Genomic DNA, 132,939 nt, shown 5'->3' on the forward strand with positions numbered 1-132,939 from the left:
GCAGGCGAGGCCGGACCACGTGTGCGCGGCGTGGGGTCCGCGCGCCGGGGCTGCGGGGAGCCTGACACTGGAGCGCTGGCGGGGCGGCGGGCACGGTGACACCCCCGCACCCTTCGGCGCCCTCGGCCTTGGCGTCCAGCCTGGCTGGATCCCGCCATCCTGAGTCCGGGCCCCGGGCTTCCCCGGTCCGCGTCGGGTGGAGAAGAATCAGCGCGCCCGACACCCCCGCCCCTCCTCCCTGCGACAGCGGCGGCGGCGAAGGTTTATTGATCTGCAGCGGCGGAGAAGAGCGAGAGGACTGCCGAAAGCGAGACACACAGAGACCGAGAGAGAGGGAGACACACACCCAGAAGGCAGATTCACAGGGGCCAGAATCACCGAGAAGGGAAACGGAATGAGACACGCAGAGAGGGCTAAGGAACCAGGAACTCAGAGAGGGAAGCAAGAGAATGAGAACGGAAAGACTTGGAGAAAGGGAGAGACGTAGAGGCAGATCCAGGGAGGCCCAGAAACAGTGGAGCATGAGACAGGGAGACGCGAAAGGAGAGAGTCGGGGACAGAGAAGGGAGTGAGGGGCAGAGACTCCGTGACGGGGGGAAATAAAGGGAAAGACTAACGGGGACGTAGTAGAACCTCAGTAAATATTTGTTGAATGAATGTATGAATGAAAGAGATCAGAAACATTTTAGAGATAAGGAGACAGGTAGGGAGAGACAGCACGAGAGAGATATGCTTGAGGTTTCTTGAGACAGGAGCGAATACCAACACCCTCACTCAGTTTTGCAAAGAAATGAAGCACAAGCGAGGGAGCATATATTTGGCCGTCGGCCAGTGCCCCCCAACTTGAATCCTCGACCTCACATTTTCATGTGTCCCCTAGCAAACTCCCCCATCTTTAGCTCTTGGGCCAAGCTGGGAGCCGGTCTCTTCTATTCCAGGGGACCAAACCGAGGGGCCGAGTGGGAGGCAGGGGGCGAGGTCAAGGCCGCTCTGCAGGGCACTGCCCGCAGATCTGTCAAAGGAGACCGCCGCACGTGTCCCACCAGCACCCTCCCATGTGACCCCTAGGAGGCGGGGTCGCGAGACCCTCCCCACGTGACCCCCAAGGGGTAGAGACCTTCTGCACGTGACGGTGGAGTGGGAGACAGGAGCCCTGCTCACGTGATCGGGGGGAGGGGGCGCGGGAGCCTGTGGCTTGGCCCGGCCCCGCCCCCAGCTCCCCGGCCCTCTCCACTCCCGGCTCCGGAGCACGTCGCTCTCACGATTTATGGGGCCGCGGCTGCCGCAGTAAGGGAGCCGGGGAGCCCGGGCGCAGCGGCAACAAAGGCCCGGGAAGCGAGGCGGGGGCGGCGGCGGCCTCCGGGCCGGGTGCGCGCCCCCTCCTACCTCCGTGGGTCCAGGCCAACGGAGGAGTGGGTAGGGCAGAAAGGAGGCTCCCGGCACCCGAGTTCTCCCACCCCCTTCCGGAGCTTTCACCTGCGCCCAGGTGAATGCGGGGGAGGGGAACCTGATCAACCTACCCCCAAGGCCATTCCCGCATCCTCCTTCCTCCGGCTTCCCCTAAGAACCTGGGGGTGCCCCGAGGGTGGCGGGGAACCTCACTTGCGCGCTCCCGACTCCGCGCCAGACTCTAGCGGGGCGGGGGATGGACGTGTGAATCTGGGGGAGGGGGACGAGCCAAAAAGAGCAGGGGAGGCAGTCCCCAGAGCCCCCCGGAGTGCTCCAAGTCCCGCTCCGGGGAGGAGGGGCAGCATGCCCACCCCCGAGGTTTCCATGAGAAGCGAGAGGGGGGCGTCGTTGGCTTATCCCCACCCCCAGTCTGACACTCTGAGAGCTAGGAGGGAGGGGGGGAGGCGCGGAGCCCTAAACAACAAAGAGCGGAGCGGCAAGCGGCAGCGCCCCCCCGGGAGGTTGGGGGTCGAGGCCGCCCGGCCCTCCCCGCCTTCTCCCCGGGGGGCCTCGCCATTTGCTCCCGAATCGCCCCCAGGGTGGGGAGCCAGAGGCAGTGCTGCTGCCGCCGCCCGGGTAGGTGTGACAGTGAACCCCCACGTCCCTAGGGATCCCCCCACCAACACAGACACACACGGAGGCGCCCAGGGTGATACACACAGCAGCTCGGCAGGGAGGAGAAGACAAGGGCAGCGAGGATTGAACAGAATGAGGACCTGGTCCCGCAGCCGGCACCCAGCCGCCGCGCCACACACCCGGGGAAACCACAAGGCAGCCCTGACACCCGCCTAGACCGCGGCGGCGCCGACAACCACCTCAGCCCAGACGCGGCCGGCCACGCGGACACCGACCGCAGCCCCCTCCCCGACCCGCCGCCCGCTCCCACCCCTAGACGATCGCCGACGCAGACACACAAATCACACACTCAGACACACACGCACACTGACAGCCGCGCCCGCCCGCTCACACTTGGAGCTACACGCCGTCTCCAGCCCGTGCGTGTGTGTGCGTGTGTGACACGCCGACAGCTCTCTTCCCCCTTTCCTCTAGCTGGTACCCCACGTTCTCATCCTAGCCAAGCAGCACTTCCAGAGCCCCTCAACTCGACGACCCAGCCCTGGCCCACCCTAGCAGGGGGCATCCGTTCAACCAGGGCAACCCATTCGTCTTGGTTCTGAGAAGGTGCTCGGTTGAACTCCTTGCCTCAGCTCCAAGACCCCACTTTTATGATCAGGGGCCCTAGACAGAACCCCTTGACACTCTCCCCGCTGAAAACAGGTCGCCCCTGGGCCCTCAACTACTGCGGCCTATCCCCAGCTTAGCGGTACCCCCATAGCCCAGGGGTGAAGATGTGGGAGGGCTATGGGATGGGAGTATGCGATTCTAGTGGCGGGGTGGGGAGAAACCTTAGTGGGGTGGGGTGGGGGTGGGGTCCCTCAGCAGCCTCCTCCTCACGGCCCAAGCCCTCCTTACTATACCCCAACAGGCTCTTTCTGACACCCCCCGAGTTTCATAGACGCCCACAGAGTGCATCTACCTCTCCCTCGTCTCCCAGCCCCCAGCTGTGGTCTCCCAGGACTCCCACCTCGGGTTCCCCCAGGACTTCCCAGGGCCACCAGCTCCCCCTCTCACTGACACGGGACTCGCGGGTTCCCTCGGCCCCCGACTCACTGCTGGTTGGAGCTGTTCCAGTACACCGCATGCCGGTTTCCCAGCGCCCCCCCGGGCCCTTGGGCCAGCAGCGGCAGCAGCGGCACGGGCACGAGCAGCAGCAGCAGCAGCAGCGGAGCCGCCGCCATCCCCGGAGCCGCGGCCGCCGCCGCCCCCCGACTGAGCCTCGCGCTCCCGGCTTCTCCGCTTCCCAGCTCCCTGCTGCCACCACCACCGCCGCCGGCCCCTAGCTCTAGGCCACGCCCCCAGCCCTCCCCTCCGCCCTCTCCAGCGCGCCCTCGAAGCCCCGCCCCTGGCGCGCGCGCGGCAGGCCCCGCCCCTCTAGGGCACGGAGCGCGCAGCGCGTGGGAGGTGGGACTGGGGCTGCCCCCTCGGGAACGAGCCCGCGCGCTCCTGGCGTCTCCCTCTTGGGTTCAATTTGCTACCGGCCCTCCTGGGCCTTCTCCTCCCCAGTCTGGAGTCCCCAGAAGGATTAGGTTGCCCAAGACAAAGGTTTCGTGTGAGCACTTTCATCCCTGGGACGGGGTGAAGGAGGAGGTTTGAGAAGAAGCTGGAGTGGAGGATTTCTTAATAAGTACGACTACATCCGCCCCCCCTCCTTTCTGAACAGTCTGACCCTCTGCTTGCCCCATGCCCCCTCTTCCCGTATGCAAGAGTAGGTGGGCCAGGAGAGTTGTGGAGAAGCCTTCAGCTGGCACCGAGGACCTGACTGCTGGTGACCTGAAGCCCCCCGCTGGACATGAGGCTTGTTTTTCTTAGAAGGGGGGTGGAGGAGCTCAGCCCCCAATGTCAATACTGGGGGCTGGAAGGGCCTTTGGCAGTCTGGGGCCCAAGGCGGAGGAGAGGGCCAAGGAGAGTCACTAGAGCAAACCAGGCTTTCCTGGGACATCTACAAAGGCTTCTTCACTCACACTCAAGCAGGGGCCCCTCCCAGTCCAGCCCAGAGTGTCTCCCGGCATTCTCACTCCCACTCTCACAGACGCTGACCCTGAGGGCAGAGGCCAGGGCACCCTGTGTTTCAGCTCTCACCACAGTCTTTGTCCACACAGTGACACCCAAGCACAGACATTACACACACACACATTTGGGAACAAGACCCAGACACCTCAAGGTAGAAAACAGAGAAACAAGGTACTTGACATGCAGATACACAGATACTCCTCACAGACAGATGGATAAAGGTACAGTCAGAAAGCTGTAGAAACATAGGCACTTAGATACCCAGAGACATAGGCGCTCACATGCAGATACACAGTCAGACTCTGTCTCACAAACCCACAGGTACCCACTGACACACACATGGCTCCATCAGAACCTTCTTCCCCTCTTCTCTCTTTTTCTAGGAAGTAGAAGTTGAGGGAAAGGGCCCAGAACCCAGACCTAGGGGGTGTCCACCCCTATCTCTTCTCTTTTGAAGCAGCCCAGTCTGAGATTGACCAGGCAGAACAAGGCCTCAGACTGGATTCTCAGAATTTAAGCTAACCACCTGTACCCAGGAGACAGGCATGATGCTATTTTGCTTTGTTACTTCAGGAGAGGACTCTCAGGCACCCTGCATCTGCTTATCCCTGGCAGGATAGGGATCCTGGCCACAAGTCTGCTGTAGGTGTTGGTTTTGGGGGAGGGGCAGTGCCATCCAGAACAGACCCTGTGCCTAGCTGCTGCCAAGCAAGAGCTGGTTCTGTCCTCTCTGGGCTCCCCTCTGTCCCAGGGGATGTTCTCTCCCTTCTCAGGAGCCAGAAAATAAATTAGGCCCCTTGGGGTAGAAGTGGGGGACTTTGCAAACAGTCATACCCAAGGGAGATTTGTTTCACCCAAATGAAGCTAACCTGCCTTCTGCAGGTACTACAAATCCCAGGCCCCTCCCCTTCTGCCCACACTTCCTACTTGGCAGGGGTATGCTCCCCTTCTATAGGGCCCACAGTTGACAGAGAGGCTGCCCATGATCATAGTGGGTGGGAACCTCTGTGTTTGGTCTAGGATGTTCCATTCCATTTTAGAAGGCTTAAATCCCTATTTATAGACTCTGGGTCCTATTTAAGTATTTGGGCCAGATACTTCTCTTCAAGATCTAGAACCCTATCCCTACCTTCTAGTAATAAAAGAGCCCTTCTCTCTAGAATCTGGAGTCTTGTATACAGAGTTTAAGCAGCTCTCTCTCTATTGGTTTCCAAGTTCTGAGGCACTCTCTACAGGGCCTAGGCCTCCTCCAGGAGATCTGGTGCTCTGTCTACTTGGGCTTTGTCCACAGGGCTGCTGGCTGATTTGGGCCTTTGTGTGAATGAGAAAAAGCACCTCTCTGTGCAGACCCAGCTCCTAGGGTGCCTCTCTTGGAGACTGGTGCCTTTGTGCAAAAACAAAGCTGCTGCTTCCTTCAGTGGGAGGTGGCCCTAAGTGTCTCCCCTTCTTGGTGAGGGAGCTTGGGTTGATGTCACCTTCTACTTGCCCCTTGGGTGGCTCCTTTGTGCCGTGCACAAACTGTACAACTGTATGTGGCAATTCTGCCTATCTGTAGGAGATGTTCCTCCAGCTATAATGCCTACACCTGTCTATAGGCCTCTATTCATGGGCTCTGGGTCTCTCGAGAGACTCTGTGTATAAGATCTGGGCCACTGTCCACATGCCTGGGACCTGATTTGAAGGCCTAGTCCTTGTTCTGTGGCACTTGGGCCATGAAAGGACTTAGGTTTCCATTGATGGGGTCTAAGCCCCTGTCTATACCTGTGACTCAAACTGTCTCCTGACCAGACTCACAGTAAGATGTATATTTTGCATGGAATACACACACATACATTCACACATATAACCGAGACAAAAGCTTCATGAAACAATATTTACCTTTACTATAGCGGATGCACTGAGATATTTTTCTTTTGTTCTATTCTTAAAACTAAAATAATAATAAAAATAATAATGATAATAATAATAATAAAGCTGGTCAAGACCCCCAAAATTGATTTCTTGATTTCATCACCGCTAATGAATCTCAACCTATAGTTTGAAACACAGGTGTCTAGGTCCTGGGCCCTGATGTATACCTCTCTGTAGGTTGCAGGCCCCTGTCAGAGCTGGAGATCCCCACCCCACCCCATGGGGCTAGTCCTCTCTCTAGGGCTTTAGGTCTGTCTTCCTCACCTGCAGGCTCTGCCTTCGTTTCCCTCTGATCCTCAGGCTTGCCAATATGCTGCTGGCTGCCATGTTCACTCCAGGGGTTCTGAGCTAAGGCCCCTGAGAGCTCTCTGGCATGGTGCCTCAGCTTTTCCCCCTCCCCACTCTGCCTCCCTGGGCCAAGAAAACAGTGAGCTGAGCAGGTTTGGGGCAGAGGGAGCAGTTAGGCTGTGTGGCCGAAGGTGGCTCCTGGGACAGCGGGTGGCAACCACAGAACTGAGCTGTGTTCAATAAATCATGGAGGCTACAGCCTGGGGGAGGGGAGGCCGGCAGGGAAGGGGGACCACGGATAAATAATTCATTAAACAAATAAACAAGGAGCTTGTGAGATGGAGGATCAGGCACGCGTGTGAGTGGGAGAGGCAGCCTCCAGCTCCAGACATGATATATTCACGGATTCTGCACCTTGCACAGGGCTCATGTATGTGCCCCAGCAGGGGTGGGCTGGTGGTGTGGCCCTCACATGGAAAGCTGGTGCCAACAAGGAGGGTAATGCACATGGTTTCTGACTTCACACAGCCATGTGGTGCTCTAATGTCCATGAATTGACATGGAACCACATATATGACTGACAGCAGAGAACACGGTACACTGATGTGTGGTCAGGACATAGGGAATTAGGATGTGGGGTTTGGTGGGTGAGGTCCGGGTACAACAACCTCTGATTCTAGTCATGCCCTGACCCCTCTAATGATCCAGCAAGCTAAGAAGCCTGGAGTGCGGAGGCATCTCTGGAGTGTATGAATCCCTTGCATGTAATTTTTGAGAAAAGCTGAGAGGGAGGCAGTGTGGCTTAGCAGTTAACAGCATGGGCTTGGATTTGAATTCTGGTTCAACCATTCACTGACTGTGCTAGAACTTACCTTCTCTGAGACTGCTTCCTATCTATAAAATGGGGATAATAATAGTTTGCCTCAAGGAGTTGGTCATTAGGAGAATTAAGATCCATAATGTCTGGGAAGCACTTAGCATAGTGTTTGAGACTTGAGAGGTACTTGAATAATGGAAACTTCATCATCATTATTATAAAGAGGTAATCTACAGAGGTCTGCCCACCTAGACCAGCTCCAGACTCTCTTTTCCATTTGTTCTCTCCCATTTCCAAACTTCCCTAATAGCTATCATAGTGGAAGAGGTGACAGAGAGCTTTTGCAAGCAGGGATGGGGAAGGAAAATATTAGTTGGAATGAGGGGAAGCAGAAGGTACAGCAAAAAAAAAGGTCCCTGTTCTTGACAATATGGAAGGAGGGGCTCCTGACCTCCTCCTCAGACCCGAGAATCTCTTTTTAACCCCTAAAACTCTCCCTGCACCCAGGCTTTCTTCTTTTTCTTTCCACCAAAATTTAGCTTTCTAACAAGTCGCTACAAGGAGACAGGGGGAATTGGGGTAGGGGTCTCTGAGTAACACAACCACCCTAACTTCCTAAATCCTCACTGCCAGAGCTTGGGCACCTACCCTCTGCCTAGCAGTCCAGGGCTTCCCTGGCAAAGATGACTTTGGGCAAAACAACAACAACAACAAAAAAACACACACAGAAAAGTGGCACCCCAGAGTGGGTGGGGAGAATCCAGACCGGAAAGAGCGGCAGAGGGCCAGGGTGGAGAATCTGGCGGCCTCCCAGTAGGCCCCAGCATTCCCCAGCCCTCTCATGTCCCCTGGAAAGGATCTGCTCCCTAGGGGAGAGAGCCAGCAGACAGGTCTGAGCCGGCCTGCTCCTCCTCAGACAGAAGAGGAACAGGCTGGGGGAGGGGGCCTGAGATCTCGGTGGGGAGCCGTGGCTGGAGTCCCCAGATCCCCCCCGGGGAGCCAGGGAAGAAGGGGCTATAGGCTGGGTACACCTTACTACAGCCCAGGGCCCAGCTCTTTGCCTCCCATGGCCAGCCTGCTGCCACTCGAGGAGCCAGGGGTCTGGGTGCCCAGGTGTGAAGATGGTGCCTGCCCACCTCTTCCTAAGAAGCAGACATCAGTTCTCTACTTTCCCTCCCCTGGGCTGGGCAGGTCCAGGCCAATCTGCTCAAGAGCCTCACAGTAAACATTGATCTGTAATAAAACCACAGTATGTGTTCAGGATTTCAGAAACAGAGAGATCCAGACAATACACACACACACACACACTCACATATATACAACTTACCCATAGATACATGTGTATCTATGAGTTGCATGGTGCTCTGGGAAGGCAGGCACCAATAGTCCTGAAAACACAGCTAAACATGGACCCACACTGTGTCACATGCACGCACAACATTATTAGTTCTATACATGCCCTCCCTGGCATAAACTTTGTCCTTCAAAACCCAAGCCTTCTCTGACAGCCCATTTTCCTTTTGTTCCCAAAGCAATTTGTATATTACATTATAATAGCATTTGCACTTGGCATTAAAATTATTTGTTGACCAGTCTGTCTCCTCGGGTAATCTGAAGATTTCTTGAGGGAAGGAATCTTGTCTTATGCAAGGTGTTTATCTCCAGCATTCAGCATACAGCCCGGTATTTAGTTAGTAGGTAAGGTGCTTAATAAATGATTGTTGAATCAATGAACAAAAGAATAAATGAATTCTGGCAGCGGGACACTCATCCCCAGAATCAGAAGCACGCAGAGGATAGCCTGGGTATGGCCCTGTCTGCTTGTCTCCTAGTTCCCTAACCTCATTGCCTCTCAGCTTCCTCAAAGGTGCTCTTTGCTTCTTCTTTCCTCAGTCGGAGACCATGAGTTTGAGTTCCATCTGAGAGCTGGCAGGCGAGGTAAGGGTTAATGACACCTCATTAGTGTTTAATTGGAGGAAGGAAGCTATCCTGGCACCAGACAGGTGGGCAGGCCTGTCCCTTGCTGGAACCAGGCATCCCTAGTGCCAGCACCCTGCCAGGCATGTAGGTGATTTGGCCCTGGAGACCCTCAGTCCAGCCACACACCTCCCCCAACCATTTGCTTTGCCAACTTACTCTCCAAGTGGAACATACCAGCCCTCCCCATCTGTCACCAAACATCCAGAGGGAGAGGCAGACTCCTTATCCTTTCTCCTTTAGCCTGTCTTTGCCCCCACTTCCACCCCCAGGACACACTGGAGGCTGTGGAGACGGGTGGGATATGGAGCAGGGCAACTGTGGGATAGATTAGATTAAGGGATGGATTAGGGATACAGACAGTGACAGGGCTGGGGAGGTGGAGACGTCTGCCCAATTTGACCTTAAATGAAGAGAACGCAAATGAGATGCAGGCGATATGCAGATCTCTGAATTCACATTCCCGGTGGTGGCAGCTCCACACACTCAGGACCCTAATGCTGTCCCCACCCCAATTCCTGGTTTAAGTGGCATTGACCATTACTGTGAGTAAGAACAAGAACCTCAAGAAACATGAGCTGGATTGGGCTAGGGCTGCAGGCCCTGGGAAGGTAAGCTCTACCCTAGCCTCTCTGCTCTCTTCCCAAGCACATATCCAAGCTTCCACAGCAGCTCTTGCCACTACTACTTTCCAGGTTGCGCTGGGTCCCACCGTCGGTTGCTATGGGGACCACCTCTGTCCCGGCTTGAACCAATGGGCATCACCGCTGATGACCTCATGCCTCAGGCCCCGGGATTCAATAGGCTCTTTGGGAACCAGGGTGCACCCTCTCTAACTACGTCACCGTTGGGGATCCCCCGACGACCCCAGCCTGTGTGGCCCACTGAAAGAACGATGCGCTGGGAGCTGATAACTTGCTGAATAAATGAATAAGGGAAGGAAGGAAAGAGGGAATTAATGAAAAGAAAGAAGAAAGAAAGGAGGGGTCACAGAAAAAGATCAAAACTTGAGGGTTTAGCTTCGAACGAAAGGGGGCGATTTGCAACCCCAGAAAATGTGGAGCAGGAAAGGGATCGCAGAGACTCGGGCTCTTAGGCTCTAAGGGCAAAAAGATGGGGTGAGGCAAAGAGGAGGGGAGTTTTCGCATCTGTTCGGGAGAGACTAGGGCAGGCCCAACAAATTGAGGGCCCCACCCTCGGCCATCTAGCGCCTCTGAGTTTAGGGGAGATCGGTGACGCCCCAAAACTTGCAAGCCTGCCCAGACTCCTTGAACCGCGCCCCGGAACACGCCTCGAGGACTTCTCGTGGGCAGGGCCCCGTGCCCGGGAGACCGCCCAGCGCCTTCACCCTGTTTCGGTCCCATGAGCCGACTCGACCCTAACCCTCCATGGGGACGCGCCCCGGGACTGAATCAGCCGCCCGCGCAGGGCCCAGACTGTGAGGAAAATGAGCGTAGGGAAGGCAGGCTTGGCCTGAGCGCCTGCGGCCGGGCGAGCCTGAATTTGCGAAACCCCCACTCCAACCCGGCCCCGCTCCTCGTGTAAATGCGCGGCCGCCAAGGCGTCCGCCCTCGCACCCTCGGGGAGCTGGGCGGCCGGCGAGGGCGTGTGTCCGTGTCCAGTGTGCGCGTCTGACTGAAAGTGAGGTGGAGCCTGAGTGCGGGGAAAGCCGACTGGGCCCCGCGCCTGTTCCGCACATGCGTCCTTATCAGCAGCGGATCCGCGCGCCGGCTCGATTTCCCAGCGAGCGCGCCCGGCTTGATCCGCGGAAAAGGGGTGTCTGCGGCCGCTGAGAGCAGGGTAGACACTCCCACAGTCCCTAATCCAGGGTAGGGGCAGCTCGCCATTCGCTCCCTTTAGTTTCACTCGGGAGGGGCGAAGGTAGTTGTACAGCTGGTTTCCATGGTGACAAACCAGATACCCTCGCGGAGTATGGTAGAGACGGAATTCGAACCCAAGACGGGAAGACTGAGCCCGGGGCTCCTCCTTCAGCTGAGACTCCACCCTCTCCTCGCGCCCCAGCCCCTCACTCCAGCTAAAGATCGCGGTTTGTGGGTGAGGGCCCTGACATAACGAATAACGCAGACACACGCACCTACAGACAGGGCATTTTCCGAAAGTGGTTTCGAGTTGGGGGAGGGGTCGACTCGAGTCTGCCGGGCTCGCGGAGCCGTCCCCTTACCCCAGGACTCGGCCAGAGAAATAGAATTAACATGAGCGGTGATGCCCAAGCGCGGGGCTTGGTGGTGATGAAGGGAAGAGGACCGCCGCCCCCTCCGAGGGTTCTGGGTCTGACTTAGGTGTGCAAGGGAGTGGGGGGAGGGGTTGGAAATCTCCAGCAACTCGGTGTCCCTCATCTCCGGACCCCCAGCGTTCTCGCCCCACCCCTCCACCCCCATGTTCACACGCCGCCTCTCGCTGCCGCAGCCGGGCCGAGCTAATCAGCACAACATCCACCTATCGATCGCTGGCTCAGTGCCAGGCGGGCGGGCACCGTGCCAGGGGAGGCTGTGGAGCACCGGGGCGGGTACAGCACAGCTGCGGGGGAAGGGGCGCCCCTTCCCCTGACTCCACCCAGGACACCGTTCAGAAGGAGGAACCCGTTGAGCGTGGAGTGGGGGTGGGGATGGGGGTATCGTAGCCTGGACAGAGGAAGGGGAGACATCGTCGAGCTGAGAGCAAAGGGGGCCCTCCCTCCTCAGCCCCACCCCTCCTCCTTACAAAAGCGAAGAACAAAGAGGCTGCTGGGGAAGGAGGCTTTGATCTGACCCCACCTTCCCAGTTCTAGGCCAGGCACCGCCCAGAGTGCCCTTGGGGAGGGGGAGGGATGTCCAGCTCACAGGGACTCAGGCATTCCGAAACCCAGGTGTCTTGCTACTACCCCTTGCCTCTGCCCCAAAGCCCTGCTCCATGCTGCCAGGGCTTGCTTGGGCAGTGCCCCAAGCAGGTGGGCTGCCAAGATCATCTGCCCCCTCCTCAGCACAGGAAGCCGGCTGGGGAGGTGGGCGAGGGTGCCAAACTCCACAGCTGCTGCTGGCACCACCCCACACTGCCCACAGGGATGCCCACTGAGGCCTGGCATGGATGCCCCAGGCACAGCTGGCATGGAGGTCAGGCCAAGCCAAGTCGAAAGCACAGGCTGCTGGGAGTCCTGGTGTCAGGGGGAAGGAGCCAAAGGGCAGTAGGCTGGGGAGGGCAACAAAAAAGAGGGGAGGTTTATTGAGGTCCAGACACATAAAAAAATACAAATTGACTTGAAATTCAACCTCATGGCAAGTCCATCTTCACAGAAGACAAGTGAGTAACCCCCTGGGGAAGGCAAGATGCTGCCCCAGGGAAGAGGCCCAGTGGGCACTGGGCACAGACACCAAGCCTGGGCTTTTTCCTCGCCCTGGTCCTGCAATCCACCTGTCCCCAGGTTTTTGGTCTTGGCCCCCAGCCAGGTCAAGGACTCAATCCCGCCAAGTCCCAGTATTCCTGGGGGATGGGATGACACCAATGAAGCAGCTGACAGGTACCCTATATTTGTCTTGACTCTGCTCCAGGGTCCCCAGGCTGTCTGCAGCTCTCCTGACTGTTAGCCTGTGATGAAGGGTGGGCACCTGCAAGGGTCACCTCAGACCCTCAGACTTCCCCCATCATTGCTCCATCTTGTCTTTCTGGCTTGACAGCCCCAGCTCAGGTGGCAGGGACTGTTCCCTTTAGGGGGTCTTGGGAAGGCTCTGGCTCCTGAGGTCTTGGGAGGGTCCACTTGACTCAGAGAACTCGCAGGAGGCGCAGAATTGGGAGCAGCAATAGTAGCAAGAAGCAGAGGGGGCTGGGAGTACCCCCTCCTCGCCAACCTGATGTGCCACTCTCTCCAGGGCTCCCAACAGGATGGGCTGACTCAGACTCTGTGAGGAGGAGGGGGTGGCACTGATGGGTCCTCCCACTTCTGCAGCAGCCTCCTTCTTGCCCTCCCCATTAGCTTTACACTCCCATCCCATTCTCCGGGGTCTCCCAAATCAGCCACTTCCTTCCTATAATCTACCGCCTCATCTTTTCTAAGTCCCAACTTCCAAGTCCCCCCTAAATTGCCACTAGAAACAACCAGCCCAGCTAACCCTGGAAGGGGGTTGTCCCTAAAGACCCTGTTCCCTCAGCCCAGCATAAAAGAGGGGTGAAGCAGAAGCTCCCATAGGGGAGAAGTGGGGGAGAAGAGGCCACAGCTTGAAGTCCCACCTGACCTCTTAGAGTCTGATGCTCTGAGATTCTCCTCACTCCTTCCCTCCTTCCCAAGGGCCCCATATGAGCCAGAGAGGTTGTTCCCCATGTCCCCACCCGACTTACTGCTTTCTTTGCAGCAGACAGACACCTGGAGCCTCAAGCACTGGCCAGAACTCTCCGGAGTTGGCACCGCTGGGTGGTAGGAAATTGGGAGGAAGAGGTTAGCACAGGAAGTCACCCCCTTGCATGCCTTCGACTCTATGATGTACCTTCCAAGCTTCTCTTCTCTCCGGTTCCCTGGGAAGCTTTTCCTTACTTTCGGACCATGCTCAGGTGCCAGGACCCATTCATGCCCCTCCTCACTCCCCTGGCCCCCCTTCCTGGCTCCTCTCTACAGACTCACTCTAGATGTCCCCCTATTCAGTCCTGGGCTCAGATGCCCTCCTGCCCCCCTCTCTGAGCTTTAGAGGCTACACAGCCCATCCCTCCTCCCAGGTCTCTGCCTTCATTCTCAGTTCCCTCCTTTCTCATCATCTCACATTCTCTGCCAGAAATGGGGCAGGGAGCCCCATTCCTCCCCCAATCCCCTCCAAGAGGTGCCCAGCATGCCTTTCCTCACTCACAGATGTAGTAGTAAGTCTCTCCAGGCAGGAACTCCAAGCCAAGGGAGAAGGGTGTGAAGCGCTGAATCTTCTCTGAGAATCGAAAGGGACCAAAGGGAGCAAAGGGGCGGGAGCACTCCCAGCGCTTGAAGGCACCTGCCCCCTCCGCCTGGCAGGCCTCATAGCCCGGCCTGTCCACGATGTATAGGGCAAATGTCTCAGGGCCGTCAGGGGGTCCTGGACCTTCGTAGTGTGGGCAGAATATGTCCAGATAGTCATTGAGGCCCAGCTCCACCACGGTGTCTCCACGAAGCAGCCTGCAGGCATAAGGGAGATATGGGATGAAGAGGGTGGTGACACAACACACCTGAGAATGGTCATAAATAGCCATTCTCAGAGGTCTCCACCAGTCTCTTCCCCACCCACTGGGGATGGAGCAGCTCAGAAGGTCTGAGTTCCCCAGGCTGGCAACTCAAGAGACAAGGGAGCAAGAAATGGATGAGGGGACCAATTCACAGAGGAGCAAACTGAGGTTCAAAGAAGTTAAGGGATGCGGTGCCCATAACCACAATGGCTTAAATGTGGGAAGGCCACTTGCCATATCCCACGTTTCAGGCTGGAGCTGCCACCTATCTCTTGAGCTCCAGAGCCTGACACAGTGCCTGTGCTGCATAAATATTAGGTGTATGGGTGCTGTGGCTGAGGGGCAGGGGGGTCCAGATATGGAGCCACGGGACAGTTACAGACACAGAAATGGGAGATGGCAACAGTATCCTCAATACAGACACGGAGAAAGGAAGACTGCCATTTAGATCTCGATCCAACAGTAAAAAGAATACCATGGTAAAAATGAATGAGGGAGTGGGTGCTGGGTGCCTCCCCCTTTTTTTGCCAGGACAAGGAAGCATCAGACCTGGAGGGGAGCCATCCCCCCACCCCCTGCCACCCAATAATCGGTCCAGTCTACTTGTGCCTCCCCTCCCACCTCCTGGAAGCTGCCTGGGGAGCCAGTGCACACAGGAGGGGTTGGGGCAGGCTGCCCTCCACACACCAAATACTGCATTAACTGTTCCTCCCCACCACCATCATACACCACAGCAAAGCTTGACTAAAAGAGGTCCCCAAATGTCCCTCGAGGGACACCTGCATCAAATGGATCAGGGTCCCGATTAGAAATGCAGACTTCCGAACCCAGCCCAGACCTACTAGAACACAAGCTGGGCCAGGACAGTTTTATTCCAAGGCATCCCCAGTGCCTGGAATAATGCCCTGCACAAAGATAAGACTCAATAAATATTTGTGGACTGAATGAATGAACCAGAAACGTCAGGGTTGGGGGCTAGAAACCTGAATATTTAAGAAGTCTTCCAAATGATTCACAGGCACTGGACTGGAACAGAGAAGGAGGAATTGAGAGGTGGAGGACAAGAACTTTTATCACATGCATTGGTATTGTAATGACATGTATTTATACCTGCCCCTTCCCAGGGTCTGTGGGCAGGGTCATATCCCCAGAACCCTAGCACAGGTTGGGGCACACAGTATGTGCTTAAACGTTGTTGAGTGAACAAATGAACAGACTCACAGATTGTCTAGAGAAGAAAATCAGAGAGGAAAACAGATGGAGAAAGCAGAGAGGCAGGAAGAATTAGGGAGGGGATGTAAACAGTAAAGAATACCGAGGTTCAAAGGCAGGCAGCTTAAGAGAGAGAAACAAATAATAGGTGACATCTGTACAGCCCTGAACCTCTTTCACACACATGACCTCAGTTAGCCCGCCGACTTCCCAGGGTACTAGGCATTAATAGCCCATTTCCCAGATGAGACAATTGAGGTTAGGAGGTCAAACGACTTGCCCAAAGGTGATTCATCTAGAAGGGGCAGGACATAGATTGGACAGAAATAGAAGGACCGATAAAGGTTAGAGATGAAAGCAGAGATACCGAAAACACCAAGCAGAGCGAGCGCCAGAGAGGTGGCACAGAAAACAGGCAAGAAACCCAGGCTCCTTCACCAGAGAGAAGCCCCCTCCCTCACTCTCAAGTCTGCCTACCCCACCTCCCTCCCGCCCGCCGTAGGGAAGTGAGGGGGGCGGGGCCCGGAGCGCTGGCCGAGGCCCCCCAGCTCCCAGAACCCACCGCTCGCCCACTGGGCTGGGGTCCTTCGCCCGCCCCCCCAATACGTGCGAGAGTGGGGAGCCCCGGGGCGCGCCTCGCCCCTCCCCCTCCCCCCGCCGGCTCAAACAAAGGAGCCCCGGCGCGCGGCCGGGCCCAGGCGGCACCGCGCACGGCGCGGGTGGCGGGCGCGCGGCCGGCCCGGGAGCGCGCAGGCCCGGCTCGGCTTTTGCCAGGTTCGGCCCGGCCACCTGGGGTTACTGGAGTTCCAGTAGACGGCGTGGCGGAGGCCAGAACCTCCCCGCAGCGGGGAGCCGAGGAGCGCGGCCCAGAGGACAGTCCGCAGCAGGGGCAGCAGCCGCATCGCCCCCGGGGTCTGGTCTGGTCTGGCCGGGCCCGTCCCGGTCCGCTGGGTAGTCGGAGCACGAAAGGTACCAAGTGGAGGTGGTGGGGGGAGAGATGTTGAGAGGGGGGTGGGTTGTGGAGACTCTCCGGCCACGCCCCCGGGCAACTTTTCACCAATGGGAGCGCGTCTCCGCCCCTCCACTCAGAGCCAACTTCAGGTTAACCCTTTGTGCGCCGCAGCGCGCGTCAGTTTAGCCACGCGCCTACTTAGGCTGGACCTCACTCGAGGGGGCGGGGAAGAGGAACATATTCCACTATCTATACGTTTATTATTTTTTTTATTTTAAAGGAAGGTCGTTCTTTTGTGTCTGAACTAGTACAGGGTGGAATGCATTAGACGTTTGGAAGATTTTAAATAGAGGTGCCCTCCCTTTGCCCACACAGGGGAAAGTGAGGCACGGGCGAGGATTCATGAAGCCTGTCCAGCTACCTTGGCAGATTGCCCCTTTGCACAACTGCCAGCCTGGGGATAGCGCGACAGGAAGAGACAGAGCGCCTCTCGGGACACTCCCCTTCCCTGTAAAGCCTTAGGTGGCGCGCCCGATGACCACCTTGGGGTTAGCTCCTGGCCCGCTCCTCTCCACACTTTCATTCTGGGTAGCTCTGAAGGCAAGGTAATGAGGCAATTGCGGCCTGTACAAAGCACCTTTGTTCCCGAGCCCTCGGGTGGGGGAGGGGGAGGAGGCAGGTGTGCGGTCTGGGGACCGTGGGAGCCGCCGCCCCGCTCCGCCCCGGCTTCGGGCTCTGCGAATGCCAGCCAGATCTTCCTGTCCCAGTCAGTGGTTAGAGTGGGGACCGCGGCTCCGACGGCTTGGCAGGTTTGTCGGTAGCCGCTCCCGGGGGCCGCACAGCGTTGGGGGCGAGGAAGGGTACGGCGAGGGGCGTACAACTGCCTGTGGCATAAGGATGGCGCCGCGAGCCATCCCAGACTGGGCAGAAACAAGCCGCGAGCATTCCCGGGACACACGCTGACCCAGCCTGGGACTCCCGGTCTTCCCCGCCCGCCCTCGTCTGAGGCGGCAGCGTCTCCTGGCGGCCAGACCTGGAATCGCAGCAGGGACGACCCAGCTTTCTCTGAGCAGCCAGTCTCCGAGACGTGCTTCCAAGGATCTCACGTTTATTGCTGCCGAGCCGAGACAGACTGCTTAACTCCCTCAGTCCCGTCCAGCCCTCCGTCTCTCCCCGAGTCCCGGCTGCGACTGCGTGGGCGGGTCCCCAGGGTGCCGCTCGACGGCACGGTAGCGGTGCCTGGTGTCTTAATCCGACTGCTCCACCGCGTCCGGGCTCCGACTCCTTCAATCATTGCAGGATACTCCAGGGAGCGGAGTAAGTCGTCCTAAATCCGGATTGGAGACGGCGGACCCTCAGGAGAGGTCAGAGGTAGAGCGAGGACACTTCTGGGGGCGGCGGTGCAGGCCTGGAGTCGGGGGAGCCATGAAAAAAAAGGAGGAGGTCAGAAGCCCCCTTTCCACAGACCAGTGGCTCGGCCCACCCATTTTCAGCGCCCCTCCTCGCCTACCTGGAGGGGACTACCAGGGGCCGCATTCCAGCTGCTGAGTCAGTCGGGTCACCTGATGGACGTCTGTTCTGGGGGTGGGAAGGCAATGGCTTCCTTGGGGGTGGGGGCTTGACAGGCCCCTAGGACAGAGAGAAGGCAGGAGAAGGATGACTTGGGAGGGGGTATCATGTTGCCCACCCCCAATGCACTGGTGCTAGGGAACACCAATTTGGGGGCAGCACCAGAGGTCACCCTTGTCTCCAAACAAACCTGTCACCGTTAAAGGCACCACCAGGGTATGTGCCCGCGGGCACGGAGGGGGCATCTTGCTACGGCCACCACCGCCACAGCTACCAGCACCACAGCCCTGTGTGGTGGGTGGAGGGAGGGACAATGCCCTTCTCTCCCCCCACTGTTACCTTCGGGCGCCTCACCACTGGGTCAGCGGGCAGAGGGCGGGTGGGGGGGCTGGGTCGGTCAGCCAGCACAGCCTGAACAGAGAGAGGAGCAGTGGCCGTGAGAGTGCAGCCAGGAGCTGTGGGCATGCAGAAGTCCCCCCACCCCCTGAAGTTCAGGTCAACATGCCAAGTCAGCCAGGGGCCAGAAGAGAATGGGGACATGCGCAGAGGGCTTGGGTGCATGCCAGCAGCTGCCTCAGGGGTGGAAGGGGTGGGTCACCCTGGAGTCCCTGACCAAGTGCAGTCCTGCCACTGACCACCAGATGGTGATAGAAACCAAGGCAGGAGGCTCACCCTTTGCTGCTTCTGGGGCTCAGAGTGTCTGAAGGCTGAGGGGCACCCTGGTCACCTAATGAAGAACATCACTGGCAGGGAGCAGGGGTGAGAACTGCCATTGGGCATCAAGCCTCCCACCTGCCCTGGGCCAACATGGGGACTTGCCCAGATTTACCTGGAGTCTCTTGGGCACAGGGTCAGGTGGCAGCGGCCTGGAGGGGGGGGCCGGGAAGCCCAGAGCACTAGTCTGCTGAGAAAGTGGGAAAAGCAGACAGAGTAGAGGGGAGGAGGGAGGGAGCAGAGAGACAGATGTGGGCAGAGAGGAGTTAGTGCCCAGGGAGGGGCAGCTAGAACCCCAGGGGCAGCAGGGGCTGTGCATGCAGTTATTTAGTTGCATGCAGCGGGAGGGGGTGACAAGTGCTGGAGTGGGCATGCAGACCACATCCATACATGCTCATCATTAGGTCCAGAGGGCTCAGGGCAGGGACACTCACCAGCCCTTCTACACATAGCGACCTGGGCCTCATGAGGTCCTGGCACACTGAAGGCCATTTGGAGCACCCCCCCCCCGGCACCCTCCAGGGACCACTGCTGGGAGCACGCACAGACCCACCTCTCAAAAGCCACCAGCTTGGCCAGCTCAAAGAGCTCAGCAGACCCTCCTCTAGGTGACTGACCCTCCCCCAGTCCAGGCCGGACTCAGCTCCTCTGCCTGCAGCCAGGGGAGGGGTGGGGAGAGCTGGGGACTGGCCCTGACTCCTTTGACTGATTCTTGGGGAGAGCTAGCCTTTCTCTGAGTCTAGAGCCTTCAATGCCCACCCCCCCACCCCCCACCAAGAGCCCAAGCTGGGTATCAGGCCAAGCTGGAGCCCCTGCTCCTCTGGCATCCAGGACTCACCTTGGTGCCTGGCCTCAGCAGGGCCCTCTGCGGGGGTCCTGGGCGTTCAGGGGGACCAGACTGAGCTGCCCTGAGCATGGAGAAAGGCAAGGAGAAAGAGGGCCCAGCATAAGACTCTGTTCTCCACACATCTGCCACCCTTGAGTGGGGGTAACCCTTTGTAGCCCCTTGGAGAGGAGCTTGTATGAGGGTTAGGCCAAGCCAGGGGTGGGGAGGGGAAGCTCATCAGCTTGAGGGAGGGCCCCACTTACTCAGCACCACTGGCATAGGGTCTCCTGGGGAGAGATAGCCCCAGCAGCCCAGCTGCCCTAAGGGGTGTACATGTGAGGTGAAGACTTAGGGGACACATGTGGGAAGGGGAGGTGTGTGGGGTGTGGCCAGCAGCAAGTTCAGGGTCTAAGGGGCTTGGAACTCAGAACCAGGTAGTGGGGGGGCAGAGCTGGTGTCCCCATGGAGGAAATTGGTGGTGGGGAGGCAATGCTGGTACCTGTATTGGCAGCTGGGCCCCTTGAGCTGGCAGAGTCGCTGGCGCAGGTGGGCACGGTGCCAATAGCTGACACCAAGCAGCACCAGGACCAGCAACAACAGGAGGCTGAGAAGCAGCCCAGTGTTCAGGGAGCTGGTTACTGCAGGGGTAAAGTCAGAGTTGAAGGTGGGCAGAGTTAAGAGGTTAAGAACTGCACCCAGGAAGGAGCAGGGGGCAAGGAGTGAGGCCAAGTGATCAGAGAGTTAAGGGGTCAGGGATCACATAGAGGTGAATGGGTCAGAAGAAGAGGATCAAGGGGGAAAGGTAAAGGATGAGCTACTTTGCCTTCCCAGCAGTCTCTGCCCTCTCCTCTTCCCCCCAGATTACCTCTGATCTGGGTGGTACAGTCAGGGGGTGCCCAGCCCTCCTCACAGTGGCAGTGCCTATTGCTGTTGCAGGCCTAGGAGGTACAGGGTGAGCAGTGAGGTGCTTTGCACCCTGGGCCACAGTTCTCTGTCCTCAGCTTTTTCAAAATATCAGATTTCCACACATGGAAGGTGTGCAGGGATGGTGGGACAGACAGAGCTAAGGCCCTGGAGAGAGGGAGCCCTTGGCTACACTGCAGGAAGTTAGATCAAATTAATATATGATCGTCTATTGGGGCACTGTGTTAGATACTTGCACACTCATTTCCTGTACACCCATGAAGGGGATATCATTACTGGGTCCATTTGACAGAGGAGGAAACTGAGCTCAGAGAGATTAATAACTTGGTCCAAGTCACACAGCTAGGAAGTAGTAGAGCAGGGATTAGAACCCATGTCTGTCTGTTTCCAAAGCCCAGTATTCTCCTTCCTGGAGGATCCCTGTCCCCTTTCCACCTCTTCCCCCTATGCCAGCTTACCCCATGCCCATGGCATTTGCTTCGACACTCTTGTGCCCCCAGGAGATCCACAGGCTGGCATTGATGGTCAATGCACACCTGTTCAATGGGGAGCGAAGAGCAAAGATCACATTTTCAGAAAGCTGTACTGGGACTGGGGGACCAACAAGGCTGAGGCCACACCCCCACTTTTATAGATGGGGAAACCGAGGCTCAGTGGGCAGACAAGATTTTGCTCAATCTGAAGTAAGAATCTCAGATTCTGTGCCCTTGACACTAGTGGCTAGTGAAGACTGGACACTGCTTGCCTTGGTCCAGATGTCTCTCCCCACTGGGTCTTGTCCACCCAAGCTACTCACCAGGCCAGGGCCACAGGCTGTGCCAGGCAGAGTTAGGAGGGGCTGGGCCACATCGTTGCCCAGGTCCAGGTGCACCCAGCTGCAATTCAGCTGGGTCCCATTGGCTTCCACCATCTCCCAGAGCAGATCCTGGACCGAGCCCAACAGAGGCTGGACCCTACCGCCCTGACACTGGAGCTGTCCACAAATGGTGTCTCTGGGAGAGGGGCACAGAGTCAGCAACAGCAGGGCCAAGGCTCCCACAAACCCAGAGGAGGAGCCATGTTTCCTCACTCACCTAGGGCTGCAGGGCATGTAGCTTCCATTGGGGCTGCGCCCACAGCTCCCAAAAGCATTCCCTCGAGTGTTGGCAGTATGAAGGCAAAGGGATGCAGCGGGCTGGGCCCCGGGTCCCCAGAGTGCCTGGCACTGCTGGGTATAGGAGGCACAACGGCCCTGCATGCACACAGCCTGTCCGCCAGCGCAGGGCTCACCATCCCCCAGGCTGATGTCAGGGGGGCACTGGGAGCTGTCTCCCAGGCAGAACTCGGGCAAGTCACAGTCACCTCTTTTAGGGCGGCACTGCCAGCCAGCTGGGCGCAGCTGTGGACGGTGGGTGAGCATGAGTATGGGTGCTGGGCAAATCCAGCCAGGCTCTGAGAGCCTGAATGACCCTTTCCCACCCTGGCCTCTGGCAGGCGAGCTCTGGGTGGCCAGTCTAGTCTGTGCCTACCTGGCAATTTTGACAGCAGGGTCCGTCAGATGCACACTGTGCCCCTGGCCTCAGCTGGCAAGTGAAATAGTCACAACAGGGATCGTTGCAGTCCTGTGGCACAAGGACACAGAAAGAGCAGAGCCTTACTGCTGGCTGGACCTGAGAGCCTACTTCCTGACTCTCCTCCTAGAGACAAATCCAGAAAGGGTACCCAAAACCACACAGCAAGGGAGAGCTAGAACTCAACAATCCATGTGCTGTCCCTGCAGACAGGGAGGTCAGGAGAGAGGTGGGAGTTTCCTTCAGGAACCAGAGAGGGGATCAGGAAGCTTGCAAAAGGGCTGATGAGCCATGGTGAGGACACAGAAGTGAGTGGGGTAAGGCTTTGGGGGGCAAGGGGCTCACATCTGGGAAGCCACAGTCACACTGCTCGCCCGGCTCCACAAACATATTTCCGCAGAAATTGGCCATAGTTGGCAGGCTGGGCAGCCGTTCAAAGAGGCAGCTGCCCATCCCATCGAGGAGGGCTTTCTCCAGGGCCTGTCGGCTACAGTTGCTGAAGTTCAGGCCCGGCAGGAGGCTGGGGAGGGTGGCAAGGAAGGTTGGCGCTGTGGTGTTCTCCCTGCCCCGTCCTCCCTTCCCTTCCTCCATCCTGGGGTTACTCACTCTGTGGAGGCCTCCATGATGCAGCTCTTGGCTGGGGCTGGACCTGGACAAGGACAACTGCTCCCAGGTGGGTCATGGGCCAGGCCCAGGCTGTGGCCCAACTCATGGGCTATTGAGGAGGCAACTCCCAGAATGCTCGTGGAGTGGTCCTGTCATTGGGGAGGGGATACCCCAGTCCAGCCCCAGACTGCCTCCCCTATATGTCCATCCCATTTTGACTGTCCCTGTTCTCTCCTCCTCTGATGTCTTAAGCACTCAGTGGGCACTGCCTTCCATGTTAATTGCTCCTAAAGGAGGAGGAGAGCCCAGGCCTGAGTGGCAGGAAATCTGAGTTCTAGCCCAGCTCTGCTTCCCTGGGTGGCCCTGGAAGATCACCTCTGTTCTGTGGGCCTCAGCTCCTCCCCCTTCCCTTCCCTAAGACACAGGAAGTCTGCGTAGGAGACAGCTGTGCATATTGTGATGAGCTGACCACAAGTGAGGTGGTTCCCTGACAGTAGAGGCCTCGTCATGTACCCCCCCTACACACACACACACTATCCCCACGGCTTTGGGGCAGGGTAACTTTGTAGCAGGGTTTCAGTGAATGAATGGCACCAAAGTTGGGATGAACTCAGTGAGGAATGGGGAGGAGACCCGGAAATAACTCACCATGTTCACCCCTCCCGAGAAGTCAGGAGAGCAGATGGAGTTCTGAATGGCCATCCCCACCATTGGCCCAGAGAATGAAGTAGCACTGTGGGAGCAAGGTGTCAGAAGTCAGGGCCAAACCAAGGTGGCCAGAGCTTTAGGTCCTCAGGTAGGAGAAGTGTGCAACTGGCCAGGGCAGGGAGAGACGGTTCCCACTGGCTGAACCTGGGGGACTTACGTCACCAGCTGGGCACTGTCGTGGGGTAATCGAGGCAGAAGCTCTGCTCGGCGCCAGCGGAGGAAGTTGTCTAGCGTGATGCCTGCGTCTGAGCTTATCTCCACCTGGTTGTGCTGGGTCCAGGCCTCCAGGCCCACTAGTGCCACCCGCACATTCAGGGGCCGGAAGAACTGAAAAAAGAGCTGGGGCTCAGTAGAGGGGTTTCCATGGTCAGGGGGGCCACGGGGATGCTGCCCAGTCCGACACTCACCATGTCCAGGAGGAGGGCCACTTCCAGCGTGCGGTTCAGTAGGCGCTGGAAGTCCGGGTACCTCTGGACCTGTGGGCCAAGAGAGGTCACCACGAAAGGCAGTAGGTGGCAGGGGAGAATATGCAGGCGCCAGGAGGCTCACCTCTGAATGATCAGCCACGATCACCAGCTCAACGGTCTTCGTCTCAGTCACCACGTCCCGCCTCTGCTGTGGACAAGGAGAAGATGGGGAGCATCAGGCCCACCCTGCTGCACACTGCCAGCGGCCGCACAGGGCCAACTGAGTGGGCTCCACTCCCACCCTATGTGGCCAAACAGAGGAGGAGGAGGAACCCATTTTACATATGAACCACTGCGAGTCAGAGAGGCCAGGGGCTTGCTCAAGGTGGAGCAACAAGTAGATTAAGAAACAGGGAGTAGAGCCCTGCTTTTTGGGCTCCACACTCAATGCTTTTTCCAAATTAAAGAAGAAAGAAAGAAAGAAATAGCCAACACCACTGAGTATTTATTATATGCCAGACACATTTCTAAGCACTTTACGTATGTATTGATTCATTTAATCTTCACAGCAACTTTACAAGGTAAGTAGTTGTACTATCCCCATTTTACAAATCAGAAAATTGAGATTTTATTGCTTTGTGATTTGTAACTACATATTTTCTATACCCAAGTGAGAGCTCTCTGCAAATGGCATCATAATACAGCTCAGGAGTTTAAGTCAAATACCTCTGTCTGAATCCTAGATAGAATTAGTACAGGATTAGCTGTGTGGCTTTGGGCAAGTCACTTAACCTCTCTGAGATGGTTTCCTCATTTAAAAATAGAGCTATTGATAGTACCTACCGTCTAGGATTGCTGGGAAGAGTAAATGAGACAATGTTTACAAAGTGCCTGGCACATGGAAATTGCTCCATTAGGGGGATCTCTTGTTACTGTTAACAAATAGCTCGGGGGGTCTGGGGTCAGCCCTCCACCCAAAGCCCAGCTCTCCTGGCATCCATCCTCACTCGGCGAATGTGGCGCCATCCCAAGGGGACCTCTGGTGGAGCCTGAGTGGGCACAGATGCACCCCACCTCGGGGTACAGGTGTAGCTTGGCAGGAGGTCTTGGATCCGGGAGATAATGGGCGGGCCCTGAAGGTCCCCAGGCTCCAGCTCCAAGTAATAGCTTCTCTCCGGGGACAGGACCACCAAGCCCCTAGGGAAAGATGCAGGAAGTCAGAGGGCATTTCACCTCCCTGCGTGGTGCCCCCTCACTCTCTCCACTTTCCTTGAGTCCACCCACTCATGCTACCTGAGCCCAGAGCAGGTACAGACAGAGACCCAGGAGTCAGCATGGCCCTGCACTCCTCCCTGGTAGCAGCAGTTTTCCTATAGTAGAGAAAACATTAGTGCCAACTCTCGAAAAATAGAATTTGAACCCAGGAGTCTAGCCTGTTGGTGAAGATATGCAGTGTGCTTCTATAGCCTCCAGGGACAGCACCCTCTAGTTGCCCCCTTCCTCCTTCCCCCAGGTGAGGAACAGGGCACCAGGGGGCCTGACTCACCAGAGTGTGCCCCTCACTGACCACCTGAGTACCATCGGGCTGGTACCACACCAGAGTTGGGTGGCTTGCGACCACCTCCCTGAAGAATGAATAAAAAGGAAGACAATATCAGCATCACCTCCCAGGGCAGTACAAAGGCCTGGAGATGGTAGAGGAGTAGCTAGACACCAGGCAACCCCCCAACCTTCCTGCTTCCCCCAGAAGCAGCAGAGTATAGTGGTTGAGCCGCAGACTCCACTAGGCTCCAATCTGGTTTTCACCACACTAACTGTGTGATCTTGGGCAAGTTACTTAACCTCTCTGTGCTTTGGCTTCTTCATCTATTAACCAAGGACAATAAAAGTACATAATAGCAGTATAAATCTAATGGAATTGTTGTGAGGATTAAAAGAGTTAAAGCATTTAGTGTGTGCACATTGTAAATAAAATGTAAGTTGTCAGCCATATGATTATTATTACTACCATCGTTATTACCTTTTCTGCAGCAGCTCCAGTATATGACTCTCACCGTCCAGCTCCAGTTTGATCCGCAGGGCCTCAGGCAGACTGGTCTGTGGGCACCAGAGGGCACGTCATCTCCCTGGATCTCCCCATAACACCTTCTCTAACCAAGAAACCTCAGGGCTCTCAGGAGAGCACCAACAATTAGATCACTGGTGGGGGGATCCTGAGGGAGGGGCCAGGAAGCCCTGCCTGGTCTGGGGCATTGTTCTGGGGGCTTGTGTGGGGAGGTCAAGGAAGGTATCTGAACCACCCCTTCTCGGCTTCCTGCCCAGAGAGGAAGCATCATGGAGGACCCAATGCAGGCCCCAGCCCTTCCTCTGACTCAGCTTTAGAATGGGGGGGGGGGGTGAGCCCCCCCCACTGAGAGAACCAACAACATGAGAGGAAGAAAGCAAGTTTGGCCTCAGAATTTCCCCAGTGGAGAAGGATGGGATGGATGAGGCTGAGGCAGACAGATGTATCTCCAGAAGGGTGGGGGAGATGAGTGAAGCCAGGTGCTGGGTGTGGTGGGAAAGGGAACCAGACCTGGGATGGACCTGCTGCAGTGGGGTCCACTCACCTGGCTCCTCAGCCAAGCTTTAGCTTTGAGACAACTGATTATGACTGGGGGTAGGATGGGGAGGGTGTATTTATTTAACAGAAGGAAGAGGAAGGAGACTCACCTGAAGCACCTCTGCTAGGCTGAGTGTGAGGTTGTCGGGAAGGACCTGGAGCTCCCAGGGTCTACCCAGGGCCCTCACTGGCCTTGCCTGCTGCTCCTCAGTGCCACCTGCAGGATCCCCAGGACACCCCCAAGAGAGTATGGAGAGAATCAGCACCAAGGCTGGGGGTGTCTGGTGTTCTCCCACCAACTCAGCTCCCAGCACATCTTATTTCAAGGCCCTTCTCTGTCTGAAGGGCTCCTACAATGCATGCTGGGGCTTACAGAAGAATACTGTGGGTAGGGGGTTGCTCTTCAATTTATCCCCTTTCAACCCACCAACCCATCCACACAGTCCCCAGAGAAACAATCTGTTTGCCCAGTCTGTTGCCCCTCCCTGTCCCCCTCAGGCCACTCCCAGGTTCTCTCAGGACCCTCCTCCTGTTCCCCCACTAGGAACGCCCCTTCTCAGGACTGGGCGAAGTCTGTGGCCTGGTGCCCACTTACCCTCCCCTTCCCTCACATAGGAGATGCAGGGAACGCCCATCTCTGGGTGAGCAGTGCGAACACCCCCACCTCCTTAAACACCCCTCATGCCCAGTCAGGCACACCCGCTCCCCACAGCCTCCGCTTCCTCCCCGACCCCCCCCCCCCCACTGGCCCTCTCTTCTCCGGACACTCCACCCCCGCCTGCCCTCTCGGCCCCTAGCCCAAGACAGCAGCGGGAAGTGAAAGTTCCAAGGAGGAGCTGGTGTCCTGGACTCTTTCCTGGCCAATTCTCCTCTCTCCTGGCCCCTCCCGGGTCCCGTCCCTCTCGCCCAGGCTTCCGGTGGCATCAGCACCAAGGCGAGGGTGCCTGGCCGCCCAGGCTGGGATGAGAGGCCGCGAAAACCCTCTTCGTCAAACCCTATGAGCCGTGTTCCCTCGGCGCCCTGGCACCGGGTGGAACGGTCAGCTAGGCCCGGAGCATTGAAGACGTCAGTCTTGGGGAGCAGCGACCCTCTCCCACGATCCTGAGGGGGCGCTGGCCAGGCCCTTCAGTGCCTGGTCCTGGAGCCTCAAAGGGTCCACGGGACCGCGTAGATGACCGACCCAGCGGGGAGCGTCGGCATCCTCCCTCCTTCCCTCTCCACCCCATCGCCAAGTCGCTGCACCGTCGGCCCAGGACAGCGGACCAGGGCGGACCGCGCTGGTCGGGCTCTCGGGAGCTCTCGGGGAGACCCCAGTCCAGTTTTCCAATGCCTCCCGACTTCCCCGCGCCTTTCCCCCCGCCCACCCCCGTCCAGGACTCACCTATATTTGGGAGCGGCCGGGAGGGCAGAGGGCTGCCGGCGCCCAGGAGTCCCAGGGCCCAGAGCAACGCCAGCCGCATAGCAGCGGTGCCCCAGGCAGGGGGAGAGCAGCAGGTGCGGGGCCGCGCGCCGAGGTGCTGCGGCGGTCGGGTGTGCTCGGCGCACCCAGCTGCGCCGCCACCAAGCCCCGCCCCTGCCCCTGCCCCTCCCACCAGGCCGGGTGTCAGGCTCCGCCCCCGCCGCGCGCCGGGTCTTAGAGGCCGGGCTCCGCCCCCCGCGGCAGCTCCGCCCCCCGCTGCTCGGCACCGCCTCTTTCCGGCAGCTTTGCTGGGCGGTAGCCACGCCTCCCAGCCGATGTCGGGTGCGACCGGCTTGGGCGTTGGGCCTTTACCTGGCAGCGTCGCTAGGGCGGGTCGTCCCGGCTACCGGCTAGGCAACGCCGGGCTGTCCCCCCAGCGCCGATCCCCGCGAAGCGCCAGCGCCAGGAATATTCTAGGCATTTTATTAAATAAGAAGGAGCAGGGCGGGAGAGCGGATCGGACGCCCCTTCACTCCCCATAGGTAGCGTCGTCGTTGCTGTCGCTGAAGTCGGAGGAGGAAAGCTCCTCGCGGGGTGTGCAGGCCGGGCACCGCTGCCGCATGTCGTCCCAGCACGACCGGCAGTACACGGCCTCGCAGCCCGGCGTCGGGCACACGTAGGACTCGGGCGTTTCGGGTGCCCGGCACACCACGCAGCGTCGGCGCAGCCAGCGGCGCAGGAGGGGGCAGCGGCGGTGCAGGAAGTCCTCCAGGTGGTGGCGCTGTAGGGAGGAGGGATAAGAGCCAGGTAGGGGGTGAGGGGGTCTGAACAGCTCTCCTTATCTGAAGTCTCAAGGCCTGATAGTGCCCACGTATTGGAGGAGGCTGGGTTGGCGAAGATCCTTGGAGACCGGGGGTGCTATGGAAGTGAGTTCTGGAAAGTCTCCCTCCCGTACTGCATTCAGAGAGTGGAGAGTGGGAGGATACAGCCTCCCAGGCAACAACTGCAACTATCATTTGCACTTTCCTATAAATAATCTTATTTGGTTCTCACAGAGACCTAGAAGTGAATAGGACAAATAAAACTATCATTATTGTTATCCCCACTTTACAGGTGAGAAAAGTGAACTTCAGAAAGGTTAAGTGACTTTCCCAAAGGCACACAGCTAATAAAGAGTCAAACCTGGGCTGGACCCAGGTGCCCTGATTCCAAGTAACAAGCTCCAGATCATGATGTTCCCCCACCCACCCTCTCTCATGTGACTGCCAGGTGGTCTCCTCAGGCCTCCTTATCAAGTCACTCTCTTGCTCAAGAAACTCCAGGGATCCCATGGCCTGCCAGACAAAGGCAGAACTTCTGGGCTTGGCCTTCAGAACCTTTTGTAATCTGGTACTTTTCTAGCCTCTGTTCCACCTTACCCCTTCCCAAATACTGCCTCTTCTGTGCCAGTTTCTTCCTAGACTAACTCAGGCACTTGGCATTTCCTTTGGACACTGAGTCTTTGCACATTCTGTTCCCTCAGCCTGGAATGGGTGTTGCTTACATTTCCATCAAAATCCAGTTTACCTCAGGCCCTGTTGTGGAATCACAGCATGTTTATTTTCTCATCATTCATTCATTCAGCCCCTACTGTGTGCTATGGATGGTCTGGGGGATTTAGGCACTGGAGCAAAGAGGTGAGCAAACCACAGTCTCTCACTTAGGAGCTTTGTTAGGGCTGAATTAAATAAGAATGGCTGCCTCAATGTTGGGCCCTTTAGTAAGAAAATTAACTCAATTCAAACAATAACCATTTAAGATAGATGTTATTATCTCTTTTTCAGCTGAGAACACTGATGCTTGGAGAGGTGGTCATTCGCATGGGGTCATAACAGTAACACTCATAACAGTATCACTTACATAGCCCTAGCTGTGTGCCAGCACCATAAGAGTGTTTTATGTACATGAACTCATTTAATCTTCACAACAACAAGTAGAATAGGTAACCCCATTTTACAGAAAGGAAAAACCAAGGCACAGAGGTTAAGTAATGTGCTCGAGGCCGCACAGCTAATGTGGTTGTGAGGGGAGGAGCCAGAACTCAAACCCATGCTCTCTGGCACCAGAGCCCCATACATGACCACCACTCCACACTGATCTCCAGTGAGTAGGCCTTACAGATGGGCCCATTCTGAAGAAGGGAAAACTGAGGCCCAATGAGGTCACAGAGCCTAATGTCAGAGTGTGTCCTAGAACTCAGATCTTTTGACTCTATCCTCTTTGTGTATACCATGTACCCCCTTCATGAGGCCTTCCTGACCCCCAGCCTGCCTGCTGCCTCCTCCTCCTCTGAACTGCACTGAGCCTCGGGTCTGCAGGCCTCTCAGTAGCACCTGTGGCTTTGCCTTGGGTCTTCTGTTTCTGATGAACACTTCTGGCTTTCCTCTGACTGGATTGAATAAAGTCAGACTTCCCTTTTCTGCCTGCTTCCTGATGGTCCTCTGAGTACGGCAAGCTGGGCTGGCCTCGGGTACAGAGATGGCCATGGCCCTGCTGTCCAGTCCCTTAGTATGCATTGTGTCAGAACTCATTGAGCTCAAGTAGGCCTGGGACCCTTGGTGGGTGCTGGGTGGACTGAAGGGAGATGCCCCCTCGCCCACAGTTCTCAGACCCAGCCAGGAGCCGGCAGGGGCCTGGACTTACTGGAGCTCTCTGCTCCCGTGCCCGCCTGATGATGGCCGCCCTCCTCAGTTTGGTGAAGGCAGCTCTTTTCCTCAGTAGCTCATTGTAGAGGAACAGAATCCGCTTCTTCTCTCGCTGAGGGCAGGGAGAGGGGGGACAATGATGGTGACCGTGCTGAGGGAAAGGCACCCCGCTTCACCCCCAAAGGCTGGGGTTGCTAGGGAGCTGGGTGTGGGCTGGTGTGCATGTATGTCAGAGGTGGGGCGGTCTAGGGAGGGGCACACCTTGGGGAAGTAGAAGGCTGCGATGACCCTCCGGAGCCGGTAGCCAAAAGCCTGGAACAGGCAGAAGCACCCCAGCAGGCCAGTCGGTAGGGCAGCCTTCAAATAGGCCCCGGCATCCAGGCACATGGGCTGGGGCAGGCAGGCTGGAGCAGGGGGCAGGCCTGTCAGGGGTCTGGTCGGGGCCAGTAAAGGGACAAGGCAGCCCTGAATTGGGCTCCTCGTCCCAGTGGGATGGGCAGTTTAGGCCCCTAATTCCCCTGTTCTCTTCCTGCCTGCCTCTCACCATCCAGAGCTTTGCTCTCAGTAAAGTAGCCACTAGGCTGATGGCTCCATGTGGTGCAGATCTAGAAGTTTCTATCGTGGCAGAAAGCGCATTGGATAGCGCTACTCCAGAAGGCTGGGACCTCTACCCTCAGGCCCTAAGGCCCTAGCCCCCAGTCTACTCTGCCCCTAGCTTGTCATCCTCCAGCTCTTCAAGCCTACCAGCCCTCCAAGTTCCCCAACTGAAGCATGCTGACCCCCGTCTTTCCACACCCAAGGCCCAGTCCCCCACCTTTTCCCTTTGGAATCTTTTGACCTCTCCTCCTCAGCCCTCTTTATCTGATCCAAATTTTGTGCATCACTCACGCATATTGTTTGTTTCCACCATGGTCTCCGAGGAAGTATTAAGGGCCCCAATGGTTTTCCGAAGAAGCCGGGCTAGCATGGAGTCTCCCTCCACCTTCACCTCTAGTTTATGACTGCCTGAGGCCAGGATAGAGGTCAGAACAGGGAGTATGGGGACAGTGGGGGGGGGGGGTGTCAGGAAAGGGTTGGAGTCAAGTGGGTGGAGCAGGATGGGGGCTGGATGTGGGGGAGGGTTCAAGGCATAGAAATACTTCCCTGCTGCCCAGGACTTTCCATCACTTCACTGAATCCTAACCACTCCCTGTTACAGATGTAAAGGGGGAGGGGAACTGAGACCTTACCCCGCCCCCCTGCAATGACAGCTGTCAGGCTTCAGGGCTGAGATTTGACCCTGAGGACATCAGGGAGGGGCTGACCCAGAGAAGAGGAGTGGAAGCAGTAGAAGGAAGAGACAAATTTGGAAGAGTTAGGGTCGGGTGGCTGCACAGGAGTTGGAGTTCTCCAGGCTGGGTCTCTTGGGGGCTGAGCCGGGCAAGAAAGAGGGCCTGGAGCCAGGGTGGGGGGCAGGCTCACTGCGGAAGGAATACTGCAGGAAGGAGTGGTGGCGGATGGTGTCAAAGATGGAGTAGAGGGCCCAGTCCAGTCCACACAGCACCAGCAGCAGCAGCAGAACAGGCAGCAAATCCAGGAGCTCCCCTCCCTGCCCAAGGAGCAGGAGGGGTGGTGGTGGGTGGCACTGCCTGCCTTGGCATGGAGCACACTCCAATGCCTTTTGCCCTCCACCCCTCAGACTCATGCCTCTTATTGGATAAGGCAGCCTGCCCCCCACGCCATCCTTACCAAGTTTTTCATTTCTGAGGCCTGGATAGTAGGCTTCCAGGGGAAGATGATGGTTTTCTCTTCAGCTTTGCGGAGTGGCAGCAGGGTCCGTTTGCCCTGGAAGAAAAAGAATGTCCACATGGTGAGGAACCCCAATGGCCCCCTCCCCTTTCCCCTCTGCCCTCCTGGAGCCTGCAGCCTGCACAGGGCACGCAGATGGGCACTCTTGGGCAGGGCTGTGCCCACTCACCAGCTTCTTCCTGCGTTCATCAATCTGAGAGAAGTAGGTGCTGATGTAGATGTTGTCAAAGCGAATGTCCTTGTTATAGCTGTCCATGTAGGAGAAGGCCCTGTGGACAGATGTATGGGAATCTCCAGCTCCTCCACCAGGTTCTCTTCTACCCACTGCAACCAAGGGCTTCCTTGAAGCACAGTCAATCATTGATTCAACTGACCAACCAGCATTTATTGAGCACTATCTATGCCCAAGGCACTGTGCTAGACCCCCCAGCAGCTCACTGTCCAGTGGAAGACATAGACCTGCCCAGCTGATGAGATAGAACAGAGGTGGGTGGGATATTTTGTGGGAGGAGGGTATACCACCTATCTGGAAGGGGTGGGTCATGTAGTGCACGTCTGTGCATGTGAGGTCGGGGAAGGCATGGACCTTGCAGGATGAATAGCAAGCAGAGGAAACAGCAGGAGCAAAGGCACAAAGATGGGAAACCTCTCTGGGTGGCAGGGACACCTAATCCACAATAGTTTCCCCAGTTACTTCTCAAGTCCCTGCTCTCAGCTGAGCCTGTAGAACATCTGGAGGTCACCTCAAGCAAATCTCATCCCAAACCACCATCTCCCTTTCCCCTGACACACCCCCGCCTCTCTCTGACTACATCTGAGCACAGCAGTGTTTGTGTGTGTGTGTGTGTGTGTGTGTAGCTATCTTCCATATATCTCCCAAAGTCCCAACATAATGCTTCAGTCTCCTAAAGGGAAAATGTTAATTGCTGGAAATGTGTTTAGAACTGTAAAACTACATGAGATAGCTATGTAAACTGTGAAACATAAGTTCCAGAGCTATCCATTCTGGGACCCTGTAAAAATCCACATCTTTGTCTTTAAGATAGAAATAACTGTAAATGCAAAGAAAGACTGTGAGTGCCCCCTTGTGGAGACACCTACTGCTGCTGTGCCCTGGCCCCACCCACTGGCCAGCTCTCTGTCCCTTCTATGAGTGACCTCACCTAGGTTGAAAACCTGGAAGTGGCTTTTGACTCTATGCATCCTTCCTTCCGTCTCCAAGCTGGCTCTGGGTCCTGCCACACCTTTCCCCTTGCTCCCTCCATTTCAGGCCAACCTCCCCTGCCCGGCCCCACCTCAGCCTGGCTCCCTAACCTTTGACCCATCCTGGCCTCCCTGCCTCCAGCCTGCTCCAGTCATCCTGCAGCCCTCCCCAGTCCAGGGCCCTTTTGCAGGGCTTTCCAGACTGTTCTGGCCATATCCACCTTTAGCCCAGTCCTCCATGCAAGCCTCTGCCCTCTAAGCCCAGTAAATGCCAGGATTCCTTTCCAAGAAAACACCCTTCCTTTTCTTGATCACAGCTCTCCACATACAGCCCTTTGGAGCCCAGTTATGACCCTTCCGGGAGCGCTGACCTGGGAACTCCAGTTTAGCTCCCCTATCTGTCCTGATAGCTAGTCCATAAAATGCCCCTTCAACCATTCTCTGTTCATGTGGGTGCGTCTCTTGCCCCTCAACTAGACTATGGGCTTCTGGAAGGCAGAACTATGGCTCATCCATCTTTGTCCCCCCACGGTGCCCTAGGTACACAGGTAACTACTCACTTGCAGTCGCTCTAGGTCAAACAAAGTGGGCCAGCCAGGGAAAGAGCCCCTGTGGCTGCCCTTACCCATCCTCTGCCCATCTCAGGTTCTTGGGGGTGAAGACGGAAGTGGAGGGTCCAGAGGTCAGCAGGGGAGCGAGAGGGAGGCCCAGGGCAGCCCCGCTGGATGCCAGGCTGGGTGGGGTTGAGGACTTTGGTCCAAATGGAGGGAAAGTCACTGCCAACGCAGCAGGCAGGAGAAAATGAAAGCAAAATTGGATGATAAAAATGGCACAAAGTCAGAGCCAAGGGGAATATGAAGGGCAAGAAAAAAAAAAATCAAAAGTCAAAGCTAAATGTTAAAAAAAAAAAAAAAAGCCAGCATTGGGATAAAGGCTAGAAGGAGGTAGATAAATGAAGACGGTTGCTCTTTCAAGGTGGCAGGGACATGGGTAGCGTTTCTTCTTACAAAATGTCCACGTTTCCTTTAATTTTGTGTAAATGCCAAACCCAACTTGATGAAAAGAAAAGGCAAAATTAATGGCAGATAACATTTGGATTCAGACTGGAGGTGGGGGGTGGGCTTGGTAGTTCATTCTTGTAGCTGCCCTCAGAGCAGTGTTGGGGGGGGGCTCAGAGCAGAAGAAGGAAGGGGCCGCTGGGGTGTGGGGGGGGAGGGGGCTGCTGGGGTGGGGGGTTCATGGCTCACCCCTTTAAGATCAGCAGGAAGGTGCAGGAGAGCAGCGTCCGCAGCAGCTCCAGGCCCCACTCCAGCCGGGCCTCCTGGTAGATCACATAGTCCTGCACCTCGGCGCTCACGTTCTCCCAGCTCGTGTTGAGGCCCAGCACCCCAGCCTGCCTCTCTTCCTGGTGGAGTGCACAGGCCCAGTCTCAGCCTCCCCAGCCTCGCAGGGCCCTAACCCAGCCTCTTCATGGCATCTCTCCCCTGGCGCCCCACTCATGTCCCCTGGATCCTCCCAGGACCTTCAGTGATTGTCACTTCCTTCTGCCTGCCACCCTCCTCAACACAGTCTTGCTCCCCTGCTCCTGTGTCAGCTGATACCTTCTCTCTACCTGGATGACCATTCGGAGCCAAAGCCAGGTCTGCGCACACTACAGGCTGGGCACTGCCGCCCTCCCTGTCACCCAGCGCCAACACCTGGCTCAGCACCACTCCTCTCGTTGTCCCCCCTCCCTCAAACCCCATCAACTCTCTCCCAGGCCTTGTCACTTACCCTTCCTCATGCCCTGCTCCCTATCCAACCCCCCCCCACCCCCTTACCTTTAGTTCAATGTTGGCTGAAAAGTCACTATTCAGGTTATGAATAGACTGGTTGACGGAGTCGTAGGTCTGCCCAAAGTTGCCTTCCACCGGGATGCGATTGCGGCACCAGACGTCCATCACTGGTGGGCAGTGGGGCCAGGTCAGGGGCCTCCCCGTGCTCAACCACCAGGCCTGGCCCAGCTGGTCTGCCTCCCCACCACAATCTCTTCATCCTGCTTTTCTGTCTTTCTGTCCATGACTTTTTATTGCACTGAGTCTCCCCTTTCCAATCTCCTTATTCTTCCTCCCAGGAACAAGGCCTGGTGTTTTCCTCATTTTAATTTTTGTATGTCCATAACCATAACGAATGCTAATAATGATAGCCAACATTTATAGAGCAATTCTCTTTGTGCCAGCTCTGTTACCTGCTTTATATGCTCATCCCCTTAAATCCTCAAAAACCCCTAATGGGATAAATACTGTTATTATGCTCATCTTTCAGATGAAGAGTTGAAGCTCAGAGCTTTGCTATAACTTACCCTGGATTACAAAGTCAATCAGTGGAGGAGCTGGGTACCAAGGGTGCCAGTGTCCTCAGGGCTCAAGCCCTCCACCTGATTGCTTTTCTGCCCCACACCGACCCAATGGTCCCCAAGAACTCAACTCCCCCAGCCCTGGAGCTCCCCATCCTCCTGCTGCTTCACTGACACTTGGTGATGTGACAGAGGAACTTGAACTTCATGGGCAGGCAGAGCAGGTGGTTGAGCAGCGGGACCCAGATGTGTTGCATGCACTGTGCATGCTTTCGGTCAAACCAGCGGTAGCAGCTGAGCTTGGCCTTGTTTGCCACATCTGCAGGAAGCGGCAAGGGGTAGCTGAAGTCCCAACACCCTGGCCCTGCGGCCCACCCACCTTTGCCCGCCCCACCCAGGGACACCCCCTCACAGGAGCAACGCAGCTTGGTCCTACGCTCAAACATCTTCTGTGTGGAGAGATGACGTCTGAAGGCTGGGGCCTGGCGAGTCTCTATGCCTCGGGCAGTCTCATCTATGTCCATGGCGTCTTCAGGCTTGTAGCCAGTCTCACTCTTCACCTGGGCATCCAGGTCCTCAAAGGAGTTGGAGACATTTTGAGTCTCAGCCTTCAGTGAATCTCTGCTGCTCTGGGGTTGTTGGGGGAGGGAGGAAAGGGGCCAGATGGGGGATCAGTTTCCGCTGCCTGACAGCCTGTCTTCCCCCCATCAGCCAAGCTCCGGGATCCCACCCCAGGCCTCCACGGAGCCTCAGCCCTGAGGAACAGCCTCTCATCTCAGAGTTCCCAGAGTTCATAGTCCTTGGGAATCCTCTCCTTTCCCCGGCTGCCTCATCTAATGCTGTGTGTTTCTCTTCTGCTCACCTCACAGGCTCCCAGCTCCAGCTTACGCCTCCCATCCCAGACCCTTGTTCAACATCTGTTCCTCAATTCCTTAGATTTCACCTCTCATCCCTAATCTCTCAGCCCACTGTCCAGCTCCATACTCAAGCCCCTCAGCCCCTACCTCCTGGATTCTCCAAAACCCCAAATCTCCAGTCTGCTAATACTCAACTCTCGAATTCCCTGGTCTCCAAAGCCTCTGAACTCCTCAAGGTCAAAGCCCCCAATTTCCTGACAACCAACTGCCAGAGTACTGCCCACCCAGAGGCACATTATGCAATGTTTGGGGGCAGTTTTGCAAAAAAAAAAAAATGCCTGAAATGTCCCCCATTGGGAAACTGAAAATCCAGAGTAACCGCTCCCCAGTTCAAACCATCTTGCTCCCCAGGGAGAGGGACGCCCAGGCCCTGGCCATGTGGGGTCCTGACCACCAGGTCCTTGAACACTGCCCGCAGGGGGGCTGTGGAGACACGCCAGGCCGAGCGGGTGTTGTTGATTTGTAGCTCCACGGTGCAGCCCAGCGACGCTATCACCTCATTGAGGTTGTACCGCAGGTTGGCTATTGGCCCTGGGGGAAGAGGCTCCAGTAGGTCACCTTTATCAAGCCTGTTCCTAACTCCTGCTCTCCATGGAGTGACCACCTTCTAGAAGTCTATGAGATGTCATTTCATTCAACCCTGATATTTTCACCTGTATAAACAAAGGAGTCCCAGGGATGACTCTCAGGGCATGGGGGCACACGGCGAGTTGGAGTAGCTGGGATTAGAAGGTGGACTCCTGACTCCCCACCCTTTTTACTTCGCCAGGCCTGGCTCCCAGTCGATGGCCCACCCAGGGTCACTGCTTCAGTGCCACTAACTGGCACCCAGGGGCACACACTCACCTGCATAGATGGCGGCAAAGGCATATCCCAGCACAAAGAGCCTGCCCTCTCTGCCCAGCATCTTGGGTATTAGCAGGAGGCTGGCACAGCGGATATGAGGGGACGTCCCCCAGCCCATGGCCCCCAAGCCTGTCAGGAGAGCCCAGGAGATGGTGGGGCAGGGTGAGGACGCTGCTTTGCCTTCCATGTCTACCAGTGCCCCCGCCTGCCACAATTCCCTTCTGGAATCACCACCTTCCTGCCCTTATCCCATTTACACTGACTCTGATAGAACCTCCACGTCACCAGGTTACTCAATTATTCATTCATTCATTCATTCATTCATTCAACAGCCATTGACAGAGTTCAATTGTGTACCACCCTCTAGAAGGGGAGAGACGGCTAGATACTGAAAAGTCAATTGACATTGTGAGTATATATGAGTATATTTGTGTTAGGGAAGGGGGTCAATACTTTGTGATCCATCCTGGGCTCAGACTTACCCTAAGTGCTAAGGGAGCAGAGAGAGCAAGAGAAAAATTCTGGAAATGGGTCTGGGTGCTCAGAGCAGTCAGAAGAGAGGTCTGAGCCCACCTGGATACCCCCCATGCTCTGACACCTTCAGCACTGGTGATCTCAGCCCCTAATTTTAGCCCTTAATCATGTACCACCCGGTGTGTTTTAGCAGTTTCACATATGTCTCCCTGTGGTCTCTGCAAGGAGACCTGAACTCCTGGAAGCTCATAATCCAGGGAGAGAGACAGACATGTAAACAAATGACTACAACACGATGTGTTAAGTGCATAAGGGAGGTGCTTCTAAAGGGCTGTGGGAGCCGAAGAGGGAGTGGGTATTTCTGCAGGCAGGGGTGGGGCTGGGAAGGCTGGACAAAGGAGATGATGTGTCAGCTGGGCCTGGAAGATGAGTAAGTGTTGTTAGGAGGAGCAGACGACATTCCAGGCCCAAGCAACAGCATAAGCTGGTCAGAGAACCTAGAAGATTCCTGTGTTGATGGAGTGTTCGCTCAGCCATCGCCAAAGCAAACCCCAAATATTTACATTTCCCTCCATTGCCACTGCCCATCATCTCTCACTTGGGCTATAGCCTCCTAACTAGTCCCCCCACTTCCTCTCTTACCACTTTATATTTAAAAATTTCACACAGCAGCCAGAGTGATCTTGTAAAAACCTTAATCAGATCATGTTCCTTCCCCACTTAAAACCATCCAGTGACTTCCTTACCACACTTGGGAAAAATCCAAACTCCCTTGTCATGGTCTACAGACCCTCATGATCTGGCCCCTGCCTGCCTTCTGAAGTGCTCTGCGGCTGCTCGGCCCTCCACCCACCAGGTCCACCCACCCAGGCCTTGCTGTTCTTTGCACATGCCAAGTTCATTCATCCTCTCAGGTCTTTGCCCCCTGCCAGGGGCACTCCTCCCCAGATTCTTCATGTGGCTGGCTCCACCCAGTCATACAAGTTTGTTGCAAGCCCTGTCAGGTGCCACCCAACAATTTTTTTTCCTGCTTGCTTCCTTGCTAACACAACTTGGGGTTTGTTCAAGGGCAATGGTCTGGCCCTGCCCTGGCCCCAGGGGGTAAATCTGGGTCTGTCTAACCCAATCAAGTTGAAAGGGACTTGTTCTGTGGTCTTGGCCTCTTGACCAAAGCCTCAAGCTGAGGATGATCGTTGTCAAGTAGATGTTCTCCATTCAAAAGAGAACCTCACGTTGCTTCAGATATCCTCTCCGGGCTTACGGTAGAACCAAACTAATCCCTCACCCCTCTATCCCAACCAGTGTATATGAAGATAAGGCCAGAAATCTGAGATTTTTGGAAGCCGAGACAAGCTGCTGGAGTAGGCAGTCTTAGGAGGAGAGGATGGGTGTTCCCTTCTTCATGTCAAGGGAGGAGGTCCCAGAGACTGTTGAGCTGCAGGACCGACTCATAGGGCCACTTCAAGGCTGCCACCAGTGCAGAGAGCTCCAGAAAGTGCATGGGAGAACTCAGTAGAGGCTCTCCCAGAATGTGGGGGGAAGGGGGACATGGAGACCGGTACATGCTTCTCATCATGGCAAAAGAGAAGGCAGGCAACAGGTGCCCTGCCTCCCCAGTTTGGCTGGGGAAGGATGTCTGCCTTTCCTCTGGGGCAAGTGAACACTGCAGACAGCAACAGGCCCTGAACAAGAGGGCAGCCTGCTTGGGGAAGGGTCCAAAAGTAAGAAGCTGTGGGTGGCCTGCAGGAACTGGGGGGAAGGGGCTTCATGCGAGGTCACCTGAAGAGAGCATTGCCCTCAGCAGGAAACTGGGCACTGCCGCAGTCTATACAGAGCCACCCAGGACCCCCAAGGTGGCCAGTGGGTCAAATGCCGGCCACACAGAGGGTACCGGCAGTGGAATTATAGCAGCGTCGGTGGCTTAAGACTTTTGTCCCTTTTCCTCTAATTCTTCTAATTCCCCTTCTGACATCAAAAGAGCCAGAAGGGAAGGAAATGGAGAAAAATGTGAAAGAGCAGGCCAAGCTCCCTTTTCTACTGCAGGACCCTGCTCCAGGGATCAGGCCTGAATTGCTGGTGGGAGGAGGAAGATGCTTGGGAATGGATGTAAGACTGAAATTTTGATACAGACTGCCCTAAAAATAAGGCATGGTTACTGAAGCGGGTCTAAGTCTTCTAATTGAAAAATAACCAGAAAGCTAAGGGTCTGCTTCATTGGTCATCAATAGGCAAAGCATGTTTGAACACAGTGGGTAGGGAAAATTAGTTTCCTGTTGGTATCCCATGGAGGTTAGTCCATTCAATAAACTGGTGAAGTTGCTGATTCTATTCCCCTTGCCTGGAATGGATTTGGGAAAGGGCATGTGCTGCAGTTCTGACCAATGAGAAGTGGAGGGCAGTCTTCTGGGGGATTCTGGGAAAGTTTTCTTTGACCCTAAAAAAGAGACACGAGGAAGGGATGTAACTGCCTCTGTTTTCTGGTCTTACGACTTGTTGTGTGAAGATGTGATGCTGGAGTAGCTCTTATTTTGTGACCTGAAGAGGAGTGGCTGACAGGCCAAAGACGGCAGAGAGGGAAGACAAAGGAACCGGGGTCCTTGGTGGGACTGCTGAGCTGCTGGATTGTCCAAACCCTGTAAATCCCCCACCTTGAGACTTTCTGTTATGTGAGATAATAAACTTTGTCTACTACTTGGCCACTTCTAGGTGGATTTTCTATTCTTGTAGCCCAACACTTCCTGATTCAAGGTTTCCTTTCAAATGTCACCTTCTCCAAGAAGCCTTCCCTGACTACTCAAGCTACACTAGCTCCCCAGTTGTTTTCAATTACATCCCCCTGTTTTACATTTTTCATAGCCTTTGTCGCCATCAGAAATGCCCTTCTTTATTTATTTGTCCATTTATTGTCTAACTCGCTCCACTAGACTGTAAACTCCAAAAGAGCTGGTACTTCTCAATCTTGTTCACTGATGAATCCTCAGCAGGTGCGTAATAAATGTTAAATGAATGAATGAATTTAATTTCTCAGAAAGAGCAGGAAATGAGTCCAGGAAGGTCAGGAGAGATGGGGATTATGAGGGGTCCCGGGGTTTGGCCTATATCATGCGGGCAATGGGGAGTCCCTCATACTGGGGAGTCTCCTTGAGGGCAAGGACAGTGTCTCCTCCTCAGACTGGGGCCCTCCCCCAAAGTCTAGGAAAAAGCTGAAGCCACAAGGGATGCTTGGGCACAGAAGAAACAATCTCTGAGTCCTCTCTGGGCATCCAGGACTGGGCCGCCCTCCACAAGCCTCTTGAGTGTCCCTGGCGTTTGCCCAGCACTAACCTGCCAGACTGTACATCATCACCATCTTCTGATCTTCATAGATGTTCATTGGGTTCACCAGGAGCTGAAAGAGACCTAGGGGCACAGAATCAAGCTAAAGGTCAAAATACAGATCCCGCGCTGCCTCCCCCCACCCCGACCCCTGATCTTCTGCTTCCACACTCACCTATGGCCAGGATCCCCCCGGTACCTGCCCCCAGCAGGAAAGCAGTGATGGGAAACTCCCCCGGCTGACGCCACAAGAACTGTTTACACGACACGGGCAGCCCCCAGCTCAGGAACCTCTGCACCGCTGAAGAGTCAAACGGATTAGTTCAGCAGGGCCAACAACCCTCTCTTCTGGCTGGGATGTGGCTCGTTAGGATTAGGGGCTTGTGGGGGGAGAAGGGGTAGGGAATTGCGGGGAAGTAGATGAGGGTGGCAGGAACTTGAGGCATTCTGGAGGAGGATGAGGGACCCTGAAGAAGTGAGGCAGGTATGAGGCAGAAAAAAGGAAAGTGGGGGGAGGGCACTAGAAGAGAGGGGCAGGGGCTGGGGGACTCCAAGAGGGGGAAAAGGGTGGGGGATCTCTGCAGGAGAGACTGGATGAGAGGAGTAGGGACCGGGGGCTTCTGGGAAGAGGCCAGGGTCTCTGATGGCTGACTCACTGGTGTGGGGTGGTTTCCTTCCTTGTCTGTTCGCTCCATCCTGATCAGGTTTGACATCCATAAGTCTGCCCTAGGGCACCCCGTCTCACCCCAGCAGTCTCAGGGATCTCCTTGGACATGAGATTCTGGCAAGAGAAGGAGCTTGCAGAGCCAAGGCAGCCACTAACAGCAGTGTCCGACCCTGCTCTGGGGCAGACATCTCCATCAGAACCAGAACCTGTGTCCTCTGCCTTCCCCACAGCGTTTGTCCAAGATCTGTGTCTTTTGATCCCTCTGCTCTGAGATATGGGGAAGAAGATTAGAGACCTACCTGTCCCCAACCTTATCCTTGGAACTGGATAAGGGGATTCTAAGAAGCACACAGTAAGAGCCCTCCGGAACCTTAGAATATGGTGAGAAATTCCACGACCCTTTAAGAGCCACAGAACCTGGTGGGCATCTCCTGGAGACATTTGGTCTCAGCAGCCATGCCCAACGTCCTGAAGAATGTCTTGCCAACCTTGGGGGTTGAGGAGCCCAGCATGGTGCAGTCCGTGGTCCGCAGCCTGGGAGGCTTTGCCCTGGGCTTGTCCTTGGCCACGGCCTATGGGCTCCTGGAGCTGCTGGCGATGGGGCACAGCCCCTGGAGCTGCCTGGTGGGCACCCTCACTTTGGCCGCCTTCCTCAGCCTGGGCCTGGGCTTCTCTCGCCAAGTGCGAGTCACTGTCTTCCTGCTGCTGCCCCAGGCCTTCTCCAGTGAGCCTGGCATCCGGTTGGGGGTGAGGGTGGGGCTGGAGGGACGACGGGTCCTGAGGCAGGGGCTGCGGCACGAGGGAGCCTGGGGGAGAGGGCTGGCTGAGGGAAATATTCTGAAGGCTTGGGTGAGGGACTTGTCTGTTCAGCTGTGTGCGGGGCTGGGATCCTGGTTCTGATGGGGACCTCTCTCCAGGGCAGGGCCGGACCCTCCTGTTGGTGGCTGCCTTTGGGTTAGTGCTGCTAGGGCCTTGTGCCAACACCCTTCGCAACTTCACCCGGGCCAGCGAGGCCGTGGCCTGTGGGGCGGAGCTGGCCCTGAACCAGACCACTGAAGTGCTGCAGCGGGTCAAGCAGCCCTTAGTCAGTAAGGCCCCCCGGTCCCGCACTGGCCCCCAAGTCCCCTTTGTCCTGCGTGTTCCGTAGGCCTCTGGCTCCCTCCTTCTCTGCTGTTATTGGGTCCTGGAAAGGACCCTCTGGGCCCAGTTAGACTCCTTCATCCTTGCTCTCTGCCAGATTAACACTCTCCCAGACCTGAGTGTCCAGGCTCCCCACCTCTGGGGTAGCAGCCCCCTTTCCTATCCCTACCCCAGGGTCAGTGGATGAGGCCCCACAGTGCCCCCCTGACCCACAGGTGCCCTGAATAAGATTAAAGCTATTGCCCAGAAGGCTAAAATGGTGGCCGACCGGATCCGCAAGTTTTTTCGGTCCATCATTGATGGTGTGAAGCATATAGGTCAGCATATTAGCATGTCTGGGTCTTTTGGGGGGTGGGGAGTGGGATGGGAGGCCTCTTCCTGCCCCTCCTGGGGGCTGACTGGTACCCCCCAGATACAGCAAAGCTGGGCCCCTGGCTACCGGCCTCTCCAGCTCTGGGTACAACCCTGGTGTTCCTCAGTCCTCTGAGAAGACGCTGCAGGACTCCGGTCCCTGGTGCCAATCCCACACTCCTCCCCAGCCAGGGCCCTGCGGAATGTGTGGTATTGGCTGGTGCACATTGGGGAAGTGTGCAACGCGGAGCTGGGCAGCCCGTACTCCAAGTGCGCTCGGATCTTCGATGATGCCAAGGACAACTGCATGAAAGTCATACCACAAGCCTACCACCTGTGCTACGTGCTCATGCCCTTCAAGCTGGCGCTCTGTGGACTTGCCAGCGGTGAGGCCAGGGGGCTACCTGGAGGGAGGAGCTAACAGGGGGCGGGACCAGTGTAGGCATCAATCGGAAGGGCAGGCTCAGGGCGACCAACAGGGGATGAGCAATATGGGGCCACATGGTTGGCAAGCCCAGTAGGGGGAGGGGGCAAAAGGGAAGGACCAATGGACGTTGGGCAAGAGGGAGAGGCCAAAAGGTTTCAAGTCAGTATGGAGGCCAAGAAGGAGAAGCAAAAAGCGAAGAAGGAGGGGCGGTTAGAAGAGGGTCCCTGGAGGTGGAGGTGGCTGCTTGCATGCCTCCGCCCCAAATCTTGACACAGTGTCCGGCTCTCAGTGGCCCAGGTGTTCTGCATCATCCCACGGTACATCCAGCCCTTCCTGCGCAAGACAATCGGCACCCGTGAGTGAGCCCCCTCCTGGCTCCTGCAGTCTCTGGTGCTGCTGGGGGTCTCCCCTCTTCACCCTGCCATGGGCAGCCCGGGAGAGTCCCGAGTCCACGGATGGGAATGCATGAACGTGGAAGGACTGCAAGGGGTTCCCCAGGTCAACACCAGTGCTGTAGAGATGAGGCCCAGCAAACGAAGGGGACCTCACCAAAGCTTGACTTTAGGGCAGAAGCTGGGACTAGAACCAGAGCCTCCTGCACCCCAGAGCTGGTCACTGAAATCATTCATTGATTGGCTTAACATACCTTTATGGAGTCTACTGTGTGCCAGGCGTGGAGCCGGGCGCTGGGGATGCTGTCGATGGCACAGACACATGGAGCCTTTGAGCTCCTCCTCAATCCACCACAGGTCCAGATGCTGAGGGTGCCTGGCTGGTGTGTGAGCCATGGGGTACCCGGGCTCCCCTGGGCCCCTCCTAACTGTCCCCGTTCATATCTCTCCCTGAACCTGCTGGCTCCAGCGGTGAAGAAGTTGATTAACCGGGTGCGTCGGGAGTTTGAGTTCAACATGACAGCCACCCACCGCTTCTCTGTGAATCTCAATGCCTCTCGGAGCCTGTCCCAGGTCGCTGTGGACCTCCACGAGGCTGTCAGCATGAAGCTGTACCACATCCGGGAGGCCCTGGCTGTGATGGGCTACACCACGCCACTGCTGATCACGTTTCTCTACCTCGAGTGAGGGGCTGTGGGGCGGGTCTGGGGCTGTGGAGTTCCCCGGCAGCTCCCCCCCCCCCCACCATGGCATGCTTAGAGCTAAGGTTGTGGGGTGGGGGTGGGGGAGTGTCCTGTGGGGTCTGGTCAGGGGTGTGAGGGGCCTCGTGTATACTCCCCCCACCCCAGAGCCCTGTTTTATCGGTACTGTTACCTGAAACATGATGGTTTCGACAACATCTACATCACCGGCCGGTTCCTACGCATGGAGGATGTCCGCTCCGAGGCGGGGTTGCCCACAGTGCTGCCCCTCAGTGGCCACGAGACTAGCAACTACATCCAACCAAGTGAGGGTCCTGAGGGCAGGAGGAGTAGGGGCTCCGAGGGAGGCCAGGGCTTTCCCAGCCCCACTGCCCCCACCCTAAACCCTGTGCTCCAGCTGAGGAGGAGACAGAGCCCAGTCCTTGGGGAGCCCTAAGTCTGAAAAGGGACAGAGCAGAGAACCAAGACAGAGATAGAAGGGGCAGATGCTGTCAGGAAAGAGGGAAGGATAGGTGGGGAGTGGATACAGAGCAAGGGAGGTCAAGTGAGGAAGTCTTCCGGGGCAAGGAGGACAGAAGTGAGGATGTGCTGACGTGGGGGAGATGCAGCCTAGGTGGGAGGACCGTCTGTGCCAGGTGGGTGGCTGGGTAAGGGGATCAGGGATGCCCCGGAAGGGTTCCTGGAGCCTGGGGGTGGGGGTGGGTCTCTGGGGCCAGGCAGAGATGCTAGATCAGCACCTCTAGCCACAGGGCCCACCTGCCCTGAAAGAGTCCTTTCTACCCTTGCCCATGGGTCCCTTCAGTTTTTCAGGTGAGCAGAGACCTAGGCTCGGTCAGGGTCAGGAGCCCTCTCCGGGAGCTGTGGTCTGGCGTGGGGGAGAATTGAGGAGCATCTCCCTGACTTTCCCACTCCCACGCAGGCTCCATCTTCTTGTCTCGATGGGAGCGTATTTTTTACGTCCTGGGGATCTTCAGCCTTATCCAGCACCTCCTCCTTGCTCTGCTCCTGGTCTTCCTGGACTATGCTGTTTTCTGGGTGCTCGATCTGGCCCGGCACCATTTGCAGGGGGAGATTGTTGCCCGCAGTAAGCACCGACCCCCACCCCTGCCCCGCTGCAGTCCCTTGCCCTGCTCCTGCATCCTGCCCGTCCTCTCCTGAGCTTCATCTCCCACCCTCATTCCTGGGGACTGCCCAAATATCCCCATGTCACTGTCACTCATCAGCCCCTGACTTTGCCCCTCTTCCAACCCGGTCTTCTGCCTAATACCACCTGTTTCCAGTTCAAGGTTATCACCTAGCAAAGTAGTTAAAAACACAAGCTCTAGAGTCAGACTGACCTGGGTTCAAACCCCAGCTCTCCCAGCTCTGCCCATTACCAGGTGGTGATCTTAAGTAAGTTGCTTAACCTCTCAGAGCTTCAGTTTCCTCACTTGAACAGTGGGGTAATGATGGTAGCAACCCCTCTGGGCCTCTGCAAGGAGGAAATGAGCTCATGTGTGTAAGTAAGTAAATGAGAACCTGGTAGACCATTGATTGGGAATGTGCCATGAACCAAGGGATATAATTAATTCTGTGTACCAGCGGTCCCATGAAAAAGTAAAACAAACAGAAGCAACCAAGCACCTCCTCTAGTGCCCCGTTACTCAGTTAGTGCTCTGCAAATGCTTTAAAATAAGTGCTTCTGGGTGGTCATGGAGGCGGGGGATGGATTCACAGACCATTAAGCTCACCTCAGGTGTTGTGGCCTGCACAGGCAGACCAAGCACCCATACCACCCAGCTGGACCACGGGGCCAGGACAGGTGCCACAGCACCATGTGGGTGCCTTGAGCATCAAAGGCCCTGGCTGGGGACATCCCTAGGGCCTGCACTGCCCTACTTTCCAGGAAGCTGTGGCCTTTCCTGCTTGCTGGAGTGGGCAACTGCCATGGCATCTCTCACTCAGTATCTTTGCACCAGGCCCCGTGATAATGTCCATATCCGTGGAAGGGACGGGCTTTACTGGGAATATTTACCGTGACTTGGTATCGGCATTTGATGTCCTGCAACAAGGCAACATCAGCATCTTGTCCCGGCGCTGCCTCTTGCATCCCTCGGAGCCTGACTCCAGCAGTTACATAGCCATTGGTATCGACTGCACCCCTGAGGGCACGGGGGGGAAGGGCACTGTTCAGGGCACAAGGGCACAGGCTGCTGGGGGTGGGGGCGGACCTGGGGCGCAGCTGCTGCCTGGTGCTCGCCCCCCCAGCAATGTTTGCTGTGCCTGCTGTGCTCCCAGGCATCATGTATGGCCTGTGCTTCTTCATCACTCTGCTCGGCAACTACGTCAGTCGGCTGCGGCGGGTCATCTGTGCCTCCTACTACCCATCCCGGGAGCAGGTGAGGGGTCTGTGATGGGCAGCCCGTCCCTGTCCCCTCCCCAGGATGCCAAGCGAGTGGCCTTCTATCTTGGCTTTGGGGAACTGGGAGTCCTCCAGCAGGCCCAGCCCTCTCGTCTCTGGTTGGACCCCAGATGGGGCAGGAAGAAATAGCGCCCCTTGGGGCAGGGCTTCCTGAGACAGAGTTTGCTTCCTGAGTGCTGTTAAAATCATCTGGGAGGGAGGGCATGGTGTTGGCATGGCAGGGTGTGAATGGGAACTTGCCCTCTGTTAACGTTTTTACTAACCATTTCCTGAGCATCTACTGTATGCCAGTCACCATGCTGGGCTCCAAGGACACGAGGACGAACCAGACACAGTCTGGAGCTCACAGGCTCAGGGCAGGTCAGACAGGCTTTTTTTTTAAAAAAAAAAATCAAGGTGAAATTCATAGAACATAAAAGTAACCATTTAAAAGTGAACAATTCAGTGGCATGCCAGACAGGCTTTTAACAAGAGGTTACCATTTTTAAAGTGGTTTTATTAAGGAATGGATAAAGTGCTATGGAAACCCAGAGGAGGAGTGGGGATGGGTGCAGAGGGCATTCCAGGCAGATGGAACAGTGTGAGCTGAGGGAAGGAGGAGAAACTCAAACCTTGCTGACGATAACGACTTGCCTTCAAGATCACCCTTTGCCTGAATACCACCCAAAAGCCAATAAATTTCCTTGTTAAAATAATTATAATAAAATAAAGAAGGATCCCATTCTTGATCTCCCATCGACCAGGAGAGGATCGCCTACCTGTACAACCTACTTCTGAGTCGCAGAACAAACCTGCCAGCTGCCCTGCACCGAGCAGCAAGGCGGCGGGCAGCTGACCAGGGCCAGATGAATGTCCTCCGTATGCTGGCCAAGTGGTGAGCCCACCATCCTTCCCGCACATTCCTTCTGGGGGTGAGGTGAGAAGGGACAGAAAAAGAGCCAGAGGTCAGAATGGATCACAGTCTTCCCAAAGTGTTAAGAGATGTGGTTGAAAAGGGTACCCAGTCCATGCCATTCATGCCTTGAAAGAATTAGAGATGAGAATTCTTAGAGCTGGGAGTGAAGGGAGGAGGACAGGGCAACAGAGAGGCAATAATCCGAGGGGTGGAGGTTAGAGACTGCAGGAAGGTCTACCTGTTATTTGGAGGTTGATGCTGGAGAGTGGGGTGGTGGTGGTGGTGGTGGCTGGCTGTATTGGTCTGCTCAGGGTCTGGGGACCCTCTCTGCAGGTGCCCCTTCCTGGCTCCGCTCCTCAGCTACTTTCAGCTGCGCCAGGCCTACTGCCTGGGCTGTGGGCAACCCCAGGATGAAGGAGACACAGAGAGTTTTGTGTCCTGCAGTACCCCGGGCTGCCGAGGTTAGACCCCTGGGGAGTGCGCCTCTCCCTGCATATGACAATCAACTGTAGTGCTGCCCTTATGGACTCCTATACTTCACCTTTAGCACCCCACCCTTCATTACTATGCATGTTTTCATTTACATACCCCTCCCCCAAACTAATTTTCTCCGTGCTTGCCTTAATTCTCCTGTGTGCTGACAGGATTCATACACAAGTGGCATTGCAGCCCTTCCCAGTGGGCACCGCTTGACAGGGTGGGGGAGAATAGCAGAGGCAGAGGAAGCCTGAGGGCACAGTAGGTGGTGGGGGGTGATGGGGGTGGCAAGACGGGTAAGCTCACATTCACCTCCTTCCCTCCTGGCCTCTCCAGGTCTCTTTTGCCCCACCTGCTTCTCCCTCCTGGACAACACCTGCTCTGTGTGTGCATCTTCCCTTTCCTACCAGGGGGACCTGGAGCTGGAGCAGTGAGTCTTCCAGAGACATGGAGTGGCTGGAGTCTGTGGGGCTGTGGGGGTGGCCACCCCTTCCCCAGGACCTCTCTGGGCCACTGAGATGGGAGGCTTCTACAGGGACTCCAGTGACGAGGAGGGCCCCCAGCTGCAGCTGGCTGCAGCTCAATGGCAGGACCCTGAGAAAGAGTGGTTACTGCAGCAACAGGTCCAAGAAGTGCTGGACAGGATCCCCCCATTGGATTCCAGCTCTGAGTCCAGGTGAGCAGGGAGTAAGAACTCGGGTCTGGGAGTTGGGAGGCCTAAGCCTGTTGTGTCACATTTGTGAAGGGCTTCTAGTGCCTGGTCCTCTGTCAAAGCTGGAGACAGAGATGAGGGGAGGGGAGGGAATTCCTCCCTGTCCTGGAGGAGCTCACAGTGCAGTAGGGACCAACAGCAAACAGATGACTGACAGCAGTGTTGAGAATGCTCCAATAAAAGAATGAAACATGCTTTGGGCAGCACAGAAGGCAGAACAACCAAGTTGGGATAGGAGGTATATTAAAGAAGGCTTCATAGAAGAGTTAACAAATGAGCCGGGTCTTGGAGCAATCTGGTGGTTTGTTAGGCTGAGGAGTCCAGGAAGGTATTCCAGGGAAGAAAGTGAGACATTTAGAAGGGTAGAGCCTAAGGTGAGTGAGTGAGTGTGTGTGTGTGTGTGTGTGTGTGTATCTGTCTGTCTGTCAGTCTGGGTGGAGATTTCAGAGAATGTTTGGTGATGAGGTTGGAAGTCAGGGTGGGGACTGATGGGGAAGGGCCTTGCTTGCCACCTGAAGATGTGTTTTAGGTGATAAGCTAAGAAGGCAGAGTTGAGGCTGGTCAGGAGGCAGGGGAACCAGGAGAAGGCTTTTCTAGTCCTGGAGAAGCTAGTAATGACCTCACGAGTAGAGGGGCTTAGGGCTGGGCAGGAGGAGGAACAGGTTCTGGGGAAAGAGAACTGACCCAGTATGAGACCTTTGAGATATCTATAGAGCATCCAGCTGGAGATGCCCAGGGGCAGTTTGAAAAGGACAGGGCTCTGGGCTGGAGATGTGCTTCTGGGTTGTTGTCTTAAAGATGGTAGGACAGAGGATGAGCTCAATCATCCTGGTGGAGAGAGTGTGGCGGAGAGAAGGGGACAGGGACAGAACCCTGAGGAACTCAATCACAAACCAAAGAGGGGAAAAACTCAAGAAAGCAGGGGAGCTAACCATGTCAAATGCTTTGAGATGACCATAAGGATGAGGACAGAAGACAGGCTATTGAACGTGGCAGTGGAGAGATCATTTGAGTGGTTTGTGGGGACACTTTTCATGGTATTGGAAAGGCCCAAACCAGGTCATAAAGTTGAGGGGCAGCTGGTAGAGAGGACTCAGGAACAGGCTAAGTAGCTCCTCCATCACTGTTGCAAGAAGTTTGAGAATTCTTTTAATACAATAATTGCTGTAATTAAAAAAAGTTTGTCAGTAAAAGGAAGGAGTTATTTTCATGCAGCAAGAGAGTAGCTTGAAGGAGACACAGCTCCAAAGGATTTTTCTCAAGGTTAAGGAGATTTTAGTATTTAGGATGTAAAAAAGAAAGAAAGCATTGAAGAGAGAGGGCCATAGGAGAGACAGGCTCTCAAGCGAGGTGGACGTGATGGCCTAAGAAAGGAACAGGCTTGCTCAAGGCAGGAGGGGAGAGCGTAAGTTCCTCTGAGCAGAGTTGAGCTCCCCCGGCCTGGTGGCCTTTTTTCTCTGTGGAGTAGGAAGCAAGAGCACCTGCTGAGAGAGCGAGGGGGTGGCTGGGAGTGGAATAAAGGTTTCAAGGAGTAGGTGGTGGAAGTTGAAATATCTGTGGGGAGTGTGCAAAGAAGCTGACTAGGGAAGGTTAAAGGATTTCCAGGTAGCATTAAAGGTGCAGACAGTGTTGTAAACCATAACCTGTAACAACTGACTTCACTATGCATGGTTATGTGGTTTTCTCTGGCAAACGTGGTAGCCGTGCAAAGAATTTGAGGTTGAGGGGCTTTTCTGGGAATGTCAGGGGTAGAACAAGATGGGGAACTTTGGTACGAGTGTCTGAAATGATTGGTGTTGAGGAAGAGGACCTGGAAGCCCAGGGAGTAGTCCAGGCTCTTTGCCCTCATGAGGTGTGAGAGCAGGGACAGCAGCCAGGAGGGAAAGCACAGACGGTGGGCCATGGACGGGTGAAGAGTTTGGGCATGAGCCCAGTGAATGGGCAAGGCTGAGGAGGATGCCTGAGTGTGAGCAGCGAAGGTTATTAGGGCCAAGAAAGTCAAGGAATTGAAAGGCCAGAGAAGTGGATGTGTTCTCCAATGAGGAGGTCACTGGAGCAATCAGTCAGGTGCCATAATCTTGGATGGCCAAGGCAGAGGGCCTGGGATGCCTGGGGGGACAGCCACAGAGCTGGTGGTACAGCTGCCGTGGGCCAGCTGGGTTTGAGAACAAGCTGCCTCCACTTGGGAGGGCTGCAAAGAAAACTGTCCAGCACATTACAGTGAGAATGGGGCAGTGGAGCTAGTAATGGCTCAAGGGATTGAAGGGAGGCAAAGCTTTATTTTTAGAGGTTCCAGAGCTCCCAGAGAAATTAAAAGCAGGGATGGCAGTGGGGGACAGCTTGAGCCTTGAGCAGGTATGCTCCGCAAGGTCACTGGTGGTTCTGCCCTTACTAGCCATGTGACTTCAGGTAAGTCACTTCTCACTGGTCCTTCAGCATTAGCCTGAAATCAGGATATCTACAGCCCTTGTGGGACGCAGAGCACTGCCTGGTTAACAGAAGCTGACTCTGAACAGCTGGGGGAGGGCCATGGGCAGGAATGTGCCTGTGAAAACGGAATGTTGATGGGCTGTCCCCCTTCCTCTCCTCAGTAGTAAACTGGACGAGGAGAACGAGCCTCTGCAGGGGCAGGAGCCCCTGCCTGACAGCACTCCCATGCTACCTTAGCCCCACTGACAACCTCAGGAATCCTCTGCCCCAAGAGCAGCCCCCCCATTCAGAACCTCCAGGCCCTGTTTCTCACCTCCCCTTCCTGATCATTCCCACCCGTCTCCAAAATAAAGGAACCAGAAGTGGACACAGATGTGAATCTTAAATTATTATTATTTCTTCCTGTCGTTTACACCCGAGGTGGGGGGGGGGGGACAGGAGAGGGGGTACTGCCTCCCCTCCTAAGGCACTGACTGGAAAAGCGGCATGGTGGGGAGGGGAGGCCACAATGTCCCCACACCCTGGGGCTACGCCCCAGGTCTCCCAGTCCTGGGCTCCACCCATCACCTGAAATGCTAAGATGAGGCCCAGAGCAACCTGACCCCCCCCAATATATTACATCATCACTCTTTAAATAGATCAGGGACTGGTCCCACTACCCCCTCCCTGTGACCATCCCCCCAACTGTTGGGGGTACCTGGGCAGCTGTGCAAATGGGCATGGGGGTGCATGGACAGGAGGAGAGCACCGGGCCCCTGAACCTGCCCCTTTTAAGGAGGAGTAGGGGCCGCCAGGCCAGGGAGGGGAAATAGTGCAAGGCAGAGCCCAGGCCGCAATGGGGGTCCAGCACCCAGCGAGGAAGGGGGGAGGGGAGATACCCCCCACCCCCAGCAGAATAGGGAAGTTAAAAATCTGAAACTAGATTTCAACAGGACCAACAGAAGAGGCTATGTACAGAACGGGGTGGATTCAATCCTAAGGGAAGTGTGAAGTAATTATTCTCCCCTACCCAACAGGAAACCCGGGCTGGCAAGGGTCTGGGAGAGGGACCCCTTTCTCACAGGTCCGCAGCCCACTTTCCCAGCGGCCAAGTGACAAGTGACTTGCCCACTGCCTTGGCAAGGGGGCGCCCGCTCACCAGCTGGGGTGCTTAGATGACTGAGGCCAGATCACTCGAGGTGGCCGCCGGGGGCGCGCGCCCGCTCAAAACATGACCGCCAGATGGCGCCGGCTCGCCCGCTCTCCGCAGGGCTCCCCCCAGCCCCACTCCGTCCCACACCCCGCGCCGCGCCAGCCCGGGGGCGGCGTGAGTCAGAGGCGGCCGCGGTGGCGGCGGCTCCGGCTCGCACCTGGGCGGGGAGGAGATGGGGTGGGGGGAGGAGAAGAGGGTAGGACGCAGCCCGGCCCGCCCTGCCCTCTGGCCCCGGGAGGGAGCGGCGGGAACAAGACATTCCCTGCCCCGGGACGCTGGAGGGGAGGGGAGCGGAGCGGCTCCCTGGCCGGGCGGGGCCACTCCGGCTGCCCCCAGGGGCGGGCGAGCCAATCAGGCCACCCCGCCCCCTTCTTCTTCAGGACCCCATGACTCAGCGCTGGGAGCAGGGCGGAGGGGTACTGGGATGGCTCCTTCCTTACAGGCCCAGTACCCCCGGTCTTTCAAGCTGCCACCTTGCTTTCCCCCACCTACCCTTCCTTTGCTGGCCCCCCTTTGCATAATTCACTGCCAGGAAAAGAGAACAGAAACCAGGGAGGAGGGGGCTTGGAAGGGAGGGCCAGTCCTTCACCCCCCTACACAGCCAAAAGCCCCAGGGGATGTGGGGTGGGGCAAGGTTTTGGTCCCAAGCCTCCCACCCCCTAGAAACCCGCATAGCCGAAAAGGGACCCCACAAATCAGAAATACATTATTGCTTCTACTCCCCAGGAGCAGCTGGGGACAGGGACCCCACTTTACAATAGAGCTGTAAATATATACATAATATCATATGTATCATTCCTTGGGGGATAACCCCAATTTGGGGAGCCTCTGCCTGGAAAACTCAGCTTGGAACTGGAATGAGGGCTCCGCGGGGGCGTGATGCTGACGCCAGCAAGGCTCAGTGCCCCAGCCCCAGCTCTGTCCTGTATGCTCCCACTGCTTGGCATGGGTGTCCCCGGCCTTGTGCTGCTCCAGGCTGGCCACTTGTCCCTCTTTTAAGAGGACTCCATGGCACCCTCAGCCTGGGGCGTGGTGGGCGCCCCCTCCTCTTCATCATCATCAGGGGGCCCCGGGGTGGAAACCTGGGGCCCGGTGGGGGCTGATTGCTCCCAGAATCGAGCCAGGGAGAGGCGGAAGGTGTCCAGGTGGCCATTGGAGAGGTCGAGGCTGGCGGGGGAGGGGGTGGCAGTCGAGGGCGGCGGGTAGTGGGGTGGCGCATCGTCCTTGCGGCGCCGCCGGGTGCGCACCTCCAGGCAGTTCTGGCCCTTGAGGTGGCGCTGCAGGTGGTCCTCCTTGGCGAAAGCCTTGTGGCACAGGTGGCACTCGTAGGGCCGGTCCCCCGTGTGCAGGTGCATGTGGTTCTTGAGGTCGTAGCTGTGCAGGAAGCGGGCTGGGCAATGTGGGCATGAGTAGGGGCGCTCTCCCGTGTGCTTCCGCATATGGATCTTCAGTTTGTCGTTCCTGGCACAGGCAGGGATGAGGAAGCAAGAGAGGTGCTCAGGATGGGAGCCCTGGATCGTTCTAGCCAGCCTCACAGGCCCTGTCCCTTGCTCTCTTGCCCCTAGCTTAGCTGGGTCCTGCCATCACCCACTCCTCTGCCTCCAGCACAGCCTTCTTGGGCACCAAAGCCTTCAAGCTCTATACCTATCTCCCTCAGCTTGCTTTCTTCTCCTCTCATGCTCTCCTGGGCTCCCTATCCTGGTTTCTCTCCTTATTCCAGTAACCTACACACTCCCCAGTCACTCCGGGACCACCTCCCTCCACCCCTCAGGTCTCAGAACTCTCTTCTCCCCCATCACTCCCTGGTCCCTGCTGGGCCCCTTCCCCATTGGGGGCCCGCTGGGTGCTCACCGGGTGAAGCGGACGCCGCAGACCTCACAAGCAAAGGGCTTCTCGCCCGTATGGGTCCTCATGTGGCGTGGCAGTTTGCCTGCCCCGTGGATGATCTTGTGGCAGACCGGGCACTCCTGGGGCATCTGGGAGCGGCGTTTGCGCACCAGCTTGTCCTGGCCATCCAGGCCTGGTGTCAGGGCGTCCTGGTGCAGGGAGCTTAGGTAGGCCATCAGGTCGGGATCGATGGCGTCCTCATCTGAGCCCAGCTCCTCTGGGGACAGTGGGGGCCCGCTGCCCTGGGCCAGCCCATAGGCCGGGGGATAGCCCAGCTCCTCCTCTTCTTCCTCACCCTCATAGCCCTCGTAGCTCAGGGGCCCCTCAGGGGGTGAGGCTGTCCCTGTGGGAGGGCTGTAGCTGTCCCCCAGCCCACAGCCACCACTGCTGGCCACTCTGCCTGCCATCTCCTCCTCTTCGTAAGTCAAGGGATGAGTGGGCACTGCCGGCACCTCGGGAAGCAGATGGTTTGCCCTGGCCCCCTTGGTCTGCAGGAAGGCTTTTTGGGGCTTGCGGCTGCGGCGGGCAACAGGCCGAGGTGGTGGTGGAGGTGGTGGTGGGAGGGGCGCCTGTGGAGGGCTGTCCTCACCATTGGGCACTCCGGAGGCCGTGGCCGTGGCGAAGGCCTCCAGGTACTGGCGGGCTCGCTCGCAGTCATCCTCATCAGGGCTGGGGGCTTCCAGCCCACTGCCCTGCAGAATCTCCATGCAGGCAGCGATGACACATGGGATCTCCAGCAGCCGGGCGGCCTGGAGTACAGCCGGCATGTTGGCGCTGCTGGTGGTCAGTGTGGCTGTGTAGGCAAACTCGAGCAGGGCACCCAGCGCCTCTGGCCCCACAAAGTCCAGCTCACACACCCCAGCCCCTGCTCCTCCAGCAGCCGTCCCACCGCCCCCAGCCCCCACGCCCATCCCACCACCACCCTCAGTGAAGAGTTTCTTGAAGTAGTGGCTGCAAGCAGCCAACACAGCTCGGTGGGTTCGGTACTCGAGGCCCTGCGTCCGGATGGTGAGGTCACAGAGGTGGCCCAGTTGGCGCTGCTCATTGAGGCAGCTCAGGAGCTCACTGCTGTGGTCTGGGAATGGAATCCCAATCAGGTCATCCTCAGGGCTCCCCATCTTCTCCTGCAGGGGCAAGTAGAAGGGGAGGTTAAGAGTGCTCAGCCCTGCAAGGGGGTCTGGGGAAGGAAAAATAATGTTGGTCAACACTTAACCACATGCCAAACACTCTTCAAAGTGCCTTATACCCATTTAATCTCCTGCAATCCTCTGAAGTACTGTTACCATCTATTACACAGACAAGGGAACTGAGATTCACCTCAGTAAAGTGTCTTTCCAAGGAAAGTGGCAGGACGGGGTTCAAACCCAGGTAGTTGGCCCAGTTGGTGTTTCCTAACCATTGTACTATAGGAGCTCTGACTTTTTGGCCTTTCCTAGAGATCCATCTGCTTCACTTGCCCCATCCCCATCCCCATCACTTCAAAGCATTGGACTGGGAGACTGGACGCCTGGGTCCCAGGTCAGGCTTCATGAGGAATTGACTAAAGGACTGTGGGTGGGCCTGTCAGTTGGCCTCAAAAATCTGAACGAATAGTGTTACAGTCTTTGTAAACGAACTGCCTGACAGCCCAAGGAGCGGCCAATGAGAGACTCTAGGTTCACACTGGACCAAGGCCTGCACTGGACCAAGGTCTGCTCGAGGCCAGTCATGGCTAGGCCCTTTAACTTGAGTTATCTCCCTAACGCATTTAGTGTAAAACACCATGCAAACAAGAGGAGGTGGCTTCCAAGCACCATCCTCCTCCTCCTCCTCCTCTTCCTCATGCCCCTCCCTCAGCCACCAAAAGTTCATCTCCCTTAGAGATACCCCCCCCCCCCCCGCCGCCAGAGGCCAAACGGGAAACACAGCTCCCAACACCCCCCCACCACACACGCACATCCTCCCCTCCCCCATGGGGCCAAGGAGCAGCCACCCTTTGCTGGGGTGTCGCTGGCTGGCGCGGGTGCTTCCTGCCCCGCACAGATAAGCATCGCCCCCACCCCCTCCCCCACTGCCAATAGGCCAAGTTCCACCCCCACCCCTCCCCTTCAGCTACTATCACCACCTCTCCCTCCCATTCCAGAACAGTCAGGAGAGCCCCCCATCACCAGCGCACCCATTCCAGCCACCCTCTATGCTTTCTCCTCCAAGGCATGGCCAGGGAAGGGGCATGGCAGGCAGCAATCCCAAGGTTGGGGGGGGGGGGTAGTACAGCAAGTCCGGCCTGGAAGCGGGGAGATCTACTTCAAGTCCTGGCTCTGCTACTATCTTGCTGAATGACCTTGGGCAAGTCATTTTCCTCTGTGCTCCTCTGTAGAGGGGGTGGAAGCCCCAAGGGCCCAGCACTGGGTGGGTCTGGAACAACTGGAGGCAGTGCTGGGGCCCAGAAAGCGCTGGGCTCTGGAGTCAGCCAGGCTTGAGTTTGGATCCTCATCTGCCTCTGATTGGCTCTGCACCTTTAAACAAGTGGTTTAATGTCTGGGCCTCTTTCTTCATCTGTAATATGGGATAATTCCACCTGATTCCTAGGGTTGTGGGAGGGTTAAGTAAGACCACATATGACACAATGTCAGGTGCACAGGAGGCACTCAATGACTGTTTCCCCCTTTCCTCCATCACTTGGACCTGGGAGGAAGAAACCAATAGCCTGGGACTTCTAGACTAGACTGATGGCCTCCGCCAAGAGAACTCTTTGGGGACAGGTCTGCCTCCCTCCCTCAAGAGGGAGCTAGGTTACTACCATCTACATGACCTTGGTCAAGTCACTTCCTTTCCCCAGGAGGCCTGTTTCCGCATCTGTAATATTAAAGGCTGGCCCCGATGATCTTTAGGGTAAGTTTCCCTGACATTTTGTTGGTGTCCCCTCTGCCACTCCCAGCAGCTGCTCAGTCCTGGCTACTGATGGGGAAAGTTTTTTTTGGGGGGTGGGGGGTGGAGGAAGGGTCAAGGGCCACAAATTTCCTCTTTAGGACACAAGAGCTGCATTGTCTTTGCCAACCTCCCTGCCTGCCACCTTCATTGCTACGCCAGGGCCTGACTCCTGCACGGAAGACTTGAGTGAGCAGCACCCACGTATCTGTCTTTGCTTGTAAGCCACACCTAGATACTCTTACATAGCCCACCAGTTCCCACTCTAAGACCCCAAACTGCTTCTCTCCCCGGGAGTCAAGCAGTCTGGGAACTCTTGCTCTCTTTGGTTCCCTGCCCTGAACTTTGCAAATGGTACAAGTAGCAAACAGCCCCAGGACATACAAACAAGCAAAAACAGGGTGGGCAGCAGCAGCAGTGGCCACTTAAGCAGTAGTGGGCACACAACTGGGCCCAAGCAGATCTTGTCCCTCCTGAGGGGGATGGGTGGGGCTGTCCTCCCAGTCCATTGGCCAGGGGCTGGGCACCCGCGGGCACGTGGCTCACCCCATCCCTCTCCCTCCTTCTCTCCCTACCCCACCCATTCCCGCTGCTAAGCCCGCCTCCTTTCTCCCACCCCAGGGCTGGTCTCTGTGGCAACTTGGTGTGGCGGGGTTGCTGATTGGCTGACCCTGCTGTCAGGTCACAGGCTCAGGCTGGTTCACCAGCAACTCACAGAGGGCTTGGGCATGGGTGGGTGTTTAACCCCTTAGGCCCAACTCCAATGCCCAGAGGCCAAGAGGTTGCAAGAAAGAGGGAGAAGGGCGCAAAAGTATAGGTGGTAGGGGAGAGGCAGATGGCGCACAAGGGAAGGGGCAGGTGTTCTTATAGTTCTTCAGCTTCTGGGAAATTCCCCCAGTCCTTATCCAGTGCTCTGGCACTCATGCCAACTTAGGTGCCACCTGGAACTATGCTGGTGCCAACCAGGCCAAGGGGGCCCTCCTAGCCCCATCATCTGGGAGTGGTGGGTGTGGTGGAGGCCTCCCTCTTTTTTCTGCCAGGGTGGGGCACTGGTGCCAGGGTGCCCACCCCACCTTGGGCACCCTTCCCACCTCTGCATCCCAAAGGGCCCAGCCCCCCAACGCCCAGTGAGGGCGGCCCATCCCCACCCAGCCTGGCATGCCCCCTCTTGCTAAGACCTTGTGGGCATGGGTGTGTGTGGTGGCTGGGGTGGGGGGGCAGCTGTGCCAGGGAACCAGGTGAGGTCTGTTTGGTCTGTTTGCCTGGTAGGGGGAGCACTGGGGGCCCCGCCCCATCACTCCCCCCTTTCCTGCCAACCCCCCAGGCTCCCCTCACTGTCAGGCCTGCTAGACCGGCCAAGCCGGTGGGCAGCTCTCTTGAAACTGGGCCCTGAGTCAAGCCTGCCCCATCTTTGGTGGGGGAAAGACTTTTAGGGATGAGAAAGGTGGGAGGGGGTGTAAAGGTAGGAGCCCCTATAACATACCCTTCAGTGCCCAAGGGCACCTGCCAGGGTGTGTCCACAACCAAGAAACCAAAAGGTGGGGGACACTGGGCCTGGCTTGGAAAGAAAAGGGAGGCTGGAACTCTTTCCAGGTGCTGACCTCAGGCAGTGTCCAGTGCAGGACTGGGGGGCACCAGGGCCAACACTGCTGGCTTGCGCCAGCTGAAGGACAGGGATAGGAGGCCTTGAACGGGGCAGCTGAGTAAAGCTGGCCCCCCTTCCCCCCACCCTGGGGATTAGGGGAGTGAGGCTTAGTGTGGGGGGCAGCAGGCGGAACCAGGATTAGCGGCGGAGAAAATAGATATGGGTCTGGGACACAGGCGCACACACACAGCAACCCCCCCACTCCAGGCGACAATGCCCCCACCTCCAGGCTCTGCCAGGGAGCCTGGCAGGGGTCTGGCCAGGTTTCTCCAGGATCAGCAGCTTGGGGTGAGGGAGGATGAGGAGCAGGCTGTGACAACTTCCTGCCAGGGGTGATGGAGAGACCAGAGGCTGTGCTCAATGCCCCAGGAGGCTTGGCCGGCTACCCCTCCCCTTTAGTTATCTGGACTGCCCAGTTGGGGAGGCAGGGTAAAGGGGCTGAGCCACATCCCCCTTGAGGATTGGAGGGACTTCGCAGGAGAGGACCTCTGCCCAGGGATCCCCGAGGCACTTACCATCTCCTTTTCTCTGCACCCCAGCCCCTCCAAGCTTGTGCCTGCCTTCCCCATCCCCCATGTGACGCTTCCCCGTCCTAACCTCACCACCCCCAGCACTCACACTTCCTGGGGGCCGAGGCGGGGAAGAGAGACCGCAAGCCACGAAGGGGGAAGGAGGCAAGGGGAGTTGGCTGTTTCCCGGTGCTGTGGGGGTTAAGCCTCTCCCCCCTTCAAAATCCCCATTCCTGGTACTAGGAAATGAGAGAGATCTCAGTGCTCCCCTACATTTTCTTTCCATGACAGCAGCCCTAGCCCATAGCCCCCCAGGCTCCATCAGGGGAAATATGAGGGAGATAAAAGATGGGGAAGGAATGGGGGAAGCGCCTTCTTCCCAGTCCTCCTCAGCTTTCACCCCTCCACCTTTAGGTAACCTCTGCTTCCCAGCCTCAGCCATCCCTCCTCACAATCTTGGCCCTTAGTCTTGGCCTCGTTTTTCTATCTCCTTATTACCACCTCCTCTGACCCTTGTCTTCCCTCCGCGAGAATCATCCGTTGCTTTCCTTCCTTCAGCCTTTGCCGGGTTCCTCACCTCCTCTCTACCCCATCTGTGCCCCAGTCCTCCTCCAAGGAACCATCACTAACCTCTCCTTCCCTTTCTGGTTCTGTTCTCTCTCTCGAACTCTCCTACTCCCTTCATTTCCCCTCTGCCCCAAGCATCCCTTCATTTCTCCGCAGGCATGAGTGGCGTAGGAAGGGACAAGAGAATCAGAACAGGGACCAGGGCCTGCCCTCCAAGGCGTGGTCATGCCAAGAGATGGCCACATTTAGGGTACTCATGCCCCCCTTCTGGATGAAGCAAGGGACCAAAATTTAGGGACCAGTTGGGGAAGATGGGTGGCGGAGGGGTAGTGCAGTGAGAGCGGATGTGGGGTGGGGGAGACAACTTGTGCCTCTCTGCCCGTCAGAGTTTCCAGCCCTGGAGCTGCTGGACTTTCCCCAGAGGGTGCCCACCCTGGGCCAGGCCACTGTCCACTCGGACAGACCCTAGCCATCAGGGTTCCCAGCAGGGTCTGTCTGGGCAGTGCCAGCTCCCGTCAGGGCTGGTGCCAGGGTCTGCCCTGTGCCCACCCCCTCCCCCCCAGCCCAGTGTCTCCGGCTGGGTAACCGAGCCGGCTGGTAACCCCACACCCGCAAAGCTGCCAGCAGAAACCTGAGCCCCCCAGCCCCAGAGGACACCCCAGCCCGATCCCCGGAGTCCGGCTCCCTGCCAGCCTGTCCAACCTCCTCTCCTGGCCCAGCAATCACTCAGCTCCTGTAGGCCCCTTCTCCCACCTCCCCTGGTCCTCTTGGGTCTCTTTAGACTCTGAAACCTGCCCATACTCCAGCTCCTCAGAGCTTCAGTCCCCCAAATCCCCTCAGCGAAGTTTGGGTACCCTCTTCCTAGCTTGGTTTTCAGTCGCTGGCTCTCTGCCCCTTGGCCAATTCTAGGCGTCCAAACCTCCCCTGAGGCCTGATCTCCCAGACCAGAGCAGGGCCTACTCACCTGAACGCAGAGGGGCCTTGCCGGCAACTCCTCCTGTCCCCTGGGGGGGAGCAGGTTGGGAGAGGTGGGGGAGGGCTGCGCTGGGGGGGAGGCCGGGTGGCTGTTCCCCGCTCCAGCTCCCTCCTTCAAAGGGGCCGCCCACGACCTGGCCCAGCCCCTCCCCCCTACAGCCTTAACCCTCTGGGTGCTGGCCCCCCTCCCCCCACCTTGGAGGGAGGGGTTATGAGAGGGCTGGCAGCGTGGGAGAGGGCCCCGAGTCTGCTGAGCCTCTGCCTGTGCTGCCCGAAGGCCCAGCTGTACCCACCCCCGCCTGTCCTTGCTCAGTCCTAAAAGGGGAAAAAGATGAAGGGTAGGAAAGGTAGGAGCTGGGACAGTCCAGGAGGACAGAGGTGAGGAGGAGCAATGGGAGAGGCTGGGGGAGGTGGGACCAGGAGAAGGAAGAAGGGAGGGGAGGGGACAGGAGACAGCAGTGGCCAGAAGAGGGAGGAGGGGAACCCTGGACAGTCAGTGCCAGGGGTGACAGGTGCCCAGGTCCCAGCCTCTCAGGGCATGTGGGATAGGGGGTCACAAGGAGGGCCCCCAGACCCCAGTCGGTCCCCCTGGCCCACTGGGAGCTGGCCGAATTCTCCCCACCCTGAACTGGGCTGGGGCCCTCAGGGGCTGGGCAACGCGGCACCCCGCCCTCCCCATAGCCTCACCCCAAACCCACTCACATACCACGGTTCCTCACCCGGGCACCAGCCCCTGCCAACCAGGCCAGGGGGCAGCATCTGTGCCAGCCCCAATGGCCAGGGGGATCAGGGGGACAGAGTAGGCCTGAGGGGGGTGGACAGTTGGGGGGAGCTGTGGGCACCGAAAGAGGAAGGAGCCGGGAGGGGGCATCTGCTGGGAAGCGCCTAGCCCCACCCCTTGCGCAAGCCGCTGCCACCCTGGCCGGTTGGGTGGGACCCGCCTGGGCCTGAGGGGCAACTTAGGAGGGCTCTACACCCAGAGATGGGTGGGCCACGAAGTTCCATTCAAACAACTCCTGGGGTCCCTTATTCCCGGAATGAGGGGCTCCTAATGTCCCCCAGATATTGGACTACCCCAAGTCCTGCTAGGCTTGGGGTGGGGGGAACCTCAGAAATGTCCCCTCAAATACCCCCTCCCCCTTCCCCCCAACAGTTGCTGGCTCAATGCTGCTGGCCTGCTGCCCCTCACCAGCTCCCGGCCCGGTTGGCACCTACCCACCAGGATGCTGGCAGTCCTGCCCTCTTCTCCCTCTTACCCCCCTGCTCCCAGCGCCTCATGCCAACTGTGGGCCTGGGTTGGGGGAGGGTCACCCCTGTGCCTTGGTGCCAGCTAGGCAGGCCTAGGCCCCCAGGTCCTACAGATAAGACCTAAGACCCTGCTCTCAAACCACCTCCTCCAGAGGCAGCGCACTGGTCAGCGCCTAAACAAAGAGAGTCTGGGAGGCTATGGACAGCCTATGAGCAGTTATTGGAGGTTCCACTCCCCAGGGAACCCGGGGCCACCAGGTGCCAGTCTCCCAACATTCCCCTGCCCAAGCCTTTACTTGGGCACCAAAGTCCCTGCAATTCCTGAGAGCCCTAGTGCCCGCAGCTGTGAGGCAGTGGGGTGGGGCTGCTCTCTGCCCTTTGATCCCCATAAAGGGAGGGAACCAGCCTAGAGGGCAGGGGGCAGGGAAGGAGTTCATGGGGCCCCCCCATTTTACCCCTGCCAGGGGCAGCAGGGCAGGGTGTGGGCATTTCTTGGGTGGGGCCCTAAGGTGCAACTGGGCAGCATGTCTCAGCCAGGGAGATGGGTGCTGCATAGGAATGGGATGGCAAGTACAAGGTGGGAGTATGCAGAGGGTGGCCATGTACCAACCCATCCCAGTCCTGGCCTTTACCCATCCAGAAACATTTCCCTACTCAGCCAAATTGAGAGCGCAAGTTGGACTACAACTCCCAGTGTGCACCACAATTGCTTTGTGTGAACCTTGGGAGTTGTAGTTCCCTTGAGAAGCCCTGTGATTCTCTTAAAGCCTTGCTGATGGGGTGGGGAGAATAGAACACTTGGCATGAATCTTCAAGGGGACTGTGTTTAAGGAGAGGTAAAAGGCTAGGGGACCCATGGAGGGGGGAAGAGGACCCCTGCTCCCAGGCAAACTGGGAGGAAAGGAGGAAGGAAGGAGGAGAGGATGTCTGTTGAAAGGGGCATATGGGTGGGGAGGAGTTGGGGGGGGGGGTGGAAACAGGAAGGAAACTGAAGCCAGAGACATGAGGTCGAAAGCAAGGGCCTGGGGGAGCCCCACTCTGAGGCCTGGCAGGGACTGGGAAGGTCCCTCCCACCACCCCTTTTCTGGTGGCCTGGGGAGGCTTAAGAAGAATTAGTGGTGTTGAGTAGTAGCAAATTTGTGCAGTTGGTGTGGGTCACTGGCTTCATTTCCCTGCCATTACCCCTCTTTGCCTGGGCCTCCGCTTACCCCTGGATCTGGTGCAGGTGTTTGCTGGCCTGGGAGCTATGAAGACTGACCTGGTTCTGGGGATGCTAACAGGCAGAATAATGGGTTGGGGGAGGTCAGGGCCAGGCCTGAGGGTAAGTGTGGGGGTAGTATCTGTTGTGTTAGGTCCAGGCATGGGGTCAAGGAAGAGTGCTGACGAATAAAGATGCTATCTTCTACGGCAGAGGCCATGGCAGCTGGGAGGCCTCAGAGAAGAGAGAGTGAAGAATCCAAGGCCACCAGCTTCCCACCCACCCCTGGCTGTGGGACTGAATGGAGAGGGCCGCCCTCCTGGCTTCCCTGGGGAATTTGCTAAAGGTAGCTTTCCCCTGTGCCAGGCATCCTGTGAACATTAAAGGTGGCAAATCCTCAGGGGGCCAGATGGCAACTGGGTACCTTTCCCTAGCGGGGGGTGGAAGGGACAGGAAGGTCAGAGGTAGGCAGAGGACCTGAGGCCATTTTCCCGGGGCTCCCCAAGCTTCTGGGGCAGAAGCTCACAGGCCGCAGCCAAGATTCTTGCCAAGACCTGGGCCTGGTTGGGTAGGGGTCTTTCTTACACCTCTGGCGCCCTTAATGGTGGATAGCAGTAGCCCTATCCCCTTCCCTCCAATCCCCCAAGCCTGCCTTGGCGCCTGGCCGCCTGCGTGTTGGCAGGACTGGGGTGGGGGGGTGGGGGTGGGCAGCGAGGCAACTTCAAACTGTCCGGGCAAAACGTCAAGTTTACTCACGAGTTTACTCAGCAGAAGGAGGGGGAAGAGGCCAGGGCAGGCACACCCCATGCCAGGGTCCTATCCGTCCGCTTGTCCCCACCTTCCTCCCCCACCCTCCTCTTCAGCCCTAGGCGAAAACAGGCATAGGCCCCAAGGCCTGGTGGCAGGGCAGTCTTAACTCTCAGGAAGGTCAGAGAGCCAAGCAGGCTGGAGGCAGGAAGCCCCGAAGGAGGCCCAGAGGCTTCTATCGAGGACAGTGCCCTGCCTGGAGCCCAGTCACTACCATTCTTGGAGCCTTGGCCTTGGACCTGGAGAACAGGGCCTCTCTTGCCACCAAGAAGGGGACAGTTCCAGGCCAGGCTTCCTCCATCTGAGCAGTCCCCTGGGCCGTGACTTCTGATGCCAAATGTCCAGTCCCAGGCCGTGCCTCGAGCACCAGCATGATGCCATCATGGCAGCTATAGGATCAGGGGCTGGTCCTCTCAGCCTTGGTTTGGAATGGGGGGCCTGGCATCCTATCTGACCTACTTCCCTTTCCTCCCCACCTGCTTTCACTCTCTGCTTCTCTCCCCCAGTCCTCACTGTCCCCACCCCAGAGGCGCTCCACCCCACCATCCCCGCCGGGCGGGGGGGGGTGCCCTCCCCCACCCTTCCCCAGGGTGCCAAGTGCAAGCACACAAAGGGCCCGATGGTGCATTGTTAGCCCAGCCCCCGCTGCCCGCCGCGCCCTCCTGGGGCGGGCACTTGGCCAAGGAGAAGCTGGGGGCCCTGGGTGCCAGGGGGCACCACGGGGAAAGAGGAAGAGGACGGCACCTGTCTCTCAGGCACTGGGGTCCTATCAGCCTGGGCTGAGTGGTGATGAGAGTGCCCCATTAGAGCAGGCCTCTGTCCTTGACACCTGAGCCTAGTGGGCACTGCCTTCTTTCTTCCCCAGAGCCCCTTTACTGGTGGTAGTAACCCCTTCCTGACCCCTGCCCCAAGGATAGGGGTGTGTGTGTATGGTACCCAAGGGAAGGGACAGTGTCTGGGGGTGCCAGCCGGCTGCGTCGTGCCCACAGCAACCATGTAACAGAGGCACGCTGGGGGAGCTGGGGTCCCGGGGGCCAGGGACAGGAGGCACTGACAGAGATTTCTCCTTGTTTCATCAGCTGCTCCAGGGGGAGCCCCCTGCCCTTCTCCCCAGTCACCACTAAGGAGGAACACTAACTGCCACCCGAGCCAGTCACAAATATGTCCTGCTCCAGCCGGGCCCAGCACTCTTTATGCCTACTCTCCTCCCACCCAACTTGATGTCTACCTCCATACCAGCTCCCCCAGCAGTGCCAGGCGGGTACAGGGGTGACCAAACCAGTGGTGCACGGGGGGAACAGGAGTCAACCCCATCATCCTCCAGGCCTCACACCTACCCTCCCACCCCTCAACTTCACCAGGGAACAGAGACTTCCCATCTTGGTTTAACCCTACACTGCCCAATTGGGCTCCCCCAGCCCCTGGTAAACTGCCTCTCTCCTCCAGGAGTAAGTTGGGGGAAGGGGAATAGCGGCGCTGACTCATTCCCATTCCCAGCTGCAGCTTGGGGTCTCCAAGGCATTCGGGCGGGGGTCAATTCAAGAACGCCCTCCACCTGGCCCGGAAGCCAGGACAGCCTGCCGGTCTCCCCCTCTCCCCGGCACCCACTTCCGGTGTCCCAAACTAGGTCAGCAGCGCTCGTTTCCTGTGGGTCAGCTAGCACCGGCGCCTCTGCCCCTCCCCTGCTCCGGACCCAGGCTCCCCGCCTCCCCTCCGCCCCCCAGGGCGCCCCGAGGTCTCACCACGTCTCAGCCGCCCTTTGATACGTAGGGGTTGTGCGGGGCGGGGGGCAGGGGACCCGCCCTCTCTCCAAACACCAGCAGGGCCGGGGCGCCTGGGCAGGCACGTGTCCGGGCACAACCCACTGCCCACGCCGCCCCCCCATTCCCAGCCTCCCCTCGTAATGGCCGGGACACGTCGCTCTCTTACTTGGGGTGGGGTGGGAGGAGGGAAGGAGAGCTGGAAATTCAAAGCAGCGCCCCCCACCCCTTTGAATGGCAGCCCCCTGGCCGCGGCGCTTACTGAAGGTCCTACAACAACGTAGTAGCGACCCCCATGCGGGGAAGGGGCAGGTGCGCCGGCGCCAGGGCCGGTGGGGTGGGGTGGGGATAGTAGGGAGGAGAATTCTTCCCAGTCACCCACCATCGCTCTCGGGTTCTGGGGGCCTGAGCTGGTTCTGAAAAGGTGGTGGAGGGACTGGAGCCTCAAGAAGAGTGAGAATGAGGGGCGGCGGAGAGAGAGGGTCGATCTATATGGCGCTCGGAGGTTGTCGCTGAGCCCCCCTACCGCTGGAGAGAGAGCGCGACTCTGGGAGCGCAAGAAACCGAATAGTCCAGCCGGTAACTTTCCCCCAAGCCGCGGCTCCTCTTCTGTCTCCCCCCACCCCCCATACAACTGGCTCGGGTCCAACCCACCGCGCCAGGGGGCGCGGGGGGTGGCGCGCTGTCCTAGTTAGAGTCCGTCAGCGTTTCCATTCCCTCAGCTCGATATGGTCAGGGGTCTCCCCCTAAAGTCACGAAGAAAACTAGGGGAGCATTCTGCGCTTCCTCACCCCCTCTCCATCCTGGAGTCGCCTGTTTGTCTGATCCCAGGAGAAGTGCAGAGAAAGTTTCTGGGGACCTTTGCCTAGGATTGGGGGGCGACCGTAGTTCCTCTCTACCTTTCCCGTAGTTAAAACCAATTCCAAAGATTCAGGGTGCTGAGAAGGCACGGGGAAGGGGAGTGGTGGGAATCTGGTTTGCACGCGTGTGTGTGGGGTGGGGGGGTCTCTCTTACAGGACGGACGAAGGACACTGCAGTAGTCATGAGTTCTGGAGGACCCCGAGCCGGGAGACAGAAGTGGGGTACACTCACCTCTTGGCCGTCGGGTCCACTGGCTGGAGCTGCTGGGGCACCGGGTATGAGGAGAAGCGCGTCTCCTGCCAGGCCCGGGGGCTTGGGGCCCTGCTCCGTCCTGGTCAGAAGGCCGCGGTCAGTCGCTCGCCGCTCGCTGCTGGGGGGCTCCTCCTCCGCCGCCCTCTGCCTCCTCCTGCCGCCCGCCCCCCCCCAGGCCGCCAAGAGCCGCACATCCACCTGGCTCCCACCCGCCCCCTCTCCGGGCCCGCCTCACCTGTCCTGCTGTCTCACCTGTCCTCCTGCTTGCTTTCCCCCCATCCCTCCCCTCCCTCCCCCCGCCCCCTGCCACCCCCAAACTCCCCCCCCAACCCTTAGCAACACCCTCAGTCACTTCCTGGTTTTTCACCCGCCCCCCCCAGGGCCCCCCCTCCCTCCGCCCAATAAGGACATAAACTTCAACCTCTTCGTCCAGCTAGTCCCTGCAGGGCGCAGATAGGTCCCTCCCTCCTTTTTCGCCCTCTTCCTCGGAGCTCTTATTTTGCGCTCCAAGCCTTTCCCACTCTCCTCTTTTCCCTCCTTCTTTCTTCCTCTCTTCCTTTTTCCCTTCACCTGCTGCGGTCCCTCTCCCCACCTCTCTCTTTTCTACTGCGGGTTATCTCTCCCAGCCCACCTTAACTCGAGCTCCGCCCCCGACCCCCATCCCGCCCTCCGCTGCCGCTCCGCCCCGCCCCCTGCACGCCACCGCCCCGCCCGTCCATTGGCCTGAACACCCGTCCATCTCAAATTGGGTCCCGCCTTGTCCTCGGCCAGGGAGGGGGCGGAGTCAAGGGGCTGGCCTGAAACCAGGAGGAGGGGAAAAGGGAGGGGCAGTGTCCGCAGCCGCAGGGGAACAGAGCACCCACATCACCGGCTCTCATTCCTCCAAAAGGGGCTTCTATAGGGTCAGCAGCTCGGGAGGGAAGGATGTTGAGAGGTTAAGGATAGGCTGGCCGGGGATGAGGCGGGGACTTTTAGAGTCTTGCGGGAGAGGGTCCCGTGGGGGTCTATAATCAGGTCAGGGCCTCCGGAGGGAGGGGGAGGGGGAGCCACCAGGCCTTCGGCTCCAGCCGCTACGCCCCTCCCCCCTCGGAGGGAGCAAGGGAGTCGAAGCTGAAGGCACCCTGCGTCCCTCCCCACGCGTGACGGCGCCCCGCGGGGAGGGAAAGGCGCCCGGGGCAAGCAGCCTCTGCGCTCCAGCCGGTGCTCGCTGCGGCCTTGGCATTGTCAGAGGGGAGGGGCCCCGGTCCGCAGAGGCGGAGGGGGAGGGGGAAGAGCGCTCCGGACTCCTGCTCCCCGCCTCCATCCCGCCAGTTCCCTAAGTGGAGAAACTGAGTCTCCGAGAAGCAGGGAGGTCTTGACATGGGTTCGCTCAGTGACCCAAGTGGCGAGGGAGGCCTGGGTGTTTTTAGGGTGTGTGTATGTGTGGTTGGAGGGGTGACCAGGATACGTAACTTCTGTTCCTCACCCCCCGCCCCCAGCTGAAGAAGGTAGCAGAGGGACGCTTCCAACTGGACCTGCAGCGCTACGTACCCCAAAGGGCCCCTCCCACCCGTGTCAAACGGAATCAAATCCGGCCTCCGTGGGCCAGGTTCTGTTCCCTCGCCGCCTGCCGGGCCGAACCGGGTCGAACTCGCTTTCCTCTCCCCAACCCCCTCCGCAGGGGGCCCCCTCCCTTTCCAGCAGGTGGCTCCGCGGGACACCAGCTCAACCTGTTGGACCACAATGGGCGGCGCCAGGGGGCCCTGGCCCTCACCCGGGCTGACCCGGGATCCCCGCGCAGGGGGAGGGGCGGAGCCCGGGTCCCTCCCTCCCTCCCTCTCCTTCTCTCTCCCTCGCTCCCAGGCCGTGACTCAGCCTCGGGGCCGCTGCCCTGCGCCCCAGCCAGGGGCGGAAAGTGTGAGGCGCCCCTGAGGGCCCAGGCCAAACCAAACAGCCCCCCTCCCCAGACATTATCTCACTGGAGAATTAGGAGGGCTATAGAAAAGGGGGTGGGGGAGGTAATAGCAGATATTGGGCGCTTCGACTCGGGTAATCCGCTCCGTGTTTTCCTGTAGTCCCTGCCCCCTTTGGGTCCCGAGGCTGGTCACTGCTCCGGGTTTTCTTTTCGGCCCCGCCGGGTCCGGGAGGGCCGGAGCGGGTGGGGTCCAGGCCGGGGTTTTGTCTTCCCTGCTCCAGCCGTCGGGGTCGCGCTGGCTGGAGAAGGGCAGTGCCAGGGGAGAGGAGGCAGTGCCAGATGCACAAGTGAAATGGAGAGGGGGCTGCTTTAGGGAGGAGAGGGCATGGCCGAGGAAAAGGAGGGAGGGCAAGTGGCCTAGAGAGGGCAGAGCCTGGGCCTCCAGAGGCAATAGAAGGGCGGGCACCTTGGCACCAGTCCTTGCCTACAGAGAAGCAAACGGCACCAGTGCCCCAGGCTTGCCCCACCTCCCATCTCTGAGGGTCGAGACTCGCTTGCTAGACACAACTCGGATCTTTTTGCGGCCGGATCCGCACTCTCCACCGCAGTCCCGACTGCACTGGAACCTCCTGTTAGTTCCTCAGCGACCCTCTCCTTTGGTTCCCTTTTCTTGTGGTACCCACAGCCCCCACCCCCACCCCACCTCCGTCTCAGAAATCGGAGGGGGGAACCCCGACTTGAAACTCCGGCCTACCCCCAACTCCTTACCCTCACCGCGATAAACCACTGAACGAAACTCGGGCCGGGCACCAGGGGCCTGCCGCCACCCCCACCTCACTCCAAGCCCGGACTGGTACTGGGAGCTAGAAGGCAAGTGTGGGGCCCGCAGGGGCCTCCTGGGTATAGGGGAGTGTCCCAGACCCGCGCATTCAGGCTTAAATCTTCAGGCCATCAGCTAGACCTTAGTATTTGAAGAAAGTAGCTGGAGGTGGGTAAATACCGAGACTGTGAGGTATTTGCCCAAAGAGAGAGATGAAAGCCCGGGCCTTAACTCCTCCGAAGGATATACACCTGGGGCTGGGGACCGCGACTCAGAGTGGCGGTCGGTTACCGGGACTGGCTGGGCCACGTGCGCCGAGGGGCAGCTGCAGGTGTCGGATGCCTGCAGAGCCTGGGGAGATAGGTCTTCTAACGGGTTTGTGAAGTAAGGCTCTACCTGGGCGGGGTCCTGAATGAGTGGGTCTGGGGGCCTGTTTCGGGATGTGGGGAGCTGAGCTGGAAGCGGAGCTTCAGCCTTGCGCCAGGCGCCCACCTTTCCACAGCGCCCCCCTCCTCTCCTCCACTGCCTCCGCTTCCCTCGAAAAACCCGCCGCCCAGGAAACCGCTGGGGGCTCTCAGACCGCAGCCCCATCCCCCGCCGCCCCCCGGCGCTCCCACCGCGACCGCCCAACCCACCTGAAGGGGCCGTGGCTGCCAGGGGTACCCCCTCCCGCCGACTCCCCCCACACCTGCGGGCGGCACTATTTATAACTCGGCGCCTATTCCGGGTCTTTGCGCCGGAGCCTGCTGCAGCGCAGCTCTAATCGCCGCGGGGATCTCTGCGCCCCCCGGGGCCGGGGATGGTAAATTTAGCTTCAGGAAGCTCGGGGAAACATTTTCCAAAACTCCACGTCCCAGAGAGGATGAAAAAACCCCTCTGCCCTCAGCCTCACTCTCGCCAGCCACCAGGCGGCGCAGGTCTCCAGCTCCTTGAACCCAGCTAGGAGTTCGGGTCGCTGCTTTAAAACTGGGGTAGGTAACAGGGCTACGGCGGGGAGCGGTACTGAGGGACAGAGGTCGGCGGGGCCAGAGAATGGCCAGAGGAATAGGTATGCGCCCGCGAGGCTGGCGAAGACTCTGGAGTAAGGAGTAACTGGAAGGGGGTTGGGGATTTCTGCCTATTGAAGGGGAAATAACTAAAGCAAACCAGATGCAAATTGAAACGCCAAGAACAGCCTCTGCCTTTGGGGATCTGTACTCAGGCACCTGCCGTGAAACGATTGCCACCTCTCTTCGCATCCGCCTCTTGGCGTTGCTGTGAAAACTTGGGACCCTCCTGGGATGATTACTACAATATTCAGTCTATTGCGCACTGCTCCTCAGACCACTTGGTGGTGACCCCTTGCCCATCATCTAGCATGCTATATCCAGTGTAATGCCCCGGAGACCCTAGATATAAGGCTGCACCTCTTCCTCTCGCCATCGGTATTTGGGGGGTCACTTCCAGCTCCTCTGCCCTATTTCCTTTTCCATTCCTATGCCTGCCTTCCCCTTGTGGCCACTAGAGGCCCTGGGCCGGGGGAGGGGGGGCGCTATCCCTTATTATCTTGGCATCATGCTCACTGTTCCCTCTACTGTGATTCTGGAGGGATTAGTTTGGACACTCCAACCCTGAGTTTGTTCTTCTGGGTGGGAAGAGAACACTGGGGTTGGGACTGCCACAGCTCTTTTTTCCTTTTAAAGGAGTGGGAGGCTGTGGAGCAGAGCTGGTGGTTATATAGGCTACTCTCTTTTGGCCTTCCATGGATTAGGAGAAAAATGCCCCCCAAATGTACCAGGGAACCAAGAACTGGTGGCACCCTACTCTCCTTTGCTTGCTTGGCCCCACCTCCCAGGCCACTGAGACCACTGTCTCTACCAGCACTGGCTCAGAAAAGGAAGCCAGGCTAATTAGGAGAAGTCCTGAATCTGAGATCACAAAATCTGGGTTCACTAGGTGATGGCCCTACTGCAGTGTGACCTTGGACAAGTCACTTCACCTCTCAGGGCCTGTTTCCTTCACAGTCACATGTGACAGTGTTGTCCTGCCTACTTTTGATGTAAGATTTTGTGAGGCCCAAAGCAATTTGTGGTGTGAAAAGGGCTCTCAGAATGTTATGTGAGGTTGTTGTTTTCTCCCACTCCTTCTGTGGCTCTTTCTACTTTCAGGCCTCTTTTTTCAGCTCAGACACTCTCCTTGGGCCACTAGCAGTGTATACTCCTCTTTTTCCCCCTTCCAACTCCCCACAACCCACCCTACCACAGGCCACAGCCTTGGGCTCTGCCTTCCTCCACCCACCACTTCCTCAGTGGTCTTTGCCAGACATCCCTGCCCCCCTCCTCTGGCAAAGGCCCCTCTGCCCAGACCTCAGACTCCAGGATCCACTACTAGAGACTGCCCCAACTTGGTGGGAGTGGGGCCTAAGAAAAGAAAGGGAGGTGGGAGGCCAGAACTTCAGTCAGGAAAGGGCTGGAGCTGGCCAGCCAGACTCTGAGGGGGAAGGAGGAGCCCCAAATTCAGATGGGACTGTATTCTGTGTTCTCACTCCCTTCTAACCTCCTCTCTCTGGCTGGCTTCAGGACCTTACTCCCTCTCACTGCTGTGCCCTGGCTGAGGAGACCAACTTGGATTTTGTGGATGCCCGAACAGGGGTGCTGAGCTATCAGGGATGAGAAATAATCTCAAGTTGGAGTATTAAGCTGCAGTAAAAAGAAAGAATGGGGATGTACTGATGTGGAATCCTGCACAAGGTTTATTAAGGGAAAAAAGCAAGCTGCAGAACATTGCCTAGAATATGCTACCAGCAATGAAGAGTAAGTATATCCAGATTCCAGCCACTTTTCACCACTCCAACTGCCATAACCCTGGTCTGAGTCACCAATATCTCTGGCCTGGATTGTGCCTGTTACCTAATAGGTCTCACATATTCTACCCTTGCTCCTCTACAGCCTGTTCTCAACACAGCAGCAAGTGTGAGCCTTTGAAATCACAAATCAGTTCAAGCTTAAGACCCTGAAGTGGTTCTTCATTCCACTCAGTGTAAAAGCCCAAGTTCTTACCAATGGCCTGCAAGACCCTCCATGAGCTCACCCCCACTCCCAGCTCTACTTTTTTTTTTCCATAGCTCCTATCACCTTCTATTTTTCTATGTTTATAGTTTATCTTCTGTTTCCACCCACTAGAACATAAGTTCCACGAGTGCAGGGACCTATTTTGTTCACTGCTGTATCCAAAGCTCCCAATCTGGCAGATAGTAGATGCTCAAAATATTTGTTGAGTGATTGAATGAATGAAGATGCAGTTTATAAATAGACTATCTCTGGAATGCTCTCCAAGAAATTGGTAACCATGGTTACCTCCAGGAAGGAGAGCTGGGGGTTTGGGGGTTTGGAGGGTAGGCATGGGAGGGAGACTTGGGTTTTACTATCAGAATTCTTTACTCTAGACATATATACATTATGTTTACAAAAAGAAAAAGAAAATAAGCCTAGGGAAGGAGTTAGCTAAGAAGGCTGAGTAAGAGCTGGTCCCTGCATACCATCTCCAGGCCAGTCCTCCAGGTGCGAAAGGGAGGAAGGCAATAGCTGGGCTCCAAGGGGGGCCAGGGAATGCTGAGTAGGGATCCCAGGGAGACTTTGAACAAGCCCTATGGCTGACTCTGAAGTCTTGGGGAGCTGTGGGTGGGCATGTCTGAGTATAATGCAAAATGATGGTGTGTGGCTGATGTGTACCCACCATTGGGAATAATTCAGGGAAAGCACGTGGCTGCCAAAGGGAAGTAAGGAGTCAACTCTGCTTGGGCTGTTTGTGTCCTGATGGAGTGGCCTGAGGGACCAATGTGGCCACTGAGAGACCAGTGCAGCTTTGTGTGTGAGCTGGAGGAACACTGCCTTACTTCCTCTGAGCTGTGGACTAGCATTGGCTCAGTGCTTTCTCCAAGATCCTCAGAGTTAGGGAGCTGCCCAGACCAGGCACTGTATTTGGGAAGGGGCTGGTGTCCTAGGGATTCCCATCCTAACACCCAGGGCCTCACTGAATAAAACCCTACTCAAGTGGGACCCTCCCTACTCATAAGCTGGGGGGAACCTGGCTTTTCCACCTCTGCTGTTTGCCCTCCACCCTCCCCACCCAGGCACCAGTGAGTCAGGAGATCTGGCTTTCAGTCTCAGTTCTATCCAGGACAAGTTCCTTCCCTTCCTGGTCTGTACCCAGGCTCCAAGACCCTTCCAGTGCTGACTTTTTCTAATTCCTCTTGAGACATTTAGAATTTGGGGCCTTAAATTCTATTTATTGTATAAATATAGTCTAGGGATCTGGGGCTTAGGGCAGTCCATTCCTGGTACTAAGAGGGTATGGTAGGATCAACCATTTGGGCTGATGGGCTGACTGTGCCAGGCTGGGAGGAGCTCCAGGTCCTGCTGCAATCTAATTGGGATCCTGGCCAACATTCCAAACTCCTGCCCACCAGAGGTGGGGGCTGGGAATGGAGGCCCAGAGATGAAGCAGGTCTGACAGACTGCAGAGATCAAAGCAGGATCCACACTTTGCTCGCTGTTTGTGGCCCATCCTTGGTCAAGCACAGCTGGCCCTAGGAGTCTTGACGGGTTGGACTGGGTGCTAAAGAAGAAAATGGGAAGCTGAGAGGCAGGACTGCCACAGAAGCTGCAGCCATGCCTCCTGTCTGTTTGCTCTACTCTGCCCACCTGAGAGATGCCAACCAGTGTGGAGAGGAGGCAGTTTTCTGCCACCATTAGTCCAGCAGCTCCTTGATACACCAACAGCAGAGGAGGATGTAGGCGATTTCCTTCAGGGTCCGCTGCAGGCCCTCCCACCCTGTGCCCATCTTCATGACAGGCACCCGGAGCCCAGTGTCTCGTAGGGCCCCTCCGAGGGAGAAGGGTAGGGTCTGGGCTAAGGGCTGTGTCCGAGGCTGCATGTGGGTAGCAGTTCTGAGGAAGGGTGGGAGCTGCCTCCAGGGCCTTTTATCAACATTGTCCCCACCCCCCTCAGGCCTCATGACTGACAGAGACAAAGGCCTCAGGGCCAAGCAAAGGGAAGTTTCTGGACCAGGAATGGGCTGAGTCAGCCCCTGTGGGAGGGGGAGGGGTGACCACTCCCTCTTTCACCTCTTCAGCTAGGCGAGCTCAGCTTCCCTTTTTCCAGCCCAGGTCTTGATACCTTGGGTGCCCTTCCCAGCTCCCACCCTCTGATGGGCTCCTCCCTAAGCTGGCATGGAGAACCATCAATGAGAGCTCCTTTCCAGTGTGTTCTGTTCCATACCTGGAACCCTGAGAGTGAGCAGGATCTGGCTTACTTCTTCCAGCCCCTGGAGCAGGAAGGCACAGCTAGAGCAATGGGCACAGTCAGAGGCACGGTTTATTGGGTTTATTGACAGATTAACATCAGGAGAGCCTCCTTCCCTCCTGCCTGGAATGGGCAGAGGTGGGAGGTCATTTGCGGGAGTTCCGCTCCTCTTCCTCATTCTCCAGTAGGTAGGCTGGACGGTAGGTGGTGTGTCCTCCTGGGCTCAGGCACTTCAGGGCTGGGTTCTGCACTGTGTTCTCCCGGCTCCCCAGTGAGGTGTACCTGGAGTGGGGAGAGTGAAGGCAAGTATGTGGTGGGGTGGGCCCCCAGACAGGCATCCTCATGTCCTTCCCACACCCATTCTCTTCCCCCAACACCCTTACCCTCGGTCATATAGGATACAGTATGGGACAAACAGCTGACGCAGGAAGTCCCAGATGTCTCTGTAGGTCCAGTCCTGGGAGGGCAGAGAGTCACAGAATAGTCACAAATACCTGACACCCCACCCCACTGTCCTGGGCAGGGGCGCATCCAAGGCTCTTTGCTGCTTCCTTGGCCTCTGACGGTGGGCCTGCTATCTGCCTCTCTGGTATTTCTGGCTCTGTGTAGGTTAAGCAATGAAAAGAGAAAGTCCATCCTCTCCCTTCTCCATTCCAAATTTACCCTCCTTTGTGTATCAGCTCCAGGAGGACAGGGTAGGGCCATGTCTGCCTGAGCCAGTGCTGTCCAATAAAACTTTCTGTGATGATGGGAATGTCTTATATCTGTGCTGTCCAAGGTAGTAGCCACTAGCCACACATAACTACTGAATACTTGAAATGTGGTTAGTGCAACTGAGGAATTTTTTTAATTTTTTAATTAAAAAATTTAATTTTTAAAATTGAGCTGCAATTCATATACTATAAAATTCACCCTTAAAATTTTTGTGTACAATTCTGTGGATATCAGTGATTTGTATTTAATTTTAATTAATTAAAATATAAGCATAAATAGCTACATATGGCTAGTGGCTACCATGTTGGATAGCACAGGTCTAAGTCATTGTTCTGTCCACAGGGTCAAGCATAATGCCTGCCACTGAATCAGTGCTCAATAAATATTGATCAAAAGACTGAATGAATAAATAGCACTGGCTGTCTTGGATGTGGGGCCCCTGTTCTTTGTCACTGAAGCCCCAGGCTCCAGCCCCCTTGTGTCTGGGAAAGCCAGGGTGCAATGATGACAGAGATGATGGGGACAGTGAAGCTAACACTCTATTACCAGCAGGGGGTTGATGCGCATGAACGAAGGCCAGCCTGGGTCGGTGGGGCTGAAGGGCTGAAGGCTGCGGGAGTAGGGGTCCGTGCGACGGGTGCCCATCAGGACAGCCTCCAGCTGGGGGTGCCGTGCCTGCAGCTGGCCCAGGGCCTGCTTCATGTCGCCCTCTGCCTGTAGTACCTGCAGATTATACCTTAGAAAGGTGGAGAGGTGGGGGTCAGGAGTGGATCCTGCCAAGTCCCTCTTGAAACTGCAATCCCTAGACCCCTATTACCTCCTGATAGTGTCTTGTAGAAACTGCTCCAGCTCAGGGAAAGGGGAGATGCTGCGGATATACAGGATCTGGAGTTGTTCTTGGGCATCAGGGCATTTCCTGGGGGTGGGGGTGGGGGGGACATAGGCAAGAAGCCAGCTCTCCAGAGAGCTCACACTGTTCTCTTTAGGTCCTGGGATATATACCCTCCCCTTCTCTTTTCTTGTCCTTCACATCCATTAGAACCCACTTCCTCTGGGAAGCTCACCCTGATCCCTCACCTCTCAAATCCAGAGCACACATCATCCATGTTTCGGATCTGTAAATCTCACCTCCCCAACACAACTGTAACTTCCCTGCGTGTGTCTGATCCTCAGTAAACATGATGGAGCCTCCTCCCTCCCAAACCTCACCCAGACACCCTTTTCTCTGTGTTTCCTGGGAAGGGGAATTAGAGAATGGGGCAGATCAGGTATCTCTGGGGTCTTGCCTCCCAGTATAGGCTCACCTCTGCACAGCAGCATGAAAGAGGTGCAGAAGGGCAGTACAGTCCTTGCCCCCGTTGAAGCCCACACAGAGCTGGCTGAGGCTGTACCGAGCCAGTCCAGTCTCAATGGTCTGCAGGGCACCTGCCACCTTTTGCCCCAGAGGAGACCCTGCCAGGGAGGTAGGGAAGAGGGGCTCAGATAAATACACATCTGTCAAAAGAAGTGGGGGTCACATTGCCCTTGTTAAAAACACTTCACTATCTGCCCAGCATTCCTAGGGTAAAGTCCACACTCTGCGTTACCCACTAGGCCCTCCAGAGTCTGCTCCCTGCTTGTCATTCAGTGACACCTCACCTCACTCTTCCCCTCGATGTCTTCCCTCTAGGGGTTCTGGTTTAATTCCATTCCCCTAAACCCCATTCTGCCTCTTTCCAGGCCTTCTCTCACAATGTCTGCTCTTACCCACTTCCAAATCCTCCTTGTCACTCAGCTTAAATGTCACTTGCCCAGAGAAGCCTTCTCTGACTCCAGATCAAGGCTGATATCCATGCTGTGGAGTTTGCTTCATTACTCACATTGCACACATGATTTCCTTTTTAACATCCTATTAAACTACTGGCCCATAAGGGCAAGGCATGCAACTGCCCCGTTGTGCTGTATCTCCAACACTCAGCAAGGTGCTGGCGAAAGTGGCCTGGTACCTGCTGTCCCTCCCCCAGGAGGCCCTTACCTGATTCCATAAATTCATATACAGCTTTGCTGGCCTGCTCCACAGCATTGGGCATGTAGGGGACCAGCGACCCCTGGGGCAGATGGGCAGTCAGGTAGGCCAGGCCTTCCTCCAGGGGCCCTTCTTCCTCTGAGTCTAGTGTCACCTTCACCTGATAGTAGTTGCTGCCCCAGTCAGGGTAGGAACCCAGGCCAAGCCTGTGCCCAAAGTGGGCTTGGGCCTCAGCCAGAATGGGGGCGATAGAGGCCTCGTCGGCAGCCACATACAGTTCCCGCAGGTGGAACTGAACAGCTGTGTTTTGGAACAGTTCCTTCAGTCCTTCCAGCACCCGTTGCAGCAGCTCTGGAATGCCTGGGAAGAGGTAGACGTTTCGGACAGAGACCAGAGGGAACCTGAAGGGGCAGCCAGTGCGAGGATCTGTGCCATAATGCAAGCGAGCAGAGGAGGGCAACAGAGACAGTTTCTCCCGGCCCTCCCCTCCTAGGGCTTTGACAGCGGCTTCCAGCTCAGGGTGTGGCTTGAGTTCATCACCAAAGGCCTGTGCCACTGCCTCAAAGGTCACATCATCATGAGTGGGGCCGATGCCCCCTGCCGTGAGGACATGGGTGAAGCGGCTGGAGAAAGAGGTGACCTCAGCCGCGATGGTGGCTACCTCATCTGGTACAACAGAGACTCGGCGTACCTGAACCCCCAGGGAGCGCAGCGTCCGGCACAGAAAGTAGGTATTAGTGTCCTGAGTGTATCCCTGGAGAGAGGGGAAGGATAGAGGATGAGAGTGTCAGTGCTGTGGAGATGAAGGGCAGAGAGGTAGGAAGGAGATGATACCTGCACCTGCCTGGTGATGGGGGGCTCTGCTTTTGGGGGGACATCACCTTGGGCTGTCAAGAAGCCTGGACTGGACACAAGAGTGGAAAAATCCATTTGAAATGGAGTTAGGGATAAGTGATCCACCTTGGGCTTCCTTCTCCAACCCTGACCTCACCTATGCTTATAGATTCAATTCCTAATGCTATATGACAACCTGTCTCCTTCACCCACCCTGACCTTCCTCCCAGTTTCAGTGCTTGTTAGACAGCTTCACCATATCCCTGGCTGTTGTCACTTTGGTTAAAGGCATTCCCAGGCACTGTCCAATGCTAGCTGGGCCTGGATGTCAAGTCTACCCTCAAAATATCTCTTTATCTGCTCTCTTCCCTCTGTGTCCACTGCCACTAAATAGATCCTCTGTGTTGTTCACTTGGACAATGGCAACAGCCTCCTGGCCAAGCTCCTGATCTCCAGCCTCCAGCCATAGCACTCTGCCCAGTGCCTTCTGAGTAACCTTTCTAATGCATCACTATGATTGCATCATTTTGGGCTCAAAAGTTATTTTTTGTTTCCAACTGTATAAAGAATAAAGTTCAAATTTCTTTGCAGAGTATTTGAGGCTCTCTGCCTATGTGTGTACCCAATCTTCTTTTCCAGTTGCATTTACTTCTATTTCTCTATATAGGGTTTAGTGGTTAAGAGTTTGAGCTCTGGAGTAAGGGAGAATCAGGCTGGATCCCATGTCACCATTTCCTAGCTCTATAACCTTAGGTAAGCTCTGAATCTCTCTTGAGTTTCAGTTTCATAATGTATTAATTGAGCTTTATAATGAAAGTACCAACCTCATAGGATTGTTGTGAGCATTAGTAAAATCATGCATGTGACCTCTAATTACTAGGGGTCATTACTGCTATTACGAATCTGATGCCAGGTAAAACTGGACTTGACTTTTGTTTAAAGACATTTGCTTTCACACCTTTTGTCTTTGCCCTCTGGATGTCCTAAATCTTTAATGCTGTCTTTGATTTCCCCTTATTAAGATCGTGTCATGCTTCAAAGTCTAACCCTAATGCCACGTACTGTAGAAACACTTTCTTGATCATTCAGAAGGGATTCTTCCCTTCTAGTACTTTCCTTCTACCTTGCTTACCCACACTGCTGAATGCCTTGCATCATTTTCCAAATACAATGGATATAACTCTTAAATAAATAAGACATGCACCTTTACCTCCTCTAAACCCTGGACTCCCTGTCATTTATGTATAGCCTCTCCTCCCTCTATCACACTGCTCGGCAAATTGTTACAAGTCTTTCGACAAAGTTAATTGAAAGAACGAGGTTCGCTTTTTTCCCAATATGTTCGATTCATTTCAGGACCCAACTGCAGTAAGGGGACTCACGCCCTAGTTCACCCTCCCTGGGCAGGTTCCCAAGGGCATGAGAATGTTGCACCCTCCCCGTCTTCTGTCCCAGACACACCTTGAGGATCTCATCTCCAACAATGATGATGCCCGCCGTCACGCTGCGCCCCGAGGGAGGTTCAGAGGCCCTAGATGCCATGGTTCTGCCGTCTCTGCCCCTTTGCAAGGCCCTCAAGTAGCCACTCAGACCCCGAAATAGGGGTCGCAAGCACCAGGGTCCCGCCAGGTCTACAGGGCACTGGGGGCCATAACTTGGCAACTGGGGGTCCTGGGTGGAAGGAACCTGGAGAAGTCAGAAAGTACAATGGGGCAGAGTAGGAGTGCACGTTCCTCTAACGGTGTTGACAAGAGACTCCTTTATCCATGCCTCTTCAATAAATGTGTTCTCAGACCCCAGCCTATGGCCTTTTGAATACGTCTTCTAAGCTTGGCTCTCGTCTCCTTAAAATGCCCTGCTCTCCCGAGCACCTACCCCTTTAAATGCCTTCTGTATGCCGGCCTGGTCTCAAGTGTCTGGACTGTCTCGGGCATCTGCACCTCTAAATGCCTTTTCTCTTCAGGACCCCTGATCCTTCAATGTCTGTCCTATTCGGGGCCTTAGCCCCTTTAAATGCGTTCCCCCTCTCTACCCACGACCAGAACCTAGTCGCCTTCTCCTCCAGGCTTGCGCACCCTTTCTAGCCCGGAATCTTCTTTCTTCTCATGACGTTCCAAACTTCTGCGTTCTTCTCCGCTCTCTCACCTGCGTCTTTTGACCCTCTACCCGGTCTTCCCCCTTCCTTTCCTCCTGTCCTCGGGCAGCTTCCGTACTCAGAGTCCCGCCCTGGATTCTCATCTTCTTCATATTAATTGGTCATATTGTTTGTCGCTCAGATCGCCTCCAGGGCTCTATTGGTTTAGTTGACTGTCACTCACAGGCTTTATCCAGTAGGCGGGAAGGAACCTGTTGGGTTGTCATTGGCGATTACCAATTGGCCGCCCCTCGACCGGAAATGTGCGGCCCAGACCTCAGCCCACCGATGGGCGGGGCCTTTTCTCTCCAAGGGCGGGACTTAGGGTTTCCGGGGCGGAAAGGAGCTGTGGTTGTGGGCAGCACTTTCGGGTGGGGTGCTGGAGTTAAAAGGAGGCTTGACCCTTGCGTCCGTTCTGTATTCAAAGTCTTGTATTCATATGCTATCTGTTTTTATTAACCATGACTAATTCTAGGCTAAGGCCAGGGACTGGAACTGGTATCAGAAGGGATTTTATATTTAGCAGAAGGAAGTTTAGATGGACAACAAGAATGATTTCAAGGCTTTGCCATGGGGTAGGAAGATCTTGGAGTAGGTGAGATTTTAGTATGTGGAACTTTCATTTGTCTCTAATATACAAGATAAAACTAATAATTTAAACCTCTTTGAAAAGAAAAAATTCCACCCTTCTCTTCTGTTGCTTCACCATGCTCCAGATGGTGCGTAGTTTAAACGCTCCTTTCCCCATTATTGTATCTTGTAGGTGCGACTGACGGCAGTATGGAGTGCCTTCTGTAACCACACTTGCTTCTCCTGTCATCCTAGTTTACTCCCATTTCAGTTGCATTTGGTCTAAAAGTGCTTCTTAAACTTTAGTGTTCCTACTGGGGATCTTTTTAACTGCAGATTTTGAATCAGTAGGTTTGGGTGGGGCCTGAGGTCTGCACTTAAGTTCCCATGTCTTACTTATGTTGATGGTCTGTGGACATTTGTAGTAAAGGTCTAAAGTTCATTCAAGGTTTGGATGGCTGCTGAACCACACCTAGCCTCCTTTTACTCTCTTCAAAACCCTAAGAGAGGCATAATGCCTATTGGACAGGTGGAGAAAAGGCTCAAAAAGGTGAAGGTTTGTCATCCAAAAACCACAAAACACTAAAGTGAATGGTAGAGCCAAGCTTCTAGACCGTACTTTCTTAAGTAATAAGCCGTTTGTTTTCAATGAAAAGAACATCGGGTCTGGTCCAATCCTCTTCCAGTGGGCCCTTAAGCTTGAGTGAACATCAGAATTACCTGAAGAGGCTAGCTGAACCGAACCCTCGGTTTCTGATTCAGTAAATTTAGGGTGGAGCCCAAGAACTTGTATTTCTAACAAGTTTTAAAGTGATGTGTAAGCTTCTGGTCCAGGGATCAACTAGGAGAACTATTGCTAGAGGAATAAATCGTTAGGAGTGAGGAGGTTGTGGTGGGGGGTGGGGCTGAGGATAATCTTCCTTACTTAGTACTGCTATTATCTTGAAAAATAGAGGATAAGCTATTATTTGGTGAAATATTTTCCTAAACAGTTACAGTCCACACCTGTTTTATGAAAGCTTAGTGCTGTAGCCACTTGCATATGAATGCCTGAAATCCCTATATCCAGGCCACATTGCACATCGTTTAAGTCAGACTCTCTAGGAACTCCAGCATCAGTGGTTTTAAAGCTCCCCAGGTGATTCCAATGCTCAGCCAAAGCTGAGAACCACCGAAAAAACTCCCTATCAATGAATAGTTCACAGGTGTGCCTGAACCTCACCCTGGGCAGGAACTGGAGCACATTAGCAGCCTCTGGCTGAAAGTCTCCTCCCTATACCTTCATGTACTCTTCAAATACTGAGTTTAAGTTAAAGGCAGCATCTCCAACTGTAGGAAAAAGTTCATGTTTTGGTGAGATGAGGTTTTTCTATATAACCTCTACCTCAGGCCAGTAGTTAGAGTGAAGTATATTTCAGTAGATGTTAGACAGCATGTCTGCTTCACATAGATTAAAAATCAATTACCTGAATGCTGAAATAAACCTCATTAACAGCAAAGAGCTGAGCTTCATTATCTAACTGAAGGACAGATAATTAGAACATGATATTGAATGTGATGCTCATCCTGAGGGTGGTGGGAAAAAAACCTTACAATTAGAATTGGATTATAAAAACTTCCTCTTTAATCAAGGGTTTTAACATGGAACAGATTTCTTGAATAAAATGGAAAGTTTCCAATACATTGAAAACATAAAGCCACAAGTCACCATACATAGAATACCCCGAAGGAAAAAAAAACAAAACACCCAAGTTTACACAATCCCTATAATTGAGCCATGGGTCTTATTCTCAGATGCTTCCTCCATCTGCCAGGTGTGTTCTGATGGATACAGAGACCACCGTGGCATCTGGGGTCACATTTAACTGAGGCTGCGGCCCACAGAGCACTCCTCCGGCTGGGCAGTGGTGGTGTTGGCTCTGCTCAAGAGGCAAAGCGGTCACTGGCACATTCAGTCTATTGAACATCCTTTAAATATCCAAGTGAGAAACAAGAAGGCAACATTATTATCAGAAAGATGTTAGCAAGTAAGGACAGCTGTGTATAGCCTGAGGCTGAAAAATGGCTCCCTAGCTTCATTTCTTTGGCTTCTTGGGTAGTGGCCTCCGGAACAGTAAGATGTGAGGTTCTGAAAGAGGAGTGAAATCGTAAGAGACAAGCTCACACCATTCTTTGCATAACTTTGTTTATTTCACTCCATCCCACCCCCACCTCCCATCTTTCACCCACTCAGATCTTTAACTAAATTAAGATTTTAAGCATATGGCTCTAGAAACAGACCCAGAGCAATTCTGCCAAGTACAGAATTGTTAATAGTCCTTTTGCTATGTTTGTACAGCCCTGGGATGTCCCTTATTAGTTTTGCCTGGCAGCTGGGTGTCTGGTGTCTTATCAAGAAATATGCTTTTCTTGGCTTATTTGGAACACATCCAAAAACTGGCTTTCTAGTGGAGAATGAAAAAGGGCCATAACCTCTACCAGGGTATATTTAGCCTTAAAAAGAGTACCCTCTGTTGACTGAATTAAAGATAGAAGGCTTTTCAGTGACAGGTTGTCTCTGAACTTCCCAGATACTTTATTCTTATTTTTGGTCTCTCCAGTTTTTCTAAATGGCTGGTGGTGGTGAGATCCAGTAAATCAACCCCCCCCCCCCATTTCTTTGGGTTGCACAATCTTATTAGTTCTTCATTCTCTCAATGTAGCAGTTCTATACAGATGCTTTCAGCTGTTCCACTGACCTGGTTCGTGGATCATATAATGGACCCATCCCTGACTCTGCTGAACGCCAAGATTCCTCCATTCCGATTCAGACATCAAATGGGTTTTAGGGACCAGCTTGGCTATGTCCTTGGGCAACATGACATGCCTGTAACAGAAACATGGGAAGGCAGGGAATTTGTGTCAGAGCTAGGTACAGTCTGTTAGACAAATGCTTACATACAAAGCCAAGAAAGGAAAGAAAAGAGCAACCAGTTCCTGATATCAAGGACTTTATACATTCTTTATTGTGTATAGAAGGGTAGAGGCAGCTATAAATACAGCCCAAGTTATGTAAATCCTCACAAAAGTATATTATGATTAATTTAAGTGAATGAGCACTTAAGTTTCAGGCATTGTTGATACATTGTCCTTGCCTTCCTCATGCCTACGGCCCTCTCACTGATTACTGATAACATAATGGGAGCCCCACCGCATATGTATCAATAATTAAGTTGGGTTTTGAACAGTTTTGTAAAGAAGGGGGAGCAATTTTGTGGAAAGAAAAAGCCTATTATGTATTGCTGTGTGGAAGACCTATCACAAAGGGTGAAATGGAAGTGTCTTATCCTTTAAAATCCATTCCAAATCATTTTCCTAATTCTGAAGGGATGTGCCGTGAGACTTCTTTGGGGAAACTCCATGCTTTCCTAACCAAGGAGAAATCTCTATGACACAGAAATTACTACTCCGAGCTTGAATCAGGCCAACTTAGATAGACTTCATCATGTTAAGTGAAAATGTATTAAATGCTCCCTTTGTGCTAGTACCAGAGTTTTTTTTCTTCAGAGATAATTCTAGTGTAGACGTCTGAAAATAACTTACATTCTAACAAGCTTCTGGCACAAAGTTTGGCTTCAATATATAATTTAACAAAAAATCCTCTTAAATCAAAATACCACTGCTTAACTAAAAGTTACATCTTCCAGAGGATGAAATTAGTGACTTCTCCTTAGCCCTGTAAAGATGTTAGAAGCATATAATTTTAGTGAGTTTAGTTCAGATATAGAGGGAAACAGCTGAGGAAAAGAAAGTTAATTGGGTCCAAGAAGGGCCTGGGGGTCTTTTCCCAAGGACTTAGCATGAAGATGGTTATTTATCTGTGAACACACAGAATTTGCCAAAGTGTGCTCACAGCCCTGCACTGGGCTGGATGAAGAAACACAAGAAAAGCAAGTTTCCTTGTTCTCTAACTGCGGAAACAAGATGCAGACTAGAAAGTTGTCTTAAGTATTACAATTAATACAGATTAGTAGAATGCCGACAATTGTAGAATCCTTTGTCTTCCCTCACTTTCCAATCTAGAATTATGGATTTTTCAAATCTTAACTTTGCATCCAGTACAGGGATTCCTTCTTCACTATCCATGGTAGATGGCTAACCAGCAACTTCAGAGGTGCTCTCTCCTTCCTACTTCTCTTATCTCAAGAGAAGTATGGACTCAAGTCCCTCTCAGGCAGTTTCCTCGAGGAAGCTTTCCCCAACCTACTCACTTCTTGGCAGCTTTTATGTACTCCCACCACACCCTATACATATCTCCATCATATCATATATCTGTATCTCCCACAGATTTTAAGCTCATTGAATGCAGAGACAATGTCTTTTCTTATCCTTGCACCTTAGCAGGACACCTGAAACCTATAAGCACTCCAAATTGTTTCCTGCATAGATGCCCTTCAAATATTTCAAGCTTTTATTAAACCCATCTTAAACCTTTTCTCAGTGTTCCTGGACAGTTTATTCCACCTCGCAGTCCCCTTCCTAAACATGTCAGTCACGCCCCTTTCCATGAATTAATAAGCAACACTTGGGCTCTCTCAGGCCTCTCCTCACATTGAGGACACTAGAAAAATTCCAGCTCCGCTTTTGCCACCTTTCCCCCGTAGGCTCTATGGTCTTATGGTATTCTGTGATTGCAGTAGTCCCAAGAGGGCACGTTTAGCTTGCCCAATAAAGTTGAATGATCCAGAAACCTGCAAGGGTGACGGTGACCAGCGAACTGAACTTCCATCCAAATTACGCCTCCTCTCAATAGAGGGATTATTTCAAATTCGCAACCATTTTTATCCTCTTTCACGAGCGCGTCCCACCCTTTGCGCATGCGCTTCACGCCCTCCAAGCTCTCCCATCCCTCTGGTTAATTTCCAGCGCATGCGCTGAATCTGTCGCCTCAGTCCCCATTGCTAACTCCTCGTGTTCTCACTTGTCAAGGCTCAAGACCTCGTTTTGGCCCCCGCGCCGGCACTAACCGGTACTCGAACTCCTCGTCGTCGTATTTGTCCGAGTAGTAAATTTGTTTGTGCGACATGATCGCTCTGAAGGCCCTCAGCCCCGCGCCGCCAACCTCCAAACAACTCCCAGCAGCACGCGCTCCCACCCTCTTTGGCGTCGCTTTCAAACACGCCGCCAGCACTTCCTATTGGTCCGTTTGGGTGAAGGCGGGACAGCTCCACCTTCAAGTCTCCGATTGGCTTATATTTGCTTCTCCTCGGATCTTTATTGGAGAGTAGTATCTTGCGTTTCTCTAAAACGAGCGTGGGACATACATAGGTCTCTTATTGGCTATCACTGCGCTTGTGCTCGTTCTCGCGCTGCTATTGCCCGATTTGTGAAAATGGGCGGGGTAAGGGAGGGACTATGAGGTAGAGGGTCAGGGGTTAGTGAGGCCGGAAGTAAGTGCAATAAAGTTTCTCCAGGGAGGCTGGGCCCGGGGAGAAAGTTGGAGCGGCGACCTGGGGAGGCAGTGGCGTAATCCGGAACCAAATCGGCCCGCGGTGCGGTGCGGAGACTCCATGAAGCCCTGGTGAGTCTTGACTTTTTTTCTCCTTAGGTGACCCGCACCTCCATCCCGGAACCCCTCTCCCGGGACCCCACTTCCGGTCTCCCTTTACAAGTCCCGCCTCTCGAGACCCCCTTCCCGGAAGTCCCACCTCCCAACTTCAGGGGGGCTCCCCGAACCCCGACTTGTTTCTCGTCGAGTGTTTCTGACCCCAGCCTGTCGCTAGCTTTCTTGGAAGTCCCACCCCCAAACATGCTTCCAAGCCCTACTACAAGCAACTCTTCGTTAGTCCTTTCAATTCTCTGAAGTCCCGCCTCTTTGCGACGATTCTCCGCTAACTCTTGTATATCAAAAGTCCTATCTCCCGAAAGGGCAAAGCCCTGCCCCTCAAGGAACATTTAGAATTCATTGTAACTACGCCTCTCTAGGGGCTCCACCCCTCCAGAAGCCGCACCTCTTCCTTAATCCACGTCTGATAGTCTAGAAGCCTCGGCTCCTGGTAGTATCTGTTGCACGCGTCCTAGGGGACCACGCCCCCTCAGGAGTTTTATCCCAATAGGACCCAAGTGATCACCTCAGAAGTCTTGTCTTGGATCCCAGACGCTCTACGGTGCTTACATTTCCCCAGCGTTTGTGTCTTCTGGGCTTTGGACTCAGCTTTCCTGAGCTCTCTCATGCGCCACTGAGTGGGAAGCCAAGTTCCCGTCTTTGGCCCTGAGGAGTGAGAGATAGAGGCAGCCCCTTTCCTCTCCCTCACCCCCTTCCAAAGGTGGACCGACTTGAAGGGGGACTTGGAGTTTGGCACGAGAGTTTGGGAGAGAGGCTTGCTTGTAGGTTCCCAGTCCCACTCCCTTAGTTTCCCTTAGTTTCCGGAAAGGACTCTACCCCAGAAACAGCAGGGGAGGGCCATGGATTCATTGGTGTATGGCATATGGGTTGTGACAGGAGTGAAAGTTTTCTACCACTAACGAATGGTGGTTTGGAGTGGGGGGCTGGGAGCAGTTTACTTGGTGGTGGTTGATTTTTTTAAGGGACTCCTCAGTCCCTACTACTTCTCTGGCTCTTCTCTGGCTCTTCTCCTTCCCCTAACTGGAGTTCTAGTCTGGGCATTCCTCCTGGCCCCATTTTCCCAGCCTTCCTGGCTGGAAACATTCCTGAAGCTTTCACCATTTCCTGCTACTTCCCTCCTCTCTTGCCTACTCCCTGCTGGACTGAGAAGCTAGACACAGCTTCCCCACACCCAACCACCTGGATTCCCAGAAGGCATTCTCCTTTCTTTCTATGCAAATTTAGAGCCAGACTTCCTCTTTCATTTCTTCCAAATGCCCACACCTGTTGGTTTTGTGTCCTGCCTCTGGCATCCACAGAATGGCCATCTTGAAAGATGAGGACATTCTGGTGTGTGTTGGAGGTGTGAGGTTGTGGCAGAATCCTTTCTTTATTCTCTATGCCTGAGAACTGAGGCCTTAGGAAGAGGAGTGATAGAATTCCTTCTCAGGAAGGGTGGATGGAGTGACAAGCTCTCCTGGGATGAAGGCTAAGGGGAGGTGAAAGGGTTTATTAGCACAGTGTCCAACACGTTCTGAGTGCTAATATTGTTCATCACTTATAATCATACTCACCTTTTTACCCTCTGAAGTAAATTTCAGGATGGGGTAATTCCAAGGTGAGCCGGGGGTGTCTTTTACTTCTTGTTTTTGGTTGCTTCCTAAATTCCTCTATGGCTCCCTTAAGCAGAGCTGTGGCAGGAAACTGTGGGTGGAAGGAATGAGTTTGAGACTGTTCCCTGTGTCCAGCCTCAGCCCATCTTCTCCTGGCATCCTTTTCTTCTGTAGTTATTAACACATCTGCCTTCTGTCTTTTCTATCTCTTAGTGGCCTGTAGCCCCCACTTCTCTTGGAGAACTGATCCACTCTCCCATCTCCCCCAGCCTGACTCCTTCCCTGGTGTGAGAGACACTGTGCTCTATGATGGACACCTGCCCTTTTCCCAGTCACTGCTGCGAGAAAGAGGAGGAGGGGTATGAGTACAGCTGACAGATCCAGGGAGTTGACTTTTCAGTTAGTGTTCTGGTTCCCAATTCTCCGCCTTGATGGCTTGCTTTGCTAACTAGGCCTGTGGAAAGGGGGCAGAACAGTACCTGGCCATGGTTGCTACCATGCATGGGGAACAAGGCCTGATCAGCCTGTCCTCTTGTCCTTCCTGACACACCACCCAGACTAGACTTTATCCCCTTCACTTCACCAGCTTTGCCTTTCTTTTGGGCCCCTCTGTGCATCCACTGGGACCACTTCCCCATTTCTCAAGCTCCAGTCCACAGCTGTTATGGCAGAGGATGCTAATGGCTCAGGCTCCCTGGGGCCACCACCCACTGTGTATGGGAGTGGTGGGGAGGTGGCCTGGGCTGGAGGATGGGGGAATGTGAGTGTTCAACCAGGATTGGAAGGGAAGTGCTGAGCTCAGGGATCACCTCCCTTTTCCATCCCCCGCTGCCTGTGTTTCCTCCCTCATTGCTACCCCCCACCCTCCCATCCTGGCTTCCTGCTCCCCCTGGCCTGCCCATGTCCGGTTTGGACTGATCCAGGCATCCTCTCATCTCCCTCCTTTCCTTCCCACTTCTCCATCTTTCCCATTAGTCCCCAACCCCCACTTTACTCCTCCCCGCTGGGGTGGGGAGGAGGGGCGTAGTTATCCCTACCCCTGCCAGGGGTCTAGGTTGGGGCAGCGAGGGGGGCTCAGCCCCTCAGAGCCTGTGAGTCAGCACTGTCCTCAGGATTGGTCTCTCCCCTTCACTCCCCGCCCCTGGGGAGGAGCCAGGCAGCTCTGGGTCCAGCCTGTTCTCCTCTCGCCAGAGAAGAGGCTCCACGTTGGGCGGGGATGGGGCCTGAAACCATCTGGGTCTGAGCTGAGAGAGCGGAAGCCACCTATCCCTCTCCCTCCCAGGACCCCCGAGACTCCTGGACCATAGAGGTCTGACCAGGCTAAGGGCCTGGGGATGCCCCCTGCCTGGCCCCCTTGCCGTGACTGGCAGGGGGGCCGGGCTGGGCAGCAGCCCCCCTCTCACTCCAGCCATGGATCTCCTGCCCCCTAAGCCCAAGTACAACCCACTTCGGAATGAGTCTCTGTCATCGCTGGAGGAGGGGGCTTCAGGGTCCACACCCCCAGAGGAGCTGCCTTCCCCGTCAGCCTCGTCCTTGGGACCCATCCTGCCACCTTTGCCTGTGGACGACAGTCCCACCACCCTGTGCTCCTTCTTCCCCCGGATGAGCAACCTGAAGCTGGCCAACCCTGCTGGGGGGCGCCCGGGACCGAGGGGGGAGCCAGGAAGGGCAGCCGAGGATGGGGAGGGGATCGTAGGGGCAGCCATTCCGGACTCAGGCCCCCTGCCCCTCCTCCAGGACATGAACAAGCTGAGTGGAGGCGGCGGGCGCAGGACTCGGGTGGAAGGGGGCCAGCTGGGGGGCGAGGAGTGGACCCGCCACGGGAGCTTTGTCAATAAGCCCACACGGGGCTGGCTGCATCCCAACGACAAAGTCATGGGACCTGGGGTTTCCTACTTGGTTCGGGTGAGTGAACATCCTCCCCTTCTGCTCCTTCCCAGACCCCTTTCAATTCCTCTGCTCACTCCTGCTTTGTGGAATCTCTTTTTTTTTTTCCCCTGCTCTGTCCCAACAGCCCCCTCCTTGAGGGCTCTGTTCCAGTGTCCCATTTCCTTTCTTACACCTTTCTTGCCCCTTCTCCATTTCTGTAGCCCCTTCCCTTCCGGCTCTGCCTGGGCCCCTTCCTTCTTTTGACTCTCCGACCCCCACCCTGCCATGCTTAGCACAATGCTCAGCACTTGGTGTCCCTTAGTAAGTGTGGGAGGGAGTGACTTCTCGCTTCTCCCCTCTAGTCTCCTTCCCCTTTCTGGAGATGTCACTCTATTGTCTCCACCCCATCCCTTGCCTGTCACTCCCTTCCAAATTCTCTTCCCAGGTGCATGAGGTCTGCCTAACTTGCCCTCTCCGTCTACCCGTATTCCCTGTTGTCTTGCACGTTGTGGGATGTAGCCGCAGTCAGTGGGCAGAACTTCCTTGTCTTTACTTCCTTTAGGGACCACGTAGGGAAAAGTCCTAGGGCCCTTTGTGAAGGGGTTGGGGGAGGCATCTGACTTGTGCTCCTCCCTCCCTCCCTCAGTACATGGGCTGTGTGGAGGTCTTGCAGTCAATGCGTGCCCTGGACTTCAACACCCGCACTCAGGTCACCAGGTGAGTCACGAGGGGCCAGACAGTGGAAGCCCTGGACTAGTGAGGCCGCAGGAAAGTGGAGGAGGGAATAGGCCACTTGGTGGTGGTGCTCATGGTGGCTTATCTTTGAGTGGTAAAGGGGATTGAGAGAAGGTTAGGGGAGTAAGTCTTAAGTCTGAATGAAAAGGGATGATTCTGGTCTGGATCCTCCTTACCTGTCCAGCCTTGGGAGTTGTGGGGGAGGTGATAGAGGCAGCTGGCACATTGAGCTTGAGTGGAAATGGGGTAGATCAAAGTAGCTGCTGCCTTTGGGAAGGGAATGGGACATTTGGTGGCTGGAAGTGGGTGGGGTTCTACCCATTGAGGGCCTAACCCAATCAGCCAGGAAGCGGCCGCTAGTGTCATCAAATATTAAAGGCCCTTAATTCAATCCGCCACGACAAAGAGCCTGGAGTGCCCTGAGAGTCTGGCCTGTCCTTCCCCTCCCCCAGCCCTGTGGCAGCCCCAGTCGAGTGGGAGGCAGGCTCTGGGTCTGAGTACCCCTCTTTCCTCAGGGAGGCCATCAGCCTGGTGTGTGAGGCTGTGCCGGGTGCGAAGGGGGCCACAAGAAGGAGAAAGGTACCCGGGGTCGATGGCACTAGGGATACTGCTGGGAGATGTGGAGGGGCAGGGGCAAGGCAGGTGTGGGGCTTGTGGAGAGAAGACTGAAAGGCAGGGGTGTGGTTTCCTGGTGTTGGGAACCCTCAGCTTCTGAAACCTCTGGGCCCTTCCTCAGCCCTGTAGCCGCCCACTCAGCTCCATCCTGGGGAGGAGTAACCTGAAATTTGCTGGAATGCCAATCACTCTCACCATCTCCACCAGCAGCCTCAACCTCATGGCTGCAGACTGCAAACAGGTTGGTGGGGTGGGGCAGGGGGACCCCAGACTCTGATGGGAGCACTAAGCAGCGATCTGGTTAGGAGGGCAAGAAACTAGGAGAGAGGGCTTGGGAACAGAGAGAGTGTAGGGAATGAGAGGAAGTTTTGCAGACCGGGGCAAGAAGCTACGAGGATAAGACTGGGACTCCAGTGTTCTAGTTTACGGGTGGGGGGGGCCCAGATGAGTCCTGAGGCTGCCTGACATATGTCATTCCCTTCCTTCTCCACCCCCTGCCCTGACCTTCAGATCATCGCCAACCACCACATGCAATCCATCTCGTTTGCATCTGGCGGGGACCCGGTGAGTTGGGGCATAGAGCGAAGGTGGTGGGAGAAAAGGGGCCAGGGTTTGGGAAGACCCTGGCAAGAGAAGTGGGGGTGCTAGGATTGGGGGGATATCTGAAAAGGACTGACTGGGTTTTAGAGGTCAGGAGTGAGGTAGGGGCATTAAATTTTGCTAACTGGCCTCTTCTGACTCTGTCCCTGCTAGGACACAGCTGAGTATGTTGCTTATGTTGCCAAAGATCCTGTGAATCAGAGAGGTGAGGCGCAGCAGGGAGCACTGGGTGGGACTGGCTGTCCAGTGGGCAGGTGAGCAGGGCCAGGACTGGGGTTGTCTTTCCCTGCCTATACTGAGTAGAGCTAAGCGGGGGCTCCTGTTGAGGGGGCGGAGGGCCTCTGTCCACGCCTCCTCCCGGCAACCCCCACCTCAGATCTCAAAAACAGCATCTCCTTGCCCCCAGCCTGCCACATCCTGGAGTGTCCTGAAGGGCTTGCCCAGGACGTCATCAGCACCATTGGCCAGGCCTTCGAGTTGCGCTTTAAACAATACCTCAGGAACCCGCCCAAGCTAGTCACCCCCCATGACAGGTGAGTGGGCAAAGAGGGTGTGGGGCAACTCTTGGTCTCCAGAAACTGAGCTGGGAAAGTAGTTCAGGGAAGGAAATAACCCATGTGCCCTTGCTTCCCACTTCCTGCTATTCTTAAGTTTCCTGTGGCCCATCAGGAAAGGCTTTTGAGGCCCTGCCTGCTGCAGAGCCAATTCTTCCTTATGTTTGCTCGTGCTGGAATTGTTTTCTAGGACCTCCAGGCTGCATTGCCTTCCCTGGCTAGATGGGCTCTTCTAGTCCCAGCCTTCTTGTTTCTGGCCTCTCTTTCTTGCCCATTTCCCTTTCCTTCTGCCTTTTCGTGCCCCTAGAAGCCATCAAGAATAAGGATGAGGGAAGATATCTCTTTTTCCCTACTTTTCCCACCTGAGGCCTTGAGGGATAAGCGATCGATTGGACCAGGAGGTATTGAATCTGTAGAGGTGTTAAAAGATTCTGGGACTGTCCCCACTTTAGTGCTTCCCCTTCCCCTTAGGAGACAGCACAGTGATAGGGCATGAGCTTTGAAGTCAAACCTTTATTTAAATCTCAGCTCTGCCACCTTTTAGTTGTGTGACCTTGAACAAATCTTTTCACCTCTCTGAGCCTCATTTTCCTTATCTATAAAATTGTAGAAAGAAATAATCCCTACCTTACAGGGCTGTCAGGAGGATGAAATGATTATGCATGAAAAACTCTAGCCTTGGGTTTAGCCTGTACTAAACGGCCAGTACGTGGCTGCTGTTCTGTTCCCTCCCATCCAACCTCCCCCCAAGCCCTCCCCCACCCCCCCCACCTTTACACCCACGCTCCTCACTCTGGCCTGTTTCTCCCAGGATGGCTGGCTTTGATGGCTCAGCTTGGGATGAGGAAGAGGAAGAGCCACCTGATCATCAGTACTATAATGACTTCCCGGGGAAGGAACCCCCTCTCGGGGGGGTGGTAGACATGAGGCTTCGGGAGGGAGCCACCCCGGGGGCTGCTCGACCAGCTCCACCCAGTGCCCAGACCCCCAGCCATCTGGGGGCTACGCTGGTAGGTTGCTTGAATGGAGGTGGGTGGGGCCCAGGATGGGAGGGCCCCTGCTCTCACTTTATTTTTGTCCCTGCAGCCCATGGGACAGCCTGTGGGGGGAGACCCAGACGTCCGCAAACAGTTGCCACCTCCGCCACCCTGCTCAGGTCTGCAGGGAGCTAGGAAGGGCAGAGGCAGGGGTGCAGGGGGGTCAGGGCTGGGATCACCGTAAAACCTCCATTTCTTCAGCAGGCAGAGAGCTCTTTGATGATCCCTCCTATGTCAACGTTCAGAACCTAGACAAGGCTCGGCAAGCAGGGGGCGGGGGCGGGCCCCCCAATCCTGCTGTCAATGGCAGCACACCCCGCGACCTCTTTGACATGAGTGAGTGCTCCTCTCTCCTTTCTGCATCCCCATCTTCCCTCTTGGTTTCTCTGCCCATCTACTCTTTCCTTCTTGGCCTCGTCTCCCCTTAAGTTCTGGGTCCTGGGTGAGTGTTGAGTGGGCTGCCTCTCCCTACTCTCTCTCTGCACCCTCAGAGCCCTTTGAAGATGCGCTTCGGGTGCCTCCGCCTCCCCAGTTGTTGTCCATGGCCGAGCAGCTCCAAGGGGAGCCCTGGTTCCACGGGAAGCTGAGCCGGCGGGAGGCCGAAGCACTGCTGCAGCTCAATGGGGACTTCCTGGTGCGGGAGAGCACGACTACACCCGGCCAGTACGTGCTCACCGGCTTGCAGAGTGGGCAGCCCAAGCATCTGCTACTGGTGGACCCTGAGGGTGTGGTGAGTGTTGGAGGTGGGGGAGAAGGGGTTGCAGAAAGATAATGGTACTTTCCAGTGCAGCTCTGTTCCTTCATGCATTGCTTCCTAGACTTTCTTTTGTGGACAGCTCTATATGGGTCTTCTGTGCTCTTCAAGGTGCTTGGTGAACCTTCTCTGGTGACTTAGGGTTCCTTCCTTTTCTCATCCCTGAACCTGAGCTGTGTTCCTTCCAGTCCTGGCCAATCCTCAAATCCCTGAACCTTAAGCCCATCAGAGCTAGAAGGGGCCTTAGTGCTCTTGTCATCTCAGCCCTTTTGACAGATTAGAAAACCATTCTGGAGAAGTTGTGGTGTCCAGTGGGTAGATGGTTAGAAGCTAGACTCTGTCTCCTCTTGCAAGTGAAGCCAGGACCCTTCCCAGCTTCCCCAGGACTCTGGGCTCAGAGCAGTGCCCTTCTTTTCCCTATCTGCACTGCCCTGCTTCCCCTCACAGTTTTGCTCTTTGCTTCAGCAGTCTCAGTCTCTTTTACACATCTTTTTTTGCACTGTGTATCCTCCCCTTGAGACAGGCCAGCTTCTTTCAGTGCAAGGAAGAAGTAGCTATCCCTCATCTTCATGGTTCCTGGACTGGCATCCCCTCTGCCTTTTCCCAGTTCACTGCCCTGCCCATTCCCACAGCCATCTCTAGCTTCTTTCTAGAGAAGCCTCAATAATCAGGACTTACAGCTCTGCAAGTACCCTCCCCCCACCCCCAATGCCATTTTTTTCCCTTCTTCCTCAACCTTCTTCAATATTCTGGCTTCCTTGACCTTGGAGTCTGAGGTCTACTTATTAGACTCTTTACCTGAATTGCCCCTCCTTTCCTACCTTCCCAGGTTCGGACAAAGGATCACCGTTTTGAGAGTGTCAGTCACCTCATCAGCTACCACATGGACAATCACTTGCCCATTATCTCTGCGGGCAGCGAACTCTGTCTCCAACAGCCTGTGGAGCGGAAACTGTGATCCGTCCCAGTGCTCTTGTCCAGAAGATACCCTCTAGCCCCATCCACCCTATTCCCTGACTCTTGGGACCTCTCTTGGGAGTGCTCTGTGGGCTGGGCCTTGCGTAGGAGCTGGGAGTGGTGTGGACACTGGGTTCAGCATCTGACTGAGAGGGTTTGAGTCAGGAGACTGGGGTGGAATCCTGCTTCTCCCCAAACCTCACCAAAGTATTAACGGACAGAGTGGCCCCCTTTCCTGGGCCTTGCCTGTGCCAACCTGGTTCCCTCTTCCCCAAGAAGGTGGATTCTTGGGCCTGGGCAGTGCCTCCTTGTAACAGAAAATGTCCTGTGGTGATAGGCCCAGTGAAGCAATCACCCTTCCAGGGAAGAGGGAACGAATCACAGCTTTGGTCTACCCCTGGGCTCAGGATATCGCCCAGATCCCTCTCAACCCCTCCACCCCAGTGTTTAAACTTTGTGCCTTTGACCATCTCCTAGGTCTGAAAATATTTTATGCAAAGGGTTCTCCTTGGGTCAAGGACAGGGGTCCTGACACCTTGGCTTTTGGGACCCTGTCTTCTTACTCAGCAACTCCTCCAGTTTAGGTTGGGAGAACAGAGGAGTGTGAGCTGTCCCTTTCCATGGGGGATGTGTAACCTTAGAGACTGCCCCAGAGCCCCCCGCCCTGCCAGGGGGGAGATGGACCCCTCCCTTGCTCAGTGCCTCCTGGCCGGGGCCCCTCATGGCAGGGGCCCCTCATGGCAGGGGTCTGTATATATGTTTCCTAAGCCCCACTCCACCATGTTGCATGCATGTTATTACTCTACAGCCAAAGTGTAGCCCTTCCTCCTGTGGCCTCTGCCCTGCTTCCCCCTGCTAGGGGGTGGGGTGGGTGGTGACATTGTTGAATTTGGGCCTCCTGTAGGGTTAACTCTCCCAGGAGGATTTTACAGAGGAGGGAACAGGGCCTTTGAGACTCTAAAGCAGTAGACAGTCCTCAAATATCATCTCTAGATGTGGGTCTGCTTTTATTTTTTATTTTATATACATGTATTTTAGGGCTGTAGATTTACTTTTTAATTTTGTTTTCTATGGCCTGTTCTTGGAGCACAAAATGATAATCGATTATATTTGTACATCACCTCTTTGGCTTTTCAAAGCCCTTTTATGATTATTGGCATTTTCCTCACCATGAGGAAATCGGGATCGGCAGCATTAATTTTTTTACAGGCGAGTTCTGAGGTAGAGAGAGGGCTAGGACTAGAAAAACGTGAGCCTCTTACAGCAAGGCTGGGAGGTAGACGTTTGGCTGAAGAAATGTTTCACGAAACGTAAAATTAAAACTTGTAGTTAATTTATTGAGTACCTTTTACCTGCCCAGCCCTGCACTAGACCTGGTGTGACCAAGAAGACAGAGAAGACAGCCCTGCTCTTTATCTTAGGCCTTGCGGATAAGGGAGAGTTGATTTTTAATCCTCACCTCCTTTTTGTGTGTGGATGTTTTCACGGGTCTCACTTATACCAAAGGGAAATAATCCTCATTAAAGTCCGTATTTCTTCTAAACCGGCTTCATCTCAGTCTCTCTCGCAGGCCCCATTGTTCGCTCTGGGCTCGTGGCAGTGGGAGGGGAGGGGGGAGATTCGTGGCAGCCTCGGGGCACGGCGCGGCGGGAACCCCTGGGTCCGGCTCGACCCTCGGCACGCCGCCCGTAGGAACGACGGCGGTTTGCGGAGACTGTGAGCCGTGCGGGCACGGCAGGGTGGGGCGCATGGCCCCCAGGTCCCCGAGGGATATTCGTCTGTGCGGAGGGGGCCGGCTCCCGCCGCGGGCTGGGCGGGGTCAGGGGCCACAGGGCCAGTGCGCGCCACGCGGCCGGACCCCCAGGACTCCTGGGCCTCCGCAGCGCGCGCGCCTCCTCAGCCGCGGCCCCTCGGCCTGGAATGGTACGGCCCGGCAGCAGGGGCTGACGGACAGCGCCGCCCCAAGACGAGATGGTACGGGCCGCTCCATTAAGAGTGCAACGCCCTGTTCGCTAGGCTCGTAGTGTGGCTCGGCTCTCCACCCTTACGCAGCCTTCAGCTTTCGGTCGAGTCTGGTCCAGAACTTGCTTCCCCTCTTCGCCGGGCTCAGTGGTGGTGGCCAAACTGAGTTCCGGTTCCTGTTGCTGCTGCCGCGGGCGGGCGGAGAGTCTGGAGCGAGCGCGCGATTCGCGCTCTGCCTTGCGCCGCCTGCTTACCGCACCTGAGGTCGCTGCAGGTTGGGGACCTGCACTGCCCCTCGGTTCCCTTCTGGGCGATGGTGCAGCCCGAGGGCGCCTCCATCCCCCGCTGCCGCTGACCCCGGTCTCCCACTCCATGGCCGCCTCGGCGCCGCCCCCACCGGACAAGCTGGAGGGAGGTGGCGGCCCCGCACCGCCCCCTGCGCCGCCCAGCACCGGGAGGAAGCAGGGCAAGGCCGGTGAGAGCGCTGAGAGGGACAGGGGCTGGGGGTGCCGAGGACTTGGAAACCCCGAAGGGAGTTGGGATCATAGGTTGATGGGCCTGAAGGAAGAAGGCTCAGAAGAAGAGGATAGGTGGGTGAAGACCTCCAGGGATTGGGGACAGGTGTCACAGATTGAGGGCTTGAAGCCACGTGGATTTCAGGAGTCACTTGGAGTCTGAGGGTATCAAGAGATGGACTATTCCTCATTTAAAGGAAAAGGTAGCTGAGTATATGGCCGTACTCACAATTCATTTTTCACATCTCACCCCTTGTTGTTATTTGTTAAGTAAATTAGCGACCTCAGGGGATGGTTGGGAGAAAGGAAGTTGGGGAAACCTCAGGAAAACTTGTCTGCTTCTGCCGTTTGCTGCTCTTCCAGGTCTGCAAATGAAGAGTCCAGAAAAAAAGCGAAGGAAGTCAAATACTCAGGTGAATGGTGGTTGGCGGTGGGGGTAATTCCTAGCAGTCCCTTGGGACCTTCTCTAATCTGCCACTTGAAGTATGTATCTGTTATCTTGTATCAGGTACAGAGGGAAGGGAAGGCTGACCTTTTTGCTGTTTCTGCTCCTTTCCCTCGATCTCATAATAAACTGGGGGAAGTACACTTCCTCAAGAGATGATATAGGCAAAGATCTCATCAGGCAGGGTTACAGTCCACCCCGCCCCCTTTTCCTGTCCTGGTTCCCTCGTGATGATAGCACCTACCACTTACTGGACTTTTTCTAAGTGCCAAGGACTGCTAAAGCGCTGTACAGCTCAGGAGATAGATAGATAATCTCTTTATTTTACTTTTTTTTTTTTTTAATTGTTTATTGTGCTAGGGACTTGAAACTGTTCAAGGTCAGAACTGAAATTCTATCCTAATTCTGCCAGCTTTCAAAACAAAATTACTGCTCTCTACCCTCTGTTCCTCTCTTTTTTCTGCGGTCCATCTTAGTTTAAGATCTTAGTTTAAGATCTGGCCAGTACCACCCTTAAAAACATTGGTGTTTCTAGTGCTCTCCTGGTTTAACTCGGCTTCTTCCTTCATGACATTTTTCCCCAAATCTGTTCCCCACTAGGGCCCTGCATACTCACATCTGACGGAGTTTGCGCCACCCCCAACTCCCATGGTGGATCACCTGGTTGCATCCAACCCTTTTGAGGATGACTTCGGAGCTCCTAAGGTGGGGGGTGCAGCCCCTCCGTTCCTTGGCAGTCCTGTGCCCTTTGGAGGCTTCCGTGTACAAGGGGGCATGGCAGGCCAGGTACCCCCAGGCTATGGTACCGGGGGTGGAGGGGGTCCCCAGCCTCTTCGTCGACAGCCTCCCCCTTTCCCTCCTAACCCTATGGGCCCTGCTTTCAACATGCCCCCCCAGGGCCCTGGCTACCCACCCCCAGGCAATATGAACTTTCCCAGCCAACCTTTCAATCAGCCTTTGGGTCAAAACTTTAGCCCTCCTGGTGGGCAGATGATGCCTGGCCCAGTGGGGGGATTTGGCCCCATGATCTCACCCACCATGGGACAACCTCCCAGAGGGGAGCTGGGCCCCCCTTCTCTCCCTCAACGCTTTGCCCAGCCAGGGGCACCTTTTGGCCCCTCTCCTCTCCAGAGACCTGGTCAGGGGCTCCCCAGCCTACCTCCCAACACAAGTCCTTTCCCAGGTCCGGACCCTGGCTTTCCTGGCCCTGGTGGTGAGGATGGAGGGAAGCCCTTGAATCCACCTGCTCCCACTGCTTTTCCCCAGGAGCCCCACTCAGGCTCCCCGGCTGCTGCTGTTAATGGGAATCAGCCCAGTTTTCCCCCAAACAGCAGTGGACGGGGTGGGGGCACTCCAGATGCTAACAGCCTGGCACCTCCTGGCAAGACAGGTGGGGGCTCAGGGCCCCAGCCTCCCCCAGGCCTGGTGTACCCATGTGGTGCCTGTCGGAGTGAGGTGAACGACGACCAAGATGCCATCCTGTGTGAGGCCTCTTGCCAGAAGTGGTTCCACCGCGAGTGCACGGGCATGACTGAGAGCGCCTATGGGCTGCTGACCACTGAGGCCTCTGCTGTCTGGGCCTGCGATCTCTGCCTCAAGACCAAGGAGATCCAGTCCGTCTATATTCGCGAGGGCATGGGGCAGCTGGTGGCTGCCAATGATGGGTGACACTGGTGAGGTGGCCCAGGGAGGTGCTCTTCCAGGGTGATTGTTTCCATGCCTGGCTCTTGGTCCTTGTTTCCACTAGCTTCCCCATCCCCTTGGGGCAGAAACACAATGGCTTCTGGGGGCAGAAAAGGAACTAAGGTGGGCAGGCAGAAGAGGGCCTGGATTGCTCGCTCTTCTGGAAACTTGCACATTGAGATCTGCAGAGGTCTGGGAAACCAAAGCCTTGCTGAGCAGAGCCCTAAGGGTGTGGCTGCAAGAGAAAAGGGGCTGGAGGAAGATCTGGAGAGCAAGGGGGTTCCCTCTGCTGGATGCCCTCTAACACCTGTGCCTAACACCCCTATCTAGCTTCACAGCTCCAGCCTTACACTTTGGAGTGTTAAAGGTGTTAAAGGTTTCTGACCAGAGGAGTTAAGTTCTCTTCCTATCCATAGTAGCCCTTTGATGGGCTCTGGGAGATGGCTTGAGGGAATAAATGGGGATTTTCTCCTCTTTCCACCCTTCCCTTCACCTCCTCCAAATCCTACCCAACTCCTCCCTCCCTCAGAGAACCAAATAGCATGAAGAAGCAGGAGGATTCTTGGCTATTTGGCAGTTTCTTGGTGATTTGGGGCTTTGAGACTGTAGATAAGAGATGCTATCAGGACATATCTCCCTCATACCAAAGTCACTGGTTCTTTCTCAGCCTCTCTTGTGCTTTTCTCCTAATGACCATATTTTTGCCAAAAATTGGGACATGTGGTCTGACAGACCAGAATATTTGAAGTGTGGACTGTCCCAGAAGTCTAGACTCTGGTCGTGTAACCCTCCCCCAGCTCGTCCATCTGTTGCACATTACCCTTTGCGCCTTCGACTTCTGGCGCCTTATTCCCCTGTCTCCCTGCTTGGAAAGGGGCAGATCCCTTATACCTCATTTCCTCTCCTGGTAATAGGATCCAAGTAAGACACTGGGGTGGGGTGGGTGGAGGGGAGGCTGAGAGAGCTTCAATGCCATGTTACTAAAAGGCTGTAGAGCCTGAATGCTCGGCTTCCCTCTTCCCTTTCCTTTCTTTCATATCTTCTTGGGCCTAGTGATCTAGCAGTTCTTATTCTTTTCAGCCAAAAGTCCTGCACTGGGCTTTACTTGTTTTTATTTTCTTTTTAAAGTACTGCCTGCCAGCAATGGCTGGGGGTCTGATAAGGAACCCCCGCAGCTGTTCTTTTTTTCCTTACAGCTCATGTACACATTTCTCACTGGGGTGGGGAAGGGCAGGCAGGGGTTGTGGCCGTCTTAGAAGTTAGTGATCCCTCTACATGAGGTGTGGTGGCAAAGGCCCCTCTTTGGCCCCCTATCCTCAATTCTCTCAGTTCCCTAGCACATGGAGAGGACACAGGGTAAACTGCAGAACTGGCGGGGCCAGCATCCTTTGAGGCAGTGAGAAAAAACAGCATAGATGGCAAGCCCCTATTGCTCAGCTTTGTGTTGTGTATGTGCTTCTGTTTGCCCCTTTTATCTGTTGCTATTTTTGTGTTGCCTCCCTTCTCCCCATTTTGTAAAATGGCTTCTGGGGGAGTGTCTTTGCTCAGTTTGCTCCCTCTGGCTCCACTAATTCTTGGAAGAAAGTGTGGTGGCAGAGATCTGGTGGGGGCATCTTTTGTACTGTTGGATTAATAAAAATGACCAGAAAATCCAAACAAGGACTCCCTGCTGTTTATGTGCAAAAAGATTAGAATGAGCACTGTCACCACTGGGAAAGGGTCCTGGGTGGGGAGGCAGTGGGATATGTACCCCCATGGTCCCTGTAAGTGGGAATGGCAGAGGATTCAGGCCCTTGAGCCTGGTAAAAGCTGTTGGGCCAAAGAAGGTCCAAGTCCCCCACCCCTCCCCTTTTCCCTGCTGTGAGAAACTGAGTTTCCTTTCTGAGCACATTCCTGGGCCGGGCCTGGAGCCAGGCAGGAGCTTTGGCTCCAAGGCCTCTGGGAGACAAATGCTGGAAGCTCCTCTGGGTTTAGCGTCCCGCTCCCATCCCCATCCCCATACCACTGGTCCCAGTTGTTGGGTTAGGGTCAAGTGCAGCTCCAGGGTGGAGGGAGGGACTGCCTCCAGTCTAGCTCATTTTTGGAGGCTTTTTCAGATCCCTCCCACTCTTAAAAATAGCAATGGCATCCTTAAACAGTTTGCACTGGAGGGTGGCAGGAGGGCTATTTCCAAGCCCACAATTTGCTACCGCACCTCCCCTCCCCCGTCCCGCAGCTGTCGCTGTCTATTGCTGGGGCCAACTGGCCCCTTGTCCTTGTCTCAGGAGATGCCACCCTTTGCCTTTCAGTTGCTGGACTTCCCTCTAGAAACTCCGTTCAGGCGCTAGGAAAGGAGGTCACATAAAATCCCGTTTGCCCGAACCCCAGTCTCCTACTAGGAGATAAACCCGGGTTTATCGGCGGCGCAGGTCCCCTTCACCCTCCCGGGGTCTCAAGTCCAGCTCTTATTGGCCAGAAGTTTCCGCCCCCTCGGGGAAACTCACTTGCCATTGGTCAGCCACCGGCCACGTGACTCTCCCCTCCGTTCTCGGGCTGGAAACCAAGAGAGGCCGCAACAAGTTCACTTGAAGACTGAAGCAAGAGCTGGGTCAGGTAATGTCCCAGCGGGGAATGGGACTAGAGATCCCTTATGAAAGGGAAGATAAAGAAAAGGGAGACAGAACTCTTGACGGGACGGGCTTCACCCGGGACCCTCAGAACTGCTTGTCATTTCTGGGCTGGGGAAAGGCGGGACATGGGCGGATGTTTTCGAAACAGGAACTTGTCAAGTTCTTGTGGTCCCAGGTCCTTTGCTGTAGAGAGTTAGGGGGAACAACTGTTAGATGGATTGAAATTAGCCAGAGACTTCCTAGTTTTGTACAGAGTGGGAGAGCTCCCCCTTTAGCTATCTCTTAGAAATAGCAGAAGTCTCCGACAGAATTCTTGGAGGATGTTTTTGTTGATTTCTGCCTGGGGGTGGACAATGAATGAAAAGGGAGGCGGTAGTTGGGGGGGGAACCTCCCCCTCTAGATGTCAGGTCGATGAGAAGAAAAAGATCTGAAAACACAGCAGGGAAGGGTGGAGATTAAACAGCAGAAAGAACTTCCTAATAAGGCAGTGAGATGCTGGCTTGGGAGAACAGGGTTCTTTTGGAATCTTGGGTCAACCCAACAAAGAGAAAGGTTTTAGGGTTTGAGACCCTGAGTGCAGAGGTTCCAGGCTGCCTCCTGTTTGGGTCTCAGAAGCGTTTGTCTTGTTGACCCAAATACTTTTGCTGGTTTCTATGGAAACAGTGGGTCTGACATCAGCTTGGTTGCCATGGTGCCTGGTTCTGGAGGACCTGAGTAGGCTGTACACAGCCAGGGATAAACAGGGACTTCAGCCTGAGCTGCTGCCACTTCCTTCCTGCCACCACCTGTTAACAGTCACACACAGCAACTGGGGATGGGGAGATGATGACAGAACAGTGGGGGAGGGCCTGAGAGCAGAAGGCAGAGCAGCAGACATTCTGTAGATGCCCACAGAAGCCTGCCAGGCTTTAGTATGGGGAAGTCATAGCATTCATTCTCCTGTCTCATGTGGGATGGATTCATGTGTCTGGGAGACCTGGATGCCGGGAAAGATTCTGAGGTGTACTTCACCTGTCCTGGACCAGGATCTTGACTGGCAGGGGCCACTGGAGGTTATTAGGGCACTATACAGGACTTAATCCGGTTAAAACAGAAAGGGACGGTGAGGTTATTTTCAAAGGTGGAACTGCCATACTTCTTCCCCATCCCCACTTCCCTTTCACAGTCGTCTTCCACTTACTGCCCTTCCAGGCTCTTGGTAAGCGATCATTTATCCTCTGAAAGATCCCAACCCAGGACTCTGAGGGCTCAACTCATCTATCCCTCCACATCCATTCCAGCTCCCAATTGCTGCTGCCGTAGGGTGAGGGGATGGTCTTGGCCTTGGATGAAGGGGCAGATCTTTCTCTTTTTACCTTGCTCTTAGGCTTTGGAGGCTGGAGTGACTCCCCACACCCACTCTGCTGAGTCAGAGCAGATCTGCAGGAGTAGGGCCACAGCCCTGGTCTTTGTCCATGCTTTGCAAACTATGAAGTGCTTTATACATGACAGTTGTCAAATTCCTTTTCCCACTCACCCTCAAGTCCTCTAAAAATCAAACTCTGGAGATGACTGAGAAGGAAAACAATTTAGAATAAAGAATGAAACTGACAAGAAGATTTACTAAAGGTGCATCCAAATGACTCTGAGGTACGCCAGTGGTTCTCAACTCTGGCTGCACATGAAATTCACCTGGGGAGGGTTTAAAAGAGACTCATGTTTGGATCCCACCCCCTAACAGTTGAATCCGAATCTTGGGTGATGCCAATGTGGAGCCAGTGTTGAGAACCCCTGAACTAGCACCATACAGAGGACTTATGGTGGGTGGTTGGTGGGAGACTTAGGACTGAAAGGGGCCATAGAAGTTCTCTTCCAGGTCCTGGGGAATTAGTGATTGTGGCTGCCTGGTATTGTGAAGGGAGAGCTGCATTGTTTTCCTTGCTCTACTTACTAGCTGTTGATCTTTGACAAGTCAAATCAGTCAACATTTCTGGGTTTCATTTTCCCTCTCTATAATTTGAGGGGATTGGACTGAATATTCCCCAAAGCCTTTCCAGCCCTATGCCTTTTTACCTTTCAAGGCCAGTTCAATTTCCCAAGGCTCAGTTTGTCCCCAGAAGAGGCAGTCTTCTCTGTGGCTATTGGTAGGTTCTGATTTGCAAGACAAATACTGTCCAGAAGAGTAGGGATAGAAGGGCTGGAACCTGGCTGGGTTCTGGAGGCTGCCGCCCAGCCCTTGAACCTTGGAACCCATCCAAGGCTGCTCTGCCTCCTACCTCCCCTGAAGGGAGCTGGGGTTGTTAAGAGCTTGTCTCTGTAGGTGACGGCCACAGCAGCCTTGGGGACCTCAGCAACTATGGCCTCCTTTCCAGACTCAGATAACAGCTGGGTGCTTGCCGGCTCAGAGGTAAGAAGAACAGGCCCGGGAATTGCCCGGAAGGGGGTGGTACCTGCAGGGCCAGACTGCTTTCTGGATTTATCCCCTTCCTTGGTCCTTATGGTCACCTGCATCATCTCCTGCTGGCTGTGGGAGGGACTCCAGAGGCAGGGAGGAGGAGATCAGGCCCCAGGGTGGGCTCTTGGGGAAGGCCTCATGAAGAAACTGCGACTTGGACCGTGCCTTGAAGGAAGGGTACCACTCAGGTAAGCCAAGAGAAGTGGGGAGGAAATCCTGGTGGGGAGACCGGCTAGAGCAGAGATTCTCAGGTAACGATGGGGGCTCCATGTTGGGAAAGACTGTGAGGAGGCCCATGGCCTGAGGCCCATGCGTCAGAGCCATTGTGGGAGTGAGATGGGGCAGAGCCATCTCTCCCCAGAAGAGAGGCCTGAAGGCCTGGCTGAGGCACTTGCCCTTCATTCTGATGGAAAAATCACAAGGGGCTTGGAGTTGGAGGGTGTCAAGACAATCACTGCCTTGGGAAGAGGGTGACACCACTATGTGGGCTGGTGGGAACAGGGAGAGAGTGTTTCAGGGCTCCTGCAGCAGTCCAGGTAGGACTTGGTGGGGGCAGGAACCCGGTGAGCTTCTGTGCTCCTGAAGCCTCTGAGAAGGGAGAAGGGGGCTGGCAGGATAGGAGCCAGACTGGGGAAAGGGGATGGAAAAAATTTGTCAATGAGACCTGTGAGAGTTCCCAGCCCCAGTGACCCTGTGTCTTAGAACAACCAAGAAGGGAGAAGGTGAGGCACTTGGTTTGGACTCGTTGAGTTTGAGATGCCCTTGAGGAGCCCAGCTGAGAGTGAGGGAGTGGACGCCGGGGCAGGACACATGGATTGGGGCCATAGGCAGAGGAGGAGGCAGGGGTGGAGAAGTCGGGGACCATCCTCTCAGCCAGAAGCCCTGGCTTCATGTTGGGGGGCCTTGGCTGACAGCTGGGGGACCTCAGTCAGGCCATTTGACCTCTCTGTCCTTATCTGTAAAGTGGGAGTTGTGAGTCTTGCCTCATGGGGATGATCATGAGAATAACATGAGACAATACTTGTCAGTGTTTTGAAAATTATGAAGAAACATATTAAGGCCAAGAATTATTTTCGAAGGGACAGCGGGAGCCATGGATGGGGTGGACGGATGTGGGCCTGCCAAAGGGGCATATCCAGGGAGAAGAAAGGCTGAGGCTGCAGGTCAGGGCGAGAGCCCCATGGGAGAGAAGGGGAGCCTTGGCTGTGGCTGTGGCTAGCTGTGCTTCTGTGAGTAGCTGCCAAGAGTTGGGTGGGGTAGGGAGTGTCAGGGACCAGCATGAAAGGCCAGGAAAACTTGGAGGACATAAGTGGGTGGGCAGTTGTGAGAGCAGCTGCAGGGAATCCCCTGGGAAACAGAGCTGGGATCCTTGGGTGTCTAGGGATTCTGTTCACTTGCCACCTCCAAACTCCAAATACAGTTGTATATTTTTTTGTTTTTGTTTTTGTTTTTGGCAGGGGGTGGGGAGTGCTAATGATTTTGACATGGAGGGTGAGGCCCAGCCTCCTGAGGGGACTCCGGGCTTGGGCTTGTACATTTGTTGCTAAGCTGACTTGACTCACCTCCTTGGTCCAGTGGTGCATCTTCATTTAACAGAAACTTGGCCTCTGAAAGTTCCTCGTAGCAGAAGCAAGATTAGGGGGTGGCCAAAGGCTCTATGTCTGAGCTGAGAGGCTGCAGTGCCAGCTTGCCCCCGCACACTGCCGAGCATACCATATCTTTAGGAGACTTGGGTTAGGGTCCCTCAGAGGTGTGGCTGGTTCCAGGGACCCTAGCAGAACACCCCATGCTAACTGGTTGTGTCCTGCTGTCTTTGCTCTGGTGCAGCCCCTCTGTTTACGCCCCTCCCCTCAGAGCCTGCCTGTGGAAACGCTGGGCCCAGAATCCAGGATGGACCCAGGATCTGAAATGGCCCCCCAGACCCCTCCAAGCCCCTCCAGGGCAGATGAGGAAGAATTAGCTGGGACCTTGGATGGAGAAGGTAATGGGGTCCTGGTGAGGTTGGGGGGTAGCTACCTCTCCTCCATGTTTTGGGGTTTCCCAGTTTCCTTGGGGACAGGAAGGCTGGCTAGTCTTATTCCCCCACTTTAATCTCAGTTCATAAACGCCTTCCCCCATTCATCCTGGACCTGGATTTTCTGGCTTTTTCTTGCCTCTTCCAACCCGCTGGGGGCTGTGGGAGCAGAAGGCTGCATGGGAAGTTCAGTGGGGGTGGGGGTGAGAGGGAGGTTAATGTTTTTCCTGGGCCTTCTCTCCCTACCACAGGAACCTTCAAGAGTGAGGGCTTCCAGTCTGGTCCTATCCTGCCAGAGGAGACTGAGGCCAAGGTGAGATCTTTCACTGGGGAAGAGGGGAGAGGGACGTGGGGGAGAGCCAGGAGCTGCTCATGGCTATGTGCTGTGTTTGCATCAGAGTGCCCTGGAAGGTGATGGTCATAGTATGGACCCTTCTGGCCCAGGAGACTCAGTGGCCCAGGGCAACTTGCAGGAAACTGCCATTGAGGCAGGCCTGGGGCCTGACCCACAGGACCTGGAGGACCAGAACCCCCCACAGAGCCTGCCCTCAACTCCCAAAGCAGGTGAGAGCCTTCTCCTTGCCTCCCTCTGTCACTCTCCTTCTAGAAGGTTTGGGAGTAGCCATCACGACTGAGCACATGCTCTAGTTCAGGCCCTGGGACATAGAGGCCTGGTGCCCTCCTTAAATTATACCAGTGAATCCTCACCACTGCCCCTAAGGACCCTGAGGTTTCGAGAGGGTGAGTGACTTCACCAAGGTCACAGCTGGAAAGTGGCAGGGCCAGCTCTGGTTGACCCCTTCCTCTCTGCCATGGGGCCTCCCTTCTCCTTTCCTCTGGAATTCAGCCCTCATTCACCGAGACCCTTCCATGTGCTGGTGCTTGGCCCTGTGGAAGGGAGGGTGGGTGGTTCGTGGCTGTGTAAAAGGCAGACCAGGAGTGAGAGAGCAAGATGTGCAAGTCAAACCTGTGAGGATGCATCACGGAGGTGTGATTAAGGTGCTCCCAGAGGAGGAGGAGAGGAGTTCAGTCGGGACAGGTTGAGGGAAAGGGAGAGGAAGGGGCAGTTAGGGAACATTTCTCATTGGAGGTGACCTATGAATGGGGCCTTAAGCAACATGTAGGCTTTTGGTAGGTTAGGGCAGGAGGAAGAGAACTTTCCGGGCCAAGGCTGTGGCATCAACCAAGGATTGGGGGCCAGGAGGGTGGGTCTGAGGGCAGGGGGGAGAGGAAGGAGGAGGGGTTGGAAATGTCAGTTGGCCCCAGGTTGCGCTGGGTTTCATGTCCCGGGCTGAGGAGGTTCTGTCCAAGGCCTGTGGCTGAGTAGTGTCAGGGATTGAACCATCCTTTTGGAAGAGCATCTGTGTGGGGACAGAGGCTGGGACTGGGGCCATTCAGGAGGTGACTGCTGCTGTAGGGCCAAAGGAAAGGAAGATCTCAACTAAGCCAGTTGCAATAGAGCTTGTGAAGGGGGTGGATTGGTGAGATGTTTAAAGTGTCAGATTGTCAAGGCTCATTGGGTGTGGGGTGAAGAGGGGGTTGGTCTAGATGGTAGCAGTGGTGCCTTTCCCTGAACTGGGGAAGCCCAGAAGAGAACCAGTTTGGAGGGCAGCGTGTTGAGTGTTTGGTCCCTGAGGGCCACATCCTGGTGGGAGTGGCCAGTAGGCAGTCAGACCTCCCGGGGAGGCCAGGTCAGGAGCTACAGATTAGGGACCCGTTGCTGTCAGGGATGCCAGGGGTGTGGGAGAGAGAGTCGGTGATGGTGTGGTGTACGGTGAGAAAGAGCAGAGATCCGGAAATGGTGCCAGGGAGACCACCTCCTTCAGGACAAGGGATGAGCCAGGGAGGGAGACTGAGACAGAGTGGCAGATAGACAATCAGACAGACAGGCATTAGATAGAGCAACTGGGAGGGTGGTGACAGCTGCAGGAGCTTGATGGGGAGGCACACACTGAGGAAGCAGGATGCTTTTAGGGAGAAAATGGCTCTTGTAGTTTGGAGATCAAAAGGACTAGTCTCCTACCTCCAGACTGGACAGAGGCTGTCATTTGAGACTGAAGCAGAAATGGGCAGGGTCTTCACATGCCCATCTCTGCAGTCAGGGCTGGGAGCCTCCCTGTGCCTTCCTCCGCTCCCCACCAAACCCATGCCCATGCCCTGTCTTTCCGGTTGCATCACTGCTCTGTCCCCTGTTCCCTCCCCCAGCTCAGACCAGAGAGGAGCACCGCTGCTCCAGCAGCGAGGACGACGACACCGACTTCGATATGAAGGGCCTGCGGAGACGGCACGGCCGGGACCCCAGCCCTCCTCGACCTGTGGCGCCCCGTGGTGTGGAGGGCCAGGCCGGGGATGGGGCTGTGGGTGGGGAGCTGGGCATCTCCCTCAACATGTGTCTCCTTGGAGCCCTGGTTCTGCTCGGCCTGGGGATCCTCCTCTTCTCCGGTGAGTGGCACCTCCCTTGCTGGGGCCTGCAGCTCCACTCCGTCCCCTCCTGCCTCTTGCCACGTTCTCACTCACCCCACCCTCTGTCTCCATCCTCAGGTGGCCTCTCAGAGTCTGACACAGGTAAGTGGGAAGGGGCCCTGGCTTGTGCATGTCTGTCTTTTCCCACCCCTAAGAAAGGCAATGATGATGAAGGAAGGGGGTTTCTGGGTTAGGAGGTGGGGTGCTAGGAATCGAATATTTTTGCTTAAGTTATTGGCTTTGGCCCTATACTTTGTTGGATCCCTGAGCCATAGGTTGTCCAGGGCAGGAAGAGTGAGTGTGTGTGTGTGTGTGTGTGTGTCAGATTGGGGGTAGGGAGTGGATTCTGTGTGCCTTGAGGCCACTTTCAGGGCTTCCCATTCCCACAGGTCCCATGGAGGAAGTGGAGCTGCAGGTCTTCCCGGATACTGGGTTGGATCCCGAGTTGCTGGATGCTGTGGGGGATGGGCAGGTATGTGTGAGTGTCTCCATAGGTGTGTGGGACCTGGTGGGGAATATCGGGGCGGCCCCCTGCTGTGGTAACTGGGGTCCCTGGCTCCTCCACCCTCAGGATGGGCTAAGGGAGCAGCTGCAGGTGTCGGCGCCCCCTGGCAGTGTTCCCAGCCTGCAGAACATGGGCCTTCTGCTGGACAAGCTGGCCAAGGAGAACCAGGACATCCGGCTGCTGCAGGCCCAGCTGCAGGTGGGCACAGGTGGGAGGGGGCAGGCAGGGCCGGCTCTCCCTGGGCCAGATTTCTGTCTTGAGAGTCTTCCCCCTAAAGGAGTGTCTCTTATTTCCCCACACACCTTGACCCTTTCTCTTTCCCACTGTTGTCAGGGCTTCTCCCTAGTTCTCTAGTCACATCTCTCATGATAAAGTTGAGGCCAGGGCTGGCTTATCTGTTTTTCCTGGCATGCTGTCTCTGATTGATTGGTATGGTCTGCCTGGAGCACTGTGAGGTGAAGGATTCGAAGAACATGCCAAGGCCCAGTAGGAGAGATGTGCTGTGATCAATTAATGTCTGTTCTGGTTGTGGAGGTGGAAATAGGGCCACGAGAACCACATATTACCTATCCTTAGGTGAATCTCAGAGAAGCTGAGGTACAGGATGGGATTTGGGGATCCCAGGGTCTGGTACAGGGTGGGGGGTGGGGGAGCAGGATGAGAACCAAATCTTCAGCTATCCTTGGCCATAAAAGGGCCTTGGGCCTCCTGCCCACCATGACAAATGGAATTGGGCTAAAAGGCACTGGGCCCATCCTGTCAAGGACCCCTGCCTTATGATGCACCCCCCCATCCTTACCCCCATTCTAGACCCAGAAAGAAGAGCTCCAGAACCTGTTACGCCAGCCCAAAGGGCTGGAGGAGGAGAATACCTGGCTCCGGGGGGCTCTGCAGCGGGGTGAGGCCTCCCAGCGGGCCCTGGAGTCAGAGCTGCAGCAGCTGCGGGCCCGGCTTCAGGGGCTGGAGGCTGGCTGCATCCGGGACACAGATGGGGTGTGCCTCCACTGGGGCAGAGGCCCTCAGGGTGGCAAGGCCTCTCAGGAGCAAGGTCCCAGGGGGCAGCAGTCAGGACCCAGCTTCCTGGAGCAGAAGCAGCAGCTGGAGGCTGAGGCCCAGGCATTAAGGCAAGAGTTGGAGAGGCAGCGGCAGCTGCTGGGATCTGTGCAGCAGGACCTGGAGCAGAGCTTGAGGGCAGCCAGCCAAGGGGACCCAGCCCACGCTGGCCTGGCTGAGCTGGGCCAGAGACTGGCCCAGAAGCTGCAGGGCCTGCAGAGCTGGGGCCTGGACTCTGGGGTTCCTGCCAATGCCTCAGAGGCCTGGGGTCAAGAGCCCCGCTTCCAGAGTGCCAGGGAATGGAGTGGAAAGGAAAAGTGGTGGGATGGGCAGGGGGACTGGAAGGCTGAGCACTGGAAGCATAAGAAAAAGGAATCTGGTCGGGAAAGAAAAAAGAGCTGGGTGGGTGAGGAAGACAGGGAGTTGGCAGGGAAACGGAAGGAGGGCAAACCAAGGGTAGAAGAATGGGGCAGCAAGAAGGATGGCAAGCGACAAGGCCCCAAGGAGCCCCCAAGGAAAAACGGGAGCCCCTCCTCCAGAGAAAGGCAGAAGCATCCTCGGTGGAAGGAGGGGGCTAAAGACAGGCAAGACCCCCTTCCACCCTGGGCAGAGCTGTCTAGGCGCAAGTACCGGGCACCCCAGGGCTGCTTGGGCGTGGACGAATGTGCCCGGCAGGAGGGCCTGACCTTCTTCGATGTGGAGCTGGCCCCAGTGCGGCAACAGGAGCTGGCCTCTCTGCTGAGGACGTACCTGGCGCGGCTGCCCTGGGCTGGGCAGCTGACCAAGGAGCTGCCCCTCTCACCTGATTACTTTGGTGAGAATGGCATCTTCCGCCACGACCGCCTCCACTTCCGGGATTTTGTGGATGCCTTGGAGGACAGCCTGGAGGAGGTGGCTGTGAGACAGACAGGTGATGACGATGAGGTGGATGACTTTGAGGACTTCATCTTCAGCCACTTCCTTGGAGATAAAGCACTGAAGAAGAGGTAGGCAGGTGTAGGGCTTTGGGTCTGGTGGGTCAGAGGAGGCTGAGGGTGGGGGATGGGGTATAAACGAGCAAGGGCCCTGAGTAGGGGGGTCTTTAATTTGATGTGTTATCTCCACCTTTAGTCCCTCGCTGGCTTCCCTTGGAGAAGGCAGCCAGCTGTATTTCCGGACTTTCCCTGAGGGCGAAAAGCTCCTTAGGCTCCTGGGGATCCCCTTTTGAGTGGGCGGGGAAATTTTCCTCCTGCACTTCCCTGCCACGCTTATACCTGCATGACCCGGAGAGTAAGGGAGATTGCACCCCACCTTTCTGCCTCCCCAACAGGCCTTCATCCTGGGAGGCCAGGCCAGCAGCCTCGATGTGTTGGGTAGCGGCTGCATGTGTTAGCTTCCTTTGGAGAGCAGGGTCCCCTTCTCATCATATGGTGTTGCACTCTTAAGGCCCTTTCTCCCCGACCCCGTATCTTCCCACAGATCAGGGAAGAAGGACAAGCACTTCCAAAGCCCCAGAGTCGCAGGGCCCAAGGAGGAGCACAGCCACCACCACCGCCGCCGCGGGGGCTGAGGTCGCCCCTGCCCCCACCCCCACCCCGCAGGAGCTGCCCCTGGGCCTGGCCCCGCCCAGGCTCTCAGCACTGTCTAAGCCCCGGGACTCGCACTGTTAAACTGGCCTCTCCCTTAGCTTGTCTGGTATCCTGGGTGGGGGATGGAACAAGCAGAGGAGAGCGAAATCACCCACCCTGCACCGACGCCACTGCCGCCAGAGAAAGGCCTTAGCCAGACCTGCTTTGCTGTGTATGCAAATGTATGCAAATGTTCAGGGCCCAGGGAGGTGACCCTTGGTAACCTGACTGTGTCATGCTAACGTGAAGGGGAGGGAGGGACGGATTGGAGAGAAATCTGGTTTTTTGGGGGTGGGGGGTGGGGTAGGGATTGTGACTCCGAAGTCAAAGCACTTTCATCCTTTTTTGTGTGCACACCCCCGTAGTGGGGCCCCTTCAGTCCCTCACACGGCCCCACTGCCCCCTAGGGTTTGACTCCAGCTGTTGGCTGGAGGCCCAGCATGAGGGCTTTCCCTGGGATTTGGTTAGATTTGGAAGCAGCTGTCCCCAGGGGAGAAGCCCCCTTTTCACCCCTGCTTCTCACATGGCTTCCCCTCTGCATGTGAACTGGGGACTGAGAGCCCAATAAAGTGCTGTCGGAGCTGTGACATTGGGTGGGGACTCTGTCACCTGAGGTGGTTTCTAAGCGCGGGGGTCACAGCCCACCCCCACCGCCTGAGCCGTATGGATGCGTCCCAGGTACTGAATCTCGCTCCCTTCTCCCATATGCTCCCTTTCACCCTCACCGCACCCTCCCAACAAACCTCTGGCTCTCTGGGCTGGAACTTCCTCATTTTGCTCACTGCTGCCTTGGCTGCACACATGGCTGGGAAGGGTAGAAAACTGAGCATGGGTTTTTGGAGTCTGAGCCTTGGGCTCAAATGCAGACTGAGTGATCTTGGGGAGGTCAATCTCTGGGCCCTTGAGTTTCTTATCCTCAAGAAAGGGAATTGAAGGGATAGGGGAGAGAGTAAATAAAACCACATAAGCAAAACCTCTGTCCCATCTTTAGGGCTCAAAGGTTATTTCCCATGCAGGGGATGGAAGTAGGCTGGGAGGTCCTGGGCTCCCAGGCGTCTCCAATTGGGGAGGTGAGGGAGCCACTAGGTGGCGCCCTGATTCCATATTTGCCCCTGACCTTGCTCCCCGATACTTCGCACCCAGTTTCCAGAAATATCGTACCTTGGGCCTGCTCTACTGGCTAACTCTCCCAAGAAGAAAACCCAGACTCCTCTTGGCTATCCTTTAGGAAGTTCTTCTGAGATCTAACCTCAAACCCTATGGCAGCACATTGGGCCTCTGACTACCCCTGGAAATCCCCCAGTCAGTGCGGAGGGTGGGGGTGGGGTGGGTGGGTGGAAGGATTGCTGAAGCCTGGACAGAGGAGCTCTAACCAGTTAAAGAGGGGACGGTCTGCAGCCTCCAGAAGGGGCTGCAATTGATTTCTGTATTATTTAGCAAGTGCTTATGTAATAGTACACCATGCCAGGGGCTGTTTAAGGGCTTTATCTGTATTAGCTCATTTAATTCAAGCGTGGGGGTTGGGCCCAGAGCAGACCTGGGGATAGAACAAAGACCATTCACTGGACAAACATTTATAAAATCTCTTATGTACCAGAAACAGTGAGGCACTAGGAATACAGAGGCTCCTGCAGGAACTTCTAGTCCGATAGAGTGATGTTGCTCACTTTCTGCAGCAGGAGAGACTCCAGTTAGACCTCAGGATGAATTTCCTCCCTGGCAGAAGTGATTGGGGTTGGGTGCAGCTGAGGGGGCTGTAGGGAGGGGTCTTCTATTTCTGGAGAAGGGGTTGGGAGGAGCAAGTAGAGGCTGGCCAAGGGCCAGGGCCTGAATTTGGCATCCAGGCTCTGTGCAGCAGTGTTCCACTTGAGGAAGCCTGGTTTTACTCTGTTCATAGTAACTTCCCTTCCGCTGGTGCTCAGAATTCTTGTGTGAGTAGCTGACTGGTAAACCTGGGTTACTGGGCAAGGGGTTCAGGCTAGAAGATAGCAGAATTCAGTGCTGGGTGGGTGGGTAGGGCTGGGCCTAAGGGAGGGGACCAAATTGGCCTGCCTGGGTTGCCAGAGGGTGTTGACTCTCTCAGCTGCTTGGGGCTTCTTAGTTTCATTTCTAGGGCCCATTTCCTTCGTTTGCATAACGAACTCTGGGGGAGGTTGAGAGGTTCCCCCAAGCCCCCATCTTCCTCACCCACTCAGGAAATGGATATGCTGAGTTGGAGGTTTCTGAAAGTGCTGAGCCAAAGGAGAAAAGGAGAGCCATGGAAACCCTCCATGGGGAGGGTCAGGACACCGGGGACATTGGCTACCTGGAATATACTCTCTCTGGGGTGCCCTCGGGATGTGACCCTCATGCCCATTGTGGGTTGTGAGGCCCCTCTCGCTGTCACACTCATGCACCCACAGCAGCATTGGTGAAGAGGGAGGAGCACAGATCCAGACCCCAGAATGTTCTCCAGACCATGGGTGCTGCGTGTGGAGCTGAGCTAAGGGAGGCTGGAGCTGGGGAGACTTCCCAAGGGGCTTGGGAACAGCTCCTGGCCAGTGAGGCTGGAGGCCTGTGGGTGGACTCATTGGGTCTGATCTGGGCTCTTCCAGTTTAAGCACTTGGCATTTTTAGCACTAAGCTTTTCTGCCCTTTCTTCTGGGAGCTCCCTCTGTTTCCCCAGGAAGGGACCTGCTGGCTCAAGAGCTGAGATCTGGGATGTCTTGAGAAATTAATGGAGCTGAAGGTGGCCTTCTTGTGCCTTCCCCTTTCAAATGGAAAAATTCTACTTATTTTGGCCAGTTCCCAAAACTCATTTCCCAGCTGTCCCTCAATCTGCCTTTTCTCTCTCCCTTTTCTGCCCCGCATTCTGCAGCCCTTTGCCAGTCTCCTCTGACCCTTTTGTCCCCCATTGCCTCCAGCTCAGCCTTCTATCACCAGTGTCTCTCTGGCTGCATTACCTCCTCCAGGATCTCCCCAGCCTCTCCCTGCCTCCCCAGGTCCTCCCAGGCCCCACCGGTCCTGGGGTGATGGGGGTGGGGTGGGGCTCTAGCATATGATGGTGGGTCACCTTCAGGCCTGTACTCCCCCCTCCCCGCTCCCCAGCAACTCCAAGGGCCAGAGGCAGGTGCTCCTGTTGAGAACTGCTCCCAGCCTCCTCTGCTGGGCCCAAGGACAGATGCTGGACTGGTTGTCTGTTGCCATGGGAACCCCTCCTGGGCGGCCCCGGTGCGGGAACATCTCCTTGTCTGGCCTTGTTCCGGGACACAGATGTTCCTGGCCCTTTCCCGCACTCACAGCGGGGCCTGGCCAGGATGCTGCAGGGGTGGGGGCTGTTGCCCCAAACCCAGACAAGAACAGGCAGATCCTTCGCCTCTTCACCTCACCATTCAGTCTCCTGAGCCACAGAAGCCCCCTGGTCAGCCGCTTCAGACTTGTGTCTGAGTTACCTGGGAGCCCCCTTCCAGCTCCCTCTCCCTCCCCTTCCCGGCCTTCCCTTGAGGTTCCTGCCCTTGGCTTCCAGAAGAGGCCCCTGGCCAAGCCCCAGTGAAACCACCTAGAGCAAAAGCAAAGCCCCTTCCCACTCACTTGCTCTTCTTTATCCTGGATGAGGTGGGGGCCCAGCCCAGATCTCTTCTGGGGAGTGCTTTGGCTGGGCAAGTTTTGAGGTGAGAAAACCCAGAGTCTCGGGCCAGTGGCCTTTGGAAACCCCACCTCGCTTTAGGGCTCGGCTTCCTCATCATTTAAGTGGAGACTGTAGATACCCCCTCATAGGTTGTTGTGAGGATTAAATTAGTCACTCGAAGTGAAAAATGCTTTAAACTGCAGAATGCTGTCAGAATTAGTTATTTTTATTTTGCTTAACCTCTAAGGGGAAGCTGGGGCTTCCGGGAGCTACTGACAGGAGAGGAGAAGGTGCTATTTCCCAAACTAAGTAGCAGGAGCTGGCATGGAAAAGATGCTAACTAGCACTCAAGTCTAATAATGCTCTGCTAGGGGCTCTGGGGCCCCCAATCTCTGCCCCGAGGCTAACTGGATTGGTTCAACACAAAGCAGAATTTACAAGTGCTCCCTTAATTGATGGAGTCAGCCAAAGAGGGAGGAGTGGGGGGAGGAGGTGGCCTTTGAGCTGGACCTTGAAGATAATAGGTTTTCTGTGATGGGAGAGGGGCTTCAGGCTGGGCCTGGGGTGGGGGTGGAGTAGGGGAGAAACAGGCCCAAGGGGAGTGGGACAACCTTGTGACCAATGGTTGCACCATGGAGAGAGCAGATTCCCGCACATGCCTGACAGTAGGTCCGGAGGGGTTGGGGATAACTCTACTACAGGAAATAGGGCGGGGTGCCACTGAAGACATTTGAGTGGCGTGGGGGCACCTGTATGAAGGAAGATACACTTGGGTGCAGTGTAGCTGGCAGCCAGAAGGATGGAATGGAGCGATGTGGAATGGAGGTAGATAGAGGGTGTCAGCAAACAGCCCAGGAGAGCAGTGACGGGGACCTGATATGGGGCAGGGCATCAGAAGGCACTGGCCTTGGATGTGGGTGGGGGCAGCGGAGAGGGAGGAGTCAAGGACACAGCAGCCTCCCAGCCTGCTGACAGATGGATGGCTGTGACCCTCTCTGACTGCTCATGTGATACTGGAGAAGAGGCCGGAGCCGGTTTTGTGGGTGGTGGGTGGTGTGAGGAGGGTGCCAGGCTTGATTTTACAAGCTATGGGCCTTGGGATAGGGCTAGCCTCCTAGCAGATCACCTCCTTGCCCCTTCCCCTCATTTCCCCCTCATTCCTCTCCAGGGCAGGGTCCCTTTGGAGAAGTTCCTACAGCATCAGACAACTGCCTTTGCCGAGCCGGAGGGGAGAACCTAGCTGGGGGTAGGGTGGTGGGTGGGGGTGACTTATCTACTGAGGTCATCGCTGAGACCCTGTTCAGAGTCAAAGGGACTGGTCATTAGGCTGGGGTGGGACAGGCAGCAACACTACCCGAAGCCACGTGCTGTGAAGGGGAATCTGCTAGACAACCCCTTTTGGAAGGTCAGTTGCCCGCAGGTCAAAGGCTTTCTCGTGTGGAATGTGGCCACTGGCCCTCTCGGAGGGCAACTTTGGGAGGAGAGGCCAGCCCGTGAACAGTGGCATGACACCCGGAAAGACTCAGGCCACCCTTCTCATCTACCAGGGGCACGTCCCTTTCTAAAGCACTTCTATATCTTCATCTTGTTGAGATGTAGATTTTGAAGAAGATAAGACCATTAAAATCTGTGTTACAGATGAAGAAACTGAGAGAGGTTAGGTGATTTGCCTGAGGTCACTTCATCGCTAGACAGGGACAGTGGAAAAAAACTGGTCCCCGGGCGGTCCAAGGATGGAAGTGGGCATTTGGAATGTCAGGTGCTGCCTCCCCCTTTCTCTTCCACTCCGGGTGACTTGGAGGTCAGTAGCAATAGCCGAGCTCCCATTTGGGTGCCTCTTGGGCATCTCCTCCTCCCTGGACCAGGCAACCTGTCCTCCCAACTTTGGCTCTGGTTACCTGGGCCCTGGGTCCTGGTGGCACCTCCTTTTTTGGCCACCAGCTGCCATCTTGTTGGCCCCTTCTTGCAAGTGAGAGTTGCTGCCCTGGCGGTGCTCTTCATGAAGAGCTGTTCCACCTTTTCGTTCAGAGGTGACTTATCCAAGATTAGGAAGCTTGCTCGGGGCAGAGTGGGGACTAGAACCCAGGGCTGCTGACCCCAGAGTCCCCCTGTTCCTCCTTCCTCCCCACCCGCATTTCCCTGCCCTTGAGCTTGGAGTTCAGGCTCTGAGGTGAGGTGTGGTGTTGCTTGCTACCAAGCAGGTTCCTCATCATCTTCCCTGGCCATGACTTTGCTTGACTCTCTCTGCAGTGCCGTCTGGTGGTGGCCACGGGGGAGCAGCCGCAGTAGAGGCGGGAGGGTGGGGACCTGCCCAGGACCGGGATGGGAGGGTGGGAGAGGCAGCTGGGGGTTGCCGTGGGAACCTGTGCAACTGGGCATGGGGTTATGAGGTCTCAACATTGAGGGCAACTCACAAAGGAATCTTCTATCCCCAGGAGTGAAGTTTGGGCTCCCAAAACTCCTTCAAAAGAGCCTCCCCATTCATTCACTCAGCCATCCACCCATCCATCCACTCATTCATTCATCAGTCTTTTATGGAGCCAGGCTGGTGTCACTTGATAGGCTTTACAGCAGCCAGGCTAAGTGTTGAGTACAGTGTTGGGGGAGAGACAGGGAAAGACTGTCCCTGCCTGTGGAGACCGGGGCCACTGGCTTTGGAGTTTGACAGATGTGACTCCACCACTAATAAACTCCTGAGATTTGGAGGCAAATTTCTCCATCTCCTTTGAAAATAAATATCAACTTTTATCACTAAGATCATCAAGAAACAGTAAAGTAAAACCAAGAAATCACACTTTAATAGTAGTTGAAGTGGAGTTAGTTCCCTAGTTCCAAGGTTTACCTTCACTACAAAATAACCTAATACAAAAACAAAAATATTTTTCTAAGTCATGCATCTTTATTTAAAAAAATAAAAACAACAAAAAAAATTCTCTTCTCTCATTGTATTCCAAATTTGGCTGTAACTACCATCCTCAGGTACACCAATTAAATTTTTGGAGACTTTCTTTTGAAAATGGGAGGATCTGTGCTTTACCTACATTATGGTTTGCTGTGATGAAATAAGAGTATGAAGCTAAAAGTATCTGTGGACTACACTAAGTGCTCTTTGAATGCTAGAGGCATGTATTTATATAAGTTGATAGCAATTTAGAAGATGACTGCTCAACATTTATCTTGGTTGCACAACATTCATTGACATTGTGTCTCAGTTTCCTCAGCCATTAAAAACAGAGATAATATGTCTACCTTGCGAGGTAGCTGTCAGGATTGAATAACCTATACCCAGAGTAGAATGATAGAAAGAATTCGTAAACCAAGGACTAAATGGGAGAGTGCAACCTTCCCAACTGGTCAGCTGGAGGAACTGCACTGTCAGGGTCTGGGGGTTGGATGCTAGCTGGCACCACCTCAAGGAAGCAGCCACTTGCCTGTAGGGAGATCTGCCTGGGGCATTTCTTAAAGCCAGAGACTCCAACTAAGGCAGGGTTGGGAGGTACCTTATATTGTCCCTGGCTTCACCCTCACTGGGTACTTAAAGAATGTAGGGGGAGTAGATTCATGAGAGGAGTGGAGTACTAAATCTCTGACCCTTTAGTTGTTTGGAAGTTTTATTGCCCCCTCTGTCTGGATTGGGAGCCAGGGGTGGGGGGGGCATTTATAAAATAACCTATTTGGTAGATTCCTGGGAAAGTCTCTTAATTATATCTGTAAGTAGGGATAACAGTGCCTGCATCATTGGATTAAATGAGAAAAGAGAAAAGGCTTATCATATGTTCTAGCCCATAGTAAGTACTCAATAAATATTAATGATTAGCAATCTGGGAGAAAGACAGACACTGAAATGATAATTATAGTATAATATAAGACACTGTGGTACAAGTAAACACAAGGTGTATCAAGAGCATAGAAAAGAGGTATCTAAGTCACATCAGGAGACAGGGAAGGCTCCCTGGAGCAGGCAACACAAACTAAACAATAAAGTACAAGTAGGAGTTAGTTACACACACAAAAGATGGGAAGGGTGTTCGGGCAAAGGAAACATTAGTTTGCATAATTAGAGTCATTCAGTAACATATTAAAGCATGCTGCAAGTATGAATTAATTTCAACTCTTTCTCCAATTTTGGTTTGGAATCTCTCACACCCCATTTTAAAGATATCTTGTCATTGCCTGTCTCCTAATGAGAATGAAAACTCTTTGAAAGCTGGTTCTGTTTGTTCATTATTGTGTCTGTAGCAAGACCTGGCACATTTTAGACATTTAAATACATGTTGAATGAATGAAAGAATAAACAATAGATTCCTCTCCCATCAGCTCCCCAAAGACTCAGACTCCACTTCTTCTCTTCCTCGTACAATGCCCACCCCATTCCATCCGTCATCTGGCAGGCCCCATTGCCCCTGGAGCAATGGCCATCAACACAGGAGGACAGATTCACAAACCACATTTGCAGTTTACAGGCAACAGCACAGGGGAACGGTTGGGTCAGCTGGGCAACAACCATGGGAAGATAAACTGGAATCAGGGTTGAACAAGGGCAGGGGCAACTGGTGTCACTGAGCCAGGATGGCATCTGTTTCCAAGGGACAGGCTTGCCTTGGGGAGCAGAGGACCTTGGTACCCCCTTCTTGGGGCTCTGTCCACCTGGATAGGGTTGGAGGGGCAACTACAAAGCCTAGCTCCTCCCTTTTCCGGTCTCTGCAGAGCTGGAAGAGCTGGTCCCTTGTAGGTTCCATCTACCTCTATGTTACTACAGTGTGCAGACTTCCTTCAACCAGGCTTGATTTGACTTCTAAGCTCAGCTCTAGCCTCTTGGCCAGGGAGACAAACCTCTCTTTAGATGGTCTGCCCTTTAGGAGTAATTGTGTTCCCAAGTTCAGGGACATTCCTCTGTTGTCCAAGGCCAGTACTGGCTTCCTCTAGCATCATCCCTCCCCTCTCATGATCCAACATGGGGTGTTGATATCTCTGGTGTCTGATATTTCTGGCTTCCAATCTGAGTCTCCAGAGACTCTGTCCATTCCCTTGGGTTTCATGGCTGTCTCTGCCCCCATTAGACAATCCTGCTTCTCCTCCCTTTCCTGCCTCACCCTCCCCAATATCCCAGCCTTAAGACAGGCCATTCAACCTTAAAAATAGTGCCTCACATTTGAGCAGCACTCTACAGTTTACAAAGGTTTTCCACGTATATTAACTTGTTTGTTTGGTGCTCCCCTCAGTCATGGCAGGAAGGCAGAGCAGATGTTATATAATATAAATAGCCTCGTGGGCTACTGGTGGCACTGCTCCATCCGGGGAGCATTTGAGCCAGTAACTTTGAAGGGCAGGATGGATGAGTGTGTGAATTTGCAGGTTGGATGGCTTCTGGTGATGACAAAGCCCAGGGTGTGTCCATGGGAGCAGGTGTCTGAGGAAGAGAGGAGGAAAATTCTTTGGACTTCTGAGACCAAGGACTTGAGTGGGCAGGGTGTTGGCCAGACTGGCCAGGTGGATCATGAAGTCATTGAGAATAATGCAAGGAACTAGGGGGAAGAGAAGACAAGAAACTAGTGACTGAGTCCTCAGTGATGAGAGCCAGCCGCCAGGATCCTTGGTAGTCAGCACTGCGGGGGAAGGGATAGCTCAGACAGGTGGTATGAGCTTTAAGAAGAGCCTTAAAGCTCTTTAAGTTTTCCAAGAGGTAGGGGGAGTAATGGTCCGGAAGCTGAAATGGGGAGGGAGGGAAGCCACAGACATGAAGCCTATGCTGACGTGTGAGGTCTGGGGCAGAATAAAGAGCCTCCACTTGGAAAGGGCAACAAGGGACAGTGAGGTTCAGGTGAGACAGGAAGCAGGAGGGAAACTTTCCAGAACAGGTTAGGATGTGGGGTGAGTTTTCTGATCACTGACTGGAAATTCCAGAATCTCTATTTCAGAGTGTGGGGTGGGGTGGATTGAGTCAAGTGAGGGAAGGGACTCAGGGAGATAGCTTGGGAAATTCAGACTTTCCTGGTAGTGACTCAAAGGAACAGGAATGTCAGTGTGGAATTCATCCCTTTAGTTTCTGCTGGCAGAGCTGAGATTTGGGTCGCAGTGGGGTCTCAAGTAAATGTTTATTGAAGATTGCCTGGAAAAGTCTGATCCTGGGTTGAATTACAAACTCTAAAATCACAAAGTGCTATAAATAAATAACAGTCCCTCACTCGTGGATGATACTTTAGAATTTACAAAGTATTGCATTTAATCGTACATTTTCCTCATTTCCTTCTTAGTGCAACCCCGTGAGGTGGGTGTTATCAATGGTGAACTCAGAGTGACTTGCTGAAGGTCATATTAGGGCCAAGTGTCAAAACTGGGATTACAACTCTTTCCACTCTTTGCTGCCTCCTAAGTGCCTCAAAGGAAAGTAAGTGCTTTCTGTTTTGCTTAAAAAACAACAGCAAAAAAGACCTTCCCAAAGTCTGTTCTTTTAGCGTCTGACCACTCTAATGTCCTTAGCGTCTTCTGTACCATCATTTTAATAAATCAGGGAATTAATGGTTTCTCACAAAGTAGGTCTCCACAGCTCGCTTCTGCTCGTGAAATGGAGGCAGGATCTGTTTAAACAGGCTCAGAAAAAATGCAGCACACCGAGTCATAGCTAAAGGCAACTGCTCTTTCTCAACTGGGACTGGGCGTCAGCTGTTGTGGACAGAGGCAGAACTGGGAATTCAGGGAAAGGGACAGATCTGGCCCCCGAACTCCTGGCTGGAAGTTGACTCCGAATGAAACTCGGTAATCTCTTCCAGCTGCGGCTTCAAAAGCCCCTTTGTAGCCTCTACTATTGATCTCACCCACGCCACTCCACGCCCTCTCGCTTCCAAGAACTTCTGGAGAGGAGGCTACACCGTAAAAGGGGTGACAGATATGTCATTGGGCTTAAAGGGCCGAATCGTAGCGACTTCTCCAGTTACAAAACCTGTTTAACAATAAAATAGCGTGTGTTCGACTAAGCCCCGCCCCTACATGACGTCACCACACACACGCCTCTGGCGTCATTGATGCGCTCTCTCCGGAAAGACTCGTTTTCATTGTGGGGGGGAAATACAGGTTTGCTTCAGCACATGCATTATAATACACAAGTAAGAAAAGTAGTTTTGAAAAGTTATTCAATATTCTTGAAGGTAATTTTTTTGTAATGTTTTTCGTGTTCTGTGGAAAGGAAAGAGAGATTTACCTCTGGAAATTTTAAAACATCATCCCCCGTGAAAGAAAGGAGTTGCGTCCAATTCACCCGCTGATGTCAGTTAAGAAGGCGGGGCTATGACGTAAGGTTCTGGGCGTGTTTGGGCTGTTCTAAATGAGTTCTGGTAGGGGTCCTTATTTAGGGAAGGAGGCTACTCTGAAACTAAACCTTCTTTCCCTCCGTATTTAATTTATTTAAGCATCAATCAAAACATATAGAGACACATGCACGGGCTGTCAGTCCTCTCTACAGCTCTGGAGAAGGGGAGAAATCCTTCTTGTCCCTCTGCCTAGTGGCCGCGTCCATTTCGCACCAGATGGCCCGATTTTCGGGGTAGGGAGAGGCGTGTGCTTTAGGGATCGCTAAGAGTGGTGGCCCCATGGCCCCACAGGCGGGCGCCCCGCGGCTGGTGCTGCTATTCAGTGGGAAGAGGAAATCCGGGAAGGACTTCGTGACTGAGGCGCTGCTGAGCAGGTGTCCCTGGGGCGTGGAAGGTTGGGGGGTAGGCGCCCCCGCTCACGTGGCCCGAGGGGTGTGTTGGTGTGCAATGGGAGTGAGTTCCGGAGTAGGGATCGTTGGGTTGCAGGGCAAGAGGAGCAGTGGGCGCGGGGAGGTGGAAGACTGCTATCATCACTTGAAAACGGCAGGCTACACATGTCCACTTCAAAGAACCAGACTGCCTCCTCTCCAAAGACTTTAAGCTGTAGGTCTTTCTCTCCAAGAAGCATTATTAGGAGTTACTACCAAGGCGCTTTCCATACACGATTCCTAATCCTCACCACAGCATTGGGCGGTAACCATTAAAGATGAGGAAACTGAGGCACAAAGGATTTGATTAAGACCCCACCCAAGAGGGCCTGACTGCAGAGACAGTTTGGCTTACCTCATAACACAGCCTTTTAGCTGGGGTTTATTGAGCCTTTACTATGTGCCAGGCACTGTATGCATATATTATCAAATTCATTTCTCATAATCTCTTTGTTAGGCACTTGGTGGTATTTTTAGTGTTAGTATCTCCATTTCACAGATGAAGAAACAGACTGAAAAGTTAAAACAAAAACTTGTCAAGTCACAAAGTAACTGGCAGATCCACTATTCAAGTTCAGCTTTGTCTGGCTCCAAGGACTAGGTTTTTTTCTACTTTACTTCACTGCCTCTCCAAATAATACATTTTGCTTAGTGTTTTCTCTCAAAGCAGGATTTTCTGGCTGGGAGCATTTTTTGCTGGACATGGGCTGGGAGAGTAGAGGAACTGGGGAGAGAGAGGTGGGATTCCACTCCTCTTGGAGGGCCAGCGTGGTAGGGGTGTCAGGAGGCTGATTTTGGGTACCGCAGGGTTCTAAGAAGTCGTGGGGGAGCCCATGGCAGAGGTCACCAGCTAAATCTTTCACCACCATCAAGGATCTGACCACCTTCTCCCTAAGTTGCATCTCTCCTTACCCCAAACACAGAAATCAAATAGTGGTTAGAAGCACAGGCTCTGGAATTAGACTGCTGGATTCAAATCCTGGCCCCACCACTTATCAGAGTATGTTCTTGTACAAGATACTGTCCACTCTGTATCTTGATTTTGCCATCTATAAGATGGGGATAATAATGGGGCAGTTGTAAGGATTCAATGCAATAATGCATGTGAAGGGCTTAGAACAATTCTTGGCACCTAGTAAAGGTGCAGGAACTAAATTTTTATTTTACCAATACTGGCTTCACTACTTCCAGTGTTACTTTGAGTGAGTTGGTCCCCCTCACTCAACCTCACTTTCCACATCTGAACAATGGAAATAAGAGCTGCTGTCTGCCCATGTTGGTGTTTAAGTGTATCTGTGAGCATCTCAAGGCCAGGGCAGGAATTGTGCATTTTATTTATAGCCATATCACCTTGCTCCAAATACAGTACCTAATAAATGTGTGGTTGAATAAACTGAATAACTGAATGGATGAGTTCTATATTGTGGACAGCAAGGCAGTTGAAACTGAGAGGCCCAGCAGTGACCTCGTCCAGCTAGAGTATCTCCAGCATGGGTATTTACATTGTAATTATAATTTTATCACCAAATAGCTGTTTTACCTGTTAATAGTTTCAGGGCTCTTTCACATACATTTGAGTTCCATAATAGTCCTGTGCAGGAGGCAGGACAGAAACTGTTATTCCCGTTTTACAGATGAGGAAATAGGATCAGGGAGGTCGAGATCTCCCAAAGTCATGGAGATGCCAGTAGCAGAAGTGGGACTTCAACCCAGGCTCCTAGAGTCCTCTTCTGGAGCCTGGAAGCCTCTAGGTTAACTGGGTTCTGATCTCCTTGTCCCGCAGACTTGGAGCTGATGTCTGTGCTGTACTCCGGCTCTCTGGTCCGCTCAAGCAGCAGTATGCTCAGGTAGGTGGTGGTTCTGTGACATTTGGTGGGTTGGGAGGAGCCCAGCTCCCCGGCTTTGGTTGCTGTGGCTGCCACTTGAGTCACAGGCACAGACCTGGTGACCGCTGGTGGTAGGGTGTTGGGCAGCTCTTGGTTTTCTTTGGGTGGACCTCTCTGGGAGCATTTTCAGCTCAAGCTTCTTTCCCACTAGCTTTACTTACTTCAGGCCACCTCCTCAGAGTGTTCAAGAAAGTGTGTCTAGGAAAGACTGTGGGTTGGAGTTGGCAGCAGCTGATGCAGTGCAATTAGTGAGGGTCTCTGCCTACATCCCCTTACGCAAAAGGTGACACATCACATCACCGCCCCCCACCCCAAGCTGGCCTGACACAGCCCCTGGGATTCTACCCTTAGAAATTTAGTCACAACATGAATTGTCAAGATACAATGTTAAGTGGAGAACACAAGATGTAGGACAGTGTCTAGAAGGCTACATTTGTAGAAAAATGGGAAAAATAATTATACATATTTGGTCATATACTCATTAATTCAACAAATACTTGTGGAGTACCCGCATTGTGGTAAAGTCTGTTCCAGGTGCTTGGGATGCGTGAATGCCTTGGAAGGATACGTAAGAGGCATTGGTTGCCTCCAGGGAGGGAAACTAGATGACTGGGGGACAGGATTGGGAGAGAGATTTTTCACTGTAAACGAACGTGTGTCTTTTGAATTTTAAACCATGTGGATGGTTCAAAAAAAAAAGTGAACTCGTCCAATTGAGTCCTAGAAGCTTAGGCTTCAGAAGGGAAACCTGGAGGGCGAGATCAGCTTCTTACACAGAGAAGGGCCCCCGTGTCACCCACGTTCCTGTCCCTGGCCTCAAGGTGCCCCTTGCAGGGACCTGTGGTCACCGCCTCTTTGTCAGGCCTCTTGGTCAGACGACTTGACTCCATCGCCCCTTCCGTATGGCAGCCCTGCCTCTGTGGGAAGCCTTCTCCTGCCCCACTGGGTCTTTTCCCACCAGCTACACAGATCTACTCACAGGATGGCAGCCTGCTGAAGCCTGAAGGGATAGGAGGGTTAGTGGTTTTCAAATTGTTTAGGGGAATCTTTTCCAGATGAAATGGGATGCGTAAACTTCTTGTGTCCAGTAGACAGACTGGGAGCGGCTCTGTGGGGAGCAGGCAGGGAAGGGAAGGGGAAGAGAGGAGGTCTTCCCCATGGGGCCTGGGCATCCCCGATGAACCCCAGGGCAACGAGAAGCAGTTTGAAAACCAATAATCTATTTCCAGAGTTCCCAAATTAGGCCCCACTCCAGACCTACTGAGCCAGACTCTGGGAAGGGGAGGGGCCAGGAGTTTGTATTTTAAAAACCTCCAGTGGGGACTCCAACATGACCAACTTGTCTCTCTGCTGTTTGGAAGTTCAGCACCACTCCAACCCCCACTCTTGTTAAAAAACAAAACCCAAACAAAACATTAATGCATTGATTTCTTAAGTCACAATGGGAATATAACTGACAGGCAGACCATAATGCTCCCGGGGCAGCCGTGCTTCCCCTGTTGCAAAGCGTACCTGGGAAGGTAGGAAGTGGCTGCCAACTGCAGAACAGGGGGTGCAGGTGGGTGAGCTGAGTGCCTGGGCGACCGCACCCTCAGTTTGCAGAAGAAGAAAATTGAGTTTGAGGGGGCAGGTCTTGCTGCTGTGAGTTAGTAGGGGATTTGGGACCCGAACTGAGTGCTGGTTTCCGGGCCCCTCCCTGTCCTGGTGCCCTGTGGAGGGACGGCTCCTGCTTGCCAGTGTCCCAGGAGAAGGAAGGGCTGGGTCTGGAAGCAGCTCCCCAGAGTGGTCAGAGCAGCCCCTCTCGTCCGAGGGGTCCTCTGGGAGTGGGAGGCCCAGGGAATGCCCGGAGCAAAGGAGTGATGCTATTTCAGCAAAGGTGCTAGGAATTTGGGGATGGCAAGGGGATGAAAGGAGAGTGGAGAGAAAGGGAAATGAAATTTCCTGGGTGCTGGGATGGGGAAAACAATGCCAGAAGGGGTAGCAGAAGGACAGGGAATGCAGTTTTTTTTTGTTTTTTGTTTTTTTCTTTCAGATTTTCCACTTTAGTTAAAGGCTGAGCCTGTGTCCAGAGGATGCAAACTAATTTCAGGATTAGTTTAAGCCAGAAATAATTGGGAAGGTAAAACTGTTGTGAAAGTGAAAACTGCATCACACATTTCAAAGACAAATTGAAGCGTTTTTTGGATTATCCTAGACCTTTCTTGCATTTGAGGATGACTGGGATTTCTGGGGGCCCTCTCTTGCAGGGCCGTGTCCTGGATGGAACCTCATTAGTCCTTGTGTCAGTCCTTGGGTCGGTGGGGAGGGCAGGGCTGATTCTCCCCCTGTCTCAGGAGAGATGGATGGAGGGGTGGTGACATAAAGTGTGATCTGGACAGGAGCATGGCCTGGACTTCCAGAGACTCCTGGATACCAGCACCTACAAGGAGGTCTTTCGGAAGGACATGATCCGCTGGGGGGAGGAGAAACGCCAGGCCGACCCAGGCTTCTTCTGCAGGAAGATCGTGGAGGGTGTCTCCCAGCCCATCTGGGTAAGAATTAAGAAAACCTGATTCCCAGCCCCCTGCCTCTCCCCCAAGTATATCTCAAATATGTCCACTTCTCTCTGTCTCCGCTGTCACCACCCTGGTCTGAGCTGTACCATCTCCACACTTCTGTTCCCCAGCTTCCGTTCTTGCCCCCTACGATCCATTCGCTACACAGCAGCCAGCGTGACCCTTTAAAAACATGCCACTCTGTTTCGAACCCTTTGTGGCTTCCCATTCTTCTTATGAACCAAATCAAAATCCCTAATATGATTTTCTGGGCTCTGAATGAGTTGGCTCCCTCTGCCCTTTAGCCCCCTTTCTCCTTGAGCTGTGGCTACAATGACCTTTTCTCCATTCCTCCAACAAGTCAAGGTTCTTCTGAAATCAGGACCTTTGCACATGCTGTTGTACCTGCCTGGACTGGTCTTTCTTCCCCTCTTCACCTGGTTAGCTCCAGGCCAACTTAAATGTCATCTCCTCCCTCAGGGAGTCCGTCCTGGGGCAGGGGGAGAGATAAGCACTAAATAAATAATGTAGAGTAGGTCAGGTGGAGCAAAATGAAGCAGACTAGGCCATGAGGAGAGGTTTTCTTAAGGGCATTAGGGAAGACCTCACAGATGCAATGACATTTAAGCAGGACCTGAAGGAAGTGAGAGAGAGTGAGCTGAGTGAATTATTTGGCAAAAGAGCTTTCCAGGAAGAAGGAGCAGCAGGTACAAAGGCCCTGAGGTGGGAGTGACCCTGACACCTTTGAGGAAGAGCCAGGGGGCTGCTGTGGGTGAGGGGAGGGTGGTGGGAGATAAGGTCAGATCTTGCAGAGCCTTTGGGAGAACCCTAGATTTTGCTCTGCTTGAGACAGGGAATCATTGGAGGGTTTCTGAGCAGAGAAGGGATAAGAGCTACTAGGTGGAAGGCAAGAGCAGAAGCAGAGAGGCCGGTTAGAGGCTCTTTGCAGGTGACATGACTGTGGCTCCACTCAGCGTGGTGGTAGAGAGGAGAGAAGGTGTCAGATTCTGCATAGGTTTTGAAGGTAGAGTCTGTAGGATTTGCTGATGGATTGGCTGTGGGGTGTGTGAGGACAAGAGACTCTGCCAAGGATTTTGTTCCAAGCAGCTGGACAATTGGCTGTCATTTTCTGGGACAGGGAAGGTGTGGGAGGAGCAGGTTTGGGGAGAAAGTCGGGTTCAGTTTGGGTGTGTTCAGGTTGAGAAGCTTGTAGAGAGGTGCTGTGATTACAGGGTGATTTGGGAGGCTGCTCGTCTAAGGTCTGCCTCTCCCACTAGACTGTGTTCTCCGCAAGGGCAGGGACCAGGTCTGTTTTGCTCACCTCTGTCCTCAGCACCTAGTCCACTGCCTGGCACACAGTGGGTGCTCGTTATAAAATGCGTTCAGTAACTGGGTGAATAAACGTGTTAGCAGCATTGGCAGTTTTTTCACTGATCCAATCATTCATTCACTCATTGATCATGTAGCACTGAGGACTTATTATGTGTTGGGTGCTGTTCTGGGGACTGGGGATACGGCAATGAATGAGACAGAGGGAGCTGACTCTGGTGGGGCAGAGACAAATTAATAAATAATGATGATTTCAGAGAGGACTTAGTGCTAAGAGGAAGAATAAAGAGCATATTAGGATAGAGGAGGATAGGGAGGGAGCCAGGGTAGTTAGGGCAGACCTGTCTGAGGTGGTGACATTTGAGCAGAGACCTCCAGGAAGTGAGGGAGCTCCCCTTGGATTAGAATAATCCAAGAATAGCATGTGCAAGCCAAGAATAGCATGTGAGAATAGCACTGCAAAGGCCCTGAGGAGGGGGTGTGTTGGCACATTTGAAAAACAGTAAAGAGGCCAATTGGCTGCAGTGGAGGGAATGAGGGAAGAGGGTGGGAAATGAGGTGCCAGATCTCACAGGGCCTTATAAGCTGGGGTAAAAGGTTTGGATATGATTCTCAGGATGAGGGGAAGCCTTTTAGAGGGTTAGAGCAGTAAACTGACAAAAATCAGATTTATATTTTAAAAGGTGCCCGGGAGGTAGGGCTCCCAGAGAGTATCTCTGATTCTGGCCCCGGTTTGCTCCTCTGTGAGCAGGTTAGACTGGCTGATGTGACTCTTGCAAAGCCTGTGGACACAGCCACAGAACATGAGCATGTCCATGACAGAGATGGCGTAGGCAGAGCAGGATATGGGCTGTGGCAGTCAGGGAGGGCTGCCTGGAGGGAGGAGCCCTTGTCTGTCCATGCCGGGTGATGGTGGGGAGCGGGGTTGCACCATGGTTGTGGATTCCACAGTCCCCCTGTGTGACTGCTTTTGCAGCGGGGAGCTGGGTCTTGCCGTCTGTTCCCCTCACCCCCAGCGCCCTGTTCCTGCAGCTCTCTGCACCATGTTCTCTTTGTCACCTGTCTGTGTCCCTCCCCTGCAGCTAGTGAGCGACACAAGGAGACTGTCCGACATCCAGTGGTTTCAGGGGGCCTATGGGGCCACGATGCAGACGGTCCGTGTGGTGGCCTCGGAGCAGAGCCGACAGGAGCGGGGCTGGGTGTTCACGCCAGGTGAGCTGCTCACAACCTCTGCTCCCACCCCCACCTGAAGGGCCCAGCCCCCTTCCAAACCCCCACGCTCCAGGCCTCCTGCTGTCTCTGTGGCAGGCCTGGAGTGAGCCAAGGATTATGAAACAGAATCTGAGGCCTGGGCTTAGGAGCGTTGGGCCTCCAGATTAGCGAATGAGGGAGGGGCTCCTTGGGACCTTGGGGATAAAGGTCACTCTGTGACCTTGGCCTGGTGTCCTTACCTGGGCTGTCTTCTCGAGGCCAGTGGGCTTCTCTGGAGGTCTGTCTGGGACCCACCCCCCTTGGTCCTTCACCTCTGCATTCCAGCCTTGCAGGGCTGACAGTGGGTCAGATTGCAGGCCTGTTTGACTAACAGGTAGCATGTCCTGGCTGAGAGGCAGCTCTTCCAAGCAGCCTCAATGGTGCCAGACCAGGATCTGCTCTGTGGGCGATTCACAAGCACAACTCGGGCCGCCATCCTGCCCTAGGTCACTGTGGCTCAGGGAAGTTCAGATCCAGTGGGTATAGCTGCTACTAGTGGCTGCTCTGGGCACCACAGGCCAGGCTTGGAGCTAAGCGCTTTCCAACGTTATCTCACTTTATCATCACAACAAACTTCTCAGGTAGATGCTGTTATTACCATCTGCAGTTGTCAGCTGAGGAAGTGGGCCGAGAAGGGTTAAGTCTCTTTTCTAGGGTGGCAGAGTGAGTGAGAGGGGTTGTTGGGAGGCTCAGCCCTCTGCTTCTAACCAGGGCACACACTGCCTCCTGCGAGGATTCGAGGATTCAATCACGTAAAATGAAAATGCAGTGCCTTTTGGGTTGTCTGTGGTTTTAGATGACCCTCTCTACCTTCTGTAGGCAGTGGCAAGGGAAGAGTTAAGTCAGCAAGGCCTATGTGGGCTGCGGCCCTGCTTTCCAGTGTTTCAGAGGGTGGGAAGTACCCTCTGGGAATGGTTGGAGCTGGCTCCGGGGCAGCAGAGGAGAGGCCTGGGGAGGACCAGTTCCTTCTGGGGCAACGGGCCCTCCAGGCCTGGTGTTTGTCCGGAGGGTTGAGGCCTGACCTTGCTGTTCCTCTCCACAGGAGTGGATGATGCT

General features: G+C 55.1%; 12 protein-coding genes across 43 annotated transcripts in view; 4 read left to right on the forward strand and 8 right to left on the reverse strand.

Moving 5' to 3' along the window:
• EFNA3 (ephrin A3) overlaps nt 1-3,333 on the reverse strand; it is an 8,645-nt gene extending 5,312 nt beyond the window's left edge. For both annotated transcript variants that reach the window (XM_037813981.1, XM_037813973.1), the window contains exon 1: nt 3,121-3,333. In XM_037813981.1, coding sequence (XP_037669909.1) covers nt 3,121-3,248 — 128 coding nt within the window. In that variant the 5' untranslated portion in view covers nt 3,249-3,333. The remainder of the gene's footprint in view (nt 1-3,120) is intronic.
• An 8,954-nt stretch (nt 3,334-12,287) lies between these two features.
• On the reverse strand, nt 12,288-16,420 carry EFNA4 (ephrin A4). Its single transcript, XM_037813997.1, has 4 exons — nt 16,247-16,420; nt 13,903-14,198; nt 13,403-13,471; nt 12,288-12,966 (listed from the first exon to the last, which is right to left on the reverse strand). Exons 1-4 carry the CDS (start codon nt 16,357-16,359, stop codon nt 12,830-12,832), a joined length of 615 nt encoding a protein of 204 aa, XP_037669925.1. The 5' UTR covers nt 16,360-16,420; the 3' UTR covers nt 12,288-12,829.
• A 1,050-nt stretch (nt 16,421-17,470) lies between these two features.
• Nucleotides 17,471-27,869, reverse strand: ADAM15 (ADAM metallopeptidase domain 15). Of its 14 annotated transcripts, none has more exons than XM_037825829.1 (23): nt 27,697-27,868; nt 26,426-26,532; nt 25,734-25,810; nt 25,260-25,338; nt 25,007-25,083; nt 24,721-24,910; nt 23,856-23,918; nt 23,714-23,782; nt 23,464-23,633; nt 23,247-23,331; nt 22,599-22,747; nt 22,338-22,512; nt 21,951-22,043; nt 21,516-21,820; nt 21,239-21,434; nt 20,901-20,978; nt 20,384-20,456; nt 20,018-20,156; nt 19,531-19,600; nt 18,808-18,879; nt 18,318-18,389; nt 17,920-18,038; nt 17,471-17,817 (listed from the first exon to the last, which is right to left on the reverse strand). In XM_037825829.1, the coding sequence occupies exons 1-23, from the start codon at nt 27,773-27,775 to the stop codon at nt 17,775-17,777; spliced, it is 2,580 nt and encodes an 859-aa protein (XP_037681757.1). In that variant the 5' UTR covers nt 27,776-27,868; the 3' UTR covers nt 17,471-17,774. The 14 variants fall into 14 exon arrangements, 10 of the variants coding, with proteins under 10 accessions (XP_037681757.1, XP_037681755.1, XP_037681756.1 ...); XM_037825827.1 differs by having other exon boundaries at nt 18,808-18,882; XM_037825828.1 differs by having other exon boundaries at nt 23,856-23,921.
• A 102-nt stretch (nt 27,870-27,971) lies between these two features.
• On the reverse strand, nt 27,972-52,123 carry DCST1 (DC-STAMP domain containing 1). Of its 8 annotated transcripts, none has more exons than XM_037825838.1 (22): nt 50,372-52,123; nt 48,114-48,260; nt 47,619-47,725; nt 46,969-47,095; nt 46,361-46,425; nt 45,777-45,998; nt 41,933-45,268; nt 41,452-41,577; nt 41,286-41,360; nt 37,488-37,616; nt 37,033-37,172; nt 36,137-36,353; nt 35,900-36,043; nt 35,210-35,331; nt 34,637-34,794; nt 32,356-32,455; nt 32,127-32,222; nt 31,860-31,986; nt 31,287-31,403; nt 30,660-30,802; nt 30,397-30,510; nt 27,972-28,495 (listed from the first exon to the last, which is right to left on the reverse strand). In XM_037825838.1, the coding sequence occupies exons 7-22, from the start codon at nt 41,991-41,993 to the stop codon at nt 28,244-28,246; spliced, it is 2,121 nt and encodes a 706-aa protein (XP_037681766.1). In that variant the 5' UTR covers nt 41,994-45,268; nt 45,777-45,998; nt 46,361-46,425; nt 46,969-47,095; nt 47,619-47,725; nt 48,114-48,260; nt 50,372-52,123; the 3' UTR covers nt 27,972-28,243. The 8 variants fall into 8 exon arrangements, 7 of the variants coding, with proteins under 7 accessions (XP_037681766.1, XP_037681765.1, XP_037681764.1 ...); XM_037825837.1 differs by having other exon boundaries at nt 48,114-48,257; nt 48,489-52,123; XM_037825836.1 differs by having other exon boundaries at nt 48,489-52,123.
• On the forward strand, nt 42,400-52,106 carry DCST2 (DC-STAMP domain containing 2). The gene is made up of 15 exons (XM_037807601.1): nt 42,400-42,667; nt 42,861-43,031; nt 43,299-43,400; nt 43,623-43,820; nt 44,151-44,216; nt 44,723-44,936; nt 45,102-45,259; nt 45,874-46,038; nt 46,913-47,080; nt 47,232-47,332; nt 48,099-48,229; nt 48,584-48,711; nt 49,064-49,157; nt 49,263-49,403; nt 52,031-52,106. The coding sequence occupies exons 1-15, from the start codon at nt 42,400-42,402 to the stop codon at nt 52,104-52,106; spliced, it is 2,181 nt and encodes a 726-aa protein (XP_037663529.1).
• Nucleotides 52,124-52,244: 121 nt separating the features above from the next.
• ZBTB7B (zinc finger and BTB domain containing 7B) lies at nt 52,245-67,952 on the reverse strand. Its single transcript, XM_037825843.1, has 4 exons — nt 67,914-67,952; nt 67,658-67,757; nt 54,913-56,072; nt 52,245-54,522 (listed from the first exon to the last, which is right to left on the reverse strand). Exons 3-4 carry the CDS (start codon nt 56,064-56,066, stop codon nt 54,057-54,059), a joined length of 1,620 nt encoding a protein of 539 aa, XP_037681771.1. The 5' UTR covers nt 56,067-56,072; nt 67,658-67,757; nt 67,914-67,952; the 3' UTR covers nt 52,245-54,056.
• A 7,169-nt stretch (nt 67,953-75,121) lies between these two features.
• LOC119526604 (lens epithelial protein) lies at nt 75,122-75,307 on the reverse strand. Its single transcript, XM_037825847.1, has one exon. The coding sequence runs from the start codon at nt 75,305-75,307 to the stop codon at nt 75,122-75,124; it is 186 nt and encodes a 61-aa protein (XP_037681775.1).
• A 422-nt stretch (nt 75,308-75,729) lies between these two features.
• Nucleotides 75,730-81,422, reverse strand: FLAD1 (flavin adenine dinucleotide synthetase 1). 3 transcript variants are annotated; one of them, XM_037825846.1, is made up of 8 exons: nt 81,304-81,421; nt 80,690-80,914; nt 78,404-79,148; nt 77,694-77,841; nt 77,207-77,257; nt 76,936-77,125; nt 76,059-76,132; nt 75,730-75,957 (listed from the first exon to the last, which is right to left on the reverse strand). In XM_037825846.1, the coding sequence occupies exons 2-8, from the start codon at nt 80,768-80,770 to the stop codon at nt 75,822-75,824; spliced, it is 1,425 nt and encodes a 474-aa protein (XP_037681774.1). In that variant the 5' UTR covers nt 80,771-80,914; nt 81,304-81,421; the 3' UTR covers nt 75,730-75,821. The 3 variants fall into 3 exon arrangements, with proteins under 3 accessions (XP_037681774.1, XP_037681772.1, XP_037681773.1); XM_037825844.1 differs by having other exon boundaries at nt 77,207-77,305; XM_037825845.1 differs by having other exon boundaries at nt 77,207-77,305; nt 80,690-81,422.
• A 2,146-nt stretch (nt 81,423-83,568) lies between these two features.
• CKS1B (CDC28 protein kinase regulatory subunit 1B) lies at nt 83,569-87,068 on the reverse strand. Its single transcript, XM_037814011.1, has 3 exons — nt 86,939-87,068; nt 84,671-84,798; nt 83,569-84,060 (listed from the first exon to the last, which is right to left on the reverse strand). Exons 1-3 carry the CDS (start codon nt 86,995-86,997, stop codon nt 84,008-84,010), a joined length of 240 nt encoding a protein of 79 aa, XP_037669939.1. The 5' UTR covers nt 86,998-87,068; the 3' UTR covers nt 83,569-84,007.
• Nucleotides 87,069-87,353: 285 nt separating this feature from the next.
• Nucleotides 87,354-97,793, forward strand: SHC1 (SHC adaptor protein 1). Of its 4 annotated transcripts, XM_037825855.1 has the most exons (13): nt 87,354-87,492; nt 90,867-91,034; nt 91,645-91,715; nt 92,249-92,312; nt 92,470-92,589; nt 92,859-92,912; nt 93,102-93,153; nt 93,355-93,481; nt 94,314-94,512; nt 94,589-94,658; nt 94,741-94,875; nt 95,031-95,269; nt 96,123-97,793. In XM_037825855.1, the coding sequence occupies exons 2-13, from the start codon at nt 90,870-90,872 to the stop codon at nt 96,249-96,251; spliced, it is 1,425 nt and encodes a 474-aa protein (XP_037681783.1). In that variant the 5' UTR covers nt 87,354-87,492; nt 90,867-90,869; the 3' UTR covers nt 96,252-97,793. The 4 variants fall into 4 exon arrangements, with proteins under 4 accessions (XP_037681783.1, XP_037681784.1, XP_037681781.1 ...); XM_037825856.1 differs by lacking the exon at nt 90,867-91,034 and having other exon boundaries at nt 87,363-87,492; XM_037825853.1 differs by lacking the exon at nt 87,354-87,492 and having other exon boundaries at nt 87,515-91,034.
• Nucleotides 97,794-98,257: 464 nt separating this feature from the next.
• On the forward strand, nt 98,258-114,130 carry PBXIP1 (PBX homeobox interacting protein 1). Of its 5 annotated transcripts, XM_037825850.1 has the most exons (13): nt 98,258-98,687; nt 99,091-99,140; nt 99,773-99,877; nt 105,765-105,851; nt 107,727-107,880; nt 108,165-108,226; nt 108,312-108,477; nt 110,119-110,355; nt 110,455-110,478; nt 110,766-110,848; nt 110,948-111,079; nt 111,692-112,920; nt 113,393-114,130. In XM_037825850.1, exons 1-13 carry the CDS (start codon nt 98,585-98,587, stop codon nt 113,481-113,483), a joined length of 2,523 nt encoding a protein of 840 aa, XP_037681778.1. In that variant the 5' UTR covers nt 98,258-98,584; the 3' UTR covers nt 113,484-114,130. The 5 variants fall into 5 exon arrangements, with proteins under 5 accessions (XP_037681778.1, XP_037681776.1, XP_037681777.1 ...); XM_037825848.1 differs by having other exon boundaries at nt 98,266-99,140; XM_037825849.1 differs by having other exon boundaries at nt 98,269-99,140; nt 107,754-107,880.
• Nucleotides 114,131-124,665: 10,535 nt separating this feature from the next.
• The window catches only part of PMVK (phosphomevalonate kinase), an 8,780-nt gene continuing 506 nt past the window's right edge, over nt 124,666-132,939 (forward strand). The window contains exons 1-5 of one of the 2 annotated variants that reach the window (XM_037814024.1): nt 124,666-124,829; nt 126,667-126,730; nt 129,148-129,300; nt 131,715-131,844; nt 132,926-132,939. The exon at nt 132,926-132,939 is cut by the window's right edge and continues 506 nt beyond it. In XM_037814024.1, coding sequence (XP_037669952.1) covers nt 124,735-124,829; nt 126,667-126,730; nt 129,148-129,300; nt 131,715-131,844; nt 132,926-132,939 — 456 coding nt within the window. In that variant the 5' untranslated portion in view covers nt 124,666-124,734. Of the gene's footprint in view, nt 124,830-126,666; nt 126,731-129,147; nt 129,301-131,714; nt 131,845-132,925 lie in introns of those variants that run through there. The other variant, XM_037814033.1, reaches the window with a different exon arrangement.

Source organism: Choloepus didactylus, chromosome 2, assembly GCF_015220235.1.
Source record: "Choloepus didactylus isolate mChoDid1 chromosome 2, mChoDid1.pri, whole genome shotgun sequence".
In the NCBI taxonomy this organism is placed as follows: domain Eukaryota; kingdom Metazoa; phylum Chordata; class Mammalia; order Pilosa; family Megalonychidae; genus Choloepus; species Choloepus didactylus.

Excerpts from the sequence above, each read along its gene's own strand:
- EFNA4 (XM_037813997.1), bottom strand. The coding sequence starts at position 16,359 with ATGCGGCTGCTGCCCCTGCTGCGGACTGTCCTCTGGGCCGCGCTCCTC. Across the intron at positions 13,472-13,902 it reads AGAGACTTACTACTACATCT|CGGTGCCAACTCCGGAGAGT; the intron begins GTGAGTGAGGAA and ends CCTACCACCCAG. Across the intron at positions 12,967-13,402 it reads TGTCTGCTGCAAAGAAAGCA|AGTCTGAGTCAGCCCATCCT; the intron begins GTAAGTCGGGTG and ends TCCTCCTCACAG.
- ADAM15 (XM_037825826.1), bottom strand. The coding sequence starts at position 27,775 with ATGCGGCTGGCGTTGCTCTGGGCCCTGGGACTCCTGGGCGCCGGCAGC. Across the intron at positions 25,811-26,425 it reads GCCTAGCAGAGGTGCTTCAG|ACCAGTCTGCCTGAGGCCCT; the intron begins GTGAGTCTCCTT and ends TGGTGCCCACAG. Across the intron at positions 22,748-23,246 it reads TCTCGGGAGGGGTGAACATG|GACCACTCCACGAGCATTCT; the intron begins GTGAGTTATTTC and ends CCCCAATGACAG.
- DCST1 (XM_037825838.1), bottom strand. The coding sequence starts at position 41,993 with ATGGATGTCAAACCTGATCAGGATGGAGCGAACAGACAAGGAAGGAAA. Across the intron at positions 32,456-34,636 it reads TTCCTGCTGATCTTAAAGGG|GGCCTTCTCCTACATGGACA; the intron begins GTGAGCCATGAA and ends ATCTGTCCACAG. Across the intron at positions 31,404-31,859 it reads CCTGCAGTATTCCTTCCGCA|GCAGTCATAAACTAGAGGTG; the intron begins GTGAGCCTGCCC and ends TCCTGGCCTCAG.
- DCST2 (XM_037807601.1), top strand. The coding sequence starts at position 42,400 with ATGCCCAACGTCCTGAAGAATGTCTTGCCAACCTTGGGGGTTGAGGAG. Across the intron at positions 43,032-43,298 it reads GGTCAAGCAGCCCTTAGTCA|GTGCCCTGAATAAGATTAAA; the intron begins GTAAGGCCCCCC and ends CCTGACCCACAG. Across the intron at positions 47,333-48,098 it reads ACTACCCATCCCGGGAGCAG|GAGAGGATCGCCTACCTGTA; the intron begins GTGAGGGGTCTG and ends CCCATCGACCAG.
- ZBTB7B (XM_037825843.1), bottom strand. The coding sequence starts at position 56,066 with ATGGGGAGCCCTGAGGATGACCTGATTGGGATTCCATTCCCAGACCAC. Across the intron at positions 54,523-54,912 it reads TGCGGCGTCCGCTTCACCCG|GAACGACAAACTGAAGATCC; the intron begins GTGAGCACCCAG and ends TGCCTGTGCCAG.
- LOC119526604 (XM_037825847.1), bottom strand. The coding sequence starts at position 75,307 with ATGCAGCCTCGGACACAGCCCTTAGCCCAGACCCTACCCTTCTCCCTC.
- FLAD1 (XM_037825845.1), bottom strand. The coding sequence starts at position 80,770 with ATGGCATCTAGGGCCTCTGAACCTCCCTCGGGGCGCAGCGTGACGGCG. Across the intron at positions 77,306-77,693 it reads TTTCATGCTGCTGTGCAGAG|GAAATGCCCTGATGCCCAAG; the intron begins GTGAGCCTATAC and ends CCCCACCCCCAG. Across the intron at positions 75,958-76,058 it reads TGTATCCTATATGACCGAGG|GTACACCTCACTGGGGAGCC; the intron begins GTAAGGGTGTTG and ends TCCCCACTCCAG.
- CKS1B (XM_037814011.1), bottom strand. The coding sequence starts at position 86,997 with ATGTCGCACAAACAAATTTACTACTCGGACAAATACGACGACGAGGAG. Across the intron at positions 84,799-86,938 it reads GACGAGGAGTTCGAGTACCG|GCATGTCATGTTGCCCAAGG; the intron begins GTTAGTGCCGGC and ends TTTCTGTTACAG. Across the intron at positions 84,061-84,670 it reads TTATATGATCCACGAACCAG|AACCTCACATCTTACTGTTC; the intron begins GTCAGTGGAACA and ends CTCCTCTTTCAG.
- SHC1 (XM_037825853.1), top strand. The coding sequence starts at position 90,540 with ATGGATCTCCTGCCCCCTAAGCCCAAGTACAACCCACTTCGGAATGAG. Across the intron at positions 91,716-92,248 it reads ACCCGCACTCAGGTCACCAG|GGAGGCCATCAGCCTGGTGT; the intron begins GTGAGTCACGAG and ends CTCTTTCCTCAG. Across the intron at positions 92,590-92,858 it reads TGGCTGCAGACTGCAAACAG|ATCATCGCCAACCACCACAT; the intron begins GTTGGTGGGGTG and ends CCTGACCTTCAG.
- PBXIP1 (XM_037825848.1), top strand. The coding sequence starts at position 98,943 with ATGGCCGTACTCACAATTCATTTTTCACATCTCACCCCTTGTTGTTAT. Across the intron at positions 108,478-110,118 it reads GCCCTCAACTCCCAAAGCAG|CTCAGACCAGAGAGGAGCAC; the intron begins GTGAGAGCCTTC and ends TCCCTCCCCCAG. Across the intron at positions 112,921-113,392 it reads GATAAAGCACTGAAGAAGAG|ATCAGGGAAGAAGGACAAGC; the intron begins GTAGGCAGGTGT and ends ATCTTCCCACAG.